Here is a 121896-nt window from a genome sequence, read left to right on the forward strand (position 1 = left end):
ACAAATCCTAATGCACGATGCGGGTGACAGAACCCTCTGGAAGAACTGGAGGCCATTTGAAGAAGTAAAACAACATCCACTTCCATAAAGTACAGCACCCTAAACATCTTTAAACGCAGCCACAGCTCGAGGCTATAATGTCTACATTTGCGCAGATAATGTCTTCGTTTTATTGCCTCTCTCTCAGCGCCTGACAGACATGAGTCTTCGTCGTGTTCGGCTATTTACGGCATGTTTCCCAAAGCTGGGCTGCTCTTGTGTTAAATACACTTTATAAAATATGCATGGAGTTCTGTGAGACGCATCCATCGATTGAATCTGGGCAATGGCAGGCATATTATAGGCTGAGGTGTCAATCTCTCCATTGAAAGGCCACAGCCTCACATACAGTAATTCCTTTAAAATGAAAAATAGTGGATATAATACATAGAAAACGTGTAAAACAGGCGTCAACAATAATTATATGTGCATTTTGGAAAAAAAACAAACCTTTGACTTTATAGTGGCCCTTTCTGTGAAATAATTCATTTCTTTCTAAGTTCCTTCTCTCTTAGTGCTCAGGACATGAAGCTTAATGTGGCTTTTGCACAAGTTTGAGTACAGTTACATAGGAATGTGTTAGCTTCCGAATATCCCATCATGCTCTGCTGCTTTTTAAGAGGCATACACATATAGAGGTGAGATTGAAGCTTGGGGTCAGAGGTCTAACCCTCTGAGCCACACGCCCCCAATACCATCAGTTACACCATGTAGTCAGGTCTCTGGGGAACAGCGTAATGCTTTATATTAGTCATCCTCAGGAAATGCCGGATTCACCAGGCCACACTGAAATGAGTATTTACGCTATGCTATTCCTGTATGTCTTTCTTTGGTCTGTCTCTGATGTGCACCAGTGTTAGTCAGAATCAACGCTGGCTTCGGCTGCAGCAAATACCTGATGGAGGCAGATTGCACCGAGTCCTGCGTGGCACGAGTCCTGTTCTTAGACGTGGGAAGCTGAAGTGACAGCTGTGGCAGAGAATGAACAGGCAGAGTGACGGCGAGAGCTCGATCGCGGTCCCCACCATTATCCGCACATATGAACGCCTTTGGCTAAGATGCAAATCAGGACCGTTAAACAGCAAAGAAAGAGTCGCAACGTTTAATGCGAAGACGCTAACCCTTTCACTCATTTGAATGTGTGCTTTTCTTCACATCTCATCTCCCGTCTGATGTGTCACACATCATCACAGACACACTGACATGCTGTAATCACATGGAGCGCGTTCAATCAGCCGATTGAAGGCAGGTATCGCTGCCAGATTGCTAACTTGGTTCTCTGATGGCGAATGACGTGCCTTTTAGGCTAAAAGTCAACTGTTTGTTCAAACATTCTTGAATTTAATGAGTGCAATTCCAGGCAAATTAACTACTAATCTAATCTAGAGTGACTTACTGCATAAAAATGCAAATGAAGTGAGCGCTAACTGAACTGAGTGTCATTTATGGTGCTCAATATGAACTCCAGAATAGTCACCGAGGCCTTTACTTGCCTGCTCTATGTGGGTCGGCGTAACGAGATTTATCTCAGTGCGCTATTAATAGTAATCGGTTGTTGGTTCAAATCTCGTGAATGCCCGCGGTGATTCTACTCTGTTGGGGCCTTGAGCGAGGCCCTTCACCTGCAATTGCTTTGCCTTGGGTATGACGTTAATCTACATCCAGCCCTATAAGGAGCTCCTCCAACTTACAGGGAAAATTTAGCGGCAGGATCGGCAATGTAGCCACTAGAGAAAAACTCCCACTGTACCATTCAGACTAGTGTGGTGCTGACGTATCACCAGCTGCACGGCTGCAATCGCATTCTCATCCCTGAGGTGGGTTGTTGTGTGGTGGGTGTGGCAACACACTATGATCTGCGCATGCTCCTTACCACCGCCACTAAATCCATTTTTATTGCTCGATATTTCCTTAAAGTCGCACGGTCGACGTCTCTCAAAAAGTCAGGCTATTTCAGAAGGTGGCTTTGTGGTAGTGCTGGGCCCAGTGAGCAAGCTCTGTGTTTACAGTGTGCCGTGTGCTTACCCAAAGCTACACAAAAATAATAAAAGAGGATTGTCCAAATGACATGGCCCACACTTTCTGTCAGAAATATTAGCTGGAGAACCTATACAGGTGACAAGCTAAACAGCTTTCAGCAAATATAACTTTTATCCCACGCAAAGATATTTCACGGTTGATAGGTTCCAGGACTCCTATAGACTATCTGCAGGAAGCCTGGGAAGGTTATAAATCAGCTCGAAGCATTAATATTTTATTATTTTCTCAAAGTGAGAAGAGAGATTGGAGGAGCTAATGGGATTGATGCGTACGCACACTGTTCGCTTTGGCCCTGATTTCCGGATCTTCCTCTGACAGACATTTTCTGCCTCAGTGGAAAAGATCATAAGAATCTCTGAGAAAAATAGAACTGGAGAGTCTTAAGATTGCTGCCCCAAAATAAAAGGTAGAAGATGATCTATATCGTCTACTTTTCGATGACATGAAAAACTGACCACAAGAAGATAATGACTAGCTTCGGGATTTCTGTAAAGACAGGACACAACAGATGATGCAGAAAGATAGGCTGAACAGGTGCAATCACTACACAAGTCTCGTGGCAATAGACATTACTGGAAAAACGTGTGATTTCGCATGTTGGGTATCAGGGACAGAGCTGGAGGTCTATGATTCAGCCTGGTGGCTTTAATACCAAAGACAGATAAAGGCAGTTGTGTGAAACAGAAATTTTGTTTCCTGCCGAATGCTGCAGTGGATAAAATCGGGGATAGAGAAAGAGAATCCAAATGCCAAATTCTAGTGTGGTGTGTTGCTGTCCTTAACCGGTCTCCCTGTGCAGGTGCCTCTTCTGCACACTAGATGATGCCTTCTGATTAACGTGACCCTGATGGAAACTCTTCTCATTCCAGGTGAAGTTTATAGAGCTTTGAGCTTCAGCCCTCTTCTTCTGTGAATTGGCGAGTAGGAAGTGTGCAGGTGCTCTGGCCTCCTTCCCCTTCTTCACCTCCCCCTGCCCTGCAGCCCACGTGCTCTCAGCGTCCCCTGTCCCTTCACGACAACAGTACCCAGGACGCCAGTTAACAGGTCGGGATTCCAGAGGCGACCCAGGCGGCCAGAAGAGCGACAAATCCAAATGGAAAAGAGCCAGAGACAGGAGCTGGTGGTCGAGGAAGGCCTGCTGCTACTGCCCCCTCCTGGGAAGACAGGGAGGTTAAATAGGGCTACAGGCACAGACCAAGGTTAATGCAATAACCACCCCCATCAGTATTCCACTAATAGAAATATATTCTGCTATGTTAGCATATAGTTAGCATACAGTCTCAGTCGGCATCCATTTCATTTGGGCTTCTCTGAATGATCCTTATGAAAAAGGCTGACCACAATCTTTCATGTTACTTAAAAAAGTGCAGAAGTTCACATTTGCTCTCAGTTAACTGAAAATAATATATATTCATCTAGATATAAAACAAAAGTGTGATATTAGATGTTATCCGATGAGTTTGGTCCAGGTTAAATATTTTATGCAGCCATACTGCGTTTGGAAACACCCTCACGAAAGTGAGTGTAGGGGTATTTTTAAGAGGTAAACAACTGAAGAAAATTCTAAAGACCAGAAGTTAAAACATACCCAGAATAGAGAACTCACATATACTGATCCAAAATAAACTGAGGTATAGATCAACAAACCCTCACTGTTATAAACAGCAATGTGACTTATTCAAATGTTATAAACATCACGGCTGGGTCATATACATTCAAACTTCCGGTTCGCTAAGACGTTACAATAAGACGCTTTAACTAAGACATCAGCCTTCTGGTGTTTTAGCTGAGGTGTTAGAGCTCTGTATGCTGCTTTTGCTCAGATCTAGGTCTCACACTGCCTCTATTCAGCAAAACTGCAGTCACTGTCTGTCATAATGACAGCGTCCTCCCTGACATGTGAATCAATGAGCAGAAACGAGGTCTTATTCAATTAGCATCGAGGTCCTATTCAATTATCTTTCGCTTCTGCATTATGATCCAAATGGCAAATCCAGCCACCCAGCTCTTAGCTCCTGTGCAGTTGTGTATAGTGATGCAGATTTTCTCCGACAGTGAGACCTCCTTTTCTGTAACCAAGGAGCATTAATGTAATGGCTCAAATTAGCCAAATTGAACAGCTTTATTTACATGAGAAAGCCCGTTAAGGCAAGCAGGACCAGAACTGAGGCCCCCCACGCAGGGGAATGATCGTTACAGGAATTCCAGACTTCTGCAGTGATAAGAGAGGGAATTTCAGTCCCTTCTAGTGTTCCATATTATATCAGCACTGGCTGGCTGACGGCTGCCTCACTTTGGACGTCACTTTCGCCAAGCGTCTGCTAACCACACAGCGTAAATATAAGGTGTAAGCGACCTTAGTAGAGCTGCGACTGCAGACCTCGCGAGGTTTCTAACCTCCATAAATGAATGAAATGCAATGAAGGATGACAGACAGCAATGAATGAAACAGAATTATTTTTAGTCAATCTAACCAGTTGGTTTGGCCGCATGCCACCAATAAGCCCAAGTCCCTCCATCCATCCATCCATATTCTAACCACTTATCCCAGACAGGGTTGTGGGGAAACCAGCTTAAATTTACACAGGCAGATGTCATTCCCACGACAAATGAAGGCAAAGTACATGAACATTTTAATATATTTTCAGCAAGCTCTCCAACAACAAGCTAACAGAGACCGCTCATTTTTTCCATGATCATTATTATTATGTATTAGAGGAGACCATAATGCACTGACAGAGTATGCTTGTATAATAGCTATTACTCCTGTCTTTTCCAGATAGCCTGCCATCTGTTCACTGCAGTCTCAGCCAGTGAAAAATATCCTGCGGTTTCTGCTTCTGAATGGCAGCAATAACAAACACAGTGTTAGGATGGAGGATGATGACTGGGAACTGGAGTGGGGGGTCAGGGGGCTTACACCCCCAGCAGCACGTGTCTGTCACCCACAGAAAAATTCCAACTGTGGCCCACATGGGGGCGTGTAGCTTACAGGCAGATATCAGGCAAGGCACGGGGCAGGGGACAAGGGAGGGGACAAGGGAGGGGACAGGGCATAAGGCAGGGGACAAGGGAGGGGACAAGGGAGGGGACAGGGCATAAGGCAGGGGACAAGGGAGGGGACAACGGAGGGGACAGGGCATAAGGCAGGGGACAAAGCAGGGGACAGGCCACAGGGCAGGGGACAGCAGAGGACAGGGGTGGGAGCAGAGCACAGGGCAGTACACATGCTAGATCAGGGGCCAGACTTTTCCAAGACATGCGCGCAAAGGGGGGATTCAGCTGCAGACAGGGGGCTTCTCAATAAGCCGCTCTTTACTTTAGTTTATGAGTTATCATATGTATTTACGAGCACAATCTTAAAGATGCAGTGAGCTGACATTTATCTCCAGTGCTGTTTTAGCTTGGTGCTTAAGAAATGTGATGGTTATAATTGACTTTATTGAGTTTATTACACTGTTTTTATTGTTGCCCTTTCTTGCACTGGTAATTTGTTCTGAATGTATATCTTCCATAACATGGTCTAGTGGACAGCACTACTTAGCATTTAGTTATGAAGAGCAATATTCAGATTGACTGTAAAGTGTTTTTCTTTTCATAAACTCTGACACTTTTTATGAATTTTTGTTTGTGCTAGTTTTTGTTGAGAGTAATACCCTGGCCCTTATCACAATCTCCACTTTCAGTTTCAAAACATTTTGAGAGAAATACCTTGGCAGAAAGCAGCTTATGTCACTGGGACTGAGCCTGAAGGGACAAAATCCGAGAATTTGGTTCTTCGCAAATCTGCATTCTCTCAAAGAATTGACTCTTCTCCACTTTGAGGACTGGGTTTGTCCTGGAAGGAGCCTCACCACACAGAACTCACCGGAAACTACATCTGGAGGTGATGGTCAGTTGGGGCACCTATGGAAGCCATTAAAATGAAGCATGACTGGTCAGTGCATGGGGTTGACATAAATCCTGACTGGACTGACCAGAGGCAGGTAGGCAGGCCTGGATAGAGAGCAAGAGGTGGCCCAATCAGGACCTAAATCTCTATCTGTCTCCATTATGTTTACTGCCAAGGAGGTGGTCAAGGCAATATAATGGCTTTTATAAGCCTTTTATGGGGTCAGAGAACGCACTGTCCATACGACCATAGGAGGCAGCTCTGCCACTGGCTAAATTCAGAAATTACTTCCTCCCTCTTCAGTAAACTTGGAGCACTGGGCCTCCAGAGTACCGAAAGGGGGGGTTACACTAATGAGGATTTAATGACACCCCCATCAGAAGCGAAGCCCCATGTCTTAGAGAGGCGTGAAGCCCATTACCTGTATTCCATATCCTGTCCTGTTTCTGGACAGGAAGTGGAGTGCTATCTCACTCCAGGTATAATAAAAGCCAGAAGAATGTAACGCAACTGATATCACAATGTACACAGTGTTTCATTATTAAAATATTGTATTTTAACTTAGTCTGACGTTGTGTAGCTATACCGTTGTAATGGACTATTGATGTTGTTCCCTCAGGATAAGCAGTGGAAATTCACAGGAGTTAATCAAGGACACGAACCTCATTTAAAAATCTGCCCTGTGAGAAGCCATTCATTACTCGTCAGATGCGGTGTTACTCAGAGGAATTACAGCATTTTTCTCCTGATTTCATTACTATAGCATATAAAAGCCTAATAGCAGCTGAACCCCCTGCTGGCCACAAACAGTCACTACACTAAATATTAAATTAACGCGTTTCTTATGTAGGTGATGCTGAAGCAGCAAGTTCTGCTAACCAGCTAATTAGCTACAATCTCCTGACTCTATTTCAGTGATCCTAACAGGAAACGGAGTCTGAACAGGAAGGCCAAAGTTACACTACTGCCCCCTAGCTGCACAGCAGCATCAGATCAGGCACCCTCACATGGGTCTCTGATTTTGCCCTGACAAAGAACAACACCACTGGCCTTAATATCCCCAAGCAGCTCTGTAATCCACTGCTGAAACCAATCTAGTGCCTTCCCTGGGGGGACCCTGTGGTGGGCCAGGACCCCCCTCCCCCAGGCTGAGATGCAGGTGATAACGTCCCTGTCTCTGAATAAAACCCTCTACTCGGAATGGTCCGTGTCATGTGGTCATGTGACAGTGTCACCTTGACTTAATCCTACACTCACAGGCAGAAAGTATATATTTGGTTACATCATATCCAAACAAACTAAAATGTTTTTAATGAGTGCTACTCTAAACACCTAGAAGACATCTAGAAGGTGTTCTGTGTTTTTGCTAATGAGGGCTCTCGCAATGAAAATGTTCTTCAGTTCTTTCAATATGACACATGAAGGCCAGGGATTTTTTCTTAATATTTTAATTTCAAATGATTTTTTCCCCCTATTCCATTGTATTAACATCTTAGTATCACATAGTGATTCACTCACTACAAAAATCTATTCAGCTGGTTGCTAAGGCAATACAAGCATGTTTCTTTTTCCTTCTATAAAGATAATGAAGATGGACCTTTTCTGAGCAGGGAGACAGCGCCCCACAGAGGCTCAGGATACAGGACGGCAGGGAAAGACACCAAGCACTTATCGTGTTTTCACAGTGGCTAAGGGCCGTATCACAAATGATAGGACGCTGACACTGTGCTTTGAGTTTCTAACAAGTTGCCCAAAGACTGGTATCCAGGTTATTAGTAAGAATGATGCAATGTCTTCATTAATATGAGCAGTAAAAATTGAAAGATGGGAAGCAGGATTGACACTTCCTGCCCCTGAAACACCACTGCAGGTTCAGAAACTTTAATAAGCACATTGGGCAAAAACAGCTTATTGGGGTTTGCTGAGGAGCAAACCGCAGAGCAAATGAAATGAGGTGAAAGGTCACCGTCTTCCCGCCATTCTCTGCTCTCACTGTAATATGCTCACATTCGGCGTAAATGAGCTCGCCCGTCCGCATTATGGAGCACAGATTCCCATTCCACTCCTCACACCGCTAAAGATCTAATGTAGCTCGGCTTCTCTCCAGCTCTATCTCTCCTAATGCCAGTTCATTACATCTGCAGCTTCCTTCTTTCAATATATCAACATGCACGTTGCAACTCCTGCACAGTCCTTCTGAATTTTTAAGACTTTGTAAAACTCTGTAAAACTTTCTCCTGTATAACATCCTATACTCAAGTGCAAATTTAACAGGGTTGTCGTCTGTCACTTACCTCTGGTTTTGGTGGATCTGTGGCATCTGTAGAGTATTTGGACCAGGTGATGGCCTTGTGCTCATCTGGTCTGGAGTTAAGCAGGGTCTTGGTAGAGCCTGACCATGGCTGGCGATGGCTTCTCTGCAGATATTATAAATGGACCCGTGGCTGGGGGATGTGACTCCAAGCCAATAAACCCAAAGCAGGCAGTGATGGAAGATGTGGCGATGCGTTCAGTGGTGGCTTTAAAGAACTTGACCAGAATGCAACGAGGTTTGGTGGTGCTAGATCAGAAGGGCGTGTCCACACCATCTGCAGCTCTTGAATATGTGAGCTAAAATTGCAAGAAGCATCAAAGTGAAGGGGAGTGTTTTATTAAGGCATTCCTGTGTCCATTTTGGTTTTGGTTTGGAAATAATGAAGATAGAGAATCACTGTAGCCAGGAGGGGGAACCAAATCATGTAACCCTATTAAGTAAGAGAGAGAGAGAGAGAGAGAGAGATTAGCTATCTGTCTTTTGGCATTTTTAGTTTTTAGATTGCATTCACAGATTTTTATTAAATTGAGTTTCCCCTTGCAGGGACCAAAACAATAGGTGTTTATGACATTGTGGGGACCCCACAATGTAATATATACATGTGTGATGTGTGCACAAACACAGACACACAACAGAACAAAGTAATATGGGTGAATAAAATAAACATATTATTAAACTAGTATTAAGAAAAGCGGTTTAAGATAATGCATTCTGCCAGTTATGTGAAAGATGTGTAACTGTATCCAGATGAGGAACAAGGAAAAAAAAAAAACATTTAAATGGATGTCAAGATATTTTACAGGTGAAATATTTTTTTCACACAAACATGCTGCAAATATGAGCAAAGGGACAGAACATTTGAAAGAATCTACCCACTGTTACCACCCATGACTGATAGTCTGTCAGAAGTCACTGATCTTGAAAATAACCATAAAGCCCAAATACATGTACACAAAGGAAGATACATCGATCTTATCTACCAACATCATTGCTCGTATGAGGGGCTTGGAAGAGACTATTAGCTTCAACAGTATTAATTTGTATAATTCCTGACATGGAACACTTTCCATACGCAGAATTTCAGTGGCTGTCTGTGAAGGATTTAAACCTATAATCTCAAGGATGAAGGGTATCTGCGTAAGAATTAAGCTCTCCTGCTAGCCAAAAATCCATCGGAATGTGACATGACTTGATAATGGTGCATTAACATTTGATGGATATCACTGACACACTTTAGGAACTTAAGCTGTGGTCTAATAGTCTTTTTTTGCATAGGAAGGTTTCTAACTGAGTGAAATGACCCAGAAGTGTTTAAGCGGAAGCTGTTATGGTGCAGGAGGGAAAAAAGGTGACTATCCACTAGCGGCTCCAAGATGAAAAGGGGTTTATTAAAGAAACTGAACAAACAGGGTGAAAGTATAAAACAAAAGGACCACAAGGGGTCAGAAAACAAGCAGGGGGAAATACTGAATTAATTATAAACAAACAAGTTAAACGCAACTAAGGAACAAGGAAAAACTGGGAGGCGACCTAGAAATTAAACAGAGCAACAACACCCAGCTACACTCACAGATCAACATACAATGACTGACTGGAAAACACAGCAGGAGCAGGAACTTAAATACACACAAGGCTAAGAAAACACGACGCAGAACAGGTGAGAAAAATACACAAATAACCAATTATTGAAAGTACAGGACAACAAGCAACAGGTGGGATTTAAATGTGTGGATTTAAATATGTTATCAGACAACAAAACTAGGAAACAAACCACACAGTAGTATTACAATGCAAAGCAAATGAACAAAAAGGCACAAAACAAACCAGAACAGAACACAAGGGCAAAACGATGACAGAGAAACAAATAACCAACATAAACAGAAAAACCAATAAATACAAAATAATAGATAATGTTGGTACTTGGTCATTCTTTAACCCCTGAGTAAAGGGCTGACACTCTGAGCCAATCAGTGGTCAAGGGAACCTGGGCAATACATTAGGAAGAAGAACAAAGACAAAGGAGTGAACAGAATGGCCACCTGCAGCAGCACCTGGTGGCCAAGCAGGGAAGTGACATGAAGGGCGGGGATGGATGAGCGCTGATCCTGACAGGCAGCCATAACAAGAGCTGTTGGAATTCTCTAAAATGCCCAGGAAAGGTGCTTCAGTGCTTCCTTCCTTACCGCCTTTGGCATAGGGACCATCCTTTACAGAAATGTCATCCCACAATTCCTAGCTGCAGGAACATTTAAAGCAACGTGCCATCAGCATAGATCGTAACAGATCGCAATCAGCATATTTACCATAAAACAGAAGCTTGTCTTTCACAAAAAAAAGAGATATGAAATGTTTTTAATCAGATGATTGTTTAATTCAACATGTTTGAAACTGAAGGATGATGATGTGTAGTGGATTTATATGTCTGTCTTAACATGTTATGCCTATTTAGTATAATGTAACAATTATTCTCATGCAATAATTGGGATAAATATGTGTGTGACAATCATTTCCTTTCAGTTTTGTGACTGGTAGCCTACATACCTTCTAAAACTTCGATTCCAACCTTGGTAATGAATATTTTTCACCTGCCCTTTAGACATCAATACATAGGAATTCTTACTTGTGCCATCCAGTCAGTAAAGTTAAACATGCAACTGGGTTAGACAGCACAAAACAAAACAAAGGCGCTCAAAAAACATCAAAGGACATAACTAGGAACTGCAGAGGTACTGTAAATATTTGTGGAATAAATCCGAAATAAACAGTTGCCGAAACTGAAAATACTGAACTAAAGTATAAATATATGAAATAAAGATAAAATAAATAAATGATATGATTGAAATAGAAAATCCATTCATTTTCTGTAACTATTTTTCACATTCAGGGTTATGGGGGGTCCAGAGCCTATTCCAGAGGGAATGGGCACAAGGCAGGAAATAACCCAGGATGGGGCACCAACCCATCGCAGGGCACACTCACAGACTATTCATACTCACAGACTATTCACAATCACAGACTATTCACACTCACAGACAATCTGCTAACTCCAGTTAACCTCAGCACATTTTTGGACTGCGGGGAGATACCAGAGTACCCAAAGGAAACCCCACGATGAAGCAGGGAGAACATGCCAACTCCACACATGTGGAGCCATGGCAGAGACTCAAATCCTAGTCCCAGAGGTGTGAAGCAACAGTGTACTGTGCTGCACTGCATTTATGAATTTGGAGTATTATCCCCCTGTCCAGTAAAGTGTACTGCATATTTGTGAGGTTGGAGTATTATCTCTATATGCAGTTAATTGCACTGTGCATTTAACAGGTTGGAGTATTACTGCAGGTTCTGCAGCAAAGTCACCTATAATTAAATGTAGAGCACCCCATAATGCCCCCCGCCGCCACTCTGCTTATCAACGCCGCTCCCCTTCGTCCTCTGTCCTTAATGTGAGCTATGGGGCAAGTTTAATTTCAACAGAAAATTGATTAAAATGTTAAAATGTTAACTACGTCTCTGCCAAGAAGGATGTCGTCTGGGAGGGAATTCCACTTTAACAAGCTTGCACATGAAACCCTTCAAACATCTGCTTGCTTTGGTGCTGTTCAGGAATAACGAGACAAACTGGTGGCTCGGGCATCTGCTTAGGATGCCTCCCTGGTGAGGTGTTCCAGGCATGTCCCACTGGGAGGAGGCCCCGGGGAAGACCCAGGACACGCTGGAGGGACTATGTCTCTCGGCTGGCCTGGGAACGCCTTGGGATTCCCCCAGAGGAGCTGGAGGAAGTGGCCGGGGAGAGGGAAGTCTGGGTTTCCCTGCTGAGACTGCTGCCCCCGCGACCCGACCTCGGATAAGCGGGAGATAATGGATGGACGGATGGATGGATGGATGGATGGATGGAGACAAACTAAATATGAAAATGGTGACGAGAGTTATCTGAATAACCGAGATCATTATTCTATATAAATATTGAAGATATGTAGTTGCATAACAGAGTGTCAAAATGCCTGTGATATTTTCTTTCCACCGTGAAGAAAAGTCTCTTTTTTGGTCACAAACCATGATGGGCAAACCCATTTACCACAGAGTGAAGGGTTTGCTCTAGTGACATTTAACTCCTGCTCAATTACACTGCCCGTCCAAAAAAAAAGTCAGCATTTGAATTTTTTGTTGGGCCGCCTTTAGCTTTGATTATGGCGCATATTTGTCATGGCATTGTTTCCACAAGCTTATGCAACATCTCATCCTTTATTTTCATGCAGATTTGCACTCATTTCTCACCAAGATCCTGTATTGACAAGTGAGTTGAACCTCCATAAAGCCTCCTTCATCACATCCCAGAGACCATCAATGAGGTTAAGGTCACAACTCTGTGGTGACCAAGTCACACGTGAAAATGATTCCTCATGCTCCCTGAACCTCTCTTTGACAATTTGAGGCAGATGTATCTTGGCATTCTTGTCCTGGAATATGCCCATGCCAACAGGGAAGAAAAAATCCATTGATGATGGATGGAGGTGTAACCTGGCTATTCAGTAGATTCAGGTACTCAGCTGACTTTACTTTATTGCTACATATCGTTGCAGGACTGTAATAACGATCTAGCCATTGACTTTTAAGTATTTGCTGATATAAATTCAAATGGTGACCATTTTTTTGGACATGCAGTGTATTTACTGTACATCTCAGTGAAAGATGTTTGACAGAAAGGTCCCTACATCATACACTGCACACTGCACAAACACAGCCCTGGAAATTACTTCAGATCCACTCGGACAATCCTCCTCTTCCTCGAACACTAAGCCCAATCTGTAGAGAGCCCCAACCCCCTCACACATCATTTCCAAAATCATCGATTTCTCACTTCACATGTGTGCATTTGGTCATTTATAAACTGTGACAAAATAAAAGCAATTTTTAAATGAAGCAATAAAAACACACTGTAGAAACGTTCAGGAGTAGCCTAAATATATATTCAGTTTTAAAAATGTATATTGTTGCTTATGGCTCAAGTCTTCTTATTTAAGTTTGAACAAATGAACTTCATAATCATTTATTATTTAGGATAATTTTTAAAAAAGGGAAAGTCTTCAGTTGGCAAATTCAAGTAAAGATTTTTCAGAAAAGAGGGCGACTCAAGGAAGGAATCGTGCAGAGGAGAGAGTATAACCCTGGTGTGGCAAATGTTATCCGCAAAGGGCCGGTGTGTATGCAGGTTTTTGGGATAACCTGTAGGTCAGCTGTTCAAACCCAGGTGCCAGGACTCTTCAGCCAATCAGTCACAGTAGCCCTTTCTGAGTAAGACTGCCCACACCTGGCATAACCTAAAGATGTGTGTGTCACATGTGGGACCCAAATGCTATACCCTCATAAAACTATTTCAACATTATAAAGCATTACAAATTACAGAATTATGAATTAAACTTTACGCTTGGGTAATTATGAGCTGCGAATGAATGGGATGCCTTCTTTCAATATGCAATTAATATGCAAACTTTGCTCTGTGCATTGCTGACCTTTTCCAAACATTTCATGTTGCGAAAAGGTCAGACACTGAGAAAATTACAGAAGCGACAGCTTTCACCTTCTCCGCCTCTCTCCACAGCTAACGTAAATTCCTGAGCACATTTACAGTCACACAAAGATATTAGAAGAAGCATAAAACACGGGCTGAAATGAAGCTTTATTTGACAAGTGCACACGAGAAGGTACATTGGAATATGTCTGTCATCGCAAATCCCATGATGCTCTGCTTTTTAAAGCACATGCACTTATAGAGGTGAGAGCGAAGTTTGGGGTCTGAGCGCAGGGTCAGCCATCCATCCACCAGGCCTGCGGCATTTCTCAGGGGTATACTAATCCACCCATTGACATATTGAGACATGGACACAAGACATAATAATGAAAAATACTGTTAAAACTACAAATGTAAAATGGAGAATTTTAAAACACCAATTCAGCTAAACCACTACAGTATTCCATATGCATTCCTGCAGTAACACAGATATTATGTCTCTTATCAGCCCTTGGTTTTCTGTTTAGTGCTGTGGATTAGTAAGACCCGTGTAGGATAATGCGAAAACTCAGTAAAATATCATCAGCAAGGAGCAGGACATCATTAATCGTCTAGTACGACTGAGAACCAGGCATTACTTCAGCACTAAAGCCAACTGATCATATCCTGGTGCTCAATAGAAAATTGCCCTTTTCTCATGTAGGCCAAATCAGAAACGCTGATTGTCCCTGCAGTTACTCTGTCTTTGCTTGTCATTCTCTTCTGAGTGAGAAATAATTTGCTTTGTCATGATATTATCGATCTGCTCATCTCCTGCTTGTTACACCAGTTATTAATCATTTGCCTGTTACTCTTAGGAGTCGTTACGAAAATGTCCACCTTCTTACTTAGAAGCCATGTCTCTGTCATCGCCCTGTCAGATGTGCTGTCTGAACCAGTAAGAAATCATTTGCATATCTCTGGTTTGTCATTCATACATCTCCGTTGAGTTGTATTCCTAATACTGATGAAAATTTGTTTTATGAAATTGCGACATTATGGAAATCTGGAGATTTAATTAAAGTAAAAATAATTGTTTTTATTATTCGGTTTCTTAAATTACATGATGATGACTTATTTATGTATAGCAATACTGTTGTACTTAACCATGGGAAAATATGACTGGTTATATCAAAAGTCTGAATATGTATCAGGGCCACAAAAAGATCTGTCAATGCTAATTGAATACCTGTCTAATGGCAAGTTAGAAGTTTTCAGAAGAAGCAGTTAGCATATAGATGTCTTTTGAAAGGGGTTTGTAAGATAGATGGCTTATGGCTGCCACGTCAACTCCCAAGGAAGACAGAACGAATAGGTGGTGGGATCTGAAGAGCTGCAGTTAGACTTAGTGTGATGTAACTGGAAATCCAGTGTGTGATGCCTTCCTCTGCTTACTGGGAATCTGAAATCCAGCAAGTGATGCCTCTCTCCGCTTACCGGGAACCTGAAATCCAGTATGTGATGCCTCTCTCTGCTTACCGGGAACCTGATGTCCAGCGTGTGATGCCTCTCTCTACTTACCAGAAACCTGAAATCCAGTGTGTGATGCCTCTCTCTGCTTACCGGAAACCTGAAATCCAGTGTGTGATGCATCTCTCTGCTTACTGGGAACCTGAAGTCCAGTGTGTGATGCCTCTCTCTACTTACCGGGAACCTGAAATCCAGTGTGTGATGCCTCTCTCTGCTTACCGGGAACCTGAAATCCAGTGTGTGATGCCTCTCTCTACTTACCGGGAACCTGAAATCCAGTGTGTGATGCCTCTCTCTGCTTACCGGGAACCTGAAATCCAGTGTGTGATGCCTCTCTCTGCTTACCGGGAACCTGAAATCCAGTGTGTGATGCCTCTCTCTGCTTACCGGGAACCTGAAATCCAGTGTGTGATGCCTCTCTCTGCTTACCGGGAACCTGAAATCCAGTGTGTGATGCCTCTCTCTGCTTACCGGGAACCTGAAATCCAGTGTGTGATGCCTCTCTCTGCTTACCGGGAACCTGAAATCCAGTGTGTGATGCCTCTCTCTGCTTACCGGGAACCTGAAATTATTTCCCTCTTAGCTGTGCAGCTCACATCGCAATGATTATCTGTCTGAGAAATGATGACAAACAGCTGAAATTCATTTCCAGGTATTAGATTTAAAAAAAAACTCTTGTGTTTACAATCCTACATGCCTTCAATATATAAGGAAACAAGCTGTTTTTTATTGAGCAGATGCCATTTCTGTTAAAAAGTCAAACAGTTTAACAGTAAATCACTAAGGTGTAAAATAGCAGACCTTGAAGGAAAATCCATCAGGTTATGGGTTCATACCCAAGCTCTCTGTCATACTTATACACCTTTTACCAACTTCTGCTGTTTTTCTTTACATGTCCCTGTGATTTAATATACGTGACATTTTGTATAAATACCGCATCCTTTGCAATTGTCTGCACTATCCCGGGTGCCACCTGCTGGCAGGCCTGTAGAAAAGCCTGTTTAATAATCATGCATAGGTGGTATATTCAATAAGTAAAGCCATTATCTTTTAAATGACACTGTTTGAAGGATCATTGTAAGCTAATGCAACTGCTGGGATTCAGCATTATTATTTGTCCAGAATTACTTAATTTTTACTATATTATAACATTACTACAGACAGGGCCATACCTGAAACATCAGTTATACTGGCAAATGACGCAAAACTTGAATACTGCGGGCGGGAGCGGCAGAAAATAATATATATTTTTTGCAGGAGTGGGACTGAAAAATCCGTCCCGCGCAGGTCTCTAGCTCCTTGTTCGGATTTTCCGGTCCACCTTAAACGCTGCGCAGTCGAATGCAATGACGCGATTGCGCCTGTAGGGGGCCTCATTTAGCGAGGCTTACCTTCAGAACTTCATTTGGCTTTCGATTTCTACTGACTTGTTACCACTTTGAGGAAAGTATGTAACTGGGCAGTTTCAGTAATAGTATGTGTGTATTTTATCAGAAAATGAGACAAACGCAAACGTCTTTCCACTCCCTATCAGGCCCGGAAATATAGCCAATCAGGCAAATACCAACTTCTCAGTACATGTCAGGTATCCCACTATATAGAAAAAGTGACATTGTCCTGGCCCAGACTGATTTAATGCTTTTACAATCAGATGGAAACAAGGCATGTCATACTATAGTGCACAAAGGTGTGAATGAGAAGCCAGGTTTCCATGCCTATTTTAATACCATAAACCTCTCTGGGCCAGGCAAAAATCAACTTCTCAGTACATCAGGAATCCCACTATATAGAAAAAAATGAGTGGGAGCTGACTGTCCTATCTGATAGACTTCCTGCATTTCCGTGTGGAGATGTTTTTTCATTACCTCAACATGCGTCTTGTTTATGTCTTTGTCACGAAAACCAAGGTGCCTAAACCATCCATCCAGAAATGTACTGGCAGCTAGACAGTGAATGCTCTCAATACTCCTGAATCTGCACTGGCATCGCGGTGCCAGTTGTGTGGCAATGGAGCTGCCCTGACATTGACAGGCTGCTACAGCCCTGTGAATGAGCGACACGAGTGGAATCACTTTGGACACCGAAACATGCTTTTCAGATGAAACTTCCCGTGTTACTTCTTCAAACAGCCGCAGTGCATCAACTGTTTGCTTGATGAGGGATAATTCTCCCACATTTAAGCACAGTGCACAGAGGGCTGTGCTCACAGCTTCATTTTGCTCACAGAGCCTCTTCAGCATGTAAAAGACAGTTGCAGCGGGTATCTACTGGCTGAATTAGCTCGTGTTCTGCCACTTTCAGCTGTTGTTGAATATCCCCAAGCTTCTCTGTATCCCTTGTGCTGTGGTGAGAAAAGGATACAATCGCACTGCATTTTTCCAGCACCTGCACCACTCCTGGGACAGCTTTTACACCGTCCTTTACAACTAAATTCAGTGTATGTGCGAAACATGGATGATGCCTCCATCCAGCCTTTTGCACTGCAGCAACCATATTTGCACCATTGTCTGTCACAACTGCAACCACCTTCTCAGTTATGCCGCATTCTTCTGGGATTTGATTAAGCGCTAAGCTGATATTATCTGCTGTATGCTGCCCACGGAACGTGTGGGTTTCCAGAACAAATTCCCTCATTTGCCAGTTTCCAACAAGATGAGATGTTATGGTCAAACAACAGCATATTTACATTTTTCCCTTTAAAACAGGTTTCAGACCGAACGCGGCACGCGCTGCGCTTTGCTCTGAAACCCATTATTTTCTATGTCTTGCGCGGCGCAAGAGCGGCTCCGTGCTGCGCGCCACTCGGCAGCCTTGTGCGCGCACCGTGGTCAAAGTTGAAATTGAGGTTTGCGCATCCAGTCAAAACAACAGCGGTGTCCACTCAAAGCGAGGGCTCGCTGCGGGGCTTCAGCGGGAAGAGCGGGCGTGGTTTTCAAAACACTCTCCTGTCATTTTGTTGTTGCACCGTATATATGTGTATGTATATTAACGTGTCTGCGATGGGCTGGCCCCCCATCCAGGGTTGTTCCCTGCCTCGTGCCCATTGCTTCCGGGATAGGCTCCGGACCCCCCGCGACCCAGTAGAATAAGCGGGTTGAACAATGGATGGATGGATGGATATTAACGTGTTTAAAATATTCCTTTTAAAGATAATAAGAAGGCAGACAAAAAAAGCTGGTGGAGGTCCGCCTGGTCCAGACCTAACCCCTGCTGAAGAGCTGGCTCTCCAGCAGAATGCCCATCGCCCTGTTTCTCAGGGCATTGAAGGGGGAAGCTCCTCCGCAGAGCCAGTGGCAGGATGCAGCAGCGGTCACTTCATTTCAGATACAGGATGAGCATTGCATATATTTGTGCTCCGTGGGTGCCATAGGTGCATTTCCTTTTTTTTTGTTCCCCTGGGTGGTTATTTTTTAATTAATATTAATATATTTTTTCTTTGATGGGTCAGTTGCAGGGAATGTCATAACCCTTGAACCTGTGCCAACGAGACATTGACCCTGTGCCTGGCCATTCATCAGGGGACGAGGTAAATGTTTCAAATAATGTTTGAACAAACTCCACTCTGAGCAATCAGCTCTAATGATGATATAACTTTTGTACAGGAGCCCAGTGCCCAGCACACATGTCCCATCTGGAACACGATTCACATCAAAAAAACCGGGAGCATATATTTCAGGGCTAAACAGCCTGGCAAACTGCACTGTTCGACAGATTTTCCGCATCACCTACAGTATACAAAAAAGTGCTGCTTGCAAAAAATCTTAAGGCGATGCACACCGTCTGTGTGATTGCGAGAGGCCAACTTCACCTAATTTGACTTCTAATATGAGGCGCTAATAAATTGTTAAGGTATAATATTCGGTCTCGGCTGAAGCGGTATCTCTCGAAAAGAATATCATCTGTAAAGAATAAAGGATCTTGCCGATCGCGCAAAACCCTCTCGATTGGGAATTCTCTTCGTATTATTCGCGCTCCGACTGCAATCGGTCACTCATCCAGGAATGGCGAGGCCATGACTGATTGGATTTCCTCGCATGGACACTGGTTACACATGCGAGCTAATCCTTGTTTACACAGAAGAAACCTGCTCCGAGCAGGTTTGACGATGAGGATGTGTTGCTATAACAACACATCCAGCAAGCGTTTTGAAGAACCGACAGATCCAGGATCACGCGAAATCGTCAACAATTTCATCCGGCTAAATGAGTAATCCACGTATGGAGAAACACCCCCCTGATGTCCAAGGTTATAATAGTTTTTGCGTGTTTGACTGCCGCTGCTCTCCGGTGTATGTTTTGTATTCAGTTTTATTTGTTTTACCTAGTTTTATTCAGTTTTATCGGGAGTTCTTTTATTACTTTATAACGCTTTACAAACTTACCTGGATAACACCTTTTGTAAAGCTGTACCTGCCAAACGCGGGCTCTCGCCTTCACGAGATCGGCTGTTTTGCCGTCCTCCGTGGCGGAGGTGTGGGAGCTCGGTTCGAGCCACGGGCTGCTTTGTGGAGGAGCAGACGGCAGAGGAGTTTCGGCAGCTCCGTAAATTCCTGGACCGTGAGGAAGACGAAGGGCCGTTTTACGGAGGGCGAAGGAGCGAAGGAGCGCTGGACGCAGCGGCTTCCGGTCCAAATACTACTCCAACCTCATCTACTCAGGTTCCAATAACCCTAAAGCTCTCTTTTCCATAATAAACACACTCCTAAAGCCTAACAATACTACCTCATCTTCCTTCACCACTGACAAATGCAATCAATTTCAATCATTTTTTCAGTCCAAAATAGATTCTGTTTACAGTTCAATTGACCTTTCCTCCTCCCACGCTGTTCCACCTGATCCTCCTCCGCCCCATCAACAGCTCTCTCATTTCACACCCATTTCCCCTGCTCACCTGACAAAACTTTTTTCTGGCATTAAAACTTCCACATGTTCCTTGGACCCTATTCCCTCTCCACTCATCAAAGCCTGTCTTCCTGTTCTCTCTCCACTGATAACCCAAATTATAAACTCCTCCCTTTCCTCCGGTTCTGTTCCACAGTCTCTCAAGCTGGCTGCTATTACCCCCATTCTCAAAAAACCTACCCTCGACCCCGACAACTGTGCTAATTTCCGTCCCATATCCAACCTCCCCTTTCTGTCTAAAATCCTGGAACGTGTAGTTGCCGCCCAACTCCAAACCCACCTTACTTTCAACAGTCTCTATGAACCATTCCAGTCTGGATTCCGTCCTAAACACAGCACCGAAACAGCTCTACTCAAAATCACTAATGACCTTCTCCTCTCCTCTGACTCTGGCCACCTCTCCATCCTCATCCTCCTGGACCTCACTGCAGCCTTCGACACTATCAGTCACTCCATCCTCCTGTCTCGCCTCAGAAATTTACTGAACATCACCGGCTCTGCTCTCTTCTGGCTCCAGTCCTATCTCACAAATCGGCAACAGTTTATCCACATCAATCATTGCTCATCTACCATAGCCCCCGTGCAGCAGGGGGTTCCCCAGGGTTCGGTGCTTGGTCCTCTCCTTTTCATTCTCTACATCCTCCCCCTCGGCAATATCATTCGTCGTCACGGTCTCCGCTTTCATTGCTATGCTGACGACATCCAACTTTACATCTCCACAACATCCATCAACCCCAGCATCCACTCCACTCTCTCCCACTGTCTAACAGACATTAAAAACTGGATGAATCATAATTTCCTCAAACTAAACAGCAACAAAACAGACCTCATCATCATCGGTCCACACAACATCACCAAATCCTCACTACATTTCACTGTGCACTTTGATAACACCATACTCTCTCTATCCCCACTCATCCGTAACCTCGGTGTACTCCTAGATCCCACTCTTTCATTTGAACCCCATGTCAAGCACATAACCCGGACTACATTCTTTCACCTTAAAAACATAGCCCGTCTCCGCCCATCACTCACCTTCTCTGCCGCTGAAACTCTCATCCACGCCTTCATCACATCCAGAATCGATTACTGCAATAGCATCCTCTACGGTTCACCATCCAAAACTCTCAACAGACTACAGTATATTCAGAATTCCGCTGCCCGGCTCCTTACCCAAACCCGCTCACGTGAACACATCACCCCTGTCCTCCAAAAGCTTCACTGGCTCCCCGTCCCTCAGCGCATCCACTTCAAAATCCTTCTCATCACATTCAAAGCACTCCACAACCTGGCCCCTTCTTACCTCACAGACCTGCTCCATCACCACACTCCATCTCGCTCCCTACGCTCATCCAGCTCGAACCTCCTGTCCCTGCCCTGTAGGACCAAGCTCCGAACCTGGGGGGACAGAGCCTTCTCCATCGCTGCCCCCACCCTTTGGAACTCACTGCCCAAATCCCTCCGCGACTGCTCTGATCTCCCTACTTTTAAGAAAGAACTCAAAACTCACCTGTTTAAAATTGCTTTTAATGTTTGTTTTTATGTTATAAATTGTGTGCTATTTTATTCTAATGTGTTGTGAAGCGTCTTTCAGTGTCTTGAAAAGCGCTTTATAAATAAAATGTATTATTATTATTTATTATTTAGTTTTGGATTTTTCATTATAGTTTAGTTTTATTTAGTTTTGACCTTTTTTCCCTCTAATTTAGTTAGTTTTAATTAGTTTTTAGAGCAGGTTTGCTAGTTTTAGTTAGTTTTAATTTTTTCTAAATGCTTAGTTTTAGTTTAGTTTTTATTAGTTTTAGTATTAGTTTTCATTTTTTCATACTTTGGGTTATTTGTCAGGTGCAGGATTCAAAAAGATCAGTAAGTATTGTGTAATAAAACTCAACAAAGGAAACCATTTCAAAAAGTGTATTCAGTTACTTTTGAACAACCAACCATCCACAACAACCAACACTCTACAAGATAGCAGCTTATGTGCAAAATGTGTGTGATACTGCTTCTGATGTTGGATACAGGTAGTGTGCCTGGTACAAATCAAAATAGCCAATAGACTAAAGACACACATGAACATAAGAATATAAACCCATTCACGAGGCACACGTCACATTTCTTGACAGCCAGGAGTCTCAGGGAGCTCAATCTGAGAAAAAACATTAACAAACTCAAAAACCATTGCACAACAGGATTGTCTCAGCATGGAAACCCAGACTTCCCTCTCTCCGGCCACTTCCTCCAGCTCCTCTGGGGAAATCCCGAGGCGTTCCCAGCCCAGCCGAGACATATAGTCTCTCCAGCGTGTCCTGGGTCTTCCCCGGGGGCTTGATGCTGATGTGCTTTGCTTTTCTATGTTAACCATACGTCCAATATTATAAACAAAAAGGAAATGAAGTCTTGTGGTGTTCCTGCGTATTTACTAACCAGCAGCTGTTTGGTCGTCGGTGAAAGCAGTTCATTATGGTTGTCTCCTCCTTCCCGGTGCTACCTGGCCGGGATGTTGCTTCTTTTTCGGGGGAGCTAATCAGAGAGGCTACTTGGTCAAGGTACTCGCGATTAGCCGTCTTATGCGGGCTTCTCAAGTGGACTTTCAGATTTTGTCACCTGTTTCTACAATGCACCTGCTCTTAACTGTCTCGCTGTCATAGTCAAAGAAATTCCAGATAGGACTCTGCCGCCGTCTCCCAACTTTTGTCGTCACCATTTTTCCAGGTAACGCGGTGAGCAAAAGCCGACTGTAAACAAGAAGTGACGGACAGAGAGGTGCCGTACGGTGCTGCAAGCTCACGTAAAACTGCTAGAGCGAAATAAATCGACTTATAAATAAATTGACAAAGACGAAAACGAAGGACATTTCATCTATAATTTCAGTACGTTTTAGTTAGTTTTGTCAACGCACAATACAGTTATAGTTAGTTATCGTTTTTTCTTTTAATTGTCGTTTTTATTTATTTCAGTTAACGAAAATGTTTTTTCAATTCTAGTTTTCGTTATTTCGTTCGTTTTCGTTGACGATAATAACCTTGCTGATGTCTGAGCAACAGATTGCGAGTGTGTGCAACTGCAGGCACTTCGTTAAAAGGCAGAAAGCACCGCTGTACAAAGTCAACAAGCTGAGCAGCTCCATGAGCATGACAACACGTGTGCAATGTGACATTTTAGGCAGATACAACACAAAGCACCCACACATATACACGCCATAGAGACACGGCTGCACATCAGTGTTAGATTGAACATGCTTGATGTTTCCACTGAGTGGCTTACAACATTCTTACAAAATTAAGCAAGACTTTCTGCACTGTATGTTAAAGGGAAAGAATTCGGGGTGGGGGTGTCAATGAGGTTACATACAGACTGTTGGGGGCAAATGCGTTTATTTCCTCCTGGGTGGCCATCAGGGATTAACGAGGTGCAGCGTACTTTATGACGTTGGGGTGCGCAGGCACTACACAGCAGCTGAAGTGTTTTTTGGGTCTGCTCATGTCCTGCGCACGGTACCAGCTGCCTGTCTTCGGATCAAAACACTCCACCTTGTTCGTGATCCTAAACCCGTCGCTGCCACCCATCACAAACAGGAGGTTATCCACCACTGCGATGCCAAAATCACTGCGCGGTGTGGACATGGGGGCCACAGCATGCCAGCGGTTTGTTGTAGCGTCATAGGCCTCCATGGTCTGCAGGTGCTCAAGCCTGTTGATACCGCCCACCTGGGAGATTCCATAGGTAAGTGAACACTCAGACACCAAAGGGATGGGCAAACATCAACTTTCCCAAAGTCATGAATTCTTAAGGAATTTTTGTCCTAAGAAATCGGGCTCCTTAGAACCTCCCATTATCTATAAATGACACAAGCTTATATCTCATATGTGTTCAACATACATGTCAAACCATCTGCAATGAAAACATGGATTTGGGCAACAGAAAACTTGTACAATTCGGTGAAAACTGAGAGCCATCAAAAAAGACTCCTTATGCTAATATATTTTTCTTTTTTTATTGTTGTTATTACTTAAAAAGAACACTTGTAGCTAATCAGACACTGAAAAAACAATCTGACCAATTATGTCTAGAACTAGAGAAAATAATTAATAAAAAAAATCTAAACTTTACAACCCCAGCTAGCAGTAGAGACTAGAGATGCACCGATACCGATATTCGGATCGGTATCGGCGCCGATCCAGACCTATTTGACGGATCGGGAATCGGCCATGCGTGACCGATCCACGTCCTATACTTACTTATTTAGTTTTTGGCAATCAATCGCACGACAGCTCTTTCCCATTTTACATGTGTGTTTTTGCGGAATTCAAATCGAACGCTATCACTGCCCCTAAGTCTTTTTTGCTACTCAGTGGGTGTGAGTACAGTGACTTCCGCCTGCTGTGACGTCATGCGCATGCCCTTCGCAGTACGAGAAGCGTAATAAGACGTGACGATCTGGGAGTATTTTAGGCTTTTAACAGAAACCGGAAGCACAGCGTTTTGCAATCTATGTAAAATAAGGTTTTGAGGTGGGAATAGCGTTTAATGGAAAATCCCATTTAACAAAGCGCACGCAACTGCGAGACAAAACAAAGCAATGGATGATTTGGGAGTCGCTAACTTAATTGGACTGTTTTGCGAACTCGTTACTTGTGATACAAGAGGGGCTGCCATCGCAACAAAAGTGTAACTGCGCTGATGCCAATGGGAGAAAAACTGTTAAAATTTTAAGCATTCGCCACTTGTGTATATTTGCTTTGAAGATATTCATATTGAACTGCAAATGCATCAAAAACGCTTAAAACAAATCAGGTGGAACAGTACGTTATGTATGTTTGTAGTAGCCTAATTAAATATTTTTTGTCATACATTTTTTCCATCTGTATTTACTAGCTTAAAAAAAAATAATATGTAAAGTATAACAAAGTAAAAAGAGCTCTTGTATCGGAATCTGTATCGGTATCGGCAGTTGTGTATCGGAATCGGATCGGAACTGAAAAAACGTGGATCGCCCATCTCTAGTAGTGCCCATCTCCCCCAGTAGATTCATTTATAACCCAGAAATGAATGCAGGGTAGCATATACGTTTTTATGTGTATTAAGATAAGCCTTTGAAGCAGCTATTTCTGGAATTGAACTGTTTTGTTTGGTCTAAATGCATCACAATCAAAGACACAGCAGCAAAGACAAAAAAAGACAAAGTCTCACAGGTAAAATGTGAGATTTGACACAGAAAGGAATCACTCACCGCATAGATCTTCCCATGATATGCAGTGACTCCAAGGCTATGACGGGGAGTGCTCATTGGAGCGATCATGGTCCATTCCTCAGTGAGTGGATCATAGCACTCTGCTGAGAAAAGGGTCTCCGTTCCGTTGTGACCCCCACAGACGTATATCTATGAAAACCAGTTTAACTGTGAAGACCGTTATGCTGTATATAATTGGGGTTGGAGGTTACAAATAAAGTTCGCTGTGACTCAAAAATAAAAACATGTGATATGGATAGTGTATGACAGGGTTCCCCAGTTCAGGTCCTGGTGGCCAGAGTCCAACGCAGTTTGCAGATTTCCCTTCTCAAACACACCATAATCAGCTAATTTTCAGGTGTAGTATGGGTGTTTGAAAAGGGAAATCTGCAAACTGTTTTTGATTCTGGCCCCTTAGGAACGGAATAAGGGAAACCTGGCGTGGGAACACCATTTCATCTATTTCACCAGAGGTGGCAATTTCAGGTCCAGAAAGTAAAACTCCAGACCGAGATTTTGTTTCAACCAACCAGTTGAGTACTCTGTGACTGTGACTCTTTATACTCAACTGGTTGGTTGAAAGTAAATCATGGTCTGGATTTTTACTTTCTGGACCTGAAATTGCCCTCTCTCTATTTCACAGGTCTTGGTCTATGACACCACAGCACTACCCAATGTGCCACTAATGCTGACCAATAATGCATTTATCCAAACACTTAAATTTAACTTAATAATTATGGATTAAAATCAGCAATCTGAAGAGAAAGAGAGCTCGTGACTGTGCAAAATACTCAATTTCAAGGGGAAAATGAGGGTAAACACAGTCAGACAGCCTCCCATTAACCTACCTTGCCATTCAGGGTGGTGGCACTGGCCTTGTTCCGCCACTCATTCATGGGCTCGATCAGGGTCCATTCGTTGGTTTTTGGATTATACCGCTCAACTTTGTTGAGGGGCCTGAAACCAATATGGCCACCCATGGCGTAGATAAAGCCATCAAGCACGGCTACGCTAACATTACAGCGGTGCCAGTGCATTGGGGCCATCTCCTGCCATGTCCGTGTCATGGGGTTGAATCTGCGCACGGTATTGGTGAAGTTTTGGCCATCAACCCCCCCAATACAGTACACAAATCCATCGCAGTACACGGTGCCATGTCCGGCTAGGTAGCTCTGCTCCTCTTGCGTAATATCCACCCAGCGGTCGGCCTGTGTGTCGTACGCGTCGATCCAGTTCTTTGTACGGAAATTCCAGCCCCCAACAGCCAGCAAGATGTCAGATGGCAGGCGTGAGCGGATCAGAGGGTTATCAAAGTCAGAGCTTGGACTTTCAACGTCGAGGTCATACATGACCTTCAAGACGTCATTGACAATGGGCCTGCACGCCGCATTGGTCTTCACTAGATCATTGTTTTTGACGATCTTCATGAAATATTCCGGATCCATGCGAGCCATCCGGACCTACACAGGAAACAAGAATGAGGGAATTCCCATGAGTTCCTTAGTGCTTTCTGTGCATCTCTGGAGATGTGACAGCTAACACTTGTTTAATGTAAGACATTTGAGTGTGTTGTTTTCCATTTATTTGTTTGTTAGACTCTACTGCTGGTTTTATGACTTAGAAGCTGAGGTTGTAGACTTATGGGACATGGAAATGGAGGTTCAGTCTCTAGCTACTATAATAAGGACTTCACTGAAAGAGTATTCTATTGTTATGTCCACGTCAGCAAGAATGTTGGATAATTATAGTCACCTTTGGTAACAGGACTGAAATATGGGCCTCTCGGCTGACAGGCTCGTGCTTGATCCATCGGAGGATGGCGTCAAACACCACATCCTCCTGTGTGACATTCAGCTCATCCTTCTCAATGATGTCACACAGCTGTTGCAAGGTGAGCTCCGGGAACTCCACTGAAGTGGTGGCAACCTCCTTGAAGTTCCTCAGGATTGAATGGAAGGCAGACTGGCGCAGCTCATTGAGGCAGTAGATGTCTGCGATTTGAAAAATGCCAATGCAGTTCTGGGGGCAGAGCTGGTCATGCAGAAAATCACAGCAGCGCTGTACCATGCCCAGGATGTTTAGCTGGTCAGCGGCTAACAGGAGGTTCTCCACATTGTCAGCCGTGACAAGCACAGAGTACGTATAGGCGTACTCGATGATCTGCCTCAGTGTTTCTGGGAAAATGCCTGGGAATTGGTATTCCCCATTTTCTGAATCATTCCAGTCACTGGTGAACAGAGCCCTGAAAAACAATCCAGATGTGACTCATTTAACACTAGAAAGACTGACTGGGTCAATTGACCCAAATCAAACAAAATCACTGCTATTTCTCATTGAAGTTCTTGCTACAAAAATCTGAAAAAATCTGACTTTTATTTTTTTATCATTCTTGAACAGAACATGGTAACACAAATGAAGTTGCTGGTGAAATTAGTATTTTACAGCAGTATATACCTAGAAAGACTGACTGGGTCAATTGACGTAATGTCATGCAAATGAATTAGATAACCAAGTCATAATAACAATAACATAATAGTCATAACACCATCACCGACAGGGCAACTTGAGAGAAGAGTCAGCTGTCAAGTCACGGTCGCTTGTAAACGCAACAAAACTGTCACTACCTGTGACACGTGCAAGCGTCCTGTTTGCGGCAAATGCTTGGCCAAAATGTGCATGAGCTGTCAAACGAAAGCTAACTGAAGCTAACTTTTTTCAGATTTTTGTAGCAAGAACTTCAATGAGAAATAGCAGTGATTTTGTTTGATTTGGGTCAATTGACCCAGTCAGTCTTTCTAGTGTTAACAAATATGGGTTTTGCAGACAAAGTTAAATAAGGGCTTTTCTAACTTTTGAACCAGGGACCCCAAAATGAATATTGGCGAGAGCTAAAAACCCCCTGCCACAGATGATCACATAGGTACTTAAAAACTAGGCATCTGGTCAGGAAGGGCTTTAATCGTATTTTTCCAGCAGTGGCTCCCCCTAAATATTTTTCACTTGGACTGGAGGGCAGGTCCACTGGAATATTTTTTTACCCTCTAATTGACATGGTCCCCTATGTATATCATACAGTTATTGTTACTATTATTACTATATGTCAGAATGTAAGGTGGCTCAGAAATATTTCTTATTAGCCCTGACCTACACTAACATAACACAATAATGCATTTAAAAACTTTCTGTTATAACAGAAGCTCATTGCCAGGTAGAAGTCACCGGAAAAAGAGAGAAAAATCGGACACCTTGTTGTTTTGACATCATCAGCATATATGGGTCACAGCTACTTACTCGAAATAGGTGCTGCAGCCACACAGAACTACTCTGTGGGCTTCGAATTTTACGTTGTCCGCGACAAGGACCACGTCACAGAGCTTTCCGGCCAGCCGCAGCTCGTTGAATTTTTGGAAAGACTTCTTTCTCTCCATGTTGTGTCTCATCATTTTCCCAAAAGCCAATGTCTCTTCCATTTCTCTTGCTTATTTCCCTCGAAATGACCAGCAACTGACTTATATACGTATGATGACTATACGTTCTAAATACGCAACGACTCCGTTTTTACGTCAAAATGTTCAGTATTTAGTTTTGTTTACTTTCAAATCTACGTGTGTGTGTGCGTGTGTGTGTTTGTTGTGGTGGGGGGGGGGTATTTTTCGTACGTGGATTACTCGTAAATTTAGCCTGATGTAATTGTTGACGATTTGGCATGATCCTGATTCTGTCGGTTTTTGGAAACTCTTGCTGGATGTGTTGTCATAGCAACACATCCAAATCCTCAAACCTGCTCGGAGCAGGTTTGTTCTGTGTAAACAATGATTAGCTCACACACGTAATCAGTGTCCGTGCATGGAAATCCGTTCAGTCATGGCCTCGCCATTCATGGATGTGCGACCAATTGCAATCGGTGCACTAATAATAAGAAGGGAATTTCAAATTGAGAGGGTTTTCTGCGCGATCGGCAAGATCCTTTATTAATGTTGCCGGATGATATTCTTTTCGAAAGATACTGCTTCGGCTGAGATGGAATATCATATCTTAAACGTTTATTAGCTCCGAATAATAGAAGTCCAACTAGGCGAAGTCGGGCTCTCGCAGCCACACAGACAATGTGCATCGCCTTGAGATATTTTACAGGCGGCATTTTTTTTGGTATACTATAATACTGCAGGCGTTGCGGATAATATATCAAAGAGTACAGTTTGCCGGGCAATTCGCAATTGTTTTTCCCGAACACCTGTGAGTGCAGGCTATTAAAGATGCGTTTTATGCCACTGCAGGTAATGTATACGCAATAAAACTACAGTTCTATAAAGAATTTAAAAACCACACTAATACAGTCAAACCTCCCTTATCCGGACCTCCAATATACGGGCACCTCCCTGTACCGGGCAGCTCTAGGCACGCTCGTGGGCAAATTAATTTTACACAACCAGCAGCTGTTGTTACGAGCACCAGTCTAGGGTTGGGGTGTAACAGTGTGAAAGGTGACGTGGAGTAAGGGAAGGACAGGGTTTGATGGACAAGGGAATACACGTGGACAAAGGAGTATTTTTTATATATATTTTTCTGGTTTTATTGACAAGCCATGGACACAGAAAAAATACACCCGGTGCAAAAGGACTCAGGAGTGACTGTATTTTTAAGCATTCGCCACTTGTGTGTTTTTGCTTTGAAGATATTCATATTGAACTGCAAATGCCTCAAAAACGCTTAAAACAAATGAGGTGGAACAGTAAGTTATGTATGTTCTGTGTGGGTTTTTGTGGGGAATCTGGGGACGACGACTGGACCGGTTAAAAAAAGGAAATTGCTGTTACATTACAATCTATTGAATTCTGGGCTGGGTTTGCTGGTAACGGTGCCTCTTAGCGTCTTGCAAAGACTTGAGAGGTATACCTTACAACATGTTTACTTTTCAAGGCGTGTTTCCAGAACAATCCCATAAGAGGCTGATTAAGCGCGAGGTTACCAGGCCCCGATCGAACACTTGACTGGGTTACATCGATGGTTTGAGGTTATTCCCTCTGTGCAGAAACTGCTTGACTGCGGTATGAGAGAATATGCTGTTCTTTGTAAATATACCACTGCAGAAAAGCTTCACAATCAAACTGGTTAGAGCCTAAAATATAAAATAATCTAACCGTAAATTTGATTTTCGCTCATCAGGTGCAGGATCCCGCCTTCCCAGATTGTAGCATCACACCGTTTTAATTGTTTGTGTTCTATAAAATGCCTGCATGCACCAGTATGTGCGTATGTCATTGATTTAACCATTATAGGGAAAGAATTCGGGGTGGGGGTGTCAATGAGGCTACATACAGACTGTTGGGGGCAAATGGGTTTATTTCCTCCTGGGTGGCCATCAGGGATTAACGAGGTGCAGCGTACTTTATGATGTTGGGGTGCGCAGGCACTACACAGCAGCTGAAGTGTTTTTTGGGTCTGCTCATGTCCTGCGCACGGTACCAGCTGCCTGTCTCCGGATCAAAACACTCCACCTTGTTCGTGATCCTAAACTCGTCGCTGCCACCCATCACAAACAGGAGGTTATCCACCACTGCGATGCCAAAATCACTGCGCGGTGTGGACATGGGGGCCACAGCATGCCAGCGGTTTGTTGTAGGGTCATAGGCCTCCATGGTCTGCAGGTGATCAGGCCTGTTGATACCGCCCACCTGGGAGATTCCATAGGTAAGTGAACACTCAGATACCAAAGGGATGGGCAAACATCAACTTTCCCAAAGTCATGAATTCTTAAGGAATTTTTGTCCTAAGAAATCGGGCTCCTTAGAACCTCCCATTATCTATAAATGACACAAGCTTATATCTCATATGTGTTCAACATACATGTCAACCCATCTGCAATGAAAACATGGATTTGGGCAACAGAAAACTTGTACAATTCGGTGAAAACTGAGAGCCATCAAAAAAGACTCCTTATGCTAATATATTTAGCTTTTTGTTGTTGTTGTTACTTAAAAAGAACACTTGTAGCTAATCAGACACTGAAAAAACAATCAAAAGTGTAACTGCGCTGGTGCCAATGGGAGAAAAACTGTTAAAATGTTAAGCATTCGCCACTTGTGTGTTTTTGCTTTGAAGATATTCATATTGAACTGCAAATGCCTCAATATGCCTCAACGCTTAAAACAAATGAGGTGGAACAGTAAGTTATGTATGTTTGAAGTAGCCTAATTAAATATTTTTTGTCATACATTTTTTCCATCTGTATTTACTAGCTTAAAAAAAATAATATATAAAGTATAACAAAGTAAAAAGAGCTCTTGTATCGGAATCTGTATCGGTATCGGCAGTTGTGTATCGGAATCGGATCGGAACTGAAAAAACGTGGATCGCCCATCTCTAGTAGTGCCCATCTCCCCCAGCAGATTCATTTATAACCGAGAAATGAATGCAGGGTAGCATATACGTTTTTATGTGTATTAAGATAAGCCTTTGAAGCAGCTATTTCTGGAATTGAACTGTTTTGTTTGGTCTAAATGCATCACAATCAAAGACACAGCAGCAAAGACAAAAAAAGACAAAGTCTCACAGGTAAAATGTGAGATTTGACACAGAAAGGAATCACTCACCGCATAGATCTTCCCATGACATGCAGTGACTCCGAGGCTACGTCGGGGGGTACTCATTGGAGCGATCATGGTCCATTGCTCAGTGAGTGGATCATAGCACTCTGCTGTGAAAAGGGTCTCCGTTCCATTCTGACCCCCACAGATGTATATCTATGAAAACCAGTTTAACTGTGAAGACCGTTATGCTGTATATAATTGGGGTTGGAGGTTACAAATAAAGTTCGCTGTGACTCAAAAATAAAAACATGTGATATGGATAGTGTATGACAGGGTTCCTCAGTTCAGGTCCTGGTGGCCAGAGTCCAACGCAGTTTGCAGATTTCCCTTCTCAAACACACCATAATCAGCTAATTTTCAGGTGTAGTATGGGTGTTTGAAAAGGGAAATCTGCAAACTGTTTTTGATTCTGGCCCCTTAGGAACGGAATAAGGGAAACCTGGCGTGGGAACACCATTTCATCTATTTCACCAGAGGTGGTCATTTCAGGTCCAGAAAGTAAAACTCCAAAGATTTTGTTTCAACCAACCAGTTGAGTACTCTGTGACTGTGACTCTTTATACTCAACTGGTTGGTTGAAAGTAAATCATGGTCTGGATTTTTACTTTCTGGACCTGAAATTGCCCTCTCTCTATTTCACAGGTCTTGGACTATGACACCACAGCACTACCCAATGTGCCACTAATGCAGACCAATAATGCATTTATCCAAACACTTAAATTTAACTTAATAATTATGGATTAAAATCAGCAATCTGAAGAGAAAGAGAGCTCGTGACTGTGCAAAATACTCAATTTCAAGGGGAAAATGAGGGTAAACACAGTCAGACGGCCTCCCATCAACCTACCTTGCCATTCAGGGTGGTGGCACTGGCCTTGTTCCGCCACTCATTCATGGGCTCGATCAGGGTCCATTCGTTGGTTTCTGGATTATACCGCTCAACTTTGTTGAGGGGCCTGAAACCAAAATGGCCACCCATGGCATAGATAAAGCCATCAAGCACGGCTACGCTAGCATTACAGCGGTGCCAGTGCATTGGAGCCATCTCCTGCCATGTCCATGTCATGGGGTTGAATCTGCGCACGGCATTGGTGACGTTTTGGCCATCAAACCCCCCAATACAGTACACAAATCCATCGACATACACGGTGCCATGGCCGGCTAGGTAGCTCTGCTCCTCTTGCGTAACATCCACCCAGCGGTCGGCCTGTGTGTCGTACGCGTCGATCCAATTGTTTGTACGCATATTCCAGCCCCCAACAGCCAGCAAGATGTCAGATGGCAGGCGTGGGCGGATCAGAGGGTTTTCAAAGTCAGAGCTTGGACTTTCAACGTCGAGGTCATACATGACCTTCAAGACGTCATTGACAATGGGCCTGCATGCCGCATTGGTCTTCACTAGATCGTTGTTTTTTACGATCTTCATGAAATATTCCGGATCCATGCGAGCCATCCGGACCTACACAGGAAACAAGAATGAGGGAATTCCCATGAGTTCCTTAGTGCTTTCTGTGTATCTCTGGAGATGTGACAGCTAACACTTGTTTAATGTAAGACATTTGAGTGTGTTGTTTTCCATTTATTTGTTTGTTAGACTCTACTGCTGGTTTTATGACTTAGAAGCCCAGGTTGTAGACTTATGGGACATGGAAATGGAGGTTCAGTCTCTAGCTACTATAATAAGGACTTCACTGAAAGAGTATTCTATTGTTATGTCCACGTCAGCAAGAATGTTGGATAATTATAGTCACCTTTGGTAACAGGACTGAAATATGGGCCTCTCTGCTGACAGGCTCGTGCTTGATCCATCGGAGGATGGCGTCAAACACCACATCCTCCTGTGTGACATTCAGCTCATCCTTCTCAATGATGTCACACAGCTCTTGCAAGGTGAGCTCTGGGAACTCCACTGAGGTGGTGGCAACCTCCTTGAAGTTCCTCAGGATTGAATGGAAGGCAGACTGGCGCAGCTCATTGAGGCAGTAGACGTCTGCGATTTGAAAAATGCCAATGCAGTTCTGGGGGCAGAGCTGGTCATGCAGAAAATCGCAGCATCGCTGTACAATGCCCAGGATGTTTAGCTGGTCAGCGGCTAACAGGAGGTCCTCCACATTGTCAGCCGTGACAAGCACAGAGTGCGTGTAGGCGTACTCGATGATCTGCCTCAGTGTTTCTGGGAAAATGCCTGGGAATTGGTATTCCCGATTTCCTGAATCATTCCAGTCACTGGTGAACAGAGCCCTGAAAAACAATCCAGATGTGACTCATTTAACAAATATGGGTTTTGCAGGCAAAGTTAAATAAGGGGTTTTCTAACTTTTGAACCAGGGACCCCAAAATGAATATTGGCGAGAGCTAAAAAACCCCTGCCACAGATGATCACATAGGTACTTAAAAACTAGGCATCTGGTCAGGAAGGCCTTTAATCGTATTTTTCCAGCAGTGGCTCCCCCTAAATATTTTTCACTTGGACTGGAGGGCAGGTCCACTGGAATATTTTTTTTGCCTCTAATTGACATGGTCCCCTATGTATATCATACAGTTATTGTTACTATTATTACTATATGTCAGAATGTAAGGTGGCTCAGAAATATTTCTTATTAGCCCTGACCTACACTAACATAACACAATAATGCATTTAAAAACTTTCTGTTATCACAGAAGCTCATTGCCAGGTAGAAGTCACCGGAAAAAGAGAGAAAAATCTGACACCTTGTTGTTTTGACATCATCAGCATATATGGGTCACAGCTACTTACTGGAAATAGGTGCTGCAGCCACACAGAACTACTCTGTGGGCTTCGAATTTTACGTTGTCCGCGACAAGGACCACGTCACAGAGCTTTCCGGCCAGCCGCAGCTCGTTGAATTTTTGGAAAGACTTCTTTCTCTCCATGTTGTGTCTCATCATTTTCCCAAAAGCCAATGTCTCTTCCATTTCTCTTGCTTATTTCCCTCGAAATGACCAGCAACTGACTTATATACGTATGATGACTATACGTTCTAAATACGCAACGACTCCGTTTTTACGTCAAAATGTTCAGTATTTAGTTTTGTTTACTTTCAAATCTACGTGTGTGTGTGCGTGTGTGTGTTTGTTGTGGTGGGGGGGGGGGGTATTTTTCGTACGTGGATTACTCGTAAATTTAGCCTGATGTAATTGTTGACGATTTGGCATGATCCTGAATCTGTCGGTTTTTGGAAACTCTTCTTTCTGCGCGATCGGCAAGATCCTTTATTAATGTTGCCGGATGATATTCTTTTCGAACGATACTGCTTCGGCCGAGATGGAATATCATATCTTAAACGTTTATTGGCTCCGAATAGTAGAAGTCCAAATAAGCGAAGTCGGGCTCTCGCAGCCACACAGACAATGTGCATTGCCTTGAGATATTTTGCAAGCGGCATTTTTTTTTTATACTGCAGGCGATGCGGATAATATATCAAAGAGTACAGTTTGCGGGGCAATTCGAAATTGTTTTTCCCGAACACCTGTGAGTGCAGGCTATTAAAGATGCGTTTTATGCCACTGCAGGTAATGTATACGCAATAAAACTACAGTTCTATAAAGAATTTAAAAACCACACTGATACAGTCAAACCTCCCTTATCCGGGTACATTCTAAAACGCTTAATGTGAAAAAGCTTAATGTGGTTTAATGTACCAAAATAACGACCAATAATCACCAAATTTCGCACACACACATCCGGGGTAACACTTTATAATACTGTTCCGTAGTTAACAGGTAAATATGCAAGAAGTAAGCAGCAGCAAAGGAGTAGTGCTTCATTAGAATTAGTTCACTATTACCTATTGAGTAATTAACCATAATTCCTTAGTAGTTAATAGTACCAATTTAGGTGTTAATGAAGCATTACTCCTTTGTTGCTGCTTACTTCCTGCATATTTACCTGTTAACTACGGAACAGTATTATAAAGTGTTACCCACATCGGGTCATAAAGACTTTCACCTGACAAAGAATCTAAACCTAAATGCTAAGAATATGGACTTTATACTACGTTAAGCGTTTTCCCCTCCATTGACTCCCATTATAAAGAAAAAGCTTAATGTAATTTAAACTACCAACACAAATCTGGTCATAAACACTTTCACCTGACAAAATATCAAAACCGAAATACAAGGAATATGGACTTTATTTTAAGTTAACCGTTTTCCCCTCCATTGACGCGATCATTATAAAGAAAAGGCTTAATGTAACTTAAACTACCAAGACAGCCACCAAAAATCACTATATTTCGCACAAACAAATCTGGTCATAAACACTTTCAACTGACAAAATATAAAAACCGAAATACAAGGAATATGGACTCTATTTTACGTTAAGCGTTTCCCCCTCCATTAGCGCCCATTATAAGGAAAAGGCATAATGTAATTTAAACTACCAAGAAAGCCACCAAAAATCACCAACCTTCTCACACATATATCTGGTCATAAACACTTTCACCTCACAAAATATCAAAACCGAAATACAAGGAATATGGACTTTATTTTACGTTAACCGTTTTCCCTCAATTGGCGCCTGTTATAAGGAAAAGGCTTAAATTACCAAGACAGTCACCAAAAATCACCATATTTCGCACACACAAAGCTGGTCATAAACACTTTCACCTGACAAAATATCAAAACCGAAATACAAGGAATATGGACTCTATTTTACGTTAAGCGTTTTCCCCTCCATTAGCGCCCATTATAAGGAAAAGGCTTAATGTAATTTAAACTACCAAGAAAGCCACCAAAAATCACCAACCTTCTCACGCATATATCTGGTCATAAACACTTTCACCTGACAAAATATCAAATCCGAAATACAAGGAATATGGACTTTATTTTACGTTAACCGTTTTCCCTGCATTGGCGCCTATTATAAGGAGAAGGCTTAATGTAATTTAAACTACCAAGAAAGCCACCAAAGATCACCAACCTTCTCACGCATATATCTGGTCATAAACACTTTCACCTGACAAAATATCAAAACCGAAATACAAGGAATATGGACTTTATTTTACGTTAAGCGTTTTCCCCTCCATTGACGCCCATTATGATTATAAAGAAAAGGCTTAATGTAACTTAAACTACAAAGACAACCACCAAAAATCACTATATTTCGCACACACAAATCTGGTCATAAACACTTTCACCTGACAAAATATCAAAACCGAAATACAAGGAATATGGATTTATTTTACGTTACGCGTTTTCCCCTCCATTGGCGCCCATTATGAAGAAAAGGCTTAATGTGATTTAAAGTACCAAGACAGCCATGAAAATTCACCAAACTTCTCACACATATATCTGGTCATAAACACTTTCACCATTAAAATTCTAATATAAGTTTACTTTGCTTCCCTATATTTTCCAGGTAGGGAAAAATGCTTAATTTTAGGTGAAGTAAGGAAATGGCCAATCACAAAAAATAAAGGACACAAACGGGCCAATGAAATTAAGCGAAATAACGGACTCAACTATTTAAGACTTCGCCAGCAGCGATAAGGCACAGTCCTCTTGTTCGCAGCGTCCCGAAATTCTTTACAAATTAGTAGTGCAAATTCAATTTCAATCCAACAGTCTTTTTCAAGGCTCATCTCTTAACAACCACTTTAGATTTACATTTTATTGGTGCCATTTATAGTAGTTATAATAATTATAATATAATAATTGTAGTCATTTTATATATATACACACATTTATTTATTCAAACATTATACATATATACCATAATATTACAATATTGTCATAGTTCTATTCTTGTAATTCGTCAAAATCTGTCATGCAACGGCCTTTTTCAAGGCTCATCTCTCAACAGCCTTTTAAGAGGCTACTAGGGTAATATTTTACCATAGTGTCCTTAATAACAGACATATTCTCAAAATACTGTCATTCAACAGCCACTCTCAAGGCTAATCTCTCAATAATTGTGGTAGTTGTGGTGACGAACTGAGAAATTATGTCTTTCATGTGAAAACAGTCCGAGTTTGCTCTGGCTGAAATAGAGGCCATTCTTCTTAATGCCGAAAGGTACAAAGGTTTCATTTCCAATGAACCACCGCTGGAGCCAAAGGGGGGTGATGTATACCTATATAGGAGTCTGAAGGGAGGAAGATCTAGCATGGATTTTCGTTTTGACCAAATGCTGTGGAAACAGAAAGGGTCAAATTATAACAACATTAAAAAATACGGTGGAAGAGTGATGAAGCGGTATTACCATATTAGGACACCTCAATATGACAAGGGATCATCAGAATTTAAAAAGAATGTGTACTGTTTAGTACAGCAAGAAGAAGATAATTTGGCGACAAATTTATTTTTGATTCACTACCTGGGGGATGAGAGTGTGAAAACCAGACGATCAGGCCTCTCACAAAAGAAGCTTTTATGCCACAGGAGAAAGGTGCAGTCATATGCTGCAGAGATGAAGGCTGTACCTATAAGAGAAACAGAGTACAACTCCACCTTGCAAAGGCGAAAGCTAAGCCACACGAATACTAAGAACTGGACCCTGTGCTACTCATCAAAATGTAAGGGTGATCCAGAGTACAGGGATGAGTACATTTTGTGTCATTTGTAGGTGGTGGTTTCACCTTAAGTGTATAAAGCCAACTGACCGTTTAGTCGTTACTTGTACCGACTACCACAAATGTTTAATGTGTTCTAGCTAAACCAGTGAATGTGGAATTTTGACTGGCAATCTTTCACATCTATAAAAAAATATGAATATTAGTTTTACATACTAGGAGTTACAAACAACAAAAGTTCTGCCAACTTATTCTCTTTTGTTCAGATGATTTATGTTTCATATAGGTGAAAATAGGTTATATAGGTTAGGGTTAGGGTTAGGCTTAGGGTTTTGCTAAGAATTCAAAAAAATGTGTGCCATCTAATATTTATAAATGAAGATAACAAAACAGTCATTTAGCATGTTTATTTACAACATGATAGTAATAAATAATAGCAGACAGATTTTGAGGATCCCAGTGGGGAATGAAAACAAACTTGACTGTGAAGTGTAGCTACCAGTTGTGCCACCTATAGAGAGCTGGGGGTCACAGGCCTTGCTCAAGGGGGCCCACATGTGCTGACACTGGGCTTGAACAGGTGACCTTTGAACCATGAGTAGAGAGGCTTAGCTCACACAGCCACATGCTCAGGTGTATGGAACATAAGCTGAATAAGTTCCTAACACAAAAACGCTGTTCACAGAGTTTTGGCAGTGTCCACAAGTGGCAGCTCAGTGGGTTAAACCTCTGTGCCTCTGACCCAAAGATTGACTGTTCAAGCCCGACCAGCACATCTTTGGGCTCTGTTTTTGTACCCCTGGGCACTGCAATGGGTGAAGCCTTAGCATGCTAAACTGAAATTTTAAAGTCTTTACACATATGAAAGATAAGTCTTAAGAAAAGTCAATAGGTTTGAACAAGTTTTTTTGTTAGCAATTCGATCTAAGTATGTACAACTATGGAGATGAAATATAAATTATCTGAACGAAAAATAATTACTCAGCAGAACAATAGGTGGTTTTCAAAATCTAGTGCAATAAGTTGGCTTAAATTTTATGTTGCCTTAACTTTTTGTTTTTCATAGTGCACGGATTGACGCATTAACTGACTACTCGGGAAACAGTATTCCACATAAAGTGCAATTAAAAACAAATCACAAACGGTAGGCCTATATCCCAAATAATTTCACAGTCACAGAATTTTATAACTTTACTTACCTAAGAACGCACTTCTTAAATCATAAATCTTATGTAGTCCAACAACGTTCACCCCTTCTGCCGACTAAAAAACTGCTTATCCAACGCGTTAGTTTCCAGGGGCTGTCGGTCACATTAGCCGTCTCTTACGCAATCGAACAATAAGTAGTTGAGGACGGCCATTGGATGGACGTCAACTGGGGTACCAACTGGAGCTTGGCACAAGTCCAGGGGTTTTAATTCCTACATAGAGGTTGCTGTATTCAGAACAGGGCTGTCGCAAATATTTTTTATTTATTTATTTATATATAAATAAATAATCCCATGTGAAAATCTTATACTCCATTACATTTTTTGTCTTTTTAAATGCTTTTTCCCCTTATAATGGGCGTCAATGGAGGGGAAAACGCTTAACGTAAGATAAAGTCCATATTCTTAGCATTTAGGTTTAGATTCTTTGTCAGGTGAAAGTCTTTATGACCAGATGTGTGTGTGCGAAATTTGGTGATTATTGGTTGCTATTTTGGTACATTAAACCACATTAAGCTTTTTCACATTAAGCGTTTTAGAACGTACCCTTATCCGGACCTCCAATATACGGGCACCTCCCTGTACCGGGCAGCTCTAGGCACGCTCGTGGGCAAATTAATTTTACACAACCAGCAGCTGTTGTTACGAGCACCAGTCTAGGGTTGGGGTGTAACAGTGTGAAAGGTGACGTGGAGTAAGGGAAGGACAGGGTGCGATGGACAAGGGAATACACGTGGACAAAGGAGTATTTTTTATATATATTTTTCTGGTTTTATTGACAAGCCATGGACACAGAAAAAATACACCCGGTGCAAAAGGACTCAGGAGTGACTGTATTTTTAAGCATTCGCCACTTGTGTGTTTTTGCTTTGAAGATATTCATATTGAACTGCAAATGCCTCAAAAACGCTTAAAACAAATGAGGTGGAACAGTAAGTTATGTATGTTCTGTGTGGGTTTTTGTGGGGAATCTGGGGACGACGACTGGACCGGTTAAAAAAAGGAAATTGCTGTTACATTACAATCTATTGAATTCTGGGCTGGGTTTGCTGGTAACGGTGCCTCTTAGCGTCTTGCAAAGACTTGAGAGGTATACCTTACAACATGTTTACTTTTCAAGGCGTGTTTCCATAACAATCCCATAAGAGGCTGCTTAAGCGCGAGGTTACCAGGCCCCGATCGAACACTTGACTGGGTTACTTCGATGGTTTGAGGTTATTCCCTCTGTGCAGAAACTGCTTGACTGCGGTATGAGAGAATATGCTGTTCTTTGTAAATATACCACTGCAGAAAAGCTTCACAATCAAACTGGTTAGAGCCTAAAATATAAAATAATCTAAATTTGATTTTCGCTCATCAGGTGCAGGATCCTGCTTTCCCAGATTGTAGCATCACACCGTTTTAATTGTTTGTGTTCTATAAAATGCCTGCATGCACCAGTATGTGCGTATGTCATTGATTTAACCATTATAGGGAAAGAATTCGGGGTGGGGGTGTCAATGAGGTTACATACAGACTGTTGGGGGCAAATGGGTTTATTTCCTCCTGGGTGGCCATCAGGGATTAACGAGGTGCAGCGTACTTTATGATGTTGGGGTGCGCAGGCACTACACAGCAGCTGAAGTGTTTTTTGGGTCTGCTCATGTCCTGCGCACGGTACCAGCTGCCTGTCTTCGGATCAAAACACTCCACCTTGTTCGTGATCCTAAACTCGTCGCTGCCACCCATCACAAACAGGAGGTTATCCACCACTGCGATGCCAAAATCACTGCGCGGTGTGGACATGGGGGCCACAGCATGCCAGCGGTTTGTTGTAGCGTCATAGGCCTCCATGGTCTGCAGGTGATCAGGCCTGTTGATACCGCCCACCTGGGAGATTCCATAGGTAAGTGAACACTCAGACACCAAAGGGATGGGCAAACATCAACTTTCCCAAAGTCATGAATTCTTAAGGAATTTTTGTCCTCCTTAGAACCTCCCATTATCTATAAATGACACAAGCTTATATCTCATATGTGTTCAACATACATGTCAACCCATCTGCAATGAAAACATGGATCTGGGCAACAGAAAACTTGTACAATTCGGTGAAAACTGAGAGCCATCAAAAAAGACTCCTTATGCTAATATATTTAGCTTTTTTTTATTGTTGTTACTTAAAAAGAACACTTGTAGCTAATCAGACACTGAAAAAACAATCAAAAGTGTAACTGCGCTGATGCCAATGGGAGAAAAACTGTTAAAATTTTAAGCATTCGCCACTTGTGTGTTTTTGCTTTGAAGATATTCATATTGAACTGCAAATGCCTCAATATGCCTCAACGCTTAAAACAAATGAGGTGGAACAGTAAGTTATGTATGTTTGAAGTAGCCTAATTAAATATTTTTTGTCATACATTTTTTCCATCTGTATTTACTAGCTTAAAAAAAATAACATATAAAGTATAACAAAGTAAAAAGAGCTCTTGTATCGGAATCTGTATCGGTATCGGCAGTTGTGTATCGGAATCGGATCGGAACTGAAAAAACGTGGATCGCCCATCTCTAGTAGTGCCCATCTCCCCCAGCAGATTCATTTATAACCGAGAAATGAATGCAGGGTAGCATATACGTTTTTATGTGTATTAAGATAAGCCTTTGAAGCAGCTATTTCTGGAATTGAACTGTTTTGTTTGGTCTAAATGCATCACAATCAAAGACACAGCAGCAAAGACAAAAAAAGACAAAGTCTCACAGGTAAAATGTGAGATTTGACACAGAAAGGAATCACTCACCGCATAGATCTTCCCATGACATGCAGTGACTCCGAGGCTACGTCGGGGGGTGCTCATTGGAGCGATCATGGTCCATTGCTCAGTGAGTGGATCATAGCACTCTGCTGTGAAAAGGGTCTCCGTTCCATTCTGACCCCCACAGATGTATATCTATGAAAACCAGTTTAACTGTGAAGACCGTTATGCTGTATATAATTGGGGTTGGAGGTTACAAATAAAGTTCGCTGTGACTCAAAAATAAAAACATGTGATATGGATAGTGTATGACAGGGTTCCTCAGTTCAGGTCCTGGTGGCCAGAGTCCAACGCAGTTTGCAGATTTCCCTTCTCAAACACACCATAATCAGCTAATTTTCAGGTGTAGTATGGGTGTTTGAAAAGGGAAATCTGCAAACTGTTTTTGATTCTGGCCCCTTAGGAACGGAATAAGGGAAACCTGGCGTGGGAACACCATTTCATCTATTTCACCAGAGGTGGTCATTTCAGGTCCAGAAAGTAAAACTCCAAAGATTTTGTTTCAACCAACCAGTTGAGTACTCTGTGACTGTGACTCTTTATACTCAACTGGTTGGTTGAAAGTAAATCATGGTCTGGATTTTTACTTTCTGGACCTGAAATTGCCCTCTCTCTATTTCACAGGTCTTGGACTATGACACCACAGCACTACCCAATGTGCCACTAATGCAGACCAATAATGCATTTATCCAAACACTTAAATTTAACTTAATAATTATGGATTAAAATCAGCAATCTGAAGAGAAAGAGAGCTCGTGACTGTGCAAAATACTCAATTTCAAGGGGAAAATGAGGGTAAACACAGTCAGACGGCCTCCCATCAACCTACCTTGCCATTCAGGGTGGTGGCACTGGCCTTGTTCCGCCACTCATTCATGGGCTCGATCAGGGTCCATTCGTTGGTTTCTGGATTATACCGCTCAACTTTGTTGAGGGGCCTGAAACCAAAATGGCCACCCATGGCATAGATAAAGCCATCAAGCACGGCTACGCTAGCATTACAGCGGTGCCAGTGCATTGGAGCCATCTCCTGCCATGTCCGTGTCATGGGGTTGAATCTGCGCATGGTATTGGTGACGTTTTGGCCATCAAACCCCCCAATACAGTACACAAATCCATCGACATACACGGTGCCATGGCCGGCTAGGTAGCTCTGCTCCTCTTGCGTAACATCCACCCAGCGGTCGGCCTGTGTGTCGTACGCGTCGATCCAATTGTTTGTACGCATATTCCAGCCCCCAACAGCCAGCAAGATGTCAGATGGCAGGCGTGGGCGGATCAGAGGGTTTTCAAAGTCAGAGCTTGGACTTTCAACGTCGAGGTCATACATGACCTTCAAGACGTCATTGACAATGGGCCTGCATGCCGCATTGGTCTTCACTAGATCGTTGTTTTTTACGATCTTCATGAAATATTCCGGATCCATGCGAGCCATCCGGACCTACACAGGAAACAAGAATGACGGAATTCCCATGAGTTCCTTAGTGCTTTCTGTGTATCTCTGGAGATGTGACAGCTAACACTTGTTTAATGTAAGACATTTGAGTGTGTTGTTTTCCATTTATTTGTTTGTTAGACTCTACTGCTGGTTTTATGACTTAGAAGCCCAGGTTGTAGACTTATGGGACATGGAAATGGAGGTTCAGTCTCTAGCTACTATAATAAGGACTTCACTGAAAGAGTATTCTATTGTTATGTCCACGTCAGCAAGAATGTTGGATAATTATAGTCACCTTTGGTAACAGGACTGAAATATGGGCCTCTCTGCTGACAGGCTCGTGCTTGATCCATCGGAGGATGGCGTCAAACACCACATCCTCCTGTGTGACATTCAGCTCATCCTTCTCAATGATGTCACACAGCTCTTGCAAGGTGAGCTCCGGGAACTCCACTGAGGTGGTGGCAACCTCCTTGAAGTTCCTCAGGATTGAATGGAAGGCAGACTGGCGCAGCTCATTGAGGCAGTAGACGTCTGCGATTTGAAAAATGCCAATGCAGTTCTGGGGGCAGAGCTGGTCATGCAGAAAATCGCAGCATCGCTGTACAATGCCCAGGATGTTTAGCTGGTCAGCGGCTAACAGGAGGTCCTCCACATTGTCAGCCGTGACAAGCACAGAGTGCGTGTAGGCGTACTCGATGATCTGCCTCAGTGTTTCTGGGAAAATGCCTGGGAATTGGTATTCCCGATTTCCTGAATCATTCCAGTCACTGGTGAACAGAGCCCTGAAAAACAATCCAGATGTGACTCATTTAACAAATATGGGTTTTGCAGGCAAAGTTAAATAAGGGGTTTTCTAACTTTTGAACCAGGGACCCCAAAATGAATATTGGCGAGAGCTAAAAACCCCCTGCCACAGATGATCACATAGGTACTTAAAAACTAGGCATCTGGTCAGGAAGGCCTTTAATCGTATTTTTCCAGCAGTGGCTCCCCCTAAATATTTTTCACTTGGACTGGAGGGCAGGTCCACTGGAATATTTTTTTTTGCCTCTAATTGACATGGTCCCCTATGTATATCATACAGTTATTGTTACTATTATTACTATATGTCAGAATGTAAGGTGGCTCAGAAATATTTCTTATTAGCCCTGACCTACACTAACATAACACAATAATGCATTTAAAAACTTTCTGTTATCACAGAAGCTCATTGCCAGGTAGAAGTCACCGGAAAAAGAGAGAAAAATCTGACACCTTGTTGTTTTGACATCATCAGCATATATGGGTCACAGCTACTTACTGGAAATAGGTGCTGCAGCCACACAGAACTACTCTGTGGGCTTCGAATTTTACGTTGTCCGCGACAAGGACCACGTCACAGAGCTTTCCGGCCAGCCGCAGCTCGTTGAATTTTTGGAAAGACTTCTTTCTCTCCATGTTGTGTCTCATCATTTTCCCAAAAGCCAATGTCTCTTCCATTTCTCTTGCTTATTTCCCTCGAAATGACCAGCAACTGACTTATATACGTATGATGACTATACGTTCTAAATACGCAACGACTCCGTTTTTACGTCAAAATGTTCAGTATTTAGTTTTGTTTACTTTCAAATCTACGTGTGTGTGTGCGTGTGTGTGTTTGTTGTGGTGGGGGGGGGGGTATTTTTCGTACGTGGATTACTCGTAAATTTAGCCTGATGTAATTGTTGACGATTTGGCATGATCCTGAATCTGTCGGTTTTTGGAAACTCTTGCTGGATGTGTTGTCATAGCAACACATCCAAATCCTCAAACCTGCTCGGAGCAGGTTTGTTCTGTGTAAACAATGATTAGCTCACACACGTAATCAGTGTCCGTGCATGGAAATCCGTTCAGTCATGGCCTCGCCATTCATGGATGTGCGACCAATTGCAATCGGTGCACTAATAATAAGAAGGGAATTTCAAATTGAGAGGGTTTTCTGCGCGATCGGCAAGATCCTTTATTAATGTTGCCGGATGATATTCTTTTCGAAAGATACGGCTTCGGCCGAGAGGGAATATCATATCTTAAACGTTAGCTCCGAATAATAGAAGTCCAACTAGGCGAAGTCGGGCTCTCGCAGCCACACAGACAATGTGCATCGCCTTGAGATATTTTACAGGCGGCATTTTTTTTGGTATACTATAATACTGCAGGCGTTGCGGATAATATATCAAAGAGTACAGTTTGCCGGGCAATTCGCAATTGTTTTTCCCGAACACCTGTGAGTGCAGGCTATTAAAGATGCGTTTTATGCCACTGCAGGTAATGTATACGCAATAAAACTACAGTTCTATAAAGAATTTAAAAACCACACTAATACAGTCAAACCTCCCTTATCCGGACCTCCAATATACGGGCACCTCCCTGTACCGGGCAGCTCTAGGCACGCTCGTGGGCAAATTAATTTTACACAACCAGCAGCTGTTGTTACGAGCACCAGTCTAGGGTTGGGGTGTAACAGTGTGAAAGGTGACGTGGAGTAAGGGAAGGACAGGGTTTGATGGACAAGGGAATACACGTGGACAAAGGAGTATTTTTTATATATATTTTTCTGGTTTTATTGACAAGCCATGGACACAGAAAAAATACACCCGGTGCAAAAGGACTCAGGAGTGACTGTATTTTTAAGCATTCGCCACTTGTGTGTTTTTGCTTTGAAGATATTCATATTGAACTGCAAATGCCTCAAAAACGCTTAAAACAAATGAGGTGGAACAGTAAGTTATGTATGTTCTGTGTGGGTTTTTGTGGGGAATCTGGGGACGACGACTGGACCGGTTAAAAAAAGGAAATTGCTGTTACATTACAATCTATTGAATTCTGGGCTGGGTTTGCTGGTAACGGTGCCTCTTAGCGTCTTGCAAAGACTTGAGAGGTATACCTTACAACATGTTTACTTTTCAAGGCGTGTTTCCAGAACAATCCCATAAGAGGCTGATTAAGCGCGAGGTTACCAGGCCCCGATCGAACACTTGACTGGGTTACATCGATGGTTTGAGGTTATTCCCTCTGTGCAGAAACTGCTTGACTGCGGTATGAGAGAATATGCTGTTCTTTGTAAATATACCACTGCAGAAAAGCTTCACAATCAAACTGGTTAGAGCCTAAAATATAAAATAATCTAACCGTAAATTTGATTTTCGCTCATCAGGTGCAGGATCCCGCCTTCCCAGATTGTAGCATCACACCGTTTTAATTGTTTGTGTTCTATAAAATGCCTGCATGCACCAGTATGTGCGTATGTCATTGATTTAACCATTATAGGGAAAGAATTCGGGGTGGGGGTGTCAATGAGGCTACATACAGACTGTTGGGGGCAAATGGGTTTATTTCCTCCTGGGTGGCCATCAGGGATTAACGAGGTGCAGCGTACTTTATGATGTTGGGGTGCGCAGGCACTACACAGCAGCTGAAGTGTTTTTTGGGTCTGCTCATGTCCTGCGCACGGTACCAGCTGCCTGTCTCCGGATCAAAACACTCCACCTTGTTCGTGATCCTAAACTCGTCGCTGCCACCCATCACAAACAGGAGGTTATCCACCACTGCGATGCCAAAATCACTGCGCGGTGTGGACATGGGGGCCACAGCATGCCAGCGGTTTGTTGTAGGGTCATAGGCCTCCATGGTCTGCAGGTGATCAGGCCTGTTGATACCGCCCACCTGGGAGATTCCATAGGTAAGTGAACACTCAGATACCAAAGGGATGGGCAAACATCAACTTTCCCAAAGTCATGAATTCTTAAGGAATTTTTGTCCTAAGAAATCGGGCTCCTTAGAACCTCCCATTATCTATAAATGACACAAGCTTATATCTCATATGTGTTCAACATACATGTCAACCCATCTGCAATGAAAACATGGATTTGGGCAACAGAAAACTTGTACAATTCGGTGAAAACTGAGAGCCATCAAAAAAGACTCCTTATGCTAATATATTTAGCTTTTTGTTGTTGTTGTTACTTAAAAAGAACACTTGTAGCTAATCAGACACTGAAAAAACAATCAAAAGTGTAACTGCGCTGGTGCCAATGGGAGAAAAACTGTTAAAATGTTAAGCATTCGCCACTTGTGTGTTTTTGCTTTGAAGATATTCATATTGAACTGCAAATGCCTCAATATGCCTCAACGCTTAAAACAAATGAGGTGGAACAGTAAGTTATGTATGTTTGAAGTAGCCTAATTAAATATTTTTTGTCATACATTTTTTCCATCTGTATTTACTAGCTTAAAAAAAATAATATATAAAGTATAACAAAGTAAAAAGAGCTCTTGTATCGGAATCTGTATCGGTATCGGCAGTTGTGTATCGGAATCGGATCGGAACTGAAAAAACGTGGATCGCCCATCTCTAGTAGTGCCCATCTCCCCCAGCAGATTCATTTATAACCGAGAAATGAATGCAGGGTAGCATATACGTTTTTATGTGTATTAAGATAAGCCTTTGAAGCAGCTATTTCTGGAATTGAACTGTTTTGTTTGGTCTAAATGCATCACAATCAAAGACACAGCAGCAAAGACAAAAAAAGACAAAGTCTCACAGGTAAAATGTGAGATTTGACACAGAAAGGAATCACTCACCGCATAGATCTTCCCATGACATGCAGTGACTCCGAGGCTACGTCGGGGGGTACTCATTGGAGCGATCATGGTCCATTGCTCAGTGAGTGGATCATAGCACTCTGCTGTGAAAAGGGTCTCCGTTCCATTCTGACCCCCACAGATGTATATCTATGAAAACCAGTTTAACTGTGAAGACCGTTATGCTGTATATAATTGGGGTTGGAGGTTACAAATAAAGTTCGCTGTGACTCAAAAATAAAAACATGTGATATGGATAGTGTATGACAGGGTTCCTCAGTTCAGGTCCTGGTGGCCAGAGTCCAACGCAGTTTGCAGATTTCCCTTCTCAAACACACCATAATCAGCTAATTTTCAGGTGTAGTATGGGTGTTTGAAAAGGGAAATCTGCAAACTGTTTTTGATTCTGGCCCCTTAGGAACGGAATAAGGGAAACCTGGCGTGGGAACACCATTTCATCTATTTCACCAGAGGTGGTCATTTCAGGTCCAGAAAGTAAAACTCCAAAGATTTTGTTTCAACCAACCAGTTGAGTACTCTGTGACTGTGACTCTTTATACTCAACTGGTTGGTTGAAAGTAAATCATGGTCTGGATTTTTACTTTCTGGACCTGAAATTGCCCTCTCTCTATTTCACAGGTCTTGGACTATGACACCACAGCACTACCCAATGTGCCACTAATGCAGACCAATAATGCATTTATCCAAACACTTAAATTTAACTTAATAATTATGGATTAAAATCAGCAATCTGAAGAGAAAGAGAGCTCGTGACTGTGCAAAATACTCAATTTCAAGGGGAAAATGAGGGTAAACACAGTCAGACGGCCTCCCATCAACCTACCTTGCCATTCAGGGTGGTGGCACTGGCCTTGTTCCGCCACTCATTCATGGGCTCGATCAGGGTCCATTCGTTGGTTTCTGGATTATACCGCTCAACTTTGTTGAGGGGCCTGAAACCAAAATGGCCACCCATGGCATAGATAAAGCCATCAAGCACGGCTACGCTAGCATTACAGCGGTGCCAGTGCATTGGAGCCATCTCCTGCCATGTCCATGTCATGGGGTTGAATCTGCGCACGGCATTGGTGACGTTTTGGCCATCAAACCCCCCAATACAGTACACAAATCCATCGACATACACGGTGCCATGGCCGGCTAGGTAGCTCTGCTCCTCTTGCGTAACATCCACCCAGCGGTCGGCCTGTGTGTCGTACGCGTCGATCCAATTGTTTGTACGCATATTCCAGCCCCCAACAGCTAGCAAGATGTCAGATGGCAGGCGTGGGCGGATCAGAGGGTTTTCAAAGTCAGAGCTTGGACTTTCAACGTCGAGGTCATACATGACCTTCAAGACGTCATTGACAATGGGCCTGCATGCCGCATTGGTCTTCACTAGATCGTTGTTTTTTACGATCTTCATGAAATATTCCGGATCCATGCGAGCCATCCGGACCTACACAGGAAACAAGAATGAGGGAATTCCCATGAGTTCCTTAGTGCTTTCTGTGTATCTCTGGAGATGTGACAGCTAACACTTGTTTAATGTAAGACATTTGAGTGTGTTGTTTTCCATTTATTTGTTTGTTAGACTCTACTGCTGGTTTTATGACTTAGAAGCCCAGGTTGTAGACTTATGGGACATGGAAATGGAGGTTCAGTCTCTAGCTACTATAATAAGGACTTCACTGAAAGAGTATTCTATTGTTATGTCCACGTCAGCAAGAATGTTGGATAATTATAGTCACCTTTGGTAACAGGACTGAAATATGGGCCTCTCTGCTGACAGGCTCGTGCTTGATCCATCGGAGGATGGCGTCAAACACCACATCCTCCTGTGTGACATTCAGCTCATCCTTCTCAATGATGTCACACAGCTCTTGCAAGGTGAGCTCTGGGAACTCCACTGAGGTGGTGGCAACCTCCTTGAAGTTCCTCAGGATTGAATGGAAGGCAGACTGGCGCAGCTCATTGAGGCAGTAGACGTCTGCGATTTGAAAAATGCCAATGCAGTTCTGGGGGCAGAGCTGGTCATGCAGAAAATCGCAGCATCGCTGTACAATGCCCAGGATGTTTAGCTGGTCAGCGGCTAACAGGAGGTCCTCCACATTGTCAGCCGTGACAAGCACAGAGTGCGTGTAGGCGTACTCGATGATCTGCCTCAGTGTTTCTGGGAAAATGCCTGGGAATTGGTATTCCCGATTTCCTGAATCATTCCAGTCACTGGTGAACAGAGCCCTGAAAAACAATCCAGATGTGACTCATTTAACAAATATGGGTTTTGCAGGCAAAGTTAAATAAGGGGTTTTCTAACTTTTGAACCAGGGACCCCAAAATGAATATTGGCGAGAGCTAAAAACCCCCTGCCACAGATGATCACATAGGTACTTAAAAACTAGGCATCTGGTCAGGAAGGCCTTTAATCGTATTTTTCCAGCAGTGGCTCCCCCTAAATATTTTTCACTTGGACTGGAGGGCAGGTCCACTGGAATATTTTTTTTTGCCTCTAATTGACATGGTCCCCTATGTATATCATACAGTTATTGTTACTATTATTACTATATGTCAGAATGTAAGGTGGCTCAGAAATATTTCTTATTAGCCCTGACCTACACTAACATAACACAATAATGCATTTAAAAACTTTCTGTTATCACAGAAGCTCATTGCCAGGTAGAAGTCACCGGAAAAAGAGAGAAAAATCTGACACCTTGTTGTTTTGACATCATCAGCATATATGGGTCACAGCTACTTACTGGAAATAGGTGCTGCAGCCACACAGAACTACTCTGTGGGCTTCGAATTTTACGTTGTCCGCGACAAGGACCACGTCACAGAGCTTTCCGGCCAGCCGCAGCTCGTTGAATTTTTGGAAAGACTTCTTTCTCTCCATGTTGTGTCTCATCATTTTCCCAAAAGCCAATGTCTCTTCCATTTCTCTTGCTTATTTCCCTCGAAATGACCAGCAACTGACTTATATACGTATGATGACTATACGTTCTAAATACGCAACGACTCCGTTTTTACGTCAAAATGTTCAGTATTTAGTTTTGTTTACTTTCAAATCTACGTGTGTGTGTGCGTGTGTGTGTTTGTTGTGGTGGGGGGGGGGGGGGTATTTTTCGTACGTGGATTACTCGTAAATTTAGCCTGATGTAATTGTTGACGATTTGGCATGATCCTGAATCTGTCGGTTTTTGGAAACTCTTCTTTCTGCGCGATCGGCAAGATCCTTTATTAATGTTGCCGGATGATATTCTTTTCGAACGATACTGCTTCGGCCGAGATGGAATATCATATCTTAAACGTTTATTGGCTCCGAATAGTAGAAGTCCAAATAAGCGAAGTCGGGCTCTCGCAGCCACACAGACAATGTGCATTGCCTTGAGATATTTTGCAAGCGGCATTTTTTTTTTATACTGCAGGCGATGCGGATAATATATCAAAGAGTACAGTTTGCGGGGCAATTCGAAATTGTTTTTCCCGAACACCTGTGAGTGCAGGCTATTAAAGATGCGTTTTATGCCACTGCAGGTAATGTATACGCAATAAAACTACAGTTCTATAAAGAATTTAAAAACCACACTGATACAGTCAAACCTCCCTTATCCGGGTACATTCTAAAACGCTTAATGTGAAAAAGCTTAATGTGGTTTAATGTACCAAAATAACGACCAATAATCACCAAATTTCGCACACACACATCCGGGGTAACACTTTATAATACTGTTCCGTAGTTAACAGGTAAATATGCAAGAAGTAAGCAGCAGCAAAGGAGTAGTGCTTCATTAGAATTAGTTCACTATTACCTATTGAGTAATTAACCATAATTCCTTAGTAGTTAATAGTACCAATTTAGGTGTTAATGAAGCATTACTCCTTTGTTGCTGCTTACTTCCTGCATATTTACCTGTTAACTACGGAACAGTATTATAAAGTGTTACCCACATCGGGTCATAAAGACTTTCACCTGACAAAGAATCTAAACCTAAATGCTAAGAATATGGACTTTATACTACGTTAAGCGTTTTCCCCTCCATTGACTCCCATTATAAAGAAAAAGCTTAATGTAATTTAAACTACCAACACAAATCTGGTCATAAACACTTTCACCTGACAAAATATCAAAACCGAAATACAAGGAATATGGACTTTATTTTAAGTTAACCGTTTTCCCCTCCATTGACGCGATCATTATAAAGAAAAGGCTTAATGTAACTTAAACTACCAAGACAGCCACCAAAAATCACTATATTTCGCACAAACAAATCTGGTCATAAACACTTTCAACTGACAAAATATAAAAACCGAAATACAAGGAATATGGACTCTATTTTACGTTAAGCGTTTCCCCCTCCATTAGCGCCCATTATAAGGAAAAGGCATAATGTAATTTAAACTACCAAGAAAGCCACCAAAAATCACCAACCTTCTCACACATATATCTGGTCATAAACACTTTCACCTCACAAAATATCAAAACCGAAATACAAGGAATATGGACTTTATTTTACGTTAACCGTTTTCCCTCAATTGGCGCCTGTTATAAGGAAAAGGCTTAAATTACCAAGACAGTCACCAAAAATCACCATATTTCGCACACACAAAGCTGGTCATAAACACTTTCACCTGACAAAATATCAAAACCGAAATACAAGGAATATGGACTCTATTTTACGTTAAGCGTTTTCCCCTCCATTAGCGCCCATTATAAGGAAAAGGCTTAATGTAATTTAAACTACCAAGAAAGCCACCAAAAATCACCAACCTTCTCACGCATATATCTGGTCATAAACACTTTCACCTGACAAAATATCAAATCCGAAATACAAGGAATATGGACTTTATTTTACGTTAACCGTTTTCCCTGCATTGGCGCCTATTATAAGGAGAAGGCTTAATGTAATTTAAACTACCAAGAAAGCCACCAAAGATCACCAACCTTCTCACGCATATATCTGGTCATAAACACTTTCACCTGACAAAATATCAAAACCGAAATACAAGGAATATGGACTTTATTTTACGTTAAGCGTTTTCCCCTCCATTGACGCCCATTATGATTATAAAGAAAAGGCTTAATGTAACTTAAACTACAAAGACAACCACCAAAAATCACTATATTTCGCACACACAAATCTGGTCATAAACACTTTCACCTGACAAAATATCAAAACCGAAATACAAGGAATATGGATTTATTTTACGTTACGCGTTTTCCCCTCCATTGGCGCCCATTATGAAGAAAAGGCTTAATGTGATTTAAAGTACCAAGACAGCCATGAAAATTCACCAAACTTCTCACACATATATCTGGTCATAAACACTTTCACCATTAAAATTCTAATATAAGTTTACTTTGCTTCCCTATATTTTCCAGGTAGGGAAAAATGCTTAATTTTAGGTGAAGTAAGGAAATGGCCAATCACAAAAAATAAAGGACACAAACGGGCCAATGAAATTAAGCGAAATAACGGACTCAACTATTTAAGACTTCGCCAGCAGCGATAAGGCACAGTCCTCTTGTTCGCAGCGTCCCGAAATTCTTTACAAATTAGTAGTGCAAATTCAATTTCAATCCAACAGTCTTTTTCAAGGCTCATCTCTTAACAACCACTTTAGATTTACATTTTATTGGTGCCATTTATAGTAGTTATAATAATTATAATATAATAATTGTAGTCATTTTATATATATACACACATTTATTTATTCAAACATTATACATATATACCATAATATTACAATATTGTCATAGTTCTATTCTTGTAATTCGTCAAAATCTGTCATGCAACGGCCTTTTTCAAGGCTCATCTCTCAACAGCCTTTTAAGAGGCTACTAGGGTAATATTTTACCATAGTGTCCTTAATAACAGACATATTCTCAAAATACTGTCATTCAACAGCCACTCTCAAGGCTAATCTCTCAATAATTGTGGTAGTTGTGGTGACGAACTGAGAAATTATGTCTTTCATGTGAAAACAGTCCGAGTTTGCTCTGGCTGAAATAGAGGCCATTCTTCTTAATGCCGAAAGGTACAAAGGTTTCATTTCCAATGAACCACCGCTGGAGCCAAAGGGGGGTGATGTATACCTATATAGGAGTCTGAAGGGAGGAAGATCTAGCATGGATTTTCGTTTTGACCAAATGCTGTGGAAACAGAAAGGGTCAAATTATAACAACATTAAAAAATACGGTGGAAGAGTGATGAAGCGGTATTACCATATTAGGACACCTCAATATGACAAGGGATCATCAGAATTTAAAAAGAATGTGTACTGTTTAGTACAGCAAGAAGAAGATAATTTGGCGACAAATTTATTTTTGATTCACTACCTGGGGGATGAGAGTGTGAAAACCAGACGATCAGGCCTCTCACAAAAGAAGCTTTTATGCCACAGGAGAAAGGTGCAGTCATATGCTGCAGAGATGAAGGCTGTACCTATAAGAGAAACAGAGTACAACTCCACCTTGCAAAGGCGAAAGCTAAGCCACACGAATACTAAGAACTGGACCCTGTGCTACTCATCAAAATGTAAGGGTGATCCAGAGTACAGGGATGAGTACATTTTGTGTCATTTGTAGGTGGTGGTTTCACCTTAAGTGTATAAAGCCAACTGACCGTTTAGTCGTTACTTGTACCGACTACCACAAATGTTTAATGTGTTCTAGCTAAACCAGTGAATGTGGAATTTTGACTGGCAATCTTTCACATCTATAAAAAAATATGAATATTAGTTTTACATACTAGGAGTTACAAACAACAAAAGTTCTGCCAACTTATTCTCTTTTGTTCAGATGATTTATGTTTCATATAGGTGAAAATAGGTTATATAGGTTAGGGTTAGGGTTAGGCTTAGGGTTTTGCTAAGAATTCAAAAAAATGTGTGCCATCTAATATTTATAAATGAAGATAACAAAACAGTCATTTAGCATGTTTATTTACAACATGATAGTAATAAATAATAGCAGACAGATTTTGAGGATCCCAGTGGGGAATGAAAACAAACTTGACTGTGAAGTGTAGCTACCAGTTGTGCCACCTATAGAGAGCTGGGGGTCACAGGCCTTGCTCAAGGGGGCCCACATGTGCTGACACTGGGCTTGAACAGGTGACCTTTGAACCATGAGTAGAGAGGCTTAGCTCACACAGCCACATGCTCAGGTGTATGGAACATAAGCTGAATAAGTTCCTAACACAAAAACGCTGTTCACAGAGTTTTGGCAGTGTCCACAAGTGGCAGCTCAGTGGGTTAAACCTCTGTGCCTCTGACCCAAAGATTGACTGTTCAAGCCCGACCAGCACATCTTTGGGCTCTGTTTTTGTACCCCTGGGCACTGCAATGGGTGAAGCCTTAGCATGCTAAACTGAAATTTTAAAGTCTTTACACATATGAAAGATAAGTCTTAAGAAAAGTCAATAGGTTTGAACAAGTTTTTTTGTTAGCAATTCGATCTAAGTATGTACAGCTATGGAGATGAAATATAAATTATCTGAACGAAAAATAATTACTCAGCAGAACAATAGGTGGTTTTCAAAATCTAGTGCAATAAGTTGGCTTAAATTTTATGTTGCCTTAACTTTTTGTTTTTCATAGTGCACGGATTGACGCATTAACTGACTACTCGGGAAACAGTATTCCACATAAAGTGCAATTAAAAACAAATCACAAACGGTAGGCCTATATCCCAAATAATTTCACAGTCACAGAATTTTATAACTTTACTTACCTAAGAACGCACTTCTTAAATCATAAATCTTATGTAGTCCAACAACGTTCACCCCTTCTGCCGACTAAAAAACTGCTTATCCAACGCGTTAGTTTCCAGGGGCTGTCGGTCACATTAGCCGTCTCTTACGCAATCGAACAATAAGTAGTTGAGGACGGCCATTGGATGGACGTCAACTGGGGTACCAACTGGAGCTTGGCACAAGTCCAGGGGTTTTAATTCCTACATAGAGGTTGCTGTATTCAGAACAGGGCTGTCGCAAATATTTTTTATTTATTTATTTATATATAAATAAATAATCCCATGTGAAAATCTTATACTCCATTACATTTTTTGTCTTTTTAAATGCTTTTTCCCCTTATAATGGGCGTCAATGGAGGGGAAAACGCTTAACGTAAGATAAAGTCCATATTCTTAGCATTTAGGTTTAGATTCTTTGTCAGGTGAAAGTCTTTATGACCAGATGTGTGTGTGCGAAATTTGGTGATTATTGGTTGCTATTTTGGTACATTAAACCACATTAAGCTTTTTCACATTAAGCGTTTTAGAACGTACCCTTATCCGGACCTCCAATATACGGGCACCTCCCTGTACCGGGCAGCTCTAGGCACGCTCGTGGGCAAATTAATTTTACACAACCAGCAGCTGTTGTTACGAGCACCAGTCTAGGGTTGGGGTGTAACAGTGTGAAAGGTGACGTGGAGTAAGGGAAGGACAGGGTTTGATGGACAAGGGAATACACGTGGACAAAGGAGTATTTTTTATATATATTTTTCTGGTTTTATTGACAAGCCATGGACACAGAAAAAATACACCCGGTGCAAAAGGACTCAGGAGTGACTGTATTTTTAAGCATTCGCCACTTGTGTGTTTTTGCTTTGAAGATATTCATATTGAACTGCAAATGCCTCAAAAACGCTTAAAACAAATGAGGTGGAACAGTAAGTTATGTATGTTCTGTGTGGGTTTTTGTGGGGAATCTGGGGACGACGACTGGACCGGTTAAAAAAAGGAAATTGCTGTTACATTACAATCTATTGAATTCTGGGCTGGGTTTGCTGGTAACGGTGCCTCTTAGCGTCTTGCAAAGACTTGAGAGGTATACCTTACAACATGTTTACTTTTCAAGGCGTGTTTCCATAACAATCCCATAAGAGGCTGCTTAAGCGCGAGGTTACCAGGCCCCGATCGAACACTTGACTGGGTTACTTCGATGGTTTGAGGTTATTCCCTCTGTGCAGAAACTGCTTGACTGCGGTATGAGAGAATATGCTGTTCTTTGTAAATATACCACTGCAGAAAAGCTTCACAATCAAACTGGTTAGAGCCTAAAATATAAAATAATCTAAATTTGATTTTCGCTCATCAGGTGCAGGATCCTGCTTTCCCAGATTGTAGCATCACACCGTTTTAATTGTTTGTGTTCTATAAAATGCCTGCATGCACCAGTATGTGCGTATGTCATTGATTTAACCATTATAGGGAAAGAATTCGGGGTGGGGGTGTCAATGAGGTTACATACAGACTGTTGGGGGCAAATGGGTTTATTTCCTCCTGGGTGGCCATCAGGGATTAACGAGGTGCAGCGTACTTTATGATGTTGGGGTGCGCAGGCACTACACAGCAGCTGAAGTGTTTTTTGGGTCTGCTCATGTCCTGCGCACGGTACCAGCTGCCTGTCTTCGGATCAAAACACTCCACCTTGTTCGTGATCCTAAACTCGTCGCTGCCACCCATCACAAACAGGAGGTTATCCACCACTGCGATGCCAAAATCACTGCGCGGTGTGGACATGGGGGCCACAGCATGCCAGCGGTTTGTTGTAGCGTCATAGGCCTCCATGGTCTGCAGGTGATCAGGCCTGTTGATACCGCCCACCTGGGAGATTCCATAGGTAAGTGAACACTCAGACACCAAAGGGATGGGCAAACATCAACTTTCCCAAAGTCATGAATTCTTAAGGAATTTTTGTCCTCCTTAGAACCTCCCATTATCTATAAATGACACAAGCTTATATCTCATATGTGTTCAACATACATGTCAACCCATCTGCAATGAAAACATGGATCTGGGCAACAGAAAACTTGTACAATTCGGTGAAAACTGAGAGCCATCAAAAAAGACTCCTTATGCTAATATATTTAGCTTTTTTTTATTGTTGTTACTTAAAAAGAACACTTGTAGCTAATCAGACACTGAAAAAACAATCAAAAGTGTAACTGCGCTGATGCCAATGGGAGAAAAACTGTTAAAATTTTAAGCATTCGCCACTTGTGTGTTTTTGCTTTGAAGATATTCATATTGAACTGCAAATGCCTCAATATGCCTCAACGCTTAAAACAAATGAGGTGGAACAGTAAGTTATGTATGTTTGAAGTAGCCTAATTAAATATTTTTTGTCATACATTTTTTCCATCTGTATTTACTAGCTTAAAAAAAATAACATATAAAGTATAACAAAGTAAAAAGAGCTCTTGTATCGGAATCTGTATCGGTATCGGCAGTTGTGTATCGGAATCGGATCGGAACTGAAAAAACGTGGATCGCCCATCTCTAGTAGTGCCCATCTCCCCCAGCAGATTCATTTATAACCGAGAAATGAATGCAGGGTAGCATATACGTTTTTATGTGTATTAAGATAAGCCTTTGAAGCAGCTATTTCTGGAATTGAACTGTTTTGTTTGGTCTAAATGCATCACAATCAAAGACACAGCAGCAAAGACAAAAAAAGACAAAGTCTCACAGGTAAAATGTGAGATTTGACACAGAAAGGAATCACTCACCGCATAGATCTTCCCATGACATGCAGTGACTCCGAGGCTACGTCGGGGGGTGCTCATTGGAGCGATCATGGTCCATTGCTCAGTGAGTGGATCATAGCACTCTGCTGTGAAAAGGGTCTCCGTTCCATTCTGACCCCCACAGATGTATATCTATGAAAACCAGTTTAACTGTGAAGACCGTTATGCTGTATATAATTGGGGTTGGAGGTTACAAATAAAGTTCGCTGTGACTCAAAAATAAAAACATGTGATATGGATAGTGTATGACAGGGTTCCTCAGTTCAGGTCCTGGTGGCCAGAGTCCAACGCAGTTTGCAGATTTCCCTTCTCAAACACACCATAATCAGCTAATTTTCAGGTGTAGTATGGGTGTTTGAAAAGGGAAATCTGCAAACTGTTTTTGATTCTGGCCCCTTAGGAACGGAATAAGGGAAACCTGGCGTGGGAACACCATTTCATCTATTTCACCAGAGGTGGTAATTTCAGGTCCAGAAAGTAAAACTCCAAAGATTTTGTTTCAACCAACCAGTTGAGTACTCTGTGACTGTGACTCTTTATACTCAACTGGTTGGTTGAAAGTAAATCATGGTCTGGATTTTTACTTTCTGGACCTGAAATTGCCCTCTCTCTATTTCACAGGTCTTGGACTATGACACCACAGCACTACCCAATGTGCCACTAATGCAGACCAATAATGCATTTATCCAAACACTTAAATTTAACTTAATAATTATGGATTAAAATCAGCAATCTGAAGAGAAAGAGAGCTCGTGACTGTGCAAAATACTCAATTTCAAGGGGAAAATGAGGGTAAACACAGTCAGACGGCCTCCCATCAACCTACCTTGCCATTCAGGGTGGTGGCACTGGCCTTGTTCCGCCACTCATTCATGGGCTCGATCAGGGTCCATTCGTTGGTTTCTGGATTATACCGCTCAACTTTGTTGAGGGGCCTGAAACCAAAATGGCCACCCATGGCATAGATAAAGCCATCAAGCACGGCTACGCTAGCATTACAGCGGTGCCAGTGCATTGGAGCCATCTCCTGCCATGTCCGTGTCATGGGGTTGAATCTGCGCATGGTATTGGTGACGTTTTGGCCATCAAACCCCCCAATACAGTACACAAATCCATCGACATACACGGTGCCATGGCCGGCTAGGTAGCTCTGCTCCTCTTGCGTAACATCCACCCAGCGGTCGGCCTGTGTGTCGTACGCGTCGATCCAATTGTTTGTACGCATATTCCAGCCCCCAACAGCCAGCAAGATGTCAGATGGCAGGCGTGGGCGGATCAGAGGGTTTTCAAAGTCAGAGCTTGGACTTTCAACGTCGAGGTCATACATGACCTTCAAGACGTCATTGACAATGGGCCTGCATGCCGCATTGGTCTTCACTAGATCGTTGTTTTTTACGATCTTCATGAAATATTCCGGATCCATGCGAGCCATCCGGACCTACACAGGAAACAAGAATGACGGAATTCCCATGAGTTCCTTAGTGCTTTCTGTGTATCTCTGGAGATGTGACAGCTAACACTTGTTTAATGTAAGACATTTGAGTGTGTTGTTTTCCATTTATTTGTTTGTTAGACTCTACTGCTGGTTTTATGACTTAGAAGCCCAGGTTGTAGACTTATGGGACATGGAAATGGAGGTTCAGTCTCTAGCTACTATAATAAGGACTTCACTGAAAGAGTATTCTATTGTTATGTCCACGTCAGCAAGAATGTTGGATAATTATAGTCACCTTTGGTAACAGGACTGAAATATGGGCCTCTCTGCTGACAGGCTCGTGCTTGATCCATCGGAGGATGGCGTCAAACACCACATCCTCCTGTGTGACATTCAGCTCATCCTTCTCAATGATGTCACACAGCTCTTGCAAGGTGAGCTCCGGGAACTCCACTGAGGTGGTGGCAACCTCCTTGAAGTTCCTCAGGATTGAATGGAAGGCAGACTGGCGCAGCTCATTGAGGCAGTAGACGTCTGCGATTTGAAAAATGCCAATGCAGTTCTGGGGGCAGAGCTGGTCATGCAGAAAATCGCAGCATCGCTGTACAATGCCCAGGATGTTTAGCTGGTCAGCGGCTAACAGGAGGTCCTCCACATTGTCAGCCGTGACAAGCACAGAGTGCGTGTAGGCGTACTCGATGATCTGCCTCAGTGTTTCTGGGAAAATGCCTGGGAATTGGTATTCCCGATTTCCTGAATCATTCCAGTCACTGGTGAACAGAGCCCTGAAAAACAATCCAGATGTGACTCATTTAACAAATATGGGTTTTGCAGGCAAAGTTAAATAAGGGGTTTTCTAACTTTTGAACCAGGGACCCCAAAATGAATATTGGCGAGAGCTAAAAACCCCCTGCCACAGATGATCACATAGGTACTTAAAAACTAGGCATCTGGTCAGGAAGGCCTTTAATCGTATTTTTCCAGCAGTGGCTCCCCCTAAATATTTTTCACTTGGACTGGAGGGCAGGTCCACTGGAATATTTTTTTTTGCCTCTAATTGACATGGTCCCCTATGTATATCATACAGTTATTGTTACTATTATTACTATATGTCAGAATGTAAGGTGGCTCAGAAATATTTCTTATTAGCCCTGACCTACACTAACATAACACAATAATGCATTTAAAAACTTTCTGTTATCACAGAAGCTCATTGCCAGGTAGAAGTCACCGGAAAAAGAGAGAAAAATCTGACACCTTGTTGTTTTGACATCATCAGCATATATGGGTCACAGCTACTTACTGGAAATAGGTGCTGCAGCCACACAGAACTACTCTGTGGGCTTCGAATTTTACGTTGTCCGCGACAAGGACCACGTCACAGAGCTTTCCGGCCAGCCGCAGCTCGTTGAATTTTTGGAAAGACTTCTTTCTCTCCATGTTGTGTCTCATCATTTTCCCAAAAGCCAATGTCTCTTCCATTTCTCTTGCTTATTTCCCTCGAAATGACCAGCAACTGACTTATATACGTATGATGACTATACGTTCTAAATACGCAACGACTCCGTTTTTACGTCAAAATGTTCAGTATTTAGTTTTGTTTACTTTCAAATCTACGTGTGTGTGTGCGTGTGTGTGTTTGTTGTGGTGGGGGGGGGGTATTTTTCGTACGTGGATTACTCGTAAATTTAGCCTGATGTAATTGTTGACGATTTGGCATGATCCTGAATCTGTCGGTTTTTGGAAACTCTTGCTGGATGTGTTGTCATAGCAACACATCCAAATCCTCAAACCTGCTCGGAGCAGGTTTGTTCTGTGTAAACAATGATTAGCTCACACACGTAATCAGTGTCCGTGCATGGAAATCCGTTCAGTCATGGCCTCGCCATTCATGGATGTGCGACCAATTGCAATCGGTGCACTAATAATAAGAAGGGAATTTCAAATTGAGAGGGTTTTCTGCGCGATCGGCAAGATCCTTTATTAATGTTGCCGGATGATATTCTTTTCGAAAGATACGGCTTCGGCCGAGAGGGAATATCATATCTTAAACGTTAGCTCCGAATAATAGAAGTCCAACTAGGCGAAGTCGGGCTCTCGCAGCCACACAGACAATGTGCATCGCCTTGAGATATTTTACAGGCGGCATTTTTTTTGGTATACTATAATACTGCAGGCGTTGCGGATAATATATCAAAGAGTACAGTTTGCCGGGCAATTCGCAATTGTTTTTCCCGAACACCTGTGAGTGCAGGCTATTAAAGATGCGTTTTATGCCACTGCAGGTAATGTATACGCAATAAAACTACAGTTCTATAAAGAATTTAAAAACCACACTAATACAGTCAAACCTCCCTTATCCGGACCTCCAATATACGGGCACCTCCCTGTACCGGGCAGCTCTAGGCACGCTCGTGGGCAAATTAATTTTACACAACCAGCAGCTGTTGTTACGAGCAACAGTCTAGGGTTGGGGTGTAACAGTGTGAAAGGTGACGTGGAGTAAGGGAAGGACAGGGTGCGATGGACAAGTGAATACACGTGGACAAAGGAGTATTTTTTATATATATTTTTCTGGTTTTATTGACAAGCCATGGACACAGAAAAAATACACCCGGTGCAAAAGGACTCAGGAGTGACTGTATTTTTAAGCATTCGCCACTTGTGTGTTTTTGCTTTGAAGATATTCATATTGAACTGCAAATGCCTCAAAAACGCTTAAAACAAATGAGGTGGAACAGTAAGTTATGTATGTTCTGTGTGGGTTTTTGTGGGGAATCAGGGGACGACGACTGGACCGGTTAAAAAAAGGAAATTGCTGTTACATTACAATCTATTGAATTCTGGGCTGGGTTTGCTGGTAACGGTGCCTCTTAGCGTCTTGCAAAGACTTGAGAGGTATACCTTACAACATGTTTACTTTTCAAGGCGTGTTTCCATAACAATCCCATAAGAGGCTGCTTAAGCGCGAGGTTACCAGGCCCCGATCGAACACTTGACTGGGTTACATCGATGGTTTGAGGTTATTCCCTCTGTGCAGAAACTGCTTGACTGCGGTATGAGATAATATGCTGTTCTTTGTAAATATACCACTGCAGAAAAGCTTCACAATGAAACTGGTTAGAGCCTAAAATATAAAATAATCTAACCGTAAATTTGATTTTCGCTGATCGGGTGCAGGATCCCGCCTTCCCAGATTGTAGCATCACACCGTTTTAATTGTTTGTGTTCTATAAAATGCCTGCATGCACCAGTATGTGCGTATGTCATTGATTTAACCATTATAGGGAAAGAATTCGGGGTGGGGGTGTCAATGAGGTTACATACAGACTGTTGGGGGCAAATGCGTTTATTTCCTCCTGGGTGGCCATCAGGGATTAACGAGGTGCAGCGTACTTTATGATGTTTGGGTGCGCAGGCACTACACAGCAGCTGAAGTGTTTTTTGGGTCTGCTCATGTCCTGCGCACGGTACCAGCTGCCTGTCTCCGGATCAAAACACTCCACCTTGTTCGTGATCCTAAACTCGTCGCTGCCACCCATCACAAACAGGAGGTTATCCACCACTGCGATGCCAAAATCACTGCGCGGTGTGGACATGGGGGCCACAGCATGCCAGCGGTTTGTTGTAGCGTCATAGGCCTCCATGGTCTGCAGGTGATCAGGCCTGTTGATACCGCCCACCTGGGAGATTCCATAGGTAAGTGAACACTCAGACACCAAAGGGATGGGCAAACATCAACTTTCCCAAAGTCATGAATTCTTAAGGAATTTTTGTCCTCCTTAGAACCTCCCATTATCTATAAATGACACAAGCTTATATCTCATATGTGTTCAACATACATGTCAACCAATCTGCAATGAAAACATGGATCTGGGCAACAGAAAACTTGTACAATTCGGTGAAAACTGAGAGCCATCAAAAAAGACTCCTTATGCTAATATATTTAGCTTTTTTTTATTGTTGTTACTTAAAAAGAACACTTGTAGCTAATCAGACACTGAAAAAACAATCAAAAGTGTAACTGCGCTGGTGCCAATGGGAGAAAAACTGTTAAAATTTTAAGCATTCGCCACTTGTGTGTTTTTGCTTTGAAGATATTCATATTGAACTGCAAATGCCTCAATATGCCTCAACGCTTAAAACAAATGAGGTGGAACAGTAAGTTATGTATGTTTGAAGTAGCCTAATTAAATATTTTTTGTCATACATTTTTTCCATCTGTATTTACTAGCTTAAAAAAAATAATATATAAAGTATAACAAAGTAAAAAGAGCTCTTGTATCGGAATCTGTATCGGTATCGGCAGTTGTGTATCGGAATCGGATCGGAACTGAAAAAACGTGGATCGCCCATCTCTAGTAGTGCCCATCTCCCCCAGTAGATTCATTTATAACCCAGAAATGAATGCAGGGTAGCATATACGTTTTTATGTGTATTAAGATAAGCCTTTGAAGCAGCTCTTTCTGGAATTGAACTGTTTTGTTTGGTCTAAATGCATCACAATCAAAGACACAGCAGCAAAGACAAAAAAGACAAAGTCTCACAGGTAAAATGTGAGATTTGACACAGAAAGGAATCACTCACCGCATAGATCTTCCCATGACATGCAGTGACTCCAAGGCTATGTCGGGGGGTACTCATTGGAGCGATCATGGTCCATTCCTCAGTGAGTGGATCATAGCACTCTGCTGTGAAAAGGGTCTCCGTTCCGTTGTGACCCCCACAGACGTATATCTATGAAAACCAGTTTAACTGTGAAGACCGTTATGCTGTATATAATTGGGGTTGGAGGTTACAAATAAAGTTCGCTGTGACTCAAAAATAAAAACATGTGATATGGATAGTGTATGACAGGGTTCCCCAGTTCAGGTCCTGGTGGCCAGAGTCCAACGCAGTTTGCAGATTTCCCTTCTTAAACACACCATAATCAGCTAATTTTCAGGTGTAGTATGGGTGTTTGAAAAGGGAAACCTGCAAACTGTTTTTGATTCTGGCCCCTTAGGAACGGAATAAGGGAAACCTGGCGTGGGAACACCATTTCATCTATTTCACCAGAGGTGGCAATTTCAGGTCCAGAAAGTAAAACTCCAGACCGAGATTTTGTTTCAACCAACCAGTTGAGTACTCTGTGACTGTGACTCTTTATACTCAACTGGTTGGTTGAAAGTAAATCATGGTCGGGATTTTTACTTTCTGGACCTGAAATTGCCCTCTCTCTATTTCACAGGTCTTGGTCTATGACACCACAGCACTACCCAATGTGCCACTAATGCTGACCAATAATGCATTTATCCAAACACTTAAGTTTAACTTAATAATTATGGATTAAAATCAGCAATCTGAAGAGAAAGAGAGCTCGTGACTGTGCAAAATACTCAATTTCAAGGGGAAAATGAGGGTAAACACAGTCAGACGGCCTCCCATCAACCTACCTTGCCATTCAGGGTGGTGGCACTGGCATTGTTCCGCCACTCATTCATGGGCTCGATCAGGGTCCATTCGTTGGTTTCTGGGTCATACCGCTCAACTTTGTTGAGGGGCCTGAAACCAATATGGCCACCCATGGCGTAGATAAAGCCATCAAGCACGGCTACGCTAACATTACAGCGGTGCCAGTGCATTGGGGCCATCTCCTGCCATGTCCGTGTCATGGGGTTGAATCTGCGCACGGTATTGGTGAAGTTTTGGCCATCAAACCCCCCAATACAGTACACAAATCCATCGACATACACGGTGCCATGGCCGGCTAGGTAGCTCTGCTCCTCTTGCGTAACATCCACCCAACGGTCGGCCTGTGTGTCGTACGCGTCGATCCAGTTGTTTGTACGCATATTCCAGCCCCCAACAGCCAGCAAGATGTCAGATGGCAGGCGTGGGCGGATCAGAGGGTTTTCAAAGTCAGAGCTTGGACTTTCAACGTCGAGATCATACATGACCTTCAAGACGTCATTGACAATGGGCCTGCATGCCGCATTGGTCTTCACTAAATCGTTGTTTTTCACGATCTTCATGAAATATTCCGGATCCATGCGAGCCATCCGGACCTACACAGGAAACAAGAAGGAGGGAATTCCCATGAGTTCCTTAGTGCTTTCTGTGCATCTCTGGAGATGTGACAGCTAACACTTGTTTAATGTAAAACATTTGAGTGTGTTGTTTTCCATTTATTTGTTTGTTAGACTCTACTGTTGGTTTTATGACTTAGAAGCCCAGGTTGTAGACTTATGGGACATGGAAATGGAGGTTCAGTCTCTAGCTACTACAATAAGGACTTCACTGAAAGAGTATTCTATTGTTATGTCCACGTCCGCAAGAATGTTGGATAATTACAGTCACCTTTGGTAACAGGACTGAAATATGGGCCTCTCGGCTGACAGGCTCGTGCTTGATCCATCGGAGGATGGCGTCAAACACCACATCCTCCTGTGTGACATTCAGCTCATCCTTCGCAATGATGTCACACAGCTGTTGCAAGGTGAGCTCCGGGAACTCCACTGAGGTGGTGGCAACCTCCTTGAAGTTCCTCAGGATTGAATGGAAGGCAGACTGGCGCAGCTCATTGAGGCAGTAGATGTCCGCGATTTTAAAAATGCCAATGCAGTTCTGGGGGCAGAGCTGGTCATGCAGAAAATCGCAGCATCGCTGTACAATGCCCAGGATGTTTAGCTGGTCAGCGGCTAACAGGAGGTTCTCCACATTGTCAGCCGTGACAAGCACAGAGTACGTATAGGCGTACTCGATGATCTGCCTCAGTGTTTCTGGGAAGATGCCTGGGAATTGGTATTCCCGATTTCCTGAATCATTCCAGTCACTGGTGAACAGAGCCCTGAAAAACAATCCAGATGTGACTCATTTAACAAATATGGGTTTTGCAGACAAAGTTAAATAAGGGGTTTTCTAACTTTTGAACCAGGGACCCCAAAATGAATATTGGAGAGAGCTAAAAAAAGCCCTGCCACAGATGATCACATAGGTACTTAAAAACTAGGCATCTGGTCAGGAAGGGCTTTAATCGTATTTTTCCAGCAGTGGCTCCCCCTAAATATTTTTCACTTGGACTGGAGGGCAGGTCCACTGGAATATTTTTTTACCCTCTAATTGACATGGTCCCCTATGTATATCATACAGTTATTGTTACTATTATTACTATATGACAGAATGTAAGGTGGCTCAGAAATATTTCTTATTAGCCCTGACCTACACTAACATAACACAATAATGCATTTCAAAACTTTCTGTTATCACAGAAGCTCATTGCCAGGTAGAAGTCACCGGAAAAAGAGAGAAAAATCTGACACCTTGTTGTTTTGACATCATCAGCATATATGGGTCACAGCTACTTACTGGAAATAGGTGCTGCAGCCACACAGAACTACTCTGTGGGCTTCGAATTTTACGTTGTCCGCGACAAGGACCACGTCACAGAGCTTTCCGGCCAGCCGCAGCTCGTTGAATTTTTGGAAAGACTTCTTTCTCTCCATGTTGTGTCTCATCATTTTCCCAAAAGCCAATGTCTCTTCCATTTCTCTTGCTTATTTCCCTCGAAATGACCAGCAACTGACTTATATACGTATGATGACTATACGTTCTAAATACGCAACGACTCCGTTTTTACGTCAAAATGTTCAGTATTTAGTTTTGTTTACTTTCAAATCTACGCGTGTGTGTGTTTGTTGTGGGGGGGGGGGGGGGTATTTTTCGTACGTGGATTACTCGTAAATTTAGCCTGATCATAATTGTTTACGATTTGGCATGATCCTGAATCTGTCGGTCTTTGGAAACTCTTGCTGGATGTGTTGTCATAGCAGCACATCCAAATCCTCAAACCTGCTCAGAGCGGTGGCCTATACTACGAAGCGGGGTTACTGGCTTATCGGGGTAACTTGTCGGATTTAAGGTAGTCTGGGCAAAATGTAAGCGAAGGAATATTAAGTTCATTTAAACTGTGGTACCTTAAATCCGACAATTTACCGCGATAAGCCAGTAACCCCGCTTCGTAGTACAGGCCACGGGTTTGTTCTGTGTACTGATTAGCTCACACACGTAATCAGTGTCCTTGCATGGAAATCCTTTGAGTCATGGCCTCGCCATTCATGGATGTGCGACCAATTGCAATCGGTGCACTAATAATAAGAAGGGAATTTCAAATTGAGAGGGTTTTTTGTGCGATCGGCAAGATCCTTTATTAATGTTGCCGGATGTTTTCGAACGATACTGCTTCGGCCGAGATGGAATATCATATCTTAAACGTTTATTGGCTCCGAATAGTAGAAGTCCAAATAGGCGAAGTCGGGCTCTCGCAGCCACACAGACAATGTGCATTGCCTTGAGATATTTTGCAAGCGGCATTTTTTTTTTATACTGCAGGCGATGCGGATAATATATCAAAGAGTACAGTTTGCCGGGCAATTCGCAATTGTTTTTCCCGAACACCTGTGAGTGCAGGCTATTAAAGATGCGTTTTATGCCACTGCAGGTAATGTATACGCAATAAAACTACAGTTCTATAAAGAATTTAAAAACCACACTAATACAGTCAAACCTCCCTTATCCGGACCTCCAATATACGGGCACCTCCCTGTACCGGGCAGCTCTAGGCACGCTCGTGGGCAAATTAATTTTACACAACCAGCAGCTGTTGTTACGAGCAACAGTCTAGGGTTGGGGTGTAACAGTTTGAAAGGGGACGTGAAGTAAGGGAAGGACAGGGTCCGATGGACAAGGGAATACACGTGGACAAAGGAGTATTTTTTTTTTTTTCTGGTTTTATTGACAAGCCATGGACACAGAAAAAATACACCCGGTGCAAAATGACTCAGGAGTGACTGTAGAGAAAACAATAAACAAAACCCATCTTCCGAACGCAACTCAAAGCTAATTTACCGAAGTGCAGAGAAAACAAAAACACAGCGACAAATTCTACACCTTACTTAAAAGCTCACAAAACAAAATGGGGGTCACTCCCTATGCACTTGCAATGGAGGCGAGCCAGAGGACGAGGCTGTGGGCGGAGTCTGTAGGTGGAGGCGGAGCGAACGTCGAATGGAGGGCAAGCTGGAGCCTCGAGGACGAGGCTGTGGGCGGAGCTTAACTTACGGCGGCGCGTAACACTGTGCAATATCCATGGCGTAGTGTCATGTTCCTCCAGAAACTCGATATCGGTACAGAGATACGAAAAAGAAAATCACACAGAGCTGTTGCAGACCATTTTGGAGTGGCTAAGTCTACAGTAGGCGATATTTGGAGGAGTAAAAGGTGAGAGTGGGGAAATTAGGGAGGTATATTTACAATGGCTTAGCGTGGAAAGTGGGTGGCTTATTGGGAATGTTTTATGTATTGAGCATTTAAGCCTAGTATAGTGACGATTTGCTGTGCCTTGTGTTACTGAATCGGGGTGGTGATTATTTATGCATAATAATCAGGTGTGTTAAAGTCTAACCTATCCCTACTTTAGACCTTTTGGGGATGTGCAATACTGCGTGATGGTGGGTGGCGCTAGTTGCTGGCTTGGTGTTCCTTGGGTTAGATAGCATACCCGTATTTCTGCCTGCATTCACCTAAACCTGGTATTTTTTTATGAACAGTATATTTTGTAAAGAATAAAGGAAAGTCAAGTATGTTCTGTGTGGGTTCTTGTGGGGAATCTGGGGACGACGACTGGACCGGTTAAAAAAAGGAAATTGCTGTTACATTACAATCTATTGAATTCTGGGCTGGGTTTGCTGGTAACGGTGCCTCTTAGCGTCTTGCAAAGACTTGAGAGGTATACCTTACAACATGTTTACTTTTCTAGGCGTGCTTCCATAACAATCCCATAAGAGGCATAAGCGCGAGGTTACCAGGCCCCGATCGAACACTTGACTGGGTTACATCGATGGTTTGAGGTTATTCCCTCTGTGCAGAAACTGCTTGACTGTGGTATGAGAGAATATGCGGTTCTTTGTAAATATACCACTGCAGAAAAGCTTCACAATCAAACTGGTTAGAGCCTAAAAATTAAATAATCTAACCGTAAATTTGATTTTCACTGATCGGGTGCAGGATCCCGCTTTCCCAAGATTGTAGCATCACACCGTTTTAATTGTTTGTGTTCTTTTAAATGCCTGCATGCACCAGCATGTGCGTATGTCATTGATTTTGGGATGAGCAATGACACAATTGCCAAAAGATAAGTTATGTTACTGTTATAAAAGAATGTACAATGTGCTTTGATTACTTCCTTAGTACTATTCCAGGGTGCTTTCTTAGAGAAAATATATTAAATTTGTATGTAAATGAACCTGCAGTGTCGACTCTTAACCTTATCGACCAAAGTTTTTATATACTGTGACTGACAAGGCTGAAGTTGTCTACTAATTCGCCAGCTTCTTATTCGCAGGATCCGCGCCTCGTTAAACAGGGGATGCCGTTTCGACAGAATCCTCCAGACTGCGCTGCTAAATCGAAGACACAAATGTGTTCATTAACTCCGATATTTGTTCTCTTAAATTCGGAATCTGAGTTTTGTTTGATTTCTCAGACATTATTTGAAGATACTTCACTACATTTTTTCAGTTTAATGCCCTCTGAAATGGTAAGTCTTTCATTAAGATGTACTGCACAAACAATGCAGTTTTTGCCCAGGTTAAAGGCTTATTTATTTTCCCTATGGGGGAGTGCTGGCAGCAACACATGCTGTGCAGTTTTATAATAAATAGATTTTGAAAATACAAAATCTATCACTTACATTTTGTCAGGGTCTGTACCCGTTCATCCTGTGACCCCTCCATGCTTGGCCTCCACTTTTCCCTCTCTGTCATTGTAGTCCCTCCCTTTGTTATGTGTTTAGTCCCCGTTCAGCCAGCAGGTGTTGCTGGCCAAACTGCTCCCTCTGTCTTTGTTCCTAGTCTTCCCTACTGTGGCGTCACTGTTCCCTGGATTGCTGTGCAGCTTAGTGGATGCGTGACTGGTATGCAGACTGTAATCCCTCTGCTTATGGGTTTGAGGCTGGCCTCATGCTCACCGCATGTGTTATTTTTAATTTATTGGTTTTCTGGTTTTTCCTAGTGTTTGTTAGTTATTTTTCCTTTTCTGTTTTCAGTTTGCCTGGCTTGTGTCTAGTTTATTTTTGTTTGTTGTTTTCCCAGTGTAGACTTCTGAGTTAGTAATTTGTGTTTTCTAGGGTCAGTGCCTTTTAATTTTTCCAGTCGTTGCTCGTTGTCCTGCACCCTCTGTGATTGGTCGATTGTTAGCCCAGTTGCCTTTAACTGCCTGCGTCTGCTCAGTTCTTTACTCAGTCATTGTGTGTTCATGTTGCTGTTTGTGTGTTTTATAATCCTGCTCCCTGTGTTATATATAGGTAGTGTGTATATGTGTGTGTGTCTATATATATATATATGTATTAGTGCAAAAACAATATTTCAAAAACAAGTCTGGTGGTATATGGAGCACAGCATATATATATATATATATATATATATATATATATATATATATATATATATATATATATATATATATATATATATATATATATATATATAATTCTTTTGGTGTTTCATTAAACTGTATGATTGCGTGAAAGGACCAGATGATATAATAAAACACATTGACACTCTTTGATGACTGCCTTCGCTGTACTTTTCTACAATGAGATCCTTTTGATGCTTTGTATGCTCTCTGTGAAATATGGCTTTTGCTGTAGGATACAACTGAGTAAATGTCATGAAAATCCTACCTGGACAGCTGAACTTTATTCGTGGTTAATCAGAGTCACTTTAATTGATGGCAGATGTGTCCCCAAAAAGCTTTAATGCTGTAATTAAATCAAAAGATGCTTCAACAAAATATTAGTTTATGGGTGTGCACACTTAGCTAGCTTATTGTATGTTTCTTATTTTAAAAGTTTTCACCCAGACGTATTGTTTTTCAGTTGAATTGTACAGGTTATAGGTCACATTAAAGGCGGGAAATGTTTTGAAATGATTTATCGTGGTCTCAGTTCTTTACATCACGAAAACCTGACATGTTAACAGGGGTGTGTACACTTTTTATATCCACTGTACCAGGGCATAACAAGGTGTGGAACATAACTAAAATAACCAATCAGCAAAGGCACGGGACAGCAAACAGCAGGTAGAGAAATAAGCACTGAAACCAAGACACCTTAAACACTAAGGGTTGACAACACTAAGGAAGACTTGAAATATAAGTCTAAGCAGAACAAAATTAGACAAGGCACAAGCAGCTTAAACCTTAAACAGGTAATGAAAGAAAGACAATAAAAGAAACTTAGGAAACCGAAAACTAATAAAACTTAAATAACAGGTGAACTTATTACTGGAGGGGTTTAGCTTCCGAGCCGGCGTTCCAGGGAGCAGGGATACACACTAGACGCTGAAGGGCTACAAGACAGAGAGGGGGAAGCAGGATGACCAGCGACACCTGCTGGTCAAAAGGCCACGAGACACACAGGACAGGATCGGACATGGACTGACGCAAACATGAAATTAATTAATTGACATTGTGGTAAAATTCAACTTCATGGAATGGCTTAGGAGAGGTTTGAGAATTGAAGTGGTGTTCATTTAGCCATCCAACAAGATGTTAGTAACTTTTTGAAGAACAGAACAAATTCTTGTTAGTTTTTATTGTGTTACTCTTAATTTTCATATATACTAATGTTGTATTTTTTTAAATATACACTTACTAGCCACATAAATTCAATTCAATTTTATTTATATAGCGCATTATCACAACATTACATTGTCTCAATGCGCTTTACATTTCTGCCTCGTAAGGACCCCCCGTTGAGTAAGCCAAAGGCAACGGTGGCAAGGAAAAACTCCCTAAGAGGAAGAAACCTTGGGAGGAACCAGACCCAAAGGGGGAGCCCATCCTCCAGGGGCCGGCAGATGAGTCAAACAAACAAGATGAAATGACTAAGCTAATACAGACAAGATGAAAAAATAGCTTTAAACATTTTCTTTGACTGCCTAAGACTTTTGTACAGTACTGTGTACGTGTCTACATGCATTTTCTCAGGCAGAAAAATGACCTGGAACATGTCGTCCTTGCCTAATTTTTAGGCATTTCTGTTTGAGATTAATAGGTAATCTGGGTGTTTAATGTTATTGCATGCTCGTTCATTTTGACTCCACTCTTCTTTGTACACATAATTCTCCAAAATAGAACATGACAGCTGTACAGCCAAAGGATTTACAGGATCTGCTATACCCTGACACACATGGGGCTCTGAAGTTCACAGCTGGGACTCAAAATGCTAAATGAGGATCACAATATTTACTACCACATGTGTGTATGATGCCCTTATTTAAAAGTCAATTTCATTTTCGTAAATACATAAATAAAACAAACCTGAGCAACTTCATAATAGGAAATAAATCCTGTTGCATGATTATTTGTCCAGCTATGGACATTCAGTGGCACCCCAGAAAATATAGATTTAGATCCTTCTCTGAAGACATCCACAGCGTCAGGACTAGTAATATTTCTTTTAAAGAGGAAAACTACTCCATGCCCATACTTACAACTGAAGCCTACTTCTTATTGGAGTTGGTAGTTTCTAACGGTCTCTTCTGCAAGCCCAGTCAGTGATGAAAGCAAGACATGCAATTAGTGTGGATATTTCTGGATGTTTGTTGCAGATTACGGTTGATTTTGATACAGAGACTTGTCTGTACAGCATGCCAGTTATTGATGGAAGAAAAACTGGAGAAAACCCTCAGTGATATTTTAGGAACCTTGGTTCCTGTTTCTGATCTGTGTGTTCCTAGTTTGAATGTTCTCTCTCACACACAGATCTGGAAGTTCTAGATTCCACCTGCAGGCCAAAGACATGCAGTCAGGCTGATGGGTATTTCCAAAGTGCCAGGAGGGTGTTTTTGCCCATGATGGTCCCGGGTGAACCCAGAATTTATGCCCTATGTTACCTGATAGACTCCAGTCCAATGTGGAGTTCTGTACTGTACTTCATGGTAGGAAGGAAGAAGTTTGGTTAGGGTTCAGAAATATTGTGTAGAGGTTAGGGAATCAGGAAAAATACAGCCTTGCACAGATGGTACAAGAGGGTGCAGGGGCACATCAGATGTGCTGTGTTACTCCTCAGTGCCAGTTCTAGTGACCAGTTATCAAGTCAAGCCAAGTGGGCAGAGAGGAAATGATTCTTATTCTCCATAAAAGTTGGTGCTCTTCTCCATGCATGGATGGATGGATGATTGCAGGATTCAGACCATGACCTGCAGCAGCAGTGTTTGTCACCACTCAAAGCACACGTTTGCATGAGGCCCCCTGTTGGCCAGAAGCAGTTACTACACTAAATATTATATCTACACTTTCCTTATTTAGGAAATGCTGAAGCAGCATGATCTGCTAACCAGGATCATGCACCATGTCACGAAGCTCATTTAATCTCAGACCGGTTTCTTCAGTGAATTCACTGTATTCAAATGATCTCTAAAGTCACCAGATCTCAAACCAATAGGGCACCTATGGGGTGTGGTGGAATGGGAGATACCAAATGGGAGATTCACACCAAAAAGGTTCAGCTGACAAATCTGCAACAAATCTATCTATCATGATTCTATCATGTCAACATGGAACAAAGTCTCTGAGCAAACACCTTGTTGAATCTATGCCATGAAGAATTAAGGCAGTTATGAGGGCAAAGGGGGTTTCAACCTGGTACTAGCAAGGTGTAAAGTAGCCAGTGGGTATATTTCTAATGGCAGTGGGTGAGTTCTGACCACCAACACCGTGCAAACAGTGCCATGCATGTGGATACCAAAGCAGGCTGTCTTATTACATTGTTACTATAATAGACAGCAGACGACAGTTATATTACAGCAACAGTGTTTATAGGTTTGGGGACCATATATATTGTCTCAATAATGTATGTACTCAGTTTTTTACAGATGTATCTGGGAGGTTTTTCAACTGTCAGGGAATACCAGGTTTTTACTTTTACCAGAAAAAGTCTCAACGTTTAGACCCAAAGGTCTGGCCCGGTGGCCCGAAGCTACACGGACAAGTTAATAATAGCAGTGTGATAAATGCCGCTATTGTGCGATCGTGACAGGTTGGGCCATTGCACACTTTAGTCTCGTCAGCTGGCTGCCGTTGCTCTCTTGTGATTTATAGCACCTTGGAGGCTCAGTGAACCCAGTCAGGTGTGAACATGCTTAAGAGGCATTCGGACCATTATAAAGCTGGAGGGTCCCGTAAATTGTAGAAACACAAAGGAAAGGATCATGTATCTAAGGGTACTGTGAGAGGAAAAGCACATCTAACAGACGTTTGTAAAAAGCTTCGCCCCTTAACAAGGAGTCAGTGTGTTGTTCAGTGGGTTAGAACACTGTGTGTGATCTGACAGTTGCTGGCTCTAATCCCAGGGTCAGCAGAGAGCAAGCCCCTTAACGGCTTAACCCATTTTTTTAAAATTTTCTAAAACAAACTCAGTACGCAACGATGCATTTTTGAGAAAATTTCTGTGGAATTTATTTTGGAAGTTTTTTGTGGCATTACATGAGGACTGAGTGATATTTTGTTCCCAACACTGTAAGATTTGACCAGGAAGCCTGACTTTAGGTTATTGGTGGTCTCCTCTCAAAAGTGATTAAAAAAATGGATCTGGTGAGTTTTGGAAATTTCCTCTTAAATCTGTCCAGGGACTGTCTGACCCGTCTTTCTCAGAAATGTACGTTGCTTCGTATAAAATTCCCAGCTAAATAAATAAAATGTAACAGAACTCGGATTAATTCGGATTTGGGGTTGGCCGATGTTTTAGTACAAAGGAAAACGCACAGATAAAGAGCTCAGCTAAACCTCCCTGGCTCTCCTGCAGCGTCACTCCGGCGCTGGACTGGTTCCCCAGTCTGTGCTGTGCGCCGTACACAGCTGTGATTCACACACTGTGCTTCACAAGGCACAGCCCTTACACTGCCCCACATGCCTCTATCCTCTGGTTCACCTTAATCCCTTAGCCTAGAACTTAACCAGCATGCTCCCAAATAAAGGCTTATTTACATCCGGTGCCAGGCCGGGCTGTGGGCACCCTGACCTCCACATTACCCCTGACTCGCGCTGTGATAAATCAGATTATGTAGTTGGCATTGGTGGCGTGACCTTATGCCACAAAAGGAGCGGGACTGCTTGGTTACACACACCTAATATAACAGGGCTATGTGACATTACCCATTCAGTACAGATCAAAGTGGGGGTTTTACAAGCGTTTCGGGGGGGGGGGGGGGGTGAGCAAAGGTCGCTCTTTGCATGCTGGGAAGCACATGGCAGGGAATCTGCAGAGACGGCTGATAATTATATGGGCTCAGCTGTGGGCCTTGACCTGAACTCTAAAGTCCAAAATATTGCCTCCCGCACACAGATACTCTGCATTAGGGTGCTCTTCTGGTCTCCGAAAGGGGACCACAGTAAAGGGAACTGACTGAAATCGCACTGCACAGTGATAACATGCTGCACTGCAGCGACGAAGCTGGTCTCCTGTTACTCTGATACTTCCGGAAGGTGCTTGATTATTGACATACTAAATGATGATCTCTATAGCCACGTCACTGTACTCCACACACATTACACCAGCCCACAATGTTTAATTTACATCTTAATTTTACAACTACTGATATCATCACTTTCATTTTACTGTAATATTTTATGTTTTTTTTTTGTTATTTCAGTCTTAATTATGATAATCTATCTTTTAATATATTTTGTCTTTCCCAGAAGCTGGTGGAAAAATTATTTCACTACACATATGTAGCTGAAGGGTAACGGTGGGAAGCTGTGGGTAACATCAGCTTCACTATCCAGTGTTGTGTTAATGATCATGATCAGCAGGGGACATTCTTAGATATTAAAGTCGTTTACTCCGGTATTTGCACTCTGGCTGTGAATGCAGCAGCTGTCTACAGTGTAACAGGCAGGCAGATAGACAGACAGACTGACTGGCAGGCAGGCAGGCATATAGACAGACAGACAGATAGACAGACAGGTCTAGGAGGGCAGCATGAGGCTGTGGGACCCTTATAAATACTCCTGCTTCCTGCAAGGTTTTATGTATTTTCTCTCCTGGATCAAAAAGCTCTCTCCCTTCCTCCATCTCTGAGCTGCAGAATGGCATATGTCACTCAACCTCTGCACACTGCACGCAGTGATTCGCATACGCCATAGGACGCTTGGCCCTTTGCCTCTTTCCTGATCCAAGCTTTCAGGGTCTCCATGGGTAAACAGCAGCCTGGTGCCATGAGGAGGGTGTGGAGGAGGAGGAGAAGCTTCATGCTGTAGTAATACCAGCCACATTTAAATCAACATGTAGGAAAAAGATCACCTGAGCTGCAAAACATATAGAAATCCAGTGGGGGGCGCTGTGTGGCTCAATGAGTTTGGATGCTATGTCTGTGATCAGAAGGTCACCTGTTCAATGAGTGATGTCACTATTGGGCCCCTGAGTAAGGCCCCTAACCCCCAGTTACTCCAGGCACTGTTTGGCCCTGCTTTATGTCTTATAAATCTAATGTTCATTCACTTAATAGAAATGATGTGCATCACTGATGGAAGGTAAGCAGGTACTTAATAACAGTGATAAATTTAGTATCTTACTTTTAACAGGGTTTTAAATACATATATAAAGAAAGCTGTGACTGGAAAGTAGTTCATACACAAAATGGTACAGATGGCCGAAAAAGCCCATCTGTCTGTGTCTGTCTGCCGTCTCATTCGAAGCCAAAGCGGGTCGTGCCTCCCACTTCACCTGGTGTCAGTCAGAACCATCCGATTGATTTTCCTTTTCAGGCTTCATTTCCAGGTGCCCCTTAACATTCAGCCAGTGCCATGGACGTGAAAACATACCTGATGAAAAAGCGCGTGGAGGCCAGCAGCCGTGGCAGCCAAGAGGGGGAACTGAGATTAGTGGGTGAATGTATCTGCCGTTCGGGCCCACAGCGGTCCCAGGCCCCCCGGTGCCCGAGGTTCTGTCAGACGGCCTCTGCTGCTGCACGATTACGTGATTACAGTGCAGCCAATTTATACCCATATGACCGCTGCTGATTTTTTTTATCTCATACTGTTACGTTTACCGCTGCTACATCTGATGTATGATTGCGCTACTGCACTTCAGTTCAGGATGCTCCACTGTGATCAGAAGGTTTCCAGTTTGAATCCCTGGGCTGGCAGAGTGATGTCATTATTGGGCCATTGGGCAAGGCCCTTAACCTGTAATTACTCTACTTTATATTCAGGGTGATTCAATCTGATCACAAATTGTGCTCTAGTGATGTATGTCTGTTTCTGTAATTCTAAAAGGATTTTAAGCACATAATATTTTCCCAGAGGTTGTCAGATCATAAATATTCTGCAGTCGGTTTTCATATCTGCATTCAGTTCATTATAGTAATAATAACTTTGGTGATCCAGTTCCCAGGCAGTCATCCTGGACGGAACTGGTCAGGGGGGTGGGTGGAGCCCATCCAGGGAGCACAGGGTGCGTAACTGGGGTCCCACCATAGATGCTCCAGCACAGAATTAGCAATTAGCAACTGGTTGATTAGCAGCTTAGAGATGGCTCTCAAGTTTTCTACATTTTAGAATAAAAGTGGACATCAAACCTATGGAATAGCGCCCCCTGCCTGATTGGCTTATACATACTTGGCAGCCACCAGAACATTCTGGGCGCTCACTGGATGCTTTTCCTTTACTCTCCAATCCAGCTCATCCCAAACCGTGTCAGCTGGGTTTGGCCCAGGTGACTGTGCTGGCTGGTTCCGTCACTCTCCTCACACTTCAGAGCGCCCCCCAACCCCCCCCCCCCCCACCAAGCCCAAACCATTGCCATGTGTCAGCTGCTGTAGGACTGGCTATAGCGACTTGCCTGGTGACCTTGTCTGCCCTGGACTCACTGACCCTTGACCCAGAGTCTCCTCGGTGACACAGTGGCTGGAATGACAAGAATCTCTGTTCTGTTCTTCCTATACTTGGCCAAGTCTGCCTCCCCCCCTTCCAAGCATTGCCCCCATGGTCATGTGTGAAGTACCCAGTGTTTCATTCCAGGACCTAAAATATCCACCTTGGCCGTCCAGGGAGTCCCGCTCCGCAAGACGGCCTTCATGTCATAGCTATGCATGTGTGTCATGGGGGAGGGCCATTAAATAAAATGACTTATAGTCAGACACAATTTCTAAATGATTTTAATTAATGATGCACTTTAAAGAAAAAGAAGAACTAGAAGAGCCTCTTTCCAGAAAAGACTCAAATTGGACTTTGGCTGTGTTCAAAATGTCCACTCGTTTGCTCGTTCACTCACTCTATAGTTTTCACTACATAGAACACTCACTAGGGGATGAAGGCAGACAATGGTGGGTGTATTTCGTACACTAGAGGAATGTTATAGTGCTACATAATTATGCACCAGGAATTTGTAATTGTTATCTCTGTCACAGAAACGAGTGCCAGAACATCCCCTCTGGTGTTAAACTATAATGTCGAAAAATGTACTTGTTACATTGTTGTGTATCTACAGTATATGTTTTGTGTTAGTACAACTTGTTCATTATAGTAATAAAAACACACCAGAACTCTGGCACCAACATTGCTATTTTTGAATAAGTACAGTACACATTGTAATTGACATGCATTTACAACCCTTAAGCAAAAATTAAATAAAACTTTACAACACAAATTTGTGCACACGTAACTCTGTTCATAACATACTTGACTGTACTGCATCCAACTACACAAGCACAATGGGGACTGCAGCTGTAGCTATGGTATTTTATATTAATCTTCAACATACTGTATTGATTGTGTTAACGTTACCCATGTACATTTCGAACACAGCAATTGATGATGATGACGATAATGATGAGGATGACGACGACGATGGTGATGACGATGATGACAGCGATGATGACGATGATGATGAGGATGATGGTGATGATGATGAGGATGACGATGATGAGGATGATGGTGATGATGATGACGATGACGAAGGCTGCTGCCGAATGTGGGAAGCCAAACAGCATTGGTCTAATGAAAACATGCATCATTCCATAATCCTAAGTATGGGTTTTATATGTAGGCTAATTATATGCAAAAACTTTTGACTATCAATGAACTGAGCTTTGTTTTTGTTTGGTCGTTACACAAAAGTATATTTCAGGCATTTTATAAATGCTGTACATTTTCTGCCTGAAGGTTAAACAGTAGAGCATAGGGATTTAACATTCCATTTCATTATAACGTTCACATAAACCTGACATTTTTATACTCAGACAAACGATGTCTGAAGCCTACAGAATGGCACAGGTGTAATATTCATTGTTGAGATGTCATTTTTCTTTCATTTTGTAATTATGGGGACCCCAGGTCAAAATGAAACGTGGCTTTGATGGGTTTTTAAAATGTTACTACATGAATGCCGCAGTGCTATTACCTGTTAAAGTTTACAGGTTTGCAATGACTAGGCCTGATATTTCAGTCATATTTAACAGATTTTACTAGGTCACATGATTGGGGGGCAGGGCCTCAGAATTGCATTTCTTTCCACTTTGAGATTTCAGTCACTCTAGTCATTGATAAAACAAACATCCTGCTCTAGTCAAAGAATTTTTATTCTGTTCTTCAGCTCTATGATCCACTGAGGTGAAATATCTCTTTGGTCATAGAGCAAATGGAAAGTAATAAATATAAGAATATAAATATTGAGACATAGAGTATAAACATGATATTTTAAGACATGGACATTAAGACATAGATAAATTAAATACAGTTAAGCCACCTGACTTACTAGTCCTTAAAACAGACCCAGTCTTAGACTTGAACTCTGAACAAAGACACTGTGCTTCTTGTGAAACTTCTGAGGGAACCCTGGGCTTCGTGTTAAAGCCAGCTGCTCATTTTCAAATAAAACTAGATAAAAATATATTCCCCCATGCCCACTGCCCCCCTGCTCCTCAATCACATTAATGCAGTGTAATGCCAGTAAGCTCTATTACATTGTTGGCACCGTGATGGGAAGCACACTCAAACTGCAGAATCACATGTATGCCCCCCCCCCCTGTCCCCACACACAAAAACCACCCCCTGCCCTCCAAAGGATTTATTACTCAGCAACCCAGAAAGGCCAACCTCAGACAGCAGACGTATCACTCAATACTGACTCTGAAAGCAAGGAGGACCACGAGAAGGTGAGTGGACTTTCCTTCCTGTTGCAGTGGCGAAGAACGTGCTGTAGCATCTGTGTGATTTGCGGTTCTGAACTCAGTGCTGAGCACTTACACAGTCAAATCAAACTGAGAGGGTATCTGTCAGACTGTGGGACAGACTTCAACATGCAGTATATACATACATTCATGCAATTTGAGGAGAGACTGGGAATGACCCAGAAACCAGCCAGGTAAAGGGTGGAAGCAACTTCCTAATGACAGAGATGACTGTTAACTTATCTGACAGTTTCTCATAAATCGTAAGAAGACATCAAGTGACCTTCAAAAGGAACAGGAGACAGAGAGCAAGCAGGCTGTAGTTTGCAAAAAAAATATATATATATTTGCAGATGCACATCCATAAACTGAGAAATGAGTGAAACAAAAAATTGTGGTCACTTCATTTTTTTCGTGGCTGTGTGTGTGTGTGTGTGTGTGTGTGTGTGTGTGTATTTATACATATACATGACTAATGTGCCAATATGACAGAGTATAATGTGGAAATAGAGCAAGAGATGATAAATACAATTCTAGAATTTTTTGTCTGGTGTGAACCTCAGTGGGTTGAGATGCTATACCTGTGATCAGAAGGTTGCTGGTTCAACTCCCACTGTTGGCAAAATGACTTCACCCTAAACCCCCTACTGCTTCAGGGACGGGCTGCCCTTACTTTCTCAGAAAAAGCTGTCATTTTGTATGAAAGTATTTACTAAATAAATTAGTTGTAAAGATGCCCTTTCACTTCACTGGAACATTGCATGAACATTCATGTCTGACTGTGTAATTTCACTGAGAAGAAAAGTACAACTGAATTAAAGTAAAGCTACACAAGATTCAAATATACATATAACAGTAAATATTATCTAATTAACAGTTACTTACTAAAGTGTTCACCACCTTTACCTATGTGGCTTTAAATCATTTTAACCTTACTGGTTAAAATATTTGTTGATTTATTACAGTTAAGTGACGCCTTGATCCGGAAGCACAAAAATGCTTTCTTCCCCAAAACTTTTTTTTCCAGTAAATATTAGAAGTTTGTCACTTAATTGAGTTTCTAAGACCATCTTTCACTGCATCTGTCTATGTATGATGTATTAGACTAGCACAAAATAATTATAAAGCTTATAAATAGAAATGAAAATTCCTATCAAACTGGAAACATAAGCTTGCCGGCAGCACTGCGTGGCATGGCACACAATTTGCCCGTTTTTAATTTGATTTGTGCGTTTACTGACATATCAATTTTCGCCTGTGTCACCCTCGGATTGTGGGTGAGTTATATAGTGGGTGTCACTCTGTCATTCTGCTTCCTGGTGAGACGGGAGTGGGCGTGACTGTCAGGTAAAAGAGAGTCGGGTTCTGAAACAGAGAGCCTCTATCTGCCTCTAAAACAGAAACCTCTAAAATGGGGAGCCTCCATCCATTTATAAAACTATAAATCAGAGGGCCTCCATCTACCTCCAAAACAGAGGGCCACTATGTTTGTCAAGGGTCACCTCGGCATGTCTTTGTCCCATCCTTCAGCAATGACATGTGACAGTATATAACACCATAAAAACATTGCTTCCAAGTGCAGTTCAATTTTCTGGATTTTACCTCAGTTGGTCACAGTGCAACAGTGCCCCCTAGGGTTGCATCAGGGTAACTACAGAGCTGGGTTTTCACTATCTTGTTTGAGGCTGTCATAAATACCACAAAGTCGAGAAAACCAATACAATTTCGACCAATCCCACCCTGGACACAAACTTTTTAGACCTCTGCCATCTGGTAGACGCTACAGAACCCTGTACGCTTGCACAACCTGGCTGAGGAACAGTTTTTACCCTACGTCCATCACACTTCTTAACTCACAGTAGTGATCTCGAATATTTTGATGCAATACCCTAACATGTGCAATATCCATATTTATGTGAATTTAAACCACTTGATAAGCTCTACCTCTGTGAATTGCTCACCCACTAACTTGCAAGCACCTTATTGTGTGCAAATATAGTGTCTGTACATATTTTATTTTCCGATTCTATTTTATGCCTCGGATTCTATTTAATTGTAAGTTTACTGTGCATCTGCTGGCGTGTTCCAGACTAAGTCTCATTGTACTTACAATGACAATAAAGCATCTCTATCTTCATCTGTATATAAACTGGACAGAAACTGAATTTATGATGTTCCGTACATGTGATAGAGTAACACTGTTGCCTCACAAATCAAGGTTTGGGGGCTCAAATTCCACCTCTGCTGACTATGGCGGGGGTTTCCTCTGGCAGTCCAAAGACACGTATATAGGCAGCGTGGTGCCTTTAATAGCCCTGTGATGGACCTGCATCCTGTCCTCGGATGCTGTGCCTCTTGGGATGGACTCCAGTGCTGTGCCTCTTGGGATAGACTCCAGTGCTGTGCCTCTTGGGATGGACTCCAGTGCTGTGCCTCTTGGGATAGACTCCAGTGCTGTGCCTCTTGGGATAGACTCCAGGGCTGTGCCTCTTGGGATGGACTCCAGGGCTGTGCCTCTTGGGATGGACTCCAGTGCTGTGCCTCTTAGGATGGACTCCAGCACCTCAAAGACCTGAAGACGCAGCTCAGCAATTTTACATCACCGGAAAATGTCTGGAAAAAATATGAATAAATCTGTACCCCCTGAAAGGCAAACTCTGTATTGATGTCCACAGATTAAGCATCTCAGAATAAGGATTATTATGAAGCCATAACTGATTTCATGTTTGTATATGCGTCACACCCTGTGTGTCCTTCAGCTCTAGACGTCCAGGATTGTGGACCAGATGACCGCTGTAGCCAGTGCACGGGAACTCTGTACATTTTCTCTAAGCCTCAGTGTTTGCTTCTGTCTCTGTTTTTGTCTACAGCAAGGCACCTGAATTAGCAGCAAGTGAGAAGCCAGGGAGATGTGGAGGAAAGCTAAGGTTATGGACCAGACAGCGGCTGGTCAAGGTACGTACGGCCGCCACTGAGGAGTGTGAGGAGGGGGGCAGATACATCCAGGGGAGGGTATCTGTTTTCTGGGGTCACACTCAAACAGTCACTTCATCCCCCAGTTTAGTGACTGTTTGTGGCCAACTTGGGGCACAATGCAAGTGCGTGGTGAGCAGAGTGGAGGTAAAGGCAGCGGCTGAGCTCCTCATCGTTTTGACCTATATTCGCCTGTTCTTTGGCTGTGTTTGGTGTTTTCATCTTATACGGCGCCCTCCACAATTATTGGCACCCCTTCTAAAGATTTTTAATAAAATTTTAATTAATTTTTTTTTGGTGAAGTAGTTTCATAACACACAAAAAAAAATTTGAAAAATGAATATTAATATTAATGGGAAATATTCAAATAAATGTATTGAAAGAAAACCAAATCCTTCATCAATAAATTATTATTTAAAAAAACCACATGTATTGGCACCCCTGCATTTAATACTTTGTACAGCCTCCCTTTGCCAGTATAACAGCACTGACTCTTCTCCCATAACATTTTATAGGGTTGGAGAATACAGAGCAGGGCATCTGAGACCATTCCTCTTTACAGAATTACCGAGTCTCTCCAGGTCATCATGGTCCTCAGCCCTCTCCTGTGCTCTCTCCTCTTCAGCTCAGCCCACAGGTTTTCAATGGGGTTCAGGTTAGGGGACTGAGACAGCCATGGCAGAAGATTGATTCTGTGGTCAGCTATCCATTTTTGTGTTGATTTGGACATATGCTTAGGATCACTGTCTGGCTGGAAGATCCAACGACGGCTCAGTTTTATTTTCCTGGCAGAGGCAGCCAAATTTTGATTTAAATGTCCTGGTATTTCATGGAGTCCATAATGCATTGAACCCTAACGAGGTTTCCAGGGTCTTTGGAGGAAAAACAGCCTCACAACATCACAGAACCATATTTTACCTCATGTTTTTACCCCAGGTAATCTGGAAGTCATGGATTACATCTTGAAGGTTCCTATTCGCTCAAATCAACTCAGAGATGTACAGTTTACATGGCACGCATGTTTCAGTTACATTGTGTTCACTATCATTTCCAGTGGTGCAAATAATCATAGCACATTTGTTTTTGTTAAAAATAATAATTTCTTGATGAAGGATTTTATCATATCACCTTTATGATGTGAGGTTAGCAGATGAAATGCTTCCGAGAGGATCGACCTACCCTTCATTAGGGGGCATCTTGCTATACGTCTGTCTGGAGGTAGATGGCCGTCGGTTCTAAGGTTTCCGTGGTCGACCCAAATCCAAATCCTCAGCTTCTGCTACGATTGACCTTCTGCTGTGCTGCTTCCTCCTTTGTCCTCTCCAGGCCCTGATGAAGAAGAGTCCACCATGAGGAAAGGTTAGTGTGCTGTACAGCTTGGCAGCTCTATGAACCTGTTATCACCCTTTTCCTATCAAGCTTATTGTTAGATAAGCAGGATTTCTAAGGTTTTCACAGGAGGTCCAAGTCTTACAGGAATAGAATTAAGTGTTCAGTGTTGACACACCACAGCACACAACAACAAAACGCGTTCTCTGCATTTAACCCATATGCGACATAGCAGGGGGCAGCTAATTCAGCACCGGGGAGCAGTACCTTGCTCAGGGTACCTCAGTAGCGCTTTGCTGGTTGGGGATTCGAACTCGCAATCATTTAATTACAAGTGCACTTCCGTAACCATTAAGGCACCGCTGCTGTGTTCAGGTTCTTTGGAATTAGGTTCTAAAATGAGGTTCTCATCATGGTTATGAAGCATGCAGGAATATTTCATAGCATGTTTTGAAAAGAAAAATGATCCTTCTTACATGGAGAAGCTTGTTTTTGTATGAATAATATTTTGTATATAGTACAGTGCTCACAGAAATTCTGTGAAAAAAGTCCATTGACAAGCAATGTGTAACATTCAGATGACATTTTTTAAACTCCCTCCACCACCTCCCCCCTTTAAGGAGGAATACTTTATTTTTAATTTCCATTGCAAGTTTAAAGCATGAGGTGAATGTTTTATGTTATTGTAAATGTGTTGCTAATTAAAAGTGAGACTGCTTGTCTATGAACTTTTAACTCAGAACTGCCGTTTTTGAAGTATAATTTGGGTTTCAGTTTATTTCTATTTGAAATTAATGTTTTATTTAAAGCTACTGGTTGTTTCTAAGTTATGTTTTTTGTAAACAAATAATGATTTTTCTTTTTTGAACCCAATAAATTTGCAATATTTATGCTGAATTGAGCAAAAGTCCCAAGACTTTCTGTGAGCATTAGGCACTTTCACAGCAGTGGAACTTTTTTCAAAAACCGACAGCTATGGTAGCAAATTCTGCCAAAGGAAGCAAAAAATGGCAGGACGTCCGTGCCAGCGCTTATTAGTGGGATTTTTTATTCTGTGGAAAACAAATGTGAAAATTGATCTGCTGGCCAGATTTAATAAGAATCATAAACATGTCGAACAGGTTATATAAGTAAAATATAAATATAAAGGTTGTGTCCCATTTTTATCATGATCGTCCCCCCCATAATTAACAAAACAACTTATTTACCCTCTGTTGTCTTGCCCTGGCAGTGTAGTTTTGTATGAAATTATGTGTGAAGTTTAACCTTTTTCTCTCATGCCCGTGTTTATTTAAAATAAAGATCCCAGTTCCTGTAGTGTGGTATGAAAGTGACACACAAAGGTGGCCAAGAGACAAAATTTCCCAGTTGAGACAACCCAGGGATTTGTAAAATGGAACCAAGCTCTGGAACTTTGGTGTGAAAGCGCCGAATATATATCAGTCTTTAAACTACCTAAAGATTACCAACAGTGGCACAGTTCATGGATCACAGTATTGCTCGTCATTGGATGGGAATCTCGCGTGATTCCTGAGCACTGCAATGTGCTGTGATTCCTGAGCACTGCAAATGTGCTGCTCAAAGCTGCCCGTAGCCCTTTGCTGTAACCCTCCTGGTTTTGTCCTTGACAGTTAGCATCAAAAAGAAATCCCGGGTTCCTGGGGTGATGATCACGCAGTTTGTGGAGGAAATCCCGGAGGGGAAGAGCACACCAGACTTCACCCGAAAGCCCATCGCGATGACGATACAGGAGGGTGAGGTTCTGGGACACTGAATGAATGATGCTTTGTTGCGTTAGGATGCTGTCAGGAAAGCCAAGCTTGGTGGAAATTTTGCAGAGGAAAGTAAATGCAGACCATTAAGACCCTCTTTGATAGCACTGAAAAGGCACACTATTGGAAGAACTGGAAATTTAACTGGAAATTATCTGTTACTTTCACATTTAACACATTTCCCAGTTTTCAAACTTATGCAGGTTCATAAATTGGATCGCACAACCTCTGCACGAGAAGAGAAAAGACAAGATAAAATAATGCATAAGATGACATGAGACGAGACGATGAAATGTTAGAACTTTATTTATAAGATAAAGCTTGATTTAACAAGTGTGTGTGCTTGTGCAAAGGGTGTAAAAGATGTGCAAAAATGCACAATAACAGCAAAACATGCAGAAAATTAGTAAAACAGATGTGAGCGGACTACAGTCTTGGGCCTTGGATTATGCGCAATGACCGTTGTTTTGTATCAATATACAATTTGCAAAAATTTACAGTTTACAAAATTTTATACACTGACAAAATGGTTTGCGAATTTGCCTCAGTATCTAAGGACGGCCTTGTTAATGCCAACATGGTCCTTAATAAACTTCTATAGTATCGATAGTGTTTCAGTCGCCCCGTGAAGCTGCAGCATTGTCACACAGGGACACCCGTATGTCTGTTGCAGGTAAATTGGCCTTCTTCAAAGCCGTCATCACTGGCCACCCCACTCCAGACGTCACGTGGAAGAGAGCCAAAGGGGACTTACTGGACCCCGAAAAATTCAGGACTAAATACGACCAGAAAACGGGCGAATACTCGTTAGAGGTGAGTCTTGTGAACCTCCATGCGTAAGACAGCAACCGTAGCATCGTAATCATGAAAACTGTCATCCACCTAAAGGGCTGTTCAGTATTCAAACAGTACTGTAGTGGAGCATGTTCACAATTATCCGAAATCCTTGTGTTTACATAAGCCTGCTGGATGATTTTTACAATTTGTTTTATACTATGTTTTTTTGTGCACATGAGTGTAAAAAGAACAAAAAAATGAAAGGAACTGAACCTAATAGCTATTTCTGCGTAACTTTTGGCTAGGTTGGGTAGGTTGGCATAATCTTGCTTTTTGCTGATTTTTGTGGGAATGCACTCCAAAGTAAATTAAATACGCTGTTGATTTAACAGATCATGACAGTACGGGGGGAGGATGCAGACACATATAAATGCTTTGCTCTTAATGAGTTTGGGAAAGCTGTTTGCACAGCCACCTTGAACGTCATTGAAGGTAAGAGGAAGAGGCAGGAGTATTTATGTGGAGTGTAGTGGAGTATTTATGTGGAGTGGAGTGGAGTATTTATTCTGTGAGTGTGTGTCTGTGTTTTTAATTACCACATTTTAAAAGCTGTTACGTTTTAGTTTGTGGGGACATTTTTCTTGTGAAAAGGACTCTTAATGCTGCAGCATTCAAAGCCATTTTGGACAATTTCATGCTCCAAACTTTGTGGGAACAGTTTAAGGATGGCCCCTTCCTGTTCCAACATGACTGCACACCAGTGCACAAAGCAAGGTCCATAAGGACATGGATGAGTGAGATGGTGTGGAGGAGCTTGACTGGCCTACACAGAGCCCTGACCTCAACCTGACAGAACACCTTTGAGATGAATTAGAGTGGAGACTATGAGCCAGGTCTTCTCGTCCAACATCAATGCCTGACCTCACAAATGCTCTCCTGGAAGAATGGTCAGAGATTCCCATAAATGCACTCCTACACCTTGTGGACAGCCTTCTCAGAAGAGTTGAAGCTGTTATAGCTGCAAAGGTTGGGCCACCTCCTTATTAAAGCCTATGTATTAAGAATGGGATGTCATTAAAGTTCATGTGTGTGTAAAGGCAGGTGTTCCAATACTTTTGGCAATATAGTGTAGGTGAAAATATTACAAAACTAGGTAAACCAGAAACAGATACATAAACAAGAACCAATATGGAAATAACATGAACGCAAAGAGGGAAACCAAAACTCAAAATGTCCAACAAACTTGAGACTGGCCTCTTGCCAACACCTCAAACCCTCAGCAGTAGGGGAGCTGAGCCTCATGTTCTGCCAGGCAGAGACCCAGAGAGCAGGAGAAAACAACAGGGACGGAATCAGCGCAGAACTAGGGAAGTACAAAACAGAATGGCCAGCACCACCTGCTGGACAATCAGGGAAATGACAGACAAGGCCAGGACCGATCCTGACACCCGTCGTCTCTTTTCTTCTTTTTCAGTTGGTTTCAAGAGGCACAAAGCAAAGGAAGAGACAGATTCAGGTGAGTCATCAGATGGAGGAATGAACAGCCAATGAATGGTGTGAATGAGGAGCTACCAGTCTATCTTCTGTATCAACTCTACAAAAGTGGTTGTGTTTCTTTTTTTTAGCTCTAAACAGCAATCCTGCTGAATTCCGGAAAATGCTTAGAACACGGTAGGTGAACATTTTAGAGACTAATTCCAGAGATTTTTTGACATGCATTTTGATAGATAAATTTATAAGTCAGTGTGATATTTCTGCAGCTAACAGCTTTTTCTTACATTTTTGCCCAGACCTTGGAATAGAAGTCACTCATATTTAAAATGGAAGAAAGCATTCACTAAGAATCTCTCTCTCTCTCTCTCTCTCTCTCTCTCTCTCTCTCTCTCTCTCACTCACTCACTCTCTTTCTCCTCAGTGCTGGTGTTGAAAAGTGTGAAAAGAAAGAGGAAACCATAGATGCGAAGTTCTGGGAGCTGCTCCTGAGTGCCGACAGGAAGGACTACGAGCGTCTCTGTGCGGAATACGGCGTCACAGACTTCCGGTGGATGCTGAAGAAGCTGAATGAGATGAAGAAGAAGAAGGAGGAGGAGCAGGCAAAGGTCTTCCAATCATACTGGGCCATATGGGGCTCTTATTCTTTGTGAAGTCATTCACAAGTGTCCATTATTCGAGAAGGTTTTCATTCACACTCCTCATTTACCAAATAATCCATGCATGTTCTAGGCAAGTTGTTCTCAAACGTTTTGGACCAAGTACCACTTTGGATCAGCCCAAAGCATGCAAGTACCACTTAGGTAGGGTCAGTGGTGGAAAATTACTCAGTTTTCTACTTAAATAAAAGCACAAATAACACACCAAAATGTTACACAAATAAAAATGTCACCAGTAAAATACTACTCAAGTAAAAAATACCTGGTTTTAAAGGTACTTATCTCGTATTTGTTACTTTACAATATCTTAAACTGAATATGATTACTTATATCAAATAATTTAACATGAATACATTTTTAATTGCTATTTTGCATATTACCTGGCACTCTGAGTACCGCTGGTGGTGTGTGTACCACTGTTTGTGTACCACTGTTTGTGAACCACTGATTAAGGCTAAATATAACATTTTTCACATACATTTCTGGGAGTACTGTGTCTAGAAAAATAACTCAATGTTCATCAGAGACATCACATGATCTCTTAACAATGCTATAACAGGTAGATCCATCCATCCATCCATCCATCCATTTTCTGAAACCGTTTATCGTAGTCAGGGTCGCAGGGAGCAGGTAGATGAAAAACGCAAATTATTCTCCAAGAAATAACCCAGTGACTCAGACAGCTCATGACATTTAAGGTCCATAAATCCATGGTAAATCTGTGGAGATATTATGGGATTTGCTGCTCGTGCTACCATCTCTCTACCTTCAAACTCCCCTGCCAGTTGTGAGTAATCTCATGGTAACACCACCCCTGCAAGTCAGAGTCAAGCACAGTGTGTGGGATAAAGAGTGTCCATTAAAACATTAACAAACGATGTATCTTGAAACCATAGACACTGAATGATGTAAAGAGTATTGTATAGCCTTGAGGTTGAAGCCGATGTATCAGATGGGGGGGGGGGGGGGTGATTTCCGGGTTGATTGGGGTGGTGTAGCCTACCTAGGGTGCCACCTGAGCTTTGACTGGCACTACTACAGCGCCCCCTATAGTTTCACCAGCTCTGCTAATCACATTCCAAGTAGGTCCAGCGACAGTGGCGAAAACTAGGTCAGTTGTCCCTGTGCCCTGGGCCAAGGAGGGACCGATGCGGCCCAGTAACCTTTAAATCATCTGCTGGAATAATTTGTGAAAAATACCCATTTCAGAAAACTTTACATAGTATGTGTGAATCACATGAAAGCTGTCTATTTTTATCTTATTAATTTTCCTCGACGTTGCCGCCGTATAATGCTAATGGTCTGGTCCACTCTTTTAGTACCGGTCTGACAAACCTGCCAAAAGTAACAGCTTACAACGCGGAAAAAACAGCAGCACCATATTTAGTTTTCTAGCAGATTTCTGTTAAATATGCCTGAGACGTCAGAGAGGTGATAAACCTGGTTTAACGTTACATAGATTTCCAGCAGACCCAGAAACATGCAGTAAGTGGACTGTGGCAGTCAGCCGAGTAAATTGGCAGCTCACTGAATAGATGTGTTTGTGTATTATTTATATGTCTGACTTATTTAAATTCGATTTCAGTTTGCAGTGAATTCAGTTTGTGAATTTAATACGATTAGGAAGCAATCCTTTCCAGGAATTTCCCATACACCAGTCCCATGTACATGACCAGCCACAAAAAATACTTGTATCCATCTAAACTTTTATAAGTTTTAAACTGCTCATGTGTATGTCGAGCTGATGATGTCATAATACTTCAGGTCGGGGAGGTTACCCACGATGCAGCGCTGCAGGGGTGCAAAAAGATCACTCAGTAGCAAGTACGAATTGTGCATAACAGCTTTGTTGAGTTTCTGTTGAATCTGCTATTACTTGAGATTTATAAGTTATCTAAAAGACTAGATAAAGGAAGACGCTATTGTCATTTTGTTTTTGAAAGATGAAATTGTAGGGTGGGGGGGGGGGGGGGACTTGACTCCATGGTTTGATTTCCTTTCCATACTCTCGTCTCTCCTCATATCTCTCCTTCCCCTAGTCTATACATCTTTTCCTTCACTCCCATAATCCCTCCATCTGTCTGCTCTCCATCTGACCTTCCCAGTACATCGATTACATCAGTAACCTGAAACACATTGAAGTTAAAGGGGATGGTACCGCGTCGTTCGAGCTTGACTTGGTGCTCAAAGACCCCAGCAGTAGGATTTTCCTCTACAAGGTGAGATGAGTGTGGGCCTCCAAATGGGGGACTTTGAGGAACTGGGAATTTCACATTTACCAGCTACTGCTATGGTTTTTCTATATGGCTTCCTTGCCCTGTTTTCACATCATCACAAATCTGAATTACCTGATAAATTGTTTCTCTCAGTTCCTGTAAGAAAAATAAAACTTCCAGTGAATAAAGAAGCCAAAAGCCTGAATTTCTTCATATAGATGGACTTAACTTGAGTTGCCAAAGTATTTTGACAGGTTCTCAGACATGCCTGGTAACCATACATTATTGATTATCATGTAAGATGCTACACCTTACTGCTGACTGGCTGATATAAGCTGCCACTCAGGAAAACATGCACCTCCTCCTATCAGTCCTACCCAACATCTACAGGAAGCCACTGTGGACAAACAGTGCATGGGACAAAGCAACAAGGCTTATGTTGTTTTCAATTATACAGGATGGCGATATGATCCCTTTCAGTGAGGACATGGAGATGAAGCATCAACTGAAGCAAGTAGGCAAGAAACTGGTTTTCACCATCAAGGACCTTTTGCCAGAGGATGCTGGAGTCTATCAGGTGGACGTTGAAGACGTCAATGTCTTCTCCACTGAGTTCAAGAGTAAGATTGTGCACCTGAGCATGCACCATACCTTATCTGAGTATAGTGTCAAGTCACTCAACCCTCTGCTGCTCTTTCAAACACAAAATATCAGCTGTGATCCACTGCGTATTTCAACAAAGTGACGACCTGTAGCTTAATTCCTATTATCCTAGACTGCTAAACGGTCTGGCCTCTCTAAGTCCCATCTAAAAGGGCTTGCTTTTCTCATATCTGCACTGGAATTATAACACTGTAACCAAAACCAACTTACATAAGAACATAAGAACATAAGAAATTTACAAATGAGAGGAGGCCATTCGGCCCACCAAGCTCGTTTGGGGAGAACTTAGCTAATAGCTCAGAGTTGTTAAAATCTTATCTAGCTCTGATTTAAAGGAACCCATGGTTTTAGCTTCCACTACAATAGCAGGAAGACTATTCCATACTCTAACTACACGCTGTGTAAAGAAGTGCTTCCTCAAATTTGTTTTAAAATGTTCTCCCGCTAATTTCCACTTATGGCCACGAGTTCTAGTATTTAGACTAATATTGAAATAGTCATTTGGCTGAACAGCATCCAGACCCGTTAGAATCTTATAGACCTGAATCATATCCCCCCTTAGTCTCCTTTGCTCAAGGCTGAACAGATTCAGTTCCGTTAACCTCTCCTCGTAAGACATTCCTCTAAGACCAGGAATCATTCTCGTAGCTCTTCGTTGCACCTTTTCTAAGGCAGCAATGTCCTTCTTGAGGTATGGTGACCAAACCTGCACACAGTATTCTAGGTGGGGTCTTACCAAGGAATTATATAAGTGTAACATCACCTCCCTTGACTTAAACTCCACACATCTAGAGATATAACCCAACATTCTGTTCGCCTTTTTTATTGCTTCCCCACACTGGCGAGAGTGGGACATGGAAGCATCAACATACATACCGAGATCTTTCTCGTAATCAGCTACCTTTATTTCAGTGGAACCCATAAAATATCTGTACTGTATATTTCTGCTCCCTGCATGGATTACCTTACATTTATCTGTGTTAAATTTCATCTGCGAGGTATCAGCCCATTCGCTAATTAAATCCAGATCCCGTTGAAGCCTCTCTGCTGCTAGATTAGTATCTGCTACCCCGCCCACCTTAGTGTCGTCTGCAAATTTAACCAGTTTACTGTATGTATTCGTGTCAATATCATTAATGTAAATTAGGAACAATAGTGGTCCTAAAATTGAACCCTGCGGTACCCCACTATAAACGGAGGCCCACTGTGACATAGTGCCTCTAATAACTACTCGCTGCTTCCTATCAGTTAGCCAGTTTTTGATCCAAGCTGCCACAGTTCCTAAAATTCCTGCAGCTTTAAGCTTTAACAAGAGCCGTTTGTGGGGGACAACATCAAAGGCTTTCTGGAAATCTAAGTAAATCACATCATAGGCCTTTTTGTGATCAATTTCACTTGTAGCTTCCTCAAAGAACTCAAGCAGATTCGTTAAGCAGGATCTACCTCTCCTACTTACTGCACATTGCCCATTTGCACAACTGTATTTTTAACTGTATGTCCATGTCAGTATTATTTAAATGTCTTACGTATTTCTATTTTATTCTTGCCATTACTGTTTCTTGAAATTCCATTTCAGTGTCTGACCCATGGATGATACATGGCGATACTTTGACTTTCACCTTAATTTCCCTCCAATAGTCCCGACTGTTGACTTCCTCGTCAAAATTAAGGAGGTGAAGGCCAAGGAGAGGGAGGATGCGCTCTTCGAGTGTGTTTTATCCCACCCACTGCCTATGATCATATGGATTGGCAAGAATAGCGTGTTGGAGGCAGGGGAGAAGTACGAGATCAGCGTGTCTGAGGACAAGCTCGTCCATCGGCTGCTGGTGAGGGACTGCATGCAGCTGGACAGGGGAATCTACACTGCCGTGGCTGGGATCAGGAGCAGCAGCGCCTGGCTAGTGGTGGACGGTAAGCAGGGCCAATGAAGATGGTAGCCAGCTAGCTGGTTAGCAGAACATTCTGCTTCAGCGTCTCCTACATAAGGAAAATGTTTATTTAAATATAGTGACTGATGGTGGCCAACAGGGGGCTGTACGTTGGTTGGTAAGCGCCACCTCTGATAGTAAGGCTCAGTGTTGCAAACTAAGAAGGAGTCATTGGGATCCATTGTAGGTCATCAGCTTCAGTGAGCCATTCAAATAATGTGTCAACATCGGCAATGACATACTGTTTCTATAAGCCAAATGCAAACTCCAAAATTTGCCTCATTAACGTAATGATGTTCATCCCATTGGTTGTAAGTCCTAACACTTATAACATAGAAATTTTAATTTATAGTAAATCTATACCACATTAGCCAGCTAACAATCCATCCCTAATGTGTCCATTGCTATACGCATGAATAGGGGACATAATATACGTGACTTAGTCCTTCAAAATGACACATGACCCAGAAAAACAGGAGGCAGACATGTCTATGTCGGGAGTGAACTCCGGGATTATAGGCAATTTTCCCTGAAAAGGGAGGTGTACGGGACTAAGCACAATAGGCATGAAGAACAGAGGGATTTTTTAAGAAAATAGCTTTTAATTACAATGATCTACAAAAAGAGCATAACAAAGCTAAGCATGAGCCCATAAGAAAGGAGTCCAACTATTAAAATCAAACTTAAGTCAAAACAGACAAACAAACCAAACGCAAAGCTGACTCCCCAAAGGTGACACAACAGGGGTATATATACACTGATGAGCCAAGACATTATAACCACCCCCACATGAAGCAAATAATGTTGAATATCTAGTATAGACAGTGCATGTCAAAGTGTGAGATATATTAGACAGTAAGCTAACATTTGCTAGTCATAGTCAACTTGTTTAATGCAGACGAAATGGTCAGGGATAAAAATCTGAGTGACTTTGATAAGGGCCAAATTAGCATGGTCAGAAAATCTCAGAAACAGCAAGGCTTGTGGGGCGCTCACGGTCAGCCGTGGAGATACCTACTGAGAGAGGTCTGAGCAGGGAACACCCATGAGCCACTGGCAAAGCGCTGGCCGGCTAAGACTCGCCAATGCAGGATGCCGATGAAGGCAATCCTGTGAGGTATGAACCAACAGAAAGGTTACTGTGGCACAAACGGCAGAAAATTCTGATGATGATCATGGGAGTAACGTGTCATGGCACACAGTGGACAGAGACCCTGTGGATGATTGGCACCTTTACTGTTACCTTGGTAACACTGCTTTCCCCAACTGCTTTCCTGGTTCCAGCTGACACTGATCCCAGAATGAATGGGAAGAAGAAGGTCAGGAAGACGACGCAGGCTGGCGGGTCCGGAGTAGACCTGGAGGCTGTGGCCCAGGAGCAGCTGGCCAAGCTGCTGAAAGAGAAGGAAGAAACAAAGTGGCTGAAGGAAAAAGAGGAGGCGAAGCTGCTGAAGGAGAAGACGGAGGCCAAGTGGTTGAATGGGATGGAGGAGGCCAAGTGGTTGAATGGGAAGGAGGAGGCCAAGTGGTTGAATGGGATGGAGGAGGCCAAGTGGCTGAAGGAGAAGATGGAGCCCAAGTGGCTGGGTGGGAATGTGGAGGCCAAGTGGCTGAATGGGACAGAGGAGGCCAAGTGGTTGAATGGGAAGGAGGAGGCCAAGTGGTTGAATGGGATGGAGGAGGCCAAGTGGTTGAATGGGATGGAGGAGGCCAAGTGGTTGAATGGGAAGGAGGAGGCCAAGTGGCTGAATGGGAAGGAGGAGGCCAAGTGGTTGAATGGGATGGAGGAGGCCAAGTGGCTTAATAGGAATGAGGAGGCCAAGTGGTTGAAGAAAATGGGGGAGGCCAGGCTCCTGAAGGAGAAAGAGGAAGCCAAGCTGCTGAAGGAGAACAAGGAGGCCAAACAGCTGAAGGGGAAGGAAGAGGCCAAGCTGCTGAAAGAAAAGGTGGAGGCCAAGTGGCTGAGGGAGAAGGAGGAGGCCATACTGCTGAAGGAAAAGGAGGGAGCCAGGCTAATTAAAGAGAAGGAGGAGGCTAATTGGCTGAAGGGGAAGGAGGAAGCCAAGCTGATGAAGGAGAAGGAGGAGGCCAAGCTGCTGAAGGGAATGGAGGAGACCACATGGCTAAAGGGACTGGAGGAGACCACACTGCTTAAGGAAAAGGAGGAGGCCAAGCTGATGAAGGAGGAGGTCAAACTGCTGAAGGGAATGGAGGAACCCAAATTGCTGAAGGACAAGGCAGAGGAAAAGCTGCTGGAGAAGAAGGAGACGACCAGACCCAGTAATGGTTGTCAATCCACTGCTCCGACATTCATCTCTGCATCCAAATATGGTCTGAAATCTGAAAAGTCTGAAAGCACTGATGGGTTGGGAAGTTCAAGATTAAATGACTCTGGATCTGAAGATCCTGAATTTGGAGGTTGTGGACCTGAGGATAGTGGACTGGCAGGCATACAGGATGACAGCCAATTTGTGGAAAAGGAAAGTGGATCTTCAGGAAGAAGCTCAGCTGACCATCAGACCAGGCATGCTATGGATACAAGCAGAGGTGAGGCACTTACTGAAGGTAGACCAATGCTTTTCAGATCACTGTACAAGGCAAATATTGACTGATTCATTTTCATAATGCTTAAATTTTTAATGAATTAAATGTCAATTTAATTTCTACCTGTTCTATAGCATTTAATACTAAAACAAATGTTTGAAATATGAATTATTTAAAGTGATATGATACGTAGCCATATTATCATGAGTTGAATGTTCATAAAAATTAATTTCTCATAATCGTGTTAACGAGCGCTGTGAGATCCCGTTCTTGACTGTTATCTCTATCTTTTATTGTGTGCCTACTTTGGGAACATGAGGGAAAATTTGGAGCTTCATGGTACCTTTCAAACCGGGATATTATTAATGACGTTAATAATTACTTGTAGGACAGCCAAATCTCGGTGGCACTGAGCCAGTCGCAGTGGTCGTGGATGGAGAGCAGACCATGGGTGATATCAAGGAGAGACAGTCCCCTCCACCTTCACACACAGAGCCCGGTAAGAAGGCAGCTTCTGAATGGACATATCAGTGGCAAATATAAGCAAGGACATCCTGGTTTCAGCTATTTATACAGACCTACTTAACAACCTACCTGTTCAACGACACCCCGGATTTACGAGCAGCTGTCTGACCAGTCAGTATTGTACGCCGTACGAGAACTTTAGTCGTGGAAACAGCAAAGCAATGTCTGAGAGCCAAGCATCTCAGCTCACATCACGCTTTCTCAGTCTCAGTCTCGTTCCCGCAATGTCGGTACTCACAAGTCTATTATTTACATAACATGTTTAAAAACATAGTACAGCCAAAGAAACTTAACATGTCAAACCGCTAGCCAACCAATACTGACCAGCGTTCTAGTTCTCTGACTTAAACGAATATTCTTATCTCATACATATTAGCAGCCAACATCAAGCCCTAGCAGTACATTACAGATGTACCCACTTTAAAAGGTCCTTTGATGCGTCCTCAGCAGATCACTTGTCCGTTTAGTGGATACACATGTATACGTACTCGCAAGCCAAGAAATACTCTGTCGATGCAAACGATTCAGCAGAACACATCCCATGCGGTTTTTTATTGGTTACTTAGGCTTATTGAACTGCTGAGCATTTAATGAACAAATGGTAATTTTCAACTCTTGGACATGTTTTGGATGTCCACAAAAAATCACTGACAGGGCAAAGGGATCAGGATAGAACAGAATCAAGTGCAGAAGTGAACTCATGGAACAGAGAGGGCGAAATGGACAAGTGTCCCCCCCTCCCCGCCACAGTCTCCGGTAAGAAGGCGCTATGTGTCAATACTGCATGGACAGAAACAGAAAACTCTGAGAAACCTTCTGCTACTTATGCATTTGAGTGACAGCAGATTACGATTCCAAGGATGCAATATGATATGATTCACCCCTATTGCAATGCAGTGCAATTTGACACGATGTGATTCAATGAGGCGATGCATAACAATATAATTCTATGCAATCCAATATGATACAGATCCAGAATCAGTTGAGAGGGAATCAATCTAAATTTTAAATTATTGGCCAAAATTATTGGTCGCATGTCTAAATAATAAAGGCATACTAATATATTAATAAATGTAGAATTTATTTGTCTCAAGTTCATCCCAAGTTATATCCTGTGCCAAGCAGCATAGGGCGGCAGACTGGGGTACACCCTGGGTGGGGTGCCTCTCCATTATAGGGCACATGATAGATTAACAGCTGTGCATTATGGGTAATCTAGAGATACTAATTGGTCTAAATGCATGTCTTTGGACTGTGACAGGATATCTAGGCCACATGGGGAGGATTTGCAAACTCCACACACATAGAGGTGGGATTTGAGTCACCAGCCTTGCAGGTGCAAGGCAACAGCGCCACCTACTGACCCACACTGTCACTCTTGTTTTTTTTTTTTTTAGATGGATGGATGAAATGAGAAGGGGGAAAGTAGATATGTAACCCCATTAATTCTGGCAATTTGTACAGTGTATTGCTTGGATTATTCTGCTCAGTGAGTGACTGGGATCAGGCATGTGATTTACTGAAATGTTTATTTTTAGGAAAACTTCCGTCTGGAAATACTGCTTGGCTTACTCAAAAAATAAGTGCAAACTCCAAGTTCTGCCCCATACTCTTAGTTTTCTCAGTCATCTTTAATTATCATGCTTTTTATCATATATGTATTCCTATTAACAATTTATTACACTAACAATCAGCTAATATGAAAGGTGAAATTAATTTACATGCAAATTAATATCTTGTGCCAGGCATGTCATTTTTGACTGTTTTTTCTTCGCTAATTCACACTGGCTTTGTGTTATAGTAATAGTGAGACATATCATCAAAGCATCATCAAGTAGTTAAATTCTGGAATCAGACTCTTCAGAAGTGATATTACCTTTGTGATACATAATGTTATGAAAAACATGCAAGCAGACAAATTCCTAAAAAGCACACAATTTTTTGATAATTATATTATTATTTATTTTTAAACAGTTTTATAGATTCCGTGTTTTTTAATTTATCAGAATAAAGCTGGCGTTTAACTGTTGTCATGGTAAACGCAAACAGGAGAAAAGGGCTATCAACGTGCCTCAGCAGACCAAAGCCTTCCAGGTAGGACGGAATCTTCTGGAGGTGACTCTGAGCTGAACGAATCACCCAGGTGCACACGGTCAAAATGGGGACCACAACTTCTGGAAACAGTTACTGGTATGGAACCACACCGGTAACACGGACTGTATGCATGTAACAGACTGGTCTTGGTATGGTACTGGTTTTTAATTAACTGGCATTGGAAGTAACCAATTTCAAAATGGTATTGGAATAATCACTGTATTATCTTTACTAATGGAGGAAGACCTTTTTATGGTGATATCCACAATGAGAAACTGATTTAGTTACCCATAATAAGCCATGTTTCATTTTCTGCTGCGCAAGATCTAAATGTTTTGTATAATATGTTCAATGTAGGATGAAAGGGTCCTTAATAGAATTAATAATGAACACTAAATGAGAAACATCAGGTGAATAATGAAAACAAAAAGTAACATCATAGTTACTTACTTACATCTACTACCCCTCTTGGGGCATAGGACATCAACCAGGACGCTCCACATCACCCAAGATGTCTTGAGCTCCTGTTGATGTTCCTGCAGCTACTGTTGCCTAACAATCCTCCTTTCTCTGCTGGGCTTGGGATTAGGGTAGTCACCCGTCCCTTATAATACGGGATAATCCTGTATTGGAACATGCTCCCGTATTATAGGGGATGATGGTGGCAACCCTGCTTGGGACCCTCCATGGCAAAGATTACATCATAGCTGCATGGTTATAGTCAGTGGTGGACATTTCAGGTCCAGAAAGTAAAAATCCAAACCAGGATTTTCTTTCAACCAACCAGTTGAATATAAAGAGTCACAGTCACAGAGTACTCAACTGGTTGGTTGAAAGAAAATCCTGGTTTGGATTTTTACTTTCTGGACCTGAAATGTCTATCTCTGGTTATATTTCCATCCAGTTGGCTGATAGGGAACTCCATTGAGTTAAAGTTATAATATTTCACATTAAATATCGTGCATAAAAACTGATTATTCTTAGCACCGTTTTAGCAGTGTGAAATACTGCAATGAAAAGATCTCGAGAAACCATAATAAGCAGAAACTCTTTCTTGAACACTTAATTACTACCAAGACATAGATATGGCCACCAAAATCAATGCAATTGATCATGAAGCCCTTATTTATTTAGATCCTGGAGTTTACTTCACAAGGGGGCTGTCTAACGTGAACATCACCAAAGGCCAGTCTGCTGATCTGATTTGCAAGCTGAGCAGTGATGCGTCTGATGGGACCTGGTACAAGGATGGAAAGCAGGTATATACCACCTTGGGCAGGTACAGACCATCACGACCTGTGCTCAGATGACAGGTCCTTCCTAAATCCCCCTTCTCCTGACCATTTCTGTTACATCTGTATCTGGTCTTGGCCAGTTGTCTCCCACAGATACTCTGACTATCACAAAAGACTGCTCCTCTCACAAGTTGACAATCCATAACTGCCAAGAAGAACATGCTGGAAAATATTGCTTTGAAGCTGATGGACGCAAGACTGAAGCCCTCATCATCGTTGAGGGTCAGTATAGACGTCTCATATCTTGTAATTTGTCAGAAAATTTTGCATGATATAAAAGGGAGATATTGAATATTCTTCATTAACTAAAGCCCTTATAAAGAGAACATTTTTGGAAAATTACACACAGGAAACCTATGAGCTGGTTTTAGAGCTGGACATATGTCTGATTTGTGTTTGAGAAGCTCTGTTACAAAGAACGAATGACAAGTGCAAAGCTGTTTGTGTCATGAACAGACCCTCCAAGGTTTAACCCTGATGACCTGGAGAAGTTCTCAGGGCCGGTCATTGTGAAAGCAGGGCAAAATGCGACATTCAAGATACCCTTCCTGGGGCAGGACCCAGCAAGGGTCCAGTGGTACAGAGAAGGTGTAGAGCTGCTGGAAAATCCGAACATCAAGCTGGAGAAGATGGCCAATCAGAGCCGCCTGCTCCTCCGAAAGTGTCAGCGCAAGGACACAGGCGAGATCAAGGTCAAAATCAAAAATGAATTTGGTACCGCCGAAGCCATCTCCAGGCTGATTGTCCTGGGTAAGTAACATCCTGGCATTGTGGGATACATCAGCAACTCAGAACCAAGGGGGACATTTTAAGGTGTTCAACTTGTATATTCTTCTGAAGCAACCGTTTGTATGTTGCACCTGATGATTATCAACACTTGTGGGTCACCTTAATCATTCAATTAATTACGTGTTAGATATCTGATTATTTTGACCTGAGTGTAGCATGACACTGAAAATGGACACTAGTGTGGTATAAGAATTGCAGCATTGTGTAAATAGTTATTTTTTTCCTAATACACTTAATTGTAATGTCATGTCTTCATGAAAATGCCACACTGTCATATTCGCCTTACACTGTTTTCTTGGAGCAGTGTTTTCAAAGCTCACTCGTAGAGGGTTGAGGGTGGAATGTAAAGCCCTGACCTGCACTGATGTGTCATCTCACTTCCTGCAGACAAGCCCAGCCCACCACAAGGCCCCGTGGAGGTCCTCGAAAGCTCTGCCACGTGCATCGAGATCAAGTGGAGGCCACCTAAGGACAATGGGGGCTCATCGGTGATGAGCTACACACTGGAACGGCAGCAGATCGGAAGGAACACATGGAAGAAGCTGGGAGACGTAGAGCCGGTGCCCAGATACAAGGACACAGATGTGGACCATGGTAGAAAGTACTGCTATCACATTTGGGCAGTAAACAGAGAGGGTGTGAGTGACATGATGGAGACTGAAGACGTCATGGCAGGAACCAAGGGTGAGCCAAAAAATACAAAAATCTCTCTTGGGAGATACCAGTATCTACCAGTATATATACCAGTCGTAATACACCAACGATGGTGACAACACTGCTTAGCTGGAGACTTACCTAATACTTGTTGTTACATCGTTGCCTCGGACAATTCCATAGGTTGTTTATGATGTCATTTCGATCCCTTCAGCAGACATGTTATCATCAGCGTTTATGTTCAACTTTGTCGACTATAGAAAAAATACCTACAATCCTGTATAGATAAGTTCTGGGAAAATGGGTGAGTAGATAGTAGAGCTAACAGATAAACATAAGTAAAAATGATTCATAGTCGCATTGTTTAACTAAAGCAGTTGAAAATTTTGTGTATTCATTTCTGAATGCCAGAACTATCAAGACAATGTATGATGACATTTTGGCCTGTGATAAAATCAGCCAAAATAATTTATATTAAAACGTTGCTGTTCTAGAGGGCAACACTCCTCATCCTTGTTCTGACTATTTCTGCTTTGCAATTCACCAGCATTCCCTGGCCTACCAGCTGCACCCAAAATAGTCAGTGCTTTCAAGGACTGCATCAATCTTTCATGGACCCCCCCAACCAAAACCGGTGGGTCGCGCATCGTGGGATACAACCTGGAGAAACGCAAAAAAGGCAGCAACCTATGGACCCCAGTCAACCCTGCAAAGGAGCCTATTCAAGGTCTGTAAAGTTAGCATGTTGGTCTAGACCAGGGCTTGCAAGAGATGATCCAATGTGCAATGATGAGGAGACCATCAGCAAATGTAAAGCAAACCATTTTCAAGCAATATTAGCCCTTTCTTTGTATTGCTATTCAATAGTTAATATTATCATGATTAAAGTGGTCTGTCTTGTGTATTTTAATTTTAATTCACTACCTTCCCTGATAGATGAGCCAACTCTCCAAGAACACATGGCCTTTGATCTTTTAGTTGATATAGACTAATAAAAAGATCTATTTTTCATGTAGTATTAGCATGATGGCTATTGTGCTGATAACTGGCATAGTAATGTAGCAGGAGCATTGCACAGCCCATGTGGCATCGCCTGGAATGGCCACAATATTATAACTTTTCACTGAATCCATTTTGTTATGTAGTATTAGCACAGTGGCTATTGTGCAGAAGACATGCAGGGCAGAACCCAGGCTCTGATCACCTCTGTTTCCCTCTACAGAGAAGACATATGCGGTGGGAGACGTTGTGGCCGGAATGGAGTATGAGTTCCGCGTGGCAGCCATAAACCTGTCCGGTGTCGGCGAGCCAAGCCTCCCATCTGAGTCTGTGTTTGCAAGAGACCCCAAGAGTGAGTCTAAGCACAGACAGCATCCTCTAAATGACTCAGTTAATAAGTGAAAAAGGCTAGCAGTGCAGTTACACCTGAAATAAGGGATATGTGTATTTTGTAGAAATTTTTATGACTGTAGACAGGAGCAAGTTTATTGTTTTGGGGGCCTCACTCAAAAAGACCCCCCTGCCCCAGTGCAGTGATCCCACAATGCATTGTTTTTGTTGACCATTGTTTGATTGGTGGTAAACACCACCGCTGACTGTAGATATGTATTTATCACCCAACTCTTTTTAATGCCACTTGTAGTCTATCCTAGTTTAGTAACAGTCTAGAATATTCTAACCAGATCTACCCAGGCATAACCTGTCAGTAAACAAACCATGTCACACAGAGTGTCCTGGCAAAGTCAGCGACCTGAAGGTGACAGACTCCACCTTCGCCATCCTGTCCCTCTCTTGGAGTAAGCCTGCTGTGGAGGAGGGGGTCCAGGATGAGGCCAAGGGCTACTTTGTGGAGATTCGGCCGGGAGACAGCCTGGCCTGGGAACGGTGTAATGCCAACCCAGCCTCTCTGACCTTCTTCACGGTGAAGGGGTTACGGTCCATGGCCATGTACTGGGTGAGGGTCATAGCCACCAATGAGGGGGGGGAGGGGCAGCCCCAGGATCTGGACAACTACATCCTAGCCATGCCTCCTACAGGTAGGTGATCAGATAGTATCTGTACATTCCTTTATTTCTGGTTTTCTTACGCATAGGTTCATGTAAATTTCCATATTGTAGCCGAGTGATTCCAGCCATCTTCAGTGCTCTTTGTGTAATTTGTTATGTTAAGTAAAGAGCAAAAATGTAACCATTTACCATTCAGTCAGACCCAAAATCACCCGCAACCTGAAGACCTTCATGGCGGTGAAAGCTGGGAATTCAGTGCGAGTCAACATAAACTTTGTGGTAAGATTCCTGTCCAACTGCCTACAACAAAGCAAATACTGAATTGTTCTGATGCAGCCCAGACACATGAAGGTAAATAAAATGCTGAAATGTTTCTACTAACTCACAGAATCTGCAGACGATTCTCTCAGTCGTTGATTCCATTCTGACTAAATGAGTTTCCTTGATTACCAGGCTTCCCCAATGCCTGATGTCATCTGGTTGAAGGACAACGTCCCTGTGACAAAAAGAGTGACTATAAGCAATTCTGAAGGAACATCACAGCTCTTCATCCCAACATCCGAGCGCTCAGATTCAGGGCTGTACACCATCATCATCAGGAACTTAGTGGGACAGGAAACATTCAGCGTCGAGATCCGAGTTACAGGTTGCATCTCCACTCCCACCAATGTACTCAAGGATATCCAGCTCATAGTTAAAAACACTCAAAAGCATGGTCATCTATTATTTGTGTAGTATTACAGTATATATTATGTATATTTATTGCTTTTTAAATATATGATTTTCATTGTTGTCTTGCCAATCAAATCAGGCTTTGCAGAACAAAATTGTGCTCTTCTGTCCTATTCCCCTTCATCACCTCAAAGAGAAAGTGTCCCAGCCTTCTGGAGTGTAACCTATATCAAATAAACATGACGAAGATGGATCAGAATACTGACATCAACTTTGCAGGCTGGGTAACAGATTACACGTGTAGACCACATTTCTAATCTGACCATAGATGACCCCAAGCCACCTGGCGTGGTGGAGCTGGAGGAGAAGGTGCCAGGCACAGTGACTGTGAGCTGGGAACCGTCACCAGACGAGAAGCGTGACGACCGTCTGCACTACATGGTCTCCAGACGGGACTCCAGCAAGAAAACATGGAGCACGATAGCCGATCGCCTCTTCAACAACAAGTTCACGGCCTGCAACATCATGCCAGGCTGCGAGTACCACTTCCGAGTCTACGCCAAGAACGACATGGGCGTCTCGGAACCCTCAGACTCACCTACGTGGGGGACAGCCAGGAAGAGAGGTCTGGCAAATGTTGGTCTACTCACGAAAGCCATCATAAATCAAAGGCTCTGTGGTATTATAACGAGTCACGTACTTACTTGACAAACTTTAGTGAGTATCTTATATTTTCAACAGGCCATAAGGATTCTGGTTATGTTGGGGTTTGCTGATTAGTAGTATTTTCTATTTATATTGTTTGAATTAGAATATTCATATTTGACGTTTAAGCCACAGTACTGTAATTTAATTTATGCCTGATATTTATGCATAAACGACTCTATTCACTATTAGATGTTCCCCTAAAAAGCACCACAGTACTTTAATATTTAATATTATGACACAGCAAAACCAACTGATTAACTCCACACTATATGAATATGCATCAGTCATGGACCTTCTAATTAAATGCCAGATATACCAGCAGAGAGTCACCAATCCTAAAAAACATAGTGGTGTCATGAAGCTGATGCGCTACAAAGCCTAGCTAAGCTCAAAATAAATAAATCGCAGGGCTCTGATGGCATCTGATCTATAGTTTTAAAGAGATAAAGGATATTATTTGACAACCTTTAACCATAGGGTTCAATTTTAGGACCAGTCTTATTCCTAATTTACATTAACGATATTGACACCAATAAATGCAGTAAACTGGTAAATTTGCAGACAACAACAAGGTGGGTGGTGTAGCAGATACTGAACTAGCGGATCTGAGGCTACAACGGGATCTGGATTTAATTAGCGACTGGGCTGATACCTGGCAGATAAAATTTAATGTAGACAAAGGTAAGGTAATCCATACAGGGAGCAGAAATATAAAGTACAGATATTTTCTGGGTTCCATTGAAATGAAGGTACCTAATAATGACCATGGTGTGTATGTTGATGCTTCCATGTCCAAATTGTTTTCACTGGGCTCCCGTTTCCTGTCCGCAACATTAATTAAAAACAAAATATTGAAAAAAAAATTTTTGAAAAAAAAAATATATATATTTTTCTGCGCGCCAGTTCCGCAGTTCGACTTCTGGCCGCTACTCCCGCCGCGCAGCAGCGTAGCGTACGTACTCCCAGCGTCCTAGATCTTTGTACTTGCGTATACCCTTAAAATGATGTTAAACAACGACTTACGGACATTTCAAGTTACGAACGGCCGTTCGGAACGTATCTCGTTCGTGAGTAGAGGAGCGTCTGTACTTCAATAATTGTTCAAATACAAGAACTCGTGGCCATAGGTGGAAAATAGCGGGAAAACATGTTAAACTGGATTTGAGGAAGCACGTCTTTACACAGCGTGTAGTTAGAGTATGGAATACTCTGCCTGTTAGTGTAGCGGAAGCTAAAACCCTGGGCTTCTATCAGAGCTAGATAAGACTTTAACAACTCTGAGCTATTAGTTAAGTTCTCCCCAAATGAGCTTGATGGGCCAAATGGCCTCCTCTCATTTGTAAATTTCTTATGATCTTATCTTCTTCTGGTTTGGCTCCACCCAGAAAAATTTGTGGTCAGCATGCCAGTGTACAAGGCCCACGACCTGCGGAGGGCGCCCTCATTTCTTGTGCCGCTGAAGACTCACACTGCCCCCCCCGGCTATGAGTGCTACATGAGCTGCGCAGTGGGTGGCAACCCAGCCCCCCGCATCACTTGGCTGCGCAACAACGTCAGCCTCAATGCCGACGCCAACTACTACATCAGCAACACCTGCGGCGTCTGCTCCCTGCTGATCCTGCGCGTGGGCCCCCACGACACGGGCGAGTACACGGTGATGGCAGAAAACCGCCTAGGGAGGGCGCACTGCTCCACCTGGCTCACCATCACAGGTAATATTGGGCTTGACACAGCCTGCCACTAGTCCCGTATCCAGCAGCAATGTTTACCACCATTCATACCATAAGAACTGTGGCCACAAACTGTGGCCCCCTGTTGGCCACAAACAGTTACTACATTGGGCAGGGGCCCTAAAGTGACTTTTTGACTAGGGCCCCAGGAAACAAAACCCACCCCTGCTCATATCAACTCAGAAAAGCTTTAGCAGGCTGTATTATACCCAAGAAAATAAAGCTTAATTTGCTGCTTGTTCGCTGGAATGTGTTAATTATTGCAAATCCCATTTTGCTGTCCTTTTCTTTAAACACACACACACAAATAAGAGATGAGAACAAAAGTTGCCCTCTGAGTGCACAGTCAGCCATCCATCCAGTGCTGCTGGGGCAATTTTTAGGAAGTTAGGGGTCTCGCTGAAGGGCCCAACCTGACCGTGGGATTCAAACTAGCAACCTTCTGACCAAATGCACAGAGACATAACCTGCTGAGGACATACTGTCCCACATCTTGTAATGACACGATCAGTATCCATCCATCTTTCCATTTACACTCGTTTATCCAGTATGTGGTCACCTTCAACCTGAAGCCCGTCCCAGGAGGCATAGCATACAAGGCAGGGGGTGCCAGTCCGTCACAGGAGGCAGGGCAGGGGACACCCTAGATGGGGTGCCAGACTGTGACAGGAGACAGGGCAGGGGACACCCTAGATGGGGTGCCAGTCCGTCACAGGAGACAGGGCAGGGGACACCCTAGATGGGGTGCCAGACTGTCACAGGAGACAGGGCAGGGGACACCCTAGTTGGGGTGCCAGACTGTGACAGGAGACAGGGCAGGGGACACCCTAGTTGGGGTGCCAGACTGTGACAGGAGACAGGGCAGGGGACACCCTAGTTGGGGTGCCAGACTGTGACAGGAGACAGGGCAGGGGACACCCTAGATGGGGTGCCAGACTGTCACAGGAGACAGGGCAGGGGACACCCTAGATGGGGTGCCAGTCCGTCACAGGAGACAGGGCAGGGGACACCCTAGATGGGGTGCCAGACTGTCACAGGAGACAGGGCAGGGGACACCCTAGATGGGTTGCCAGACTGTCACATGCCACATCTTCACATCCTGTGGGCAATCTGAAAGTCAGCAATTCACCTAACCTGACTGTGGCAGGAAAGGTGCAGAAACACAGGGAGACTTCTTTCAGCATCTCTCTCTCTCTCTCTCTCTCTCTCACACACACACACACACACCTTGTTAGAACCATAGATGATTTCATTTCACATGTCATTCATTATTAAATCATTGAGGTTACAGTATTTTTTGTTTTTGTTAGCAATAATGTGCAAATTGAGACCCCTGTGTTGATAGATTTGGCATGACCCCGTTTGTGCACACAGACCCATAATCACTTGTAGTTTTGATTGGATGAAGTACGTTGGATGGGTGTTTATAGATCTGTTGTTGTATTGTACCACTTTGCACATGTTCATGCTTTACAAAACGGCACAGATACAGGAACTGTCACCATAACGCGTACAAACACAGACACACACACACACACACACACAGTGTACTGGGAGAGGGATCCGTGTACATGTATGTGATTAATTCCATCTTTCTGTTTTGTCTTCCAGATTAAAGAAGATCGCTGTTTAATAACCAGATCACATTTGGTGTGCAGTGTTTGCACACTGGCTACCCACTGATCTCACTCACCTGAGCATGTGATTAGTGAACGTGCTAATCGTGTTTATAAATATAGTATTTAATGACATTCAGTTGCATCTCCAAGTATGACTGTATCTAAATCATTACATAGGCCTCTATCATTCTGCAGTTTTTAAAATAAAATCTATATTTGTCTACAAAAATGAATGCAAGCATGCAATTGTTATCATTAAATTGTTAATTCTGCAACATGTTCATTCTGAAAAACATATAACTAAAAAGTTATATGAACTAATATCAATATATATATGTGTGTGTATTTGAAGTATGACAGTCAAGTTAAAATTTGACAATACTCGTTTATAAACTGATTGAAAATCGAGTGTATCCTTAATGTGTGATATATGCAGTGCTTAATAATGGTGTTCTGTTACGAGTTAAATTATTTGTTGTTAGCATTGTGTGACATGCCAATAATCCACTTGATATGCAGTACAAATTTTGTATTGTTTTACAGCAATTACAGCACAACATAGGCATTTAAATAAACCATACTAAGTTGGCCTACTCCGTGACTCTCTATTCCTGTTACTTTGATGCTCTTTTCTAGTTCTCCTGTAACTTTTAATCATTATGATAATGTTGCACGGGAGGTTTAATGAAAAGCAACGCAAGAACCTTCTCTCAGTTACGCGCGGCTGCCTCCCAGAAGAGCGCTGTGTTTTGACTCATTTCGGCGGATCTAAACGGCTCTTTATGGGTAGAGCTCGTCACACGTGTGACCTCTCCGTTAGTCAGGGCTCCTTATAGCGGGATATTTATTACCATCACGCCCCCTTCCTTTTCCGTCTGCCGGTCCAGCCTCCTGCGCTCCTCGTCGGGCTCCTCTTCCACACCTCCTAATGTCCTATGAATGAACGTCCGTCACACTTTTGTTTTGAGCGCCTCCATCAAGAAATAAGCCACCCGGAATATTTTTTTTTACCGACGTCCGGGCTGATCAGTCAAACTTCCTAAGTGTACTTGGGGAGAAAATGACGGCCAAGCACCGAAAAGGGAGAGGTAACAACAAACAGGAGGAGAACTCCTTCAAACACGAAGCCCCGGAGCGCGACCCCCGGCGTGGAGGCGCTCCCGCGATTATCTCCGTCCTGCTCCTCACAGTCCTGATCGGGGGGGCGATCGTGGCGTGGTTCTGCCTCCAGCAGCATCAGACTTCCGCCAACCTGGCTGACACCTTAGTGGGCATGCAGATGAAGATGGTGAAGCTCCAGGCGCTACAGGAGGAGGTGCGGATGACCGCCGACAAGGTAAACAAATCCTCCTCAGCTCCAAACGCAGAGATCCAAACCCATGTATGACAGGTCCGAGCGGCTACTATTTAAGGCAGATCAGCCCCTCGGAATTAACCTGATGGTATTTTTACTTGCCTGAACTTGGCTGCCTCGCATTGCAGGATGTGTGGGATCTAGGGCATAGGCGCCTGCATCGATGAGGCGCTCATGATGAAGTGGGACAGGTCCCACAGCTCCTGAAGCAAGTGAAGCGCGCTGCTTCCTCTCACTTCCTCTCGGTTCCTCTCTTTAAATATACGCCGCCTTTAGGAGACCCCACACCGCGGAAAGCGGAGGAACTGAAAGCCAGCCAGGTACCCCTATGGCCTCTCCTGCCGGGAAGTTTCTGAACTCCCTGCAAAGTGGAGCACTGCTTATTATATTACTAAACAAATGGTCAACCAAACTGGGCACCGTTTTAAATTAGGACTTAAAATAGCTTTTGGGCAAAAACTCGCAGAAACTAATGCAAAAGCAGTGTGATCGGTGCAAGTTTACAGGTTTAGTAGTACAGTGAGAGGGATCCAGACCCCTGAAGCCAGTTTTAAAACTAGTAGCCCTGGTTAAAAATAGACTCTGATGCATTTGCAATCGACACCTGGAGTGAATCCGCACAGTTGTCGCCAGCAAATGCTATAAATGTCTTCAATGAGTCGCCCTCATACTTACAGCTGGGATTATTGAAGTATGCTAAGGACAGCCACCAAAGCCATACAATGCAAAAGTGCAAGGGCGAAACTTTTAAATAATCAAAAGTCTAGACTGATTTTAAAACTGTCGCGGCCTATTAAATTCTAAATTCATTAGTTACAAGCTGGCATACAGAATCGTGGAAAGTTATATGCGTTTTCCCTTCCTGCTTCTAAGTAATCATATAGAATAAATTTGCTCAACATTATGCTACGTTATCAATGTCACTTTAATAAAAGTATTAAAAACGGGATAATTAAATATTTTAAATAACAAAAACTGGAAAATATGTTATATGTGTATATAAGTAGCTAGGCTATATGTAGCCTATATACGTAGGCTATAATGAATACTTTGGGTGGAATTCTTTCCTTAGTCTATAAAGTACATCAATAAAAAAAATATTGTATTGAATCCAGCGGGTAAATCTTATGCATACAGCAGCACGGTGCGTGAAATGCAGACAAAAAAAAACATAGTGCGAAACAATGACAAATTGCACATCCACCCCCCTACCCCCCTACCCCCCTTCGCCCAGTACGGTGTTCCGGGCAATTCGGTTTCCCTATGTTTCCCCTGTCGCGCGCTGATTTGTACACAGTTTCGCTGTTGTTATAATGTCTTTTTACGAAGCTCTTGAGGTAAACAAGTCATATATTTTAAAACATCACATGCCTTTTCGATGTTTTTTGTTTTTACAGATAATACATGAAAGTATTTAATTGCTGGATAGAGATATTTCTTAATGAAAACGGTATAGTATTGCTTATAAGACTATATTATGCGTGACGAACTACTGTATTCGCATGTAATACTGTACCTGAGTGATTTTCAGACATCCCACATACATCTTTGCCTAAATATTAGGAGAAACATTATTTCCTGACATCCAGGATATTTGGTTCCCCCCTGTTAAAACAGGTATACAGCAACTCTGGGCCTCGGTACTAATAGCAATACAGTATTCACATGTAATAATGTACCTGAGTGATTTTCAGACATTTCACATACCTCTTTGCTTTAATATTAGGGGAAACATTATTTCCTGATAGACAGGGGAAACATAGGGAAACCGAATTGCCCGGAACACCTGTCTCTCGAAAGGCGGATCTGCCTGGTGGAGAGAAGTACGCATGATACCCAGTAGTTGTTTCTTGCTTCGCTTCACCAGTAGTTGATTATACATCGTTCTTGTGATATTCTTGGCTTCCCCATGCCCTGGCTGGGTAAACAGAAAGGTTTCATCAGACCGCAGATGTATCAGGTGGCTTGTTCAGCTGTAGGGAAAGATCCAGTCTGACAGAAAACCCGCGAGCATGACCATCCAGCTCTTCATCATTTTTTATGGTGACATTTTTTATTCGGGCTTCCTTTTTCCAGCACAACTTTAATGCATCGTAGGTTTGAAGAAGTTCTGATCGTCGGGTGAACTGGACGCTATTAGACTTATGCTCCAGGTCTATATGAATTACAACAAACAAGAAAATCATAATGAAAGGAATTGTAGTGATAAAAGTTAAAAAGTCATTTTTCATCTTTTATGGACTGTTGGAGTTATTGATAAATATGTGTACTGTAGTTGTACTGTGGGATAGATAGATAGATAGATAGATAGATAGATAGATAGATAGATAAGTGCTCAAATCAAAGGTATGACCTTGCAGCCTACAGGCATACATACATACGTACACTGTACATAGATTACATAGATACATACATACACACATACTCTATTAATGCCAAAAGAAATGCAAGAATGCAACGTTTCGGCTCGTATGAACAGCGCCGTCGCACCAAACGTCTCCGTGTGTCTTTGCCGCTGGTCCCCCTGCTGTGACATGTTCTGATAATCACACGCACAAGTCAAGCAGAACTAAAATTTATTGGCTCTATTAAGCTAATTACCCTTGAGGTTAACCGCGCGCGTGACGTAAAACCCAGGGTCGCTTCGAGCGCCCCCTACCTGAGCTGGAGCAGCGTGTAACAGACTGTCCTCTTCTTTCCGGACTGTTCTCCCGCTCCCTTAGGTAGCGCGGACTGCTCGGCATATGTTATAAACAAACAGCACATGTTTGCAAAGCCCTATCCTGCTATCCGTAGCTAAATTACATATTCTTATCACCACACAATTTAAAAGTGAGCAATATTTAAATATCCCGTTTAAATTTGTCTGATCATTTTATAAACTTAAGTGCAAATAAATTTCACCTACAACCAGTTTCCGTAAAATTAAAAACAATTGTAATTTATATGTTATAAATATTCTCATTTATAATAGCATTCCTGCTTTTATCCATGCATTCATTATCTGTCTCCTAGCTGCCTATGCTGGTTAGAGTCCCATTCAAGATCAAGATCAAGATACTTTATTTGTCACATACATAGTTATACAAGTGCAACATGTAGTGAAATGTACTCTGAACGACCCTTAGACTGTGCAAATCAAAAATACAATTAAGAATTAAGAAGGTCCAGCATATAGTCTTCAAAGCTGGGGACACCCTGAGCAGGACGACTTACAAGGAATTCAGATAAAGAATTAAAAATGCTGCAATGTTTAATCACACGACATTGGCCACAATGTTTTCTTTAAGTGCGTATTGGGGGAGAGCTATAATGCCAAGGACTTACCTCCAGCTAATTGTGTGTTTTTGGTACGTGAGATTTTGTCTATCTATCTATCTATCTATCTATCTATCTATCTATCTATCTATCTATCTATCTGTCTATCTGTCTGTCTGTCTGTCTGTCTGTCTGTCTGTCTGTCTGTCTGTCTGTCTGTCTGTCTGTCTGTCTGTCTGTCTGTCTGTCTGTCTAATCTGCCTTCTTTCTCCACCAGCTCCTCGCTCTGGATGGATTTGAAAGTCGATTCCAGGCACTGGAGGAAGTTTGTACACAGGTCCAGAAGAAGGTGGGACCGGCAGTGACCTCTGACCTCCCCAGCCAGGTTCATGCCCTGCGTGCAGAGGTGACGCAGCTGGCAGAGTGGCGACAGGATGCGGTGACCCCGGAGCAGCTGAAGGAGGTACAGAGCACTCTGGAGGTGAGGACAGGGGAACTGGAGAGCATGAGGAGCGAACTGGAAGCTCTGAAGGTTTTGCACACGGAGCTGGCCGAGGGAGGTCCAGCCGGGTGGAGGTTCGGGCAGAAGGAGCACGCCAAGGGCTCTGAAGATCTGAGCTCCCTGCTGGAGCTTCACGCAGTGGAGGTCACCAACCTCAGGAGGCTGCTGGCCCGGCACAAAGCCCAGCTTGATGCCGCCACGCGGGACATCAACGACGTGAGGTGCGTGAAGATGTAGATGGAGGGAGGCATCCTTCACCTGCTAATGACTGGCGGATTTCCGTAAATATAAACACATACACTTAAGATGACACTGGAGTTTTACAGATGAAAGGACAACCAGCATGATGACGAGTTAATGAAAAATATAGTCAGAAGGTCCTTCAAAGTCCCAGATGGAGGTTGAAGGTCTGAAACGAATGATTTGCAATAGATGCCTCAATGCAGAAATAATATAATGTGCTTTCATAAAAAAATGTGGTCACTTATTAATATCATATCCCATCCGTTCGTCCATCCATCCATCTGTCCTTTGGTCCATTTCCTAAACACTCATCCTGGTCAGCTTTGCATGTTTCCTTTAAAACGCTATAATGATGTTTCTGTGGTTTCCTTTGGATCCTTGGGTGCCCGTTCACGCTGGGCTGTGCTCTGGCTGTCAGAGAGCTGCTGGGGGACAAACCACAGTCCCAAACCAAGGCCGTGCAGGATCAGCATGTCCTGCAGAGCGAGAAGCAGAGCACTGCCACCCAGGGCCTCCAGGCTGCAGCCCAGGCCCAAGTGGAGACCAGTCAGAACCAGGTGATGAATATACACTAAGCTTTATGGTACATTAAGCAGTATGGGACAAGATTCTTTATTTGCCTTATGCACATCAGGACATGGGAATTCCTGCTCACCCCACCCAGTCAGTAACATATACAGTCATGTGAAAAAATTAGGACACCCCATTAAATATTTAGTTCTTTATTAAGAAATAGCAACATATCAGTATTAAATCTTCTTTCAAATTATAACTGTAGATGATGGTGATGTAATTGCATCATCTATGCAAAAACAAGAAACAAATTCACTTATTTACGAAAAGAACTTAACTAAGATCCTACTTTCCACTGAGGAAAAAGTTAAGACACCATTCATCTCAATTTAAATTCCTAGAATTAGATTCAGGTGGCACCATATCAGGGGAAAATAATCAGAACATCATTACAGAGCTTTTTGGTGGAGCCTGTCTTATTTAAACCACAGACATTCAGTTTGGTTTGCTCTTGATTGTTGAAATGAGTGGTATCACCCTGGTGAGATCCAAAGAGCTCTATGAGGCCTTCTGGCCTTCAGAAAGAAGCTTGTAGATGCATATGAGTCTGGGAAGGATATAAAAAGATCTCAAGAGAGTTTGGAATCAGATGTTCCACTGTCTGGAAAATAATTTATAAGTGGAGAACATTTAGAACAACTATCAGGATGGCCAGGACAGACTGTCCTAGCAAGTTCAGGCAAAGAACCGACCGCAAGATGCTGAAAGAAGTCTCCAAAAATCCTGAAATGTCACCACAGGTCGTAGAGGAATCTCTTGCCACAGTTGATGTCAAGGTACATGCATCTACCATCAGAAAGAGACGCACAAGTTTGATTTTCATGGGAGCTGTGCAAGGAGGGAACCCTTGCTGTTAAAAAAAACTTCTGGGCAACACTGAAGTTTGCCAGAGACCCACCTAGACAAAGAGTAGGACTTTTGGAATAACGTGCTTTGGACCGATGAATCTGAAATTGAATTATTTGAGCACAGTACCAGAGGACATGTTTGGCGTAAACCAAAGACAGCTTTTGAGCAAAAGAACCTCATACCAACTGTGAAGCATAGGGGTGGAAATGTCATGGTTTGGGGCTGCTTTGCTGCAGCAGAACCTGGCCAGCTCACCATCATAGAATCCACTATGATTTCTTCATCATATCAGAGGGTGCTTGAGGACAATGTCAAAACATCTGTCCAGATGTTGAAGCTGAAGTGGGGGTGGACCATGCAAATGAGAATGACCCAAAACTTTCCAGTAAATCTACCAAGGAATGGCTTACAAGAAAGAAATTCTGGAATGGTCAAGTCAAAGCCCGGATCTGAATCCTATTGAGATGCTGTGGGGTGATTTGAAGCAGAAGTGCATGCCGGACACCCTTCAAACATCACACAGCTTAAGGAATTCTGCGTTGGAGAGTGGGGAAAATATTTGCCAGTCAATGTCAGAGATTGATGGATGGTTATAGGAAACGTGTCATTGAGGTTATTTCAGCTAAAGGGGGAAATACTAGTTATTAGGGCACAGGGTGTCCTAACCTTTTCCTCAGTAGGAATTGGCATCTTCCTTTGTTAAATAAGTGAATATGTTTCTAGTTTTTGCATAGCTGATGCAATTACTTCAGCTCTATCTACATATATAATTTTAAAGAATATCTAATATTGATATTTTGATATTACTTAATGGAGAATTACATATTTAATGGGGTGTCCTAATTATTTCACATGATTGTAACAGGATTATAGAGCACAAAACAGTACAAAAGTACTCACAAAACATCAAATGAACTGCAGAGGTACGTATTTATGGGATTAATATGAAAAATATATATAAGAATGGCTGAACTATAAAAATACGTCAAAATAAATTATAAACTTATAAAATAAATATAAAATAAATAAAAGAAATGGCTGAAATGGAAAATATCATCCAGTAAAGGCTACTGTGCCTTTATAAGGTTGGAGTATTATCACTCTGTCCAGTAAAGTGTACTGTGCATTTTTGAGGTTGGATTAATGCTCTGCCTGGTAAATTGTACTATGTTTTTACAAATCTGGAGTATTATTACTCTGTCAAGTAAAGTACACTATGCATTTATGAGGTTGGAATATTGTCTCTCTGTCCAGTAAAGTGTACTGTGCATTTATAAGGTTGGAGTATTATCGCTTTGACCACTAAAGTGAACTGTGTCTTTATGAGATTGGAATATTATCACTCTCTCCAGTAAAGTATACTGTGTATTTTTGATTTTGGAGTATTATCACTCTGTCTAGTAAAGTGGACTGTGCATGTATGAGGTTGGATTAATGCTTTGCTCAGTAAAGTATACTGTGAATTTATGAAGCTGGAATATTATCACTCTGTCAAGTAAAGTATACTGTGCATTTATGAGGTTGGAGTATTATCATTCTATATTGATTGTCAGATAATTGACAGCAATAGATTTTCATTATGAATGACATAGCTGACGTAGAGATCATGTGATTGTACTGTTTAGGTAGCAGGTCATGTGACATGTGCCAATGCTGTTGTGGCTGGTCTCACAATGCTGCTTCTGGGTTCTAGATGGGTGAGCTGGATGTGGCTATCCCAGAGGATTTCCCTTCTGAGGAGTCAGTGGTCTTGATGCCTGAGGAAGAACAGTCTGATCAGCTAGTCAAAGAGGAAGAGGAAATGGCATACATAGATTTTGCCCCTGAGGAAGACGGTCCACCAGGAAAACTGGAGGCATATGTAACAGGAGCACAGGGACAAGAAGTCGCTATGACAAAGGAGAAAGAGCTAGGGGTTATGGAGGAACAGGAGATGGAAGTGAAAGAGGAGCAAGAACTAGGGGACACCAAGCAGGAGGAGGAGGTGACAGAGGAGGAGGAGCTGGGGGACACCAAGGAGGAGGAAGAGGTGACAGAAGAGGAGGAGCTTGCAGACAATGTGGAGGAGGAAGAGCTTGGAGATACTGAGGGGGATGAAGAGCTGGGGGACACTAAAGAGGAAGAGGTGACAGATGATGCGGAATTTGGAGACCGTGAAGAGGAGGAAGAGCTCGGGGACATGGAGGAGGAAGAAGAAGAGAAGGAGGTGATGGAGGACAGGCTGAAAGACATGGAGGAGGAAGAGCTTGGGCACTTTGAAGAGGAGGAGGAGGTGATGGAGGACAAGCTGAAAGAGATGGAGGAGGAAGAGCTTGGGCACTTTGAAGAGGAGGAGGAGGTGATGGAGGAGGAAGAAGAGCTAGAGGACACTGAGGAGGAAGAAGACCTGGAGGACACTGAGGAGGAGGAAGAACAGCTAAGGAATACCGAGAAGGACAAGGAAGTGATAGAGGAGGAAAACCTGGAAGACACAGAGGAGGAACTTGGGCATTTTCAAGAGGAGGATGAGGAGGAAGTGATGGAGGAGGAAGAGGAGCTAGAGGACACTGAGGAGGAGGAAGAAGAGCTGGAAGACACTGAGGAGGAGAACAAAGAGCTCAGGAATACCAGGGAGGACAAGGAGATGACAGAGGAGGAAGAACCTAAGGATGCTGACAAACAGGTAAAGAGGAAAGAGGAGATGATAGAAGAAGTAGGAGACATGAGACTGGTGAAGAAGGAAGAGGAGGAGGAACAGGATAACACAGAAAATGAAGAGCTGGGGGACCCTAATGCACAGGAGGAGGAAGAGAAACCCATAGAGGAACTAGAACTGGAGGAACCCAAGGTACATGAAGAGGAGATCATGGAAGAGCGGGTAACTCCTGTTGGAGAGGAGGAGCAAGAAGCCTCTGAATCAGGCACTGAAGAGGAGGAGCAGAAGAGGATGGCAGCGCAGGGAAAGAAAGAGCAATAGGGAGGAGGATACAGCCCAAATGAACAAGAATCTAGGTATTCGCCTGGATTTCCAGATGTGCAATTAGTCTGCCCTGGTGCACTGTAGGGCAGGGTTTACTTTGAGAAAGACCAAGATTGGACGGATATACTGATAACTGCAGTATCTTTACTTCTTGTATTACTATACAGTTGAACAGGTGTTGATTGAAATTATTTAACTGAGAAAGTTAATGGATTCTCCTTGATTAACAAAGAGATCTTGTAAAATATTTCTTTTCACATTCTGTCCTGATGTTTTAAGTCATTGGGGTATTTCTGAAATCTCAGCAATATGTCTGATTCCCAGAAATCAATTACAGGGCATCATCTTCACACTGAAATGGAACTGTTTTACTTATGATTGCCATGTTAGTAAATCTGAGGCAAACTTGGCCATTCTCTTCTCTTTCAGAGAATCAGAAGCTGTTAAGAAGCGTTAGTCTTCCAAACACATCACCTGCCCCTCGCTCACTGGAGATGATGGATATGAAGCAGCCATTTGCACTGCATGGGACAGCTGTTGCGTTTTGCAACTTTGAACTTCAACTAACTGTGTGAAAGGGAGCCTAGGGGTTTGAAAGGGTTCAAATCAGGGTTTTGTGCATCAACAACCTTGAAAGCCTTAATCCTTTGTGAGAAACCGGAACATTATTCCATAGCGAACAGCGAACAGTCATGTTTATTTCCACTGAATGTGTCTGAGTAGGACAGAACTCATTTCTACCACTGGAGGGCAGTGTAAAGGCACAGTTGTTGCATGTGTTAATTAGAACACAAGCTTTCTTGTGATAGCCAGATGACAGTCTATTTTTGACTGTAGGAGAGGTTATGGAGAAATGCATTTCTGTGTAAATAATGTACTAATGTACTACAACACACTCATGTAAAGCGCCTTGGGGCGACTCTATTGTGAAAGGCGCTATATAAAAATAAATTGAAATGAACTGAATTTGTCCAAACTCAATATGACACTGATCTAAAGGTGCTTCTGGTCAAAGGAGTAAAAACTGTGAAGTGTAACTTATTGTTTGGTCCACAATTGAATATGGATACTGTTTCATCTGTTGTCTTTTCTTTCTTGTGGTCACTCTGTAGTCAAACTACACTATATTCTCCAAGATGGGGTTGTGACCTAAGACAGAGGGCATCACAGACCCGAGTGCTTTAGGGAATAAATTCAGGTTCTTATTTTTTGCATATATTATTTGTGTATATTATTTATATTTATTTAGCAGACAGCAAAGCAACATACAAGTAGGTTGGGGTAGATTAGGTTAAGGGTCATGCTGAATAGCCCAATCATGATATGATCACTCTACCCGCTGTGGGACTTGAACTCACAACCTTTCAGACATGAGCACAGACAAACACACTGAGCTTCTGAATATTTCTGTGTTCTTGGGTAGTGGAGAGGAACACAATCTTTACCACCTCCATGTCCTTTGGGCATCACTGCCTTGTTCAGAATGTGGATTCTGTTTTGTTTGGACCAGAGCCAAAAGTCTGAAATCTGAGGTGATCAAAGTGCTTTAAAAGCTGACAGTTCTAATGCAGCGGTCGCCAGCTGAGATGCTGGGATTTCCCGACTGATCCCTGCGAATAATATCAAAGCCAATTTAACCCTATGTCTTTAAGATCATGCTGCAAATTAACAAAATATCTCAGGATCTCCATGTTGTTTTGGCGTTGTAACTTTCTATCATAATTTTTACTTAAATTTCTTGATAGTTTGAAATAGCATGATGGATTTGTTCTTTTCCTTCACAATGAAAGCTCTGTCTGGTGGAATCGCATTGTTGTGGGGGCGATGAGAAGCCCAGCATCAGCTGCAGATCACACTCCTGTTCCCCTGGCTCACTGCCTCCAGTTCTGCATTTAGCCTGGAGATTATCTGCTCTCTATGTCAGCTGACTGCAGAGGGCAGAG

At 42.6% G+C, this 121896-nt stretch overlaps 8 protein-coding genes across 11 annotated transcripts; 2 read left to right on the forward strand and 6 right to left on the reverse strand.

Annotated features, from left to right (window-relative positions):
* Positions 1 to 23561: 23561 nt before the first annotated feature.
* Positions 23562 to 29065, reverse strand: LOC140579680 (kelch-like protein 10). Its single transcript, XM_072702356.1, has 5 exons — positions 28726 to 29065; positions 27187 to 27676; positions 26283 to 26894; positions 25435 to 25584; positions 23562 to 23911 (listed from the first exon to the last, which is right to left on the reverse strand). The coding sequence occupies exons 1-5, from the start codon at positions 28902 to 28904 to the stop codon at positions 23606 to 23608; spliced, it is 1737 nt and encodes a 578-aa protein (XP_072558457.1). The 5' UTR covers positions 28905 to 29065; the 3' UTR covers positions 23562 to 23605.
* A 1694-nt stretch (positions 29066 to 30759) lies between these two features.
* LOC140579722 (kelch-like protein 10) lies at positions 30760 to 35844 on the reverse strand. Its single transcript, XM_072702400.1, has 5 exons — positions 34783 to 35844; positions 33776 to 34265; positions 32872 to 33483; positions 32028 to 32177; positions 30760 to 31109 (listed from the first exon to the last, which is right to left on the reverse strand). The coding sequence occupies exons 1-5, from the start codon at positions 34959 to 34961 to the stop codon at positions 30804 to 30806; spliced, it is 1737 nt and encodes a 578-aa protein (XP_072558501.1). The 5' UTR covers positions 34962 to 35844; the 3' UTR covers positions 30760 to 30803.
* Positions 35845 to 41284: 5440 nt separating this feature from the next.
* Positions 41285 to 45642, reverse strand: LOC140579472 (kelch-like protein 10). The gene is made up of 5 exons (XM_072702062.1): positions 45296 to 45642; positions 44288 to 44777; positions 43384 to 43995; positions 42540 to 42689; positions 41285 to 41634 (listed from the first exon to the last, which is right to left on the reverse strand). Exons 1-5 carry the CDS (start codon positions 45472 to 45474, stop codon positions 41329 to 41331), a joined length of 1737 nt encoding a protein of 578 aa, XP_072558163.1. The 5' UTR covers positions 45475 to 45642; the 3' UTR covers positions 41285 to 41328.
* A 1684-nt stretch (positions 45643 to 47326) lies between these two features.
* LOC140579727 (kelch-like protein 10) lies at positions 47327 to 52417 on the reverse strand. The gene is made up of 5 exons (XM_072702406.1): positions 51351 to 52417; positions 50343 to 50832; positions 49439 to 50050; positions 48595 to 48744; positions 47327 to 47676 (listed from the first exon to the last, which is right to left on the reverse strand). The coding sequence occupies exons 1-5, from the start codon at positions 51527 to 51529 to the stop codon at positions 47371 to 47373; spliced, it is 1737 nt and encodes a 578-aa protein (XP_072558507.1). The 5' UTR covers positions 51530 to 52417; the 3' UTR covers positions 47327 to 47370.
* A 5437-nt stretch (positions 52418 to 57854) lies between these two features.
* On the reverse strand, positions 57855 to 62339 carry LOC140579478 (kelch-like protein 10). Its single transcript, XM_072702065.1, has 5 exons — positions 61866 to 62339; positions 60858 to 61347; positions 59954 to 60565; positions 59110 to 59259; positions 57855 to 58204 (listed from the first exon to the last, which is right to left on the reverse strand). The coding sequence occupies exons 1-5, from the start codon at positions 62042 to 62044 to the stop codon at positions 57899 to 57901; spliced, it is 1737 nt and encodes a 578-aa protein (XP_072558166.1). The 5' UTR covers positions 62045 to 62339; the 3' UTR covers positions 57855 to 57898.
* A 1556-nt stretch (positions 62340 to 63895) lies between these two features.
* Positions 63896 to 68179, reverse strand: LOC140579487 (kelch-like protein 10). Its single transcript, XM_072702089.1, has 5 exons — positions 67910 to 68179; positions 66902 to 67391; positions 65998 to 66609; positions 65150 to 65299; positions 63896 to 64245 (listed from the first exon to the last, which is right to left on the reverse strand). Exons 1-5 carry the CDS (start codon positions 68086 to 68088, stop codon positions 63940 to 63942), a joined length of 1737 nt encoding a protein of 578 aa, XP_072558190.1. The 5' UTR covers positions 68089 to 68179; the 3' UTR covers positions 63896 to 63939.
* Positions 68180 to 79853: 11674 nt separating this feature from the next.
* Positions 79854 to 110800, forward strand: LOC111855333 (immunoglobulin-like and fibronectin type III domain-containing protein 1). Of its 3 annotated transcripts, XM_072702198.1 has the most exons (29): positions 79854 to 79926; positions 80408 to 80629; positions 84642 to 84726; positions 86071 to 86103; positions 87705 to 87827; positions 88519 to 88658; positions 89015 to 89114; positions 90097 to 90138; positions 90248 to 90293; positions 90538 to 90721; positions 92878 to 92991; positions 93446 to 93608; positions 95290 to 95562; positions 96864 to 98126; positions 98512 to 98622; positions 99303 to 99404; positions 100698 to 100838; positions 101877 to 102001; positions 102118 to 102259; positions 102494 to 102787; positions 103214 to 103510; positions 104028 to 104207; positions 104703 to 104831; positions 105208 to 105516; positions 105683 to 105765; positions 105940 to 106132; positions 106487 to 106783; positions 108252 to 108578; positions 110208 to 110800. In XM_072702198.1, the coding sequence occupies exons 3-29, from the start codon at positions 84681 to 84683 to the stop codon at positions 110210 to 110212; spliced, it is 5262 nt and encodes a 1753-aa protein (XP_072558299.1). In that variant the 5' UTR covers positions 79854 to 79926; positions 80408 to 80629; positions 84642 to 84680; the 3' UTR covers positions 110213 to 110800. The 3 variants fall into 3 exon arrangements, with proteins under 3 accessions (XP_072558299.1, XP_072558298.1, XP_072558300.1); XM_072702197.1 differs by lacking the exons at positions 79854 to 79926; positions 80408 to 80629 and adding an exon at positions 81674 to 81756; XM_072702199.1 differs by lacking the exons at positions 79854 to 79926; positions 80408 to 80629 and adding an exon at positions 81674 to 81756 and having other exon boundaries at positions 100728 to 100838.
* A 329-nt stretch (positions 110801 to 111129) lies between these two features.
* LOC111855208 (uncharacterized) lies at positions 111130 to 120919 on the forward strand. 2 transcript variants are annotated; one of them, XM_023834007.2, is made up of 5 exons: positions 111130 to 111551; positions 115105 to 115550; positions 115991 to 116129; positions 118688 to 119985; positions 120383 to 120919. In XM_023834007.2, the coding sequence occupies exons 1-4, from the start codon at positions 111276 to 111278 to the stop codon at positions 119948 to 119950; spliced, it is 2124 nt and encodes a 707-aa protein (XP_023689775.1). In that variant the 5' UTR covers positions 111130 to 111275; the 3' UTR covers positions 119951 to 119985; positions 120383 to 120919. The 2 variants fall into 2 exon arrangements, with proteins under 2 accessions (XP_023689775.1, XP_072558301.1); XM_072702200.1 differs by lacking the exon at positions 111130 to 111551 and adding an exon at positions 113565 to 113662.
* Positions 120920 to 121896: the final 977 nt, after the last annotated feature.

This window comes from Paramormyrops kingsleyae, chromosome 18 (assembly GCF_048594095.1).
Source record: "Paramormyrops kingsleyae isolate MSU_618 chromosome 18, PKINGS_0.4, whole genome shotgun sequence".
In the NCBI taxonomy this organism is placed as follows: domain Eukaryota; kingdom Metazoa; phylum Chordata; class Actinopteri; order Osteoglossiformes; family Mormyridae; genus Paramormyrops; species Paramormyrops kingsleyae.

Excerpts from the sequence above, each read along its gene's own strand:
- LOC140579680 (XM_072702356.1), bottom strand. The coding sequence starts at position 28,904 with ATGGAAGAGACATTGGCTTTTGGGAAAATGATGAGACACAACATGGAG. Across the intron at positions 26,895-27,186 it reads TTTCAGTCCTGTTACCAAAG|GTCCGGATGGCTCGCATGGA; the intron begins GTGACTATAATT and ends TTTCCTGTGTAG. Across the intron at positions 23,912-25,434 it reads ATCATGGGAAGATCTATGCG|GTGGGCGGTATCAACAGGCT; the intron begins GTGAGTGATTCC and ends GGAATCTCCCAG.
- LOC140579722 (XM_072702400.1), bottom strand. The coding sequence starts at position 34,961 with ATGGAAGAGACATTGGCTTTTGGGAAAATGATGAGACACAACATGGAG. Across the intron at positions 34,266-34,782 it reads GGCTGCAGCACCTATTTCCA|GGCTCTGTTCACCAGTGACT; the intron begins GTAAGTAGCTGT and ends ATTGTTTTTCAG. Across the intron at positions 32,178-32,871 it reads CCACCACCCTGAATGGCAAG|ATATACATCTGTGGGGGTCA; the intron begins GTAGGTTGATGG and ends TGGTTTTCATAG.
- LOC140579472 (XM_072702062.1), bottom strand. The coding sequence starts at position 45,474 with ATGGAAGAGACATTGGCTTTTGGGAAAATGATGAGACACAACATGGAG. Across the intron at positions 43,996-44,287 it reads TTTCAGTCCTGTTACCAAAG|GTCCGGATGGCTCGCATGGA; the intron begins GTGACTATAATT and ends TTTCCTGTGTAG. Across the intron at positions 41,635-42,539 it reads GTCATGGGAAGATCTATGCG|GTGGGCGGTATCAACAGGCC; the intron begins GTGAGTGATTCC and ends GGAATCTCCCAG.
- LOC140579727 (XM_072702406.1), bottom strand. The coding sequence starts at position 51,529 with ATGGAAGAGACATTGGCTTTTGGGAAAATGATGAGACACAACATGGAG. Across the intron at positions 50,833-51,350 it reads GGCTGCAGCACCTATTTCCA|GGCTCTGTTCACCAGTGACT; the intron begins GTAAGTAGCTGT and ends ATTGTTTTTCAG. Across the intron at positions 48,745-49,438 it reads CCACCACCCTGAATGGCAAG|ATATACATCTGTGGGGGTCA; the intron begins GTAGGTTGATGG and ends TGGTTTTCATAG.
- LOC140579478 (XM_072702065.1), bottom strand. The coding sequence starts at position 62,044 with ATGGAAGAGACATTGGCTTTTGGGAAAATGATGAGACACAACATGGAG. Across the intron at positions 59,260-59,953 it reads CCACCACCCTGAATGGCAAG|ATATACATCTGTGGGGGTCA; the intron begins GTAGGTTGATGG and ends TGGTTTTCATAG. Across the intron at positions 58,205-59,109 it reads GTCATGGGAAGATCTATGCG|GTGGGCGGTATCAACAGGCC; the intron begins GTGAGTGATTCC and ends GGAATCTCCCAG.
- LOC140579487 (XM_072702089.1), bottom strand. The coding sequence starts at position 68,088 with ATGGAAGAGACATTGGCTTTTGGGAAAATGATGAGACACAACATGGAG. Across the intron at positions 65,300-65,997 it reads CCACCACCCTGAATGGCAAG|ATATACGTCTGTGGGGGTCA; the intron begins GTAGGTTGATGG and ends TGGTTTTCATAG. Across the intron at positions 64,246-65,149 it reads GTCATGGGAAGATCTATGCG|GTGGGCGGTATCAACAGGCC; the intron begins GTGAGTGATTCC and ends GGAATCTCCCAG.
- LOC111855333 (XM_072702198.1), top strand. The coding sequence starts at position 84,681 with ATGTGGAGGAAAGCTAAGGTTATGGACCAGACAGCGGCTGGTCAAG. Across the intron at positions 103,511-104,027 it reads CGTCATGGCAGGAACCAAGG|CATTCCCTGGCCTACCAGCT; the intron begins GTGAGCCAAAAA and ends GCAATTCACCAG. Across the intron at positions 105,517-105,682 it reads CCTAGCCATGCCTCCTACAG|TCAGACCCAAAATCACCCGC; the intron begins GTAGGTGATCAG and ends TTTACCATTCAG.
- LOC111855208 (XM_023834007.2), top strand. The coding sequence starts at position 111,276 with ATGACGGCCAAGCACCGAAAAGGGAGAGGTAACAACAAACAGGAGGAG. Across the intron at positions 111,552-115,104 it reads TGCGGATGACCGCCGACAAG|CTCCTCGCTCTGGATGGATT; the intron begins GTAAACAAATCC and ends TTTCTCCACCAG. Across the intron at positions 116,130-118,687 it reads TGGAGACCAGTCAGAACCAG|ATGGGTGAGCTGGATGTGGC; the intron begins GTGATGAATATA and ends TCTGGGTTCTAG.